Source organism: Alnus glutinosa, chromosome 14 (genome assembly GCF_958979055.1).
Source record: "Alnus glutinosa chromosome 14, dhAlnGlut1.1, whole genome shotgun sequence".
NCBI classification, from domain to species: domain Eukaryota; kingdom Viridiplantae; phylum Streptophyta; class Magnoliopsida; order Fagales; family Betulaceae; genus Alnus; species Alnus glutinosa.
In genome coordinates, this window is record NC_084899.1 from 17004318 (window position 1) to 17148496 (window position 144179).

General features: G+C 37.3%; 5 protein-coding genes and 1 pseudogene across 5 annotated transcripts; 3 read left to right on the plus strand and 3 right to left on the minus strand.

The window, feature by feature from the left end:
• Positions 1-5680: 5680 nt before the first annotated feature.
• Positions 5681-7443, plus strand: LOC133856551 (uncharacterized). The gene is made up of 3 exons (XM_062291605.1): positions 5681-5972; positions 6095-6284; positions 6826-7443. The coding sequence occupies exons 1-3, from the start codon at positions 5838-5840 to the stop codon at positions 7275-7277; spliced, it is 777 nt and encodes a 258-aa protein (XP_062147589.1). The 5' UTR covers positions 5681-5837; the 3' UTR covers positions 7278-7443.
• A 10033-nt stretch (positions 7444-17476) lies between these two features.
• LOC133857693 (uncharacterized) lies at positions 17477-21668 on the plus strand. Its single transcript, XM_062293001.1, has 6 exons — positions 17477-17621; positions 17728-17782; positions 18573-18623; positions 20555-20646; positions 20721-20798; positions 21338-21668. The coding sequence occupies exons 1-6, from the start codon at positions 17566-17568 to the stop codon at positions 21483-21485; spliced, it is 480 nt and encodes a 159-aa protein (XP_062148985.1). The 5' UTR covers positions 17477-17565; the 3' UTR covers positions 21486-21668.
• A 3897-nt stretch (positions 21669-25565) lies between these two features.
• On the plus strand, positions 25566-31395 carry LOC133856558 (UDP-glucuronate:xylan alpha-glucuronosyltransferase 1). Its single transcript, XM_062291611.1, has 5 exons — positions 25566-25777; positions 27294-27488; positions 27684-28312; positions 30026-30676; positions 30871-31395. Exons 1-5 carry the CDS (start codon positions 25713-25715, stop codon positions 31248-31250), a joined length of 1920 nt encoding a protein of 639 aa, XP_062147595.1. The 5' UTR covers positions 25566-25712; the 3' UTR covers positions 31251-31395.
• Positions 31396-41479: 10084 nt separating this feature from the next.
• LOC133857005 (probable pectinesterase/pectinesterase inhibitor 51) lies at positions 41480-44475 on the minus strand. Its single transcript, XM_062292096.1, has 2 exons — positions 43215-44475; positions 41480-42289 (listed from the first exon to the last, which is right to left on the minus strand). The coding sequence occupies exons 1-2, from the start codon at positions 44281-44283 to the stop codon at positions 41607-41609; spliced, it is 1752 nt and encodes a 583-aa protein (XP_062148080.1). The 5' UTR covers positions 44284-44475; the 3' UTR covers positions 41480-41606.
• Positions 44476-63196: 18721 nt separating this feature from the next.
• Positions 63197-65877, minus strand: LOC133856497 (probable pectinesterase/pectinesterase inhibitor 51). The gene is made up of 2 exons (XM_062291540.1): positions 64864-65877; positions 63197-63978 (listed from the first exon to the last, which is right to left on the minus strand). The coding sequence occupies exons 1-2, from the start codon at positions 65777-65779 to the stop codon at positions 63296-63298; spliced, it is 1599 nt and encodes a 532-aa protein (XP_062147524.1). The 5' UTR covers positions 65780-65877; the 3' UTR covers positions 63197-63295.
• Positions 65878-101633: 35756 nt separating this feature from the next.
• LOC133856595 (probable pectinesterase/pectinesterase inhibitor 51) lies at positions 101634-102327 on the minus strand (annotated as a pseudogene).
• Positions 102328-144179: the final 41852 nt, after the last annotated feature.

A 144179-nucleotide genomic window follows, 5' to 3' on the forward strand; every position in this document is an offset into this window, starting at 1 on the left:
TACAACCTGTAGGACGAGCCTGCAATCGTTTTAGGCGGGCTGAGGGCATGCTTATCAGGAGCGGGTCCTACATACATATGCGGGATAAATGGACGAAGGTAGATAAACAGATTAGGCAGGCTATGTGGGACGCGCTGATGGTATGTTTATGAATCTAATTTATTTATTTATTTGAATTAAACTTAAGATTAAGTTTTTATTGAAGTTTTTAAACCTATAATGCTTAAATTAAATGTGCAGGAGGAGTTCTATCTACCTGTATCAATAGACAAGCGCAAGGCACAACAGGAAGTGTGGAATGATATTGGCCGTAAGCACCGCTCGTGGAAGTCGAGGTTCAAAACCAAGCTAGATATTCGAGACCGTGACACACCCGAGATTATACGTGCGAGAGTGCCGGACAATGTTTTTGCGAAGTATGACGCAGAAGATGTAGAGTTCCTGCTGAGTGATTGGTGCACTGAGCAAAAAAGAGTATGTAGGTCTTTAATTGTATGACAAAAAAATGTTGTGGTTTTTTAATAACAGTTCATTTAATTTTATTATTACTTTAAGTGTGTCAATACTTACAGTTTTATCTTCATGTTCAATGCGTAGGCGACCTCTGAACGGATGAAGAGGCTGCGGGAGCAGAATGACCTTCCCCATTGTACGGGATCCAAAAGTTATGCCAGATTTAATCACGAGGAGGTATGAACAAATATATGTTTATGTTTTTAATATTTGTTGCTAATTGTTTTTCTTTTTCTTTACATTATTTCCTCGCTCTCTGTTTGTTATATATTTCAACTGGATGACGACAGACATGTACATCTAGCACGCCCCCAACTCGCGCCGCGTCGTTCGTGAAGACCCACACAAGGAAGGACGACACTTACTTGAATGAACGTACACGGGTCCTATACGTATACTACTGATCTATTTTACTAATATTTCTAAATTATGTGTGTGATATGTCATTATTCAGTATATGAGTATTTCATGTTGACGACGTACAGAAGAGGATGACGAAGAGTTTATCCAGTGATCCAGCCGCCACGCAGAGCGTCTCAGCAGACACGGTGCGTTGGGCACCGAACGACCCGTACGAACAGGCGGTTGGAAGGCCTGAGTACGCGGGGAGCGTTCGGCAGGTTGGGCCGAACGTTACTCCTGTTCGGGGGACATGCTTCTCATACAGGCCTCGCTCACAGGGGGGACCATCTGAGGGCACGTCTCGGGATTGGGCCGAACACGCCCGAAAGATGGAAGAAATCCAAGCGGAGCTACGGGCAGAGCGAGAGAGGAATGACGCGTTGGAGCAGCGCATGCGACAGTTCGACGCAATGGAGCAGCGCATGCGACAGTTCAAGGTCTTCATGTCCTCAATGGGAGTATCACAACCATGTCTTGGTGCTCAGTCTTCACCTGCAAACGTAGGTAGTACGTTGTCAGTTAATAGTGCATCTGCAGGTATGATTTATATTGTGTATATGACAAAATTAATTTCAATTTGTTTTCATTACCCCTTTAATTTTGCAAGTAATATTATATACTTTAATTGTCTATATTACTTGCAGGTAATGCGACAACGGTTGGTACGTTGTCGCCTATTGGACGACGGCTGAGCCAGCACTCCCCTGTCGCTACACCTTTGCCCGCTACACCATCCCTTGCGCAGCAATCGCCGGTTGGCGAGAACACCCCTGGGACAGTACCTCGTGCTTCGCAGGGACGCCCTTCGAATTTGTAGATATTTTGTGTAATTATTTTTTGTTATTAACGAATATGTTTATTTTTTGTAATTATTTTTTGTTTGTAAAGGTTTGCATAGTTAACAAATACGTTATTAATTATTGGTTTGTGTAATTTGATTTTGTGATATTTTTGGGTAAAATAAATATTGCGTTATTTGTGGTTGGAAATAAGAAATTTTTTTTTTTTTTTTTTTTTAAAAGAAATTAATTAACCCAAACAAATTTAAAAAAACAATAACAAAACTAAATTGAAAAACAAATTGAAAAAAAATTTCAAATTGTATTTTTTATTTAATTCTTTAATTGTATTTTTAATTTAATTTAAAAATACAATTAAAGAATTAAATAAAAAATACAATTAAATTTTTTTAAAAAAAAAAACACAAAATAGACACGTGTATTCAAATACACGTGTATTTGAATACACGTGTCTGACAGTTGGACACGTGTATTGTAATACACGTGTCCAAGTAGACACGAGTATTGAAATACACGTGTCTGACTGTCAAACACGTGTATTCAATACACGTGTCCAACTGTCAGACACGTGTATTACAATACACGTGTCTAATCTGACATGTGTATTAAGATACACGTGTCAAAATATGCAGTTAGTGACTTTCTGATCTAACACGAGTCGCACGCGTGGCTATTTACACGTGGCAACCTGATCGACACGTGTACAGTGTCCGTACACGTGCCGAAATGCACGTGGCAAATTTCTGCAACTTTTGTAGTGCTTTGATGCGAAATCTTCCGATGAGCATAATTTTTTCCATCAAGGTAGAGAGATACAGATAAAGAATTTGTATAACACATCAAAAATAAAACCATCATGGTTCAGCCACCAGGAAAGCAACCATCAAATATTATTTGTAGTACAAGCAAAACACACTTAAAGCCCTTGTAACGGTTTAGACATTTGTACACATACAAGCACTCCCACTTGCGTCTTGCTGCAACAACTCCAAATCCTCTATGAAAAATTCTTCTCCTTGGTGTCATTTACCGACCCCCCAATAAACTTCAACTGTTTGTTGATGTAGAACACCGTGGTTTGATCAACTTTAACACAATGGAAAACAATTTAGCTCAGACCATAAGTTTCTCTTGGCACCAACTAAACAGCTAAGCACTCACTGTATATTGTCACAAAGACCACAACTTTAGCTCTGCTCAGCTCTGGGAAAATCGTACCTCTTAAGTTCTTTTATAGACTTGGAAAAATCAGACCTAAAACCTAAAGTTGGTTTAGCGGCATCTGAACATGTAAGTGAACTGTCTGGACATCTTATGGGTTTCATGCCTTAAAACTGCGAGTCCTCCGGACACCAATGAATGCCATTGCAAACAAGACTTACTGTTTCTCAAAACCGTCCGGACATGCATGTGCGAACGTCCCAGCAGATGAAACCTTATGTTTCTTCAAGCAGTCCAGACAGTTTCAAATGAACCAGCAAAAAAAATCTTTTGTTTGAGCAATTAACTAAGACACCTGCGAATGGGACAACAGACGAGACACACTAACTTGCCAATCTGTCCAGACATGTGCGAACGGATTTGCTAACGCAGCTCTTTGTACTTGATTTTCTTGAAGAATTTTCAACTCAAACCTAAGTACAAATCTGCCCAACCATAAATTACATTAAGACACTATTTTTTAGCACTGAATCTGCCAACTAAAAAACTTACGCATATCAACAAGAAAAGAAAAGAATTATTTTCCTTCCATTAAGCTGGATCATAGTATGCTTGTTTTCATTTTTAGGTGAATTGGACCACAAAAATTAAATGCGTATGACATATCAAGATATAGTTGCTTTTAAATGCGTCGATATATAATACGTATGACCTTCGATTCATGTAATTGAATCCAAGTACGAATTTTTTACTTATAAAAAGGAAAATTCATTAGCACAAATAATTAATATTTTGACAATTTTGTTTGCTTATAGAAATAATAGGTTTTCCAAGGTTGATTGAGGATAAAAAATAAAAAAAATAAAAAAAAAAAATATTTTAAATTATATATTTTTTTTGGTAGGTAAAATTATAAGTTAAATATGCAGTTTGATTGAGTTTCAGATGGATTTACAGTCAAGGGAAACGCACTTCAAAAGTTGTAGAAAGTTGGAAACAATTTTTATCAATTGACACTCAAATTAAAACTTCGTTTAGATTTGCGATTTAAAAAAGTGTGATTTAAAAATAACAATTTTAAAATATGTGATTTAAAAAAGTGATTTTTAAAAATGCATTTAAGTGTTCGACAAAATCTCAGTTTGGCCTTTAAAATCGCATATTAGCCTTTAGAATTTCGCGTTTTTAAAAAAATACCATCTTGCTTGTGATTTGAAAAAATAAATTTCTACATCTTCAAATTGCAATTTTTTAAAAGCACAATTTTCAAACAATTTATTTTTTATGATTTAATTTAAAATTGACAACTTGTCTACGAAATAACAATAGCATATCATGGACAAGAGAGTAAAGCACCAGACTTCATCACTAGCATATATATTAAATTAAGAGATGTCATCAAATGTATAACAATTTCTACATAATATAATAGCAGACTTTTTTTTTTGTTTCATTCCATCATGGCAGACTTTAAAAGCGAATTAGAGGCCAGGTATGAAGTGAATTCATAGCAGAGTTCCAAAGCATTTAAAAGCGATTAAAGCTATGATTCCCTTCAACTTTAAATGGGATCGATCAAAATTTTGACTCCGTAATTTTACTGTTATTCTTGAAAGTTTCTTCCATGTGTTCTTGAACCTAATTAATTAAACAATGCTTATATTATTATTATTATTATTATTATTATTTTATTTTATTTTTTTCTAAGAGACATTTATGTCTTTAGAGCTTTCATTGCCTATTCTTTTTGAGTGTTAGAATCAAACCACGGAGTTCATTATCAACAAGCCGTTTGAAGTCACTGGAATTCCAGCACAAGAGATCAAGTAGAATAATAGTTTAAAAATTCTAAAAGAGCCACTGTGGAAGAGGGTAAGTGGGTCACTTGTAGCTAATACAAGAGTACGTTAACTACAAAGATTTTTTAAGCTCTTTACTCTTTTATAATTATTAAATATATTGGAGAAATATATGAAAAAGAGAACGAAAGAAAAAAAAGCGAAAATATATAATGAACTACATTACATTGAAGTAGTGTGTTTAACAATATTACATGTATAGGTCTCTATTTATATAAAGGGAATGAATAGTAAACAAGAAATTCTAAACTATATAAAATATGGAATAAATCCTAATAGAAAAAATATAATAGGGTGAATATAAAATATTAATCTAACAATTGTAAATTTATATTTTTGGGTTTGTCTATCCCATATTAGTTTTAGTTTCGAACACTTCTTCAAAAACGTTGAACTTTGTTACCAAAAATCTTTGTATTGATTGTTTTAATTGCTTTACTTGATTTTGGTATTTGTATACATTGTGTTTCGATTTAAAGTTGATAATTTTATTAATCTTTATTGTTGCGAAGATTAGTTCAAAATTAGTTCCATGCCTTCTACTTGTGTGGTACGATCATATCAGTAGAGCCCCAAAGCATTTAAAGGCAACTGGAGCTATTAATTCCCTTAAATATCTGACCTTATCTATCCACAATTAATTCCCTATCCCAGTGTACATAGTACACAAAGGAGGCCTCAGTCATTCCCTACTGGACTAGAGGTCCAGGACAAGGTCCATGTAGGATTTCCTACCCATAGCTAGATGTCACCCAAACATGAAAACTGAATCATTGAAGTGGCTTCTGGAACAGAAACAAGCTTTTGGTGTCATTTTCACAGTAAAAAGATAAGGATATTCTCCATTATTATTCCCTATTTTATTTACCATTTTCTATTTACCATCCAACAGCAGAGTGGTGGCTCTTTCCATCATGACCTCATCTGTCACCATATAGCTGTAATTCCCACCGCGATACCACAGTCTGCCATATAAAGAAGACTTCTCAAGAACCCAGTAAACCATGTTCTACAACCCCCCCCAACTTACACTTTCTACAGCCTTTTTCTAGTCTCAAATAAACAAGCTAGACTTCAAAGCTTCATTTAGAGAGGGATAGAGATGAGTAGCTTAGAAGAGGAAAGACTGGTTCAGATGGTAGAGGATTTTATTGAATCAGAATCACCATCACCCATTTTTTCTGCTTCCTCAAAGAGTCTTCCTCGTAAACATCATGCCCAATATCTCACTTTACAGGTTCAAGTTCATTTCTTATTCTTCAAAGTAATAGATATATTTTGGTTTTGGTTTTCTTTCTTGTCTGTGGATAATTTAAGAGAGAGTAAATATCATTTTTTGCTGATTTTGTGCTGCCTCAGGAGATTCTCGGGAGTGGGACAAAAGCTGAGGCTGAGGTCCTTGAGACTGTGTTGAAGCATATGAGAAGCAGAAGGGTTGCTGAGAAAACAACCAGTCTGAAAAAGTGGCTTGTCACGCGGCTCAAAAGGGATGGCTTTAACGCTTCTCTTTGTCAAACATCTTGGGTTACTTCCGTGGGATGCCCTGCTGGTGAGTTTCTCTCCCTCTCTTTCTCAATTTATTATTTGGCTGAAATTCCTTATGTCCCTTTGCTTCCAACTCTATTACATGCATCCTCTCTATGGGTAAAAATATGTTAAATCATCACTTATCTAAAAAAAAATGTATAAAAAAGATAAATTTAATTTAAAAATAAGATGTAAATGATGAATACAGGTTCGAACCACTGATACCATGTTAAATTCTTGATTCGAAATTGTTTTTATACGAACTACTGTAATATGACTGTAGAACCCCAGAAAGATGCATATTTCATAGTTCCCTGAGAATGGCTACTGTTTCAGAAACTCTTATGAAAATCTTCGTGTAGTATAGTCTCTGAGAATATCCCACCAGATGCACACGTCTTCCAATTTCCTTGTCCTCTAAGGAAACTGAAAAAGGCCACCAAATGCATCCTTAATGGTTTTATTTGGAAGCATTGGTCGGACAGATGGATTTTGGTGCGCGTGGGAAATACGCGTATAGAGTGTCAGGTTGGGTTTAACTCCAGCTGTTTCTGGTTTGACAGGCGATTATGAATACATTGATACAACAGTGCAGAAATATGAGAATGGTGATGATTCAATAAGGCTGATATTGGACATGGATTTCAAGTCACAGTTTGAACTTGCAAGGCCTACAGCAGCGTACAAGGAGCTCACAGATACACTCCCACACATCTTTGTTGGGACAGAGGAAAAGCTTAACAAGATAATCTCTCTGCTATGCTCAGCTGCCAAACAGTCATTTAGAGACAGGGGCCTCCACATACCGCCGTGGAGAACTACCACTTACATGCAGTGTAAATGGCTTTCTAGCTGTCAAAAAGTCCCTGGAGAGAACAGAGAAGCGAAAGGCAGTGCGCGTGGTTATAGCAAGTGGGCACCATCGCCTCCCATGGTGAAGCCCAAGAGGAGCCATTTGGGTGGTGGCTCGGGCTTGTCTAGCCAGTTTTCAAAGATGAGCATAAACTGTTGCTGATAGTTTTGTTCCTGTATTCTTAATTTCGGCGGAGGCCGCCTAATTTTGGTCCCTTGTTTTTTTTGTCTTTTTTTTCTCGGAAGTTTTGGTGATTTGATCCTTTTTTGTATTGAGGTTATGGATGTAATGGCACCAATGGCAAATAAACTTTTCTGCCATTTTAGTTCAAAAAAAAAAAAAAAAAAAAAAAAAAAAAAACTTTTCTGCCATTTCTTTTTCTATATTTATTTATTTATTTATTTATTTTTAAAAATAATTGGTCATTAGATATCACTTAATATGTGTTTGTCTATTTGTATATGCATTGAGTCTTACCCTATATGGTATTTTACTACCTTGTACTACGCTTTTGACTTTTTCAAATACTGTATTATTTGCACCTACATAAGGATATTTCTATTGGTAGGAAATTTATCTTATTTTTCAAGACCCATGAGACGCATAAAATAAGAAGATAGCAAAATTAAATCAATTACACACGACACTAAGATTTAAGTGATTCTCTCAATATAATATATGTTCACTGGCGGAGGCAATCACGAAGAAATTCACTATGAAGATGGTTATAGGAGAAAATCACTTAAAGCTCAAAACACCAATACACCAAAATCCCACCACTTTCACAAAGGAGAATAACAAAAGACAACTTTTTTTTTTTTTTTTTTTTTTCTTTTCATAAGTGCTTTAGCACACTAAGGGTGTGTTTGAGATTGCAATTTCGTAGACAATAAGTGTGATTTTAAACCAAATTGCAGAATATAAATCGTTTGGGAACTACGTTTTTAAAAATTGCGATTTGAAAACACAGAAAATCTACTTTTTCAAATCGCAAGTAAGATGGTGTTTTTTTGAAAATTCAGAATTTTAAAGGTTAATTTGCGATTTTAAAGGCAAAACTGCGATTTTGCTAAACGCATAAGTGCGTTTTTTAAAAATCATTTTTTTTTCAAATCGCACATTTTAAAATCGTTATTTAAAATCGCATTTTTTGAAATCGCAAACCCAAACGGACCCTAAGCTATAAGAGAACAAATCAATCCCTTTGCTCTTGGTGAATATAATAACACGTTGAGCACCAAGTCCGAGTCCTAATACCACTCTTACAAGGAAAATGATTCCAAAGGCAACTAGGACTACATCACATAAGTCATCAATAGAAAAGGTATCTTCAAATGTTGATGGGTCCCACCATATGACTTGAGAAATACAAGTTATACTATAACAATCTCTCACTTACTTAAATTTCATCAAGTCCAACAACCACCTCTCAATATCCCTTCGCCCAATGCCCCCAAGGGCAATCATAATCTACAAGTGCCACTCAAGTCCAAGAGTCTCTTGAACTTGAGCATAAGACCTGGTTTGGACATAACACCATGCTTCTCTACCAGTCCTCTTGGCCACATAGCTTTCTCTGATGATTCTTCCTTCTTGTAAACCCATTTGTACCGTTTAGCCTTCTTTCTTTTGAGCAATCAAACCAACTCCCAAGCTTTATCTTTTTGTAGTAACTCCACCTTTTTCGGCATACCATCTTAAACAGACAATGGATCTCCATTGAATTGTCAGAGCAAAAGAAACCATATCCTGAGTTTATGCATTATACTCTCCGGAAGCTTATCTAAGTTTACAAACTTAAACTTCTTAGATTTGGATTCTATACCCACAGGTTCTGCACTTTGACCTATCCTTGTACATAGCCTGTTCATTAAAAGTAATTTTCCTACTTCTAGTGATTTTGCGGTTTTGATCATCCCAAAACCTATGACCAAGGGCCTCATTAATTGTTTCTCTAATACTAGTAGTCATATAGAGAGTACCTATTTTGTATCCACGAGCCAAAATCTTGGCTCCTGTGCTAACTTTCCACTTACTACCATGAAAGCTAATAGCATGCCATTCTTCATCCAGATGTCCCACTGAAATCAAATTCTCCTTCAGTTCTGAAACATGTCTGACTTTCTGCAGTTTCCATACCAAGTCACTGTGGACTCTAATGTGAACATCACATATGCCTACAATATCCAACCCTAATCCATTAGCCAAGAACACCTTCAAGAAATATTCGGCAACATATTTTTCAAGAACTTCATGGATTGCGGTGGGATGAAAAGAAGCTCCTGAGTCCAAGACCCAAGAATCAAAGAGGACTGTTGACAAAGAGAATTAGGGTATCATACACTTCTTCTATCACCACGTTTGCAGAGTTGTTCCCAGTCTTCCTACTTGGTTTCTTGCAATTCTTCTTAAAGTGGCCAATCTTGCCACAATTCCAGCATTCTGGTTGGTTACCAGATCCGGATTCGCTTTTACCTTTTCTGGATCTTGATCTGCCTCCACCAGAGTTTTAACTGTATCCTCTACCCCTTCTCTCGAGGTTTAAGGTAGCATCAGAACATGAGGCTTTGCTCGAATCCCTTCTGCACATCTCCTCACTTAGAATCAAATATCGAATATCCTCATACTTAAGTTTACTCTTCCATGTAGAATTGCTCATAGCAATTCTTATGGCCTCCCAACTGTTTGACAAAGATGCCAAGACAATCAATGTGTGGATCTCATTGTCAAAATCAATCTCCACAGAAGACAATTGATTTGTGATTGTATTGAATTCATTCAGATGCTGTGTCACCGAGCTTCTTCCACCATCTTTATGTTAAAAAATTTCTTCATTATTTACACCTTGTTGTTAGCATACAATTTTTCATACATACCTGGCAAAACTGCCCCATTGTAGTCTTCTCCTTCACAACGTTGTGTGCAACTGATCTTGACAATGATAACCTAATAACTACTAAGGCCTTACGATCAAGTAGAGCCCACTTGCTATCATACATGTCTAAAAGAGGTTGATAGAGGTCTTTCCTATAAAAAATATCTTCAATCTGCATCTTCCAATACCCGAAATTTGTGCCGTTGAACTTTTTGATTCCAATATTTGCTATTTCTACTGTCATCGCTCTCACCCGAACCAAAAGCTCTAATACCAGTTGTTAGGAAATCTATCCTAATTCCCAAGACTTGTGAGATGCAAAAAATAAGAAGACAGTAAAATTAAATCAATGACACATATGACACCAAGATTTAAGTGATTCCTTCAATATGAGTGCAAAAGGTCTTTTTCCTTGCCAAATGATTACCATTTGTACCATACAAAATATGCGTAAAAATCTTCTTTCACAAGCAAGACTCATTGAAAATGAAATTGCTCGCCTCCTTTTAGAGGCAGAACCAAGAATTTTAGTGTGAGGGTGACGAAACTAAAAAAAAAAAAAAAGTTAGGAGGGAGGAAATTAATTTTTGAAGGTCTAACTTATAATACACATATTTTTTTTGGGGATGCTTTAATTTTTTGAGGGGACACAAGCCCCCCAATCCTTGTGCTAGGTCTGCCCCTACCTCCTTTGAGAGTTGACATTAAGCTTCATGCTACACATATAGAGCTTCTCTGCAATACTACCCTTTATTGATACTAACAGCACTAGCATTACCTTCTGTAACGACCCAGAAAAAACACTGGCCACATCTGAGCCATCACCCAAAAGAATTAGTTAATTTGAAACTTCCATAGAATTCCTTATAAAGCCATAACTAGGCAATGTGAGACTTAACATTCATGACTATCTTTATAAATCACGTACTTTATATGGGCTATTCATCTTCCCAATATGAGACCGTGGTGTTACAAACTTTCCATCTCAAACTCTTGACATCCTCGTTAAGGTCACATCATGCAGCGCTCCAGTATCACATGGCCTGGCGTTACTAGGTGGCTCTTATACCATTTTTAATGATACAAGAAAAAACACTAGCCACATTTGCACTATTACTCTAAAAAGATTAGTTAATTTAGAGTTTTCATAGAATTCTTTATAAAATTCAGTTTCATCTAATAACTAGGCAATATGCGATTTAGTACTCATGACTATCTTTATAAACCATCAACTTTATGTGGGTTACTTATCTTCCTAATGTGGAACCGATGTGTTACACCTTCATTTAGTTTTTCTTTAAATGTAGGAACCAATCTATTTTTGGCTATCTTATTCAAATAAGCTTTATCGAATGTCCATGCTCAAGCCCATTGACATTAAGCTTTGTGCTACACATATAGAGCTTCTCTGTAATGTTACCCTTTATTGATACTAACAGCACTAGCATCGCCTTTTGTAACGACCAAGGGAAAAATGTTAGCCACGTACATCTGCGTTATCATCCAAAAGAATTAGTCAATTTGAAACTTCCCTATAATTCCTTATAAAGTCATAACTAGACAATGTGAGATTTAGTATTCATGATTATCTTTATAAATCACGCACTTTATATGGGCTGCTTATCTTCCCAATATGAGATCGTGGTGTTACAAACTCTCCATCTTAAACTCCTGACGTCCTCGTCAGAGTTACGTCGTGCATCGCTCTAGTATCACATGACCTGGCGTTACTAGGTGGCTCTTATACCATTTTTAATTGCACAAGAAAAGACGTTAGCCACATCCGTACTATTACTCCAAAAGGACTAGTTAATTTGGAGTTCCCTAGAATTCTTTATAAAGTTCAATTTCACCTAATAATTAGGCAATGTGGGACTTAGTACTCATGACTATCTTTATAAACTCAGCTCTATGTGGGTTACTCATCTTCCTAGTATGGGACCGATGTGTTACACCATTTAGTTTTTCCTTAAATGTAGGAACCAATCTATTTTTGGCTTTCTTATTCAAATAAGCTTCACAATAATTTTCCTTATATATTTCCTATATCATTTAAATATTAATTCAAATAAATTTTAGGGAAAAGAGTGAGGGATGATAAAGCCTTTTAAATAATGTTCTTTCAAATAAATGTTAGATGAAAGAAATAGAAAAGAGAAGAAAGAGGAAACTTATTTTTGAATAAAATAATGGATATGGAAGCAAATGCGCTATATTATATTTTGGATAGCACTTTTGGTTTCCTTGAGTTTTTCTTATTTTAGGGAAGAGTAATGATTGAACACCACCTAAAAACACAACTTTTTACCACCTTGCCTATGTGGTAAGGTGGTCCCCCACTACTTTTTGAGTTTTTTTATTTTTTAAAAATGAATTAAGGTAGGGGACCACCTTGCCACATAGGCAAGGTGGTGAAAAGTTGTGTCTTTAGGTGGTGTTCAATCATTACTCTTTAGGGAATACCTAGAGAGTGTGTTACAACGTTTTTTTAAGAATTTTTCGTATATTTAAGGAATAGAATGAAATTTAGGGAGTCTATTGTTAATGGTCTTAGTTTGTAGCCTAACCTTAAAGTACCTTAAGCTTTATATCTCATATATTGCATTTTTTGTTGAGGCAATCTCTATTTGCCAACTCCTTCCTTTTTTTTTTTTTTTTTTTTTTTTTTTGCATGTTTTAGACAAGTACACCACACACACACACACACACACACACACACACACACACATATATATATATATATATATATATATACTCTGATCAATATCATAATATGAAAAGTTCATGGGCCCATTGATACTCTCAAAAGAAGCCTTGAGAGAGGAGGGGACACTATGGCTTATAAAGTGCCCAGGTGTAGAAAATTTTAGAGATATGAAACACTTTAACACGCCTCTTCACATGTGACAACTAATGGCCAAACACGTGAATAACAACGGGAGGAAAATGCTCATCATTGTAAGAAACCTGTTGCTTTGATACTATATGAAAAGTCCATGGGCTCATTGACACTTTCAAAAAACGCATTGAGAGAGGAGGGGACACCATGACTTATAAAGTGTTTATGTAAAAAAAGTCTTAATGATATGAGACACTTTAACACATAATACACTTAGATCACGCATGACTTGTGTGCTATTATGTTGAAAACTAAACAAAATATAATTTGTGTTATGAGTTAAATTTCTTAGTAAAATAATAATAATAAAAAACAACAAAAAGCTTTTGCTTTAGTTACATGTCATATCATATATAGTTGAATTTTTTATTTTCCTTTATTCTTTTAACAAAATATATGCCCATGAATAATGTGTGTTCTTAAATGCTTGGAAAGTTGCAAGCTTTTTTTTTTTTTTTTTTTGGGCGGTGATCCTAATAGGATGATAACCTCAAAAATTAGGTGACCCGTATGCAAATTTTCAAGGATATTGATGTTAAGGAAAAGTTGATGAGACTAATTGTCTTATAGTCATGGGTTTGTCACGACTTTCATTGAATCTCTTTTATCCATTTTTCACATTATCATTGAGCAATTAAAGAATGCGACCTACCTTCTAGATCGAAACATGTGTTTTTACCATTTGTTGGTATATTTTTTCCATTAAAATATTTTTCATATGATAATTGAGCTACATGTTTTTTCTATGCGAAAAGGCATTTGGTATATTTAAAAATTCTTTTGATGTGTTGTGACTTCATCCCTTTTTTATTTTTCATTTTTTCGGTTAACAAAAGAAAAAAAAACATATTCCAGTTTCACCAATTAGGCATGAAAACTAGTTGCCTCTGCGAACTGTTTGTTTCGACGTAAAATGGTTTCTGAAGGATAATTTTGGCATTTTTCAGTATTTGATGGGGGTAAAAATAATAGTTAACCCAGAAATGATTTCTGATTGACCAAAAATGCTCTGTAAATTTTGAAAAATGATTTACGTTTTTTAAAAGCGTAAATCATTTTCCTTAGGCGGTAGATGCATTCGCCACTCTTTTAAACGACGCAGTCGACTTTCACATTCAAGTAGTCGACCACCACCAAAATCTGCCCAAAATGGCTGGATTCTAGTCATCTTGGCCGGGATCCGGCCAGAACAGTCTTCCGGTCATTGTGTGCCGGATTCCGGCACAAATGGCCAGATTCCGACATTTATCCCAGAATCCGAAATCCGGTAAAAGTGGTTGGAATCCTGCCATTTAGTGACGAAATCTCGTCACCGGTGATTTTTATATGATTTACATTAATATTTCTATGTTGTGAATAAAAATTGATTTTTATAAATTAATATGATTGAATGAAAATATAAAAAATATTTGTGATTTTCCGTACGCGCCAAACACCGAAAATTATTTTCGGCAAAATTTTTTTTCCTGAAAAAAGATTTCGTTAAAATCATTTTACAATAAAAACTATTTTACATTGAAACAGACGGAGCGTAAATTTGATTTACCAAATGACAAGTTAAAAATTTTCCTTTGTTAGATCAAGATTTCCTGATGATAATTGCCTGGGAGAGCAAGAAATGTTCTCCATTTAACCTAGAAAATGTTTAAATAGATAGAAATAAATTAAGATAGAAATAAAGAAATATGAAATGGAGGAAATTAATGTGCGAGGTATGAAGATTAATTCCTGAAGTTATCATCATTTGCAATCGTCTTAAATGTAAAACTTTGGTCATGCTCCAAATCATGTTAGGAAAATTTTTGTTCTTTTCCATCTTGTACGTGCCCATTTTTTTTTTTTTTTTTTTTTGTCAATCTTCACATAAGAGTGGGACAAATTCATCCACAAATTCAACAGTAAATTTACAAAAGAATTAAATATGTAACATTTCTCATATAGAAGACACGTTCTATAATATTAATTATGACTTGTAAATTAAAGGTCATTACTTGTTAAAATATTGATTAAATTTACCTCTTCGTATAAGCTTAAGTTTTTGGGGCAAATAGTGATTTAACATAATATCAGAGCCAACAGTTCTGAGTTCAAACATTGTCTCTGTTTCAATTAAATATTCACTCCTATTTCAATTAAATATTCTACATGTTGTGCCTCACCTATTAAAAGGGAGTTTGAATCTACATGTGAGGGGGAGTGTTAAAATATTGATTAAATGATTAAATTTTTATCTTTTTCTATAAGCTTAACCTTTTAAGATAAGTCGTGGTTTAACAAATATGATCAATAACAAATATGATCAATTGGGGAGATTTTTCAATATTTCATTTTAAAAAAAAAAATGTTTTATTGTTTTAGTATAATGTTAAACCTCTCTAAATAAAGCAGGGCCTTCAAACCCACCTCTATAGAGTAATACCCCGGTAATGGATCGCAAACCAGAGGTATATATCGCTTAAGTCAGGACTCAAACAGTAGACCTGGAGGTACGTCCATTCGACCTGTCAATTCTTAAAATTCAAATCTCGTACGGTATACGTTTGAGAGAGCCCAAGACTTAGAATATTAATATATATGTCAATAACTTCTTTCTCCTACATTCCTATTCAACTTCACATATATCGATCTTATCGGTTAGAAATTTAAACGTTTACGACTTTCGTATAAATCTGATGTAACTCTAATAATATTTGTTTAAGAACAATTATTGAATATTTAGGATCCAAATATAAGAAAACATATTCAATGATTAGTTTAAAAAAAGAAGTTAAAATTGTATAAAAGTTATGTTAAGAGTTATACAACAATCATTTTTGTAACGACTCACCCTTAACGACATAATATTATTTACTTTTGACTCATTTGAATAAGGCTTTTCAAGAAGTCATCCATTCCAGTACTACTATCGTAAAAACACGCTTAACTGCATAATTATGATAAATTGATGACCATTACAACTTTAAAACAAGTTATATAAAAACCAAATACGATATATATAAATACATCTTTAATCTCTATTCTCTATTCTCAAGTACGTGACGTACGTGGGGCGTCACAATTTCTCTCAGTTATGAGTTATCCCCACCTATTTCTTGCTTGTCATAAGTCATTGCTGCTTCTCTTGTGGGTCACCAACGTTGAAAATCTACGGTGGTCATGTCGACATGTTGTGATATTTACTTACTTTTTTTTAATAATATTATCTGAACCTTGTGAAGAAGTACTGAGCAGTTCAAGGTAGATTTTTTGTCCGATCCAAGAAATAGTTATATATTGAGAAATGAAGAGAAAATAAGAAGTACTTCTTTGGAATTGAAGCTATAAGAAACAAGGACACGTACAGTTGATAATGTCACGGCCAGTCTCGATCGATCTGCATGTTTCAACCATATCCGAAACTGACGTAGGGCGGGCCACTAGCGGCGGATAAGAAAGCCAAAAGAATTGAAAAGAAAGAAAGAAGATAATTTAGGAAAAAGAATGGAGAAACAAGAGGCAGTTTGAAAGCAGGTGGCACAAAACAATGGGGGGAAAAGTGGGAAATGGCTGCTGCTGAGGGTTACTAAAGACACTGCCTTTGCATGCATTTGTCTATTCCGGCCTGCTATTTCAGTTTCCCAAATTATTAAGGGAAAATGACAGCGCATAGAATATACATGTTACAATAATGTTTAAATGAATACATTTTTTGTTTCAGTTCAGGTGTTTTCTGCCTTTTTTTTTTTTTTTTTTTTTTTTTTTTTTTTTTGGTTGTTTTCCTAAATAAAAGAGGAAAAATTATACTATATTAACCTATAGACAAATCCAGAACAAATCTCATAACACACTGGGATTTGGTTTAGAATTTTTTTTTTTTTTTTTTAGTTTTTCAACCGTTCATATTTAATTCCTAATTTTTTGTGAGAAAATAAAAAGAATAAAAAAAAAATGCACCGTTTAAAAATGAGAAAGGTTGGATTTTTAAAGTCTTTCGTCACATATTAGATTTTGGACAGTTCATTTAAATAAATGGCCCAAATAAAATAAGATATCAATACACTGAGATGGTGAGTTAGGTCCAGGTTAAGGATTAATTCGAACAAAACCTATTTAGTTAAACGGGTTAAATCTTTCAACCCTGACACGACCCCGCTTGACCCGTTTAAGCTTTTAGACCGAAAAATGACATGTTTAACCTGTTTCGACCCAAATACAACTTGTTTCAACTTCTATTTTTTATATATAACTTCATAAACGGGTCAAGTGAGTTAACCCGTTTATGACACATACCCTTTTATGCCAAATCTTAACCCTCTAATATTGTTTTGAATTTACGAGTCATATAAGAAATTGTCCGGCGTATTCGAAATGCGTGTAAGATATAATAAATGGGCCGGGTACCATTGAAAGTCTAAAAGGTGCAAAGGGCATTTACGGGCATTTGGTTCTTGAGCCCCCAAAGGCTATTACCCTGGTACCATTGAAAAAAAAAAAGAAAAGAAAAGAAAAAAAAAAAAGCAAGAGCAAGCGAGAGCCCACAAGCAGGATGATATATAATGAGGGCTGTCGTCTCTGGGCCCAAGTAAAGCCCTATCCCTTGGAGCCCAACACAAGGGTTCATTTTCAGCTTCGTCTCCTCCAGCCAAAATCCTAGGGTTTAACATTTACGAGCTCAAACTCTCTTTCTCTGCAAAAGAATGACGAAGTTCAGGAAGCTAAATCGGCCCACGGGTCACCGAATGTCCATGCTCAGGTTCTCGTTTCGTTTCATAATTCCACTCTCCAATGGGTTCTCTTTTAGCTCTCATTTTCCTTACAATTCTTAAAATTCTTCGTTTTTTTTTTTTTTAATTGTTCAGGACACTGGTATCCCAGTTGGTGAAGCACGAGCGCATCGAAACCACTGTTGCCAAGGTACCCTTTTTTTTTAAAAAAAATAATAATAAATTTGGTAGTTTCACCATTTTAGTGATTTTCAAGGGTTTAAGAGTTTGTTTTGATGAATTCATCTAAGTTTGGTTGATTTTTACTTTTAAAATGAAATATTAAGCTTGCCTGTTGTCGTTGAGGTGGAAATTATGATTTGAAGAAAGCTATTTTTTTTTTTTTTTGGTTTTCCTTTAACCCAAGAGCGAAACAGAGGTTAATGGAATTGGAAAATCTAAAACAGGGTTTTTTATTTTGTTTGTAAAGAAGCAATTATATTGGGAGTTTTTTATCTTTGTTTTTGCCTGTTATGAGCACAATTTTTCTGATGTATAAAGGGACACATACTGCAAGAATTTTGTTGACTTTCAGTACTACTTTGCTCAGACTCACATATTCTGCTGCATCTTTTCTCTTCAAAACCCCAAGAACCTCCCTCGTTTCCTTCTCAAGGTTTTCATTCCACCCATTTCTCTCTACCCTCCCGGTAGCCTTTTCTTGTTGAGACTTCAAATGATGTGTGGCCACCACACAGCAGGCTCTACATTTGCTGGAAATTTACCAAATGGTGCCGGAATCTGATCAAGGTTTTGGACATCCCCTCCATTCTCCTCCATTTTACACATTGGCCCTTTTATACTAATATGCTACATTAAGTCTAACAACTATTATGGGTCACGGCCCATTATTCATCTCACCCATTTACAACACTTACAACTCAAATATAAAATGAATACCTATTAAAAGACCCATTACAGACTTGTTTTTCAATTTGCAGGCAAAAGAAATTCGGCGGCTTGCTGATAATATGGTGCAGCTTGGAAAAGAGGTTTGTGTAGACCTCCAGTTATGCGAATTTGTTATGTAGATATACTTCCTCTTAAGTTTATGTATTTCTTGTATGGGTTAGTGCTCTTTCTGATGCGATATATTGTGGTATGTTGTGATTAGTGCCTCTGTTATTACCATCCAGCATCAAATTCTTTTATGAGGTTAATGCATGAAGCGATGTTAGTAGTTTGTTTGGGTGGGCTTAAGTAAGTAAGCCTTCTTGGTAGATTGAGAATTTCTAAGAAAATGAAGTTTTGTGAGTGTGCCTATCTCCACATGGGCCTGTTTATTGTTTGGCGTGAAATTTTAATTCAATTACATAAATACAAGAGATCCACAATTTTATTTATTATTATTTTTTTTTTTGTGCTGGGGGATAGATGATAACCGTGGTGGAGCACGAAGTAACATGCAGATATGGAATTTAATTATGTCAGAAATGAATTGAGGCCAATGGATCTAAATCTCCCCTGGCTTTTTATGCCATGTATAATCACTATCAAATAAAGTCTTGAAATGGGTAGAGAAATAGATATATGGGATTGGGAACATGATGAAAGACTAGATGGCTCGGATTGACCAAGAAATTTTGTTAGGTCTGGTAGTTGGTTAATAATATGAGCAGCATGCATCAGAATGGCCTTAAGTTGCATACTGTGATCATGTAATCTTCAGCCTAGGGATCAAATCAGAGATTTTAATCTCCTAGGGCTCTGTCCAGTTCTTCTTGGGCATCAGTATGTGGAATGCATACTTTGAAATCTTTAAAAACAGTGTTCATGAACAAGTATTGGATCATCCTGAACTTCTACAATGTGGTTATTGAAATCTCTTATAACATTAAAGCTTCTTTAATAACCCTAAGGGGTTGGCTCGAGTAGTAAGTTACTTGGCGTAGGTGCCTCATGAAGCATCAGATCTAAGGGTTGACCCTAGTTGAGTGCAAACAATTCTTTGGGGCTACGCCTACAAGTGAAGCCCGAGCCTTATCCGACCCGTGTAGAAAGGCTGTTTGCATGGTGTCTTGGGGATCCAGTCAGGGCGAAGCCTTGGATACCCTAGTTATAAAGAAAAAATGATTCCTTAATAAGTCAAATGAAGAGAGCCTCTTTGAACATGCTGTTGAGATCGCATCCATTTTAGGAATGGACCAGGTAGTTTATCTTTGGCTAGGTGCTCTGTTCCTAGCAGAGTAGAAAAAATAAAATAAAAATAAAATAAAATAAAAAGGAGAAAGAAGGAAGCTTCTCTGTGAGAATCATTACTAATATATGAAAGAATCATATTTTTTTGCCCCTATTTTCATCTGGATAATATGTTGGAGAATATGCAGGTTTGTGATAGGATGTTTTTCTCCTTAGGAAAAAGAGTCCAAATTGCATTTTTTTCCACTCCCTATTTTCTTATTTTTCTTAAATCTTTGTTCATCTGTCTGTTTTTGGTAAATCATTATCTTTACCGATTCATATGATGATTTCTATGATTTTTGTGGAACTTGGCCTTTTAAGTTGAAGAAATTGAACTTTTAATTTTGAAGCCATAAGGCCTTCACATTTAAGAATGAAGCAGCGATTACTTGAATGCATAAAGAACTAAGAAAGATAAGACAAGTAATTAACATATTCTGAAGAAACAGCCTTGTCATCTTTGTAATCAAAGGTTTACCTTAGAATAGTAAGTTCCTCGGTCATTGTCCAGTGGCTACGTATGGAGCCAAACTTGGTATGTTCGAACATCTCTTGAAAGAGCAATTAGGATCCGCTAAGGCTTGGATTCGAGCACTAAAGAATTCTGTATGAGGAGCCATCTGCATCCACACCTCATCTCTTAGCCTTAACCTCATGGAAAATTTACGAGTAACAGAAGCACTTTTCTTTATTTGAACATGTGCCTTTGAATGTGATTAATTCCTCTTTACAATTATCACAGGGTTCCCTCTGTGCTGCTAGGCGTGCTGCTGCTTTTGTGCGAGGGGATGATGTCATTCACAAGCTATTTACAGAACTGGCGTATCGATACAAGTGAATCTCAAACTTGTTAATTTTTCAGTCATTTTTTTATTAGTATTAGATTGGGCAAATGTTGTGTGTTGCAGAGATAGAGCAGGTGGATACACAAGACTGCTGCGGACTCGTATACGAGTTGGTGATGCCGCCCCAATGGCCTATATTGAGTAAGGCTCCTATTTGTTTGTTGACTGTAATTTTGTTTGACTCAAGAGACTTGTTTTCCATCCAAGTGAACTACAGCTATATTTTTTCAATAGATAGACAGTGATAATTTTATTCTCTCGTTCTGGCAATGTTCACTGTCCACTCACTAATTAGTTATTGAAAGGCTTTTAACAAATGACAAATTGTAGTTTTAGATTTGTGATTCCATTTAATTAGTTTGTTATGTTAAGAATGCATTTGGCATCCTAGGATAAAGCTTCATCTGAATGAACATCATACTAGAAAAGCTATTATTAGTAGATGATGTATTTTTCCTTCTGACGGTCCGATTCATCCTTTGACACTACTCAATTTTGTTACAAAGAATTTCTTTTTTTTTTGTCCTAATGTACAATGTTGATGTAACGAAGTAAAAATTTTAGACCAACGAAGTTCCCTGTTTGCTTGGAACAGGCTCGTTAACTTATTTGAGCGTGTTTGATCAATCTTCAATGAGGTTGCTTGTATTTTATTAATCATATTCCAACACGTTGAACAGGTTTATTGACCGAGATAATGAGCTTAGGCAATCAAAGCCCCCCACTCCTCAACCACCTCAAAGAGCTCCCCTAGACCCCTGGACAAGATCCAGGCTCACTAAGCAGTTTGCACCGCCTAAAGAGGATAAGTCTGAGTCTCAGATATGAAGCCTTATATTGTAAGAGTGAGATTTTGTTTCGGACATTCTTATCGTGGAGCCATGGAATATCTCAATTCTTTTTGTGGGCTCGATTTTTATCAACTGATTTACAATGTTAAATAAATTGAGTGTAACTGTATACCCGTTGACACAATCTTTAATATATCTTCTGTTTTTGTTTGGGTTTCCATTCAAATAGCATTATAATTTTTGTGTCAATGTCTCCATTTCACCAAGTATCGCATCTATAAAACCATCATCGGTTAAGCACCGAGTTGCTGGCTCTTATTTGCTGCAGAGGTGCCCCCATGTTCGTGTGTATGTACCCATGGCGCAATTTGTGTTTGTGTGTTTGTGTGTCGGGTTTGGGTTGTGTCGATGTATAGTTATAAGACTATATAGGTTAATTTTAATCCAACATTTAATTCAACGGGTTAAATTTTTTAGTCCTAACCTGTTAATCTCGTGTCAGGTTCGCGGGTCGTGTTAAAAATTATCAGCTCTAATGCTGCGTGTCAAGTTCAAGTTGTGTCTGAGTCTATATTGGTCAATTTTAACTCGATTCATTTAAATAACAGATCGGATCCTTCAACTATAACCCTCTTATTTCGTGTTGAATTCATGTTAGATTTATGAATTGTGTAAAAAATTATCAGTTCTAGTGTCACGTGTCGGGTTCAAGTCATGGGTGTAAGATTATATTGGTCAATCTTAATTTGATTAATTTAATTAAATCGGTCAAACTCTTGAACCCTAACCTTCTAATTTCGTACTAAATTCGTGAGTCGTGTCAAAAATTGATACTTAAATATTGCCATTTGGAACTGATTTATCCAACAGGGATTGACCCTACCCTCTCGCAATGTTAATATGCCATCATAGGAAGTTGTATCACTTGAAAAGTGTCCAAAAAGCACAATTGAGTCGATCGACGACAACCAAATTGATGAAAATGAAACTGAAAAGTTAAGGCAACGTTTAGCATGCTTGGAATAAGGTATGATAATAAAAAGTTGAGGTTGCACGCAACATACAAATTAAAAGATGGCCCCATAAATTGATTTGTTTTCCCTTGACACACCCTCTCAAAAAGTGGCATTTCCTGTCATCTTAATTGTTACATACAAGACATTCATTAAACTTAGCCATGCATGTGTTCATTTGAAATGAAGTTGTAAGGTTATAATATATACACGACCCCGAACCCGCAAGAACCGTGTAACGGTTGAGTGAAGATTCGAACAGTCAATCCCGTCGTACTTACCAAACGGACCAGATGATCCATGGAGCTTTCACAAATGCCATTACCAACTTGGTTAATGTTACAGGCTAACTAAACAGCTTTAAACAATCAGCTGGGTCTTTTTTCTTGGTGAGACTAAGTAATCAAGCAGTCCAAAACCTTCTTCCAAATGAATTTGGTACCTACATGGCTAGATCTTAATGAGAATATAAGTACATATATTGGTCAAAAGCACTTCCTTCCCTTTCCTTGAACTGTACAGCTAGCAGTACACTACAGATCGAACCAAATTATAAGCAGCTGCCTTTCGGTTGCTTTGCTTCCAATACATTATATACATTCCCTTATCTTTTCTCTATAATAGTATATATAGAGCAAATATTTTTCTATTTCTTAACTTAAAAAATGAAAAAAATAAAAGAAAAGAAAAGAAGAAAATAAAAAATTAAAGCATTGTATATATATATATATATATATATATATATATATATATATATATATATGCTAAATAGAAAATAGTTTGAATACGCTGCATGGGGATGGAGATGGAGTAACAAAGAGATACGTAGCGATGGGTGCAAGGCTTCCATCATAAAAAAAATTGACCCTCTCACCCTCTTTACAACATACACGTGTCAAGCTCTAATGGTCCCACTTGTATTGCTTTGGCTGGTCCCGGAGTTGTTGATGATACTTAATTATTTAAAGTTAATACTAATTGTTAGGCTCATGATTGCGTGCAACAAAAATGCTTTCTCATGCCTTTGACAAATTAAGGGTACTTTTAGATTTGGGATCTCAAAAAATAACTTTTAAAAATTTAGTTAAGTGTTTGGTAAAATTGTAATTTGACATTTTAAAATTATGCGTTTTCATAAAAGCACTCTCTTGCCTGCGATTTGAAAAAACAGATTTTCTGTTTTCTCAAATCGCAATTTCAAACGATTCATTTTCTGCCATCTGATTTAAAATCGTACTTTTTGTCTACGAAATTGTAATCCCAAACTCACTCTAAACTACATTATCATTTAATACACGAGGAGTAGGGTTGATTTTCATCAAGTTGTATAACATTCTAATAGCAGTTTACTAAATAGCATTACTCATACACGAGTGATGTTAGAAACAACACTTTTATCTTACAATTACATCACAATGACTGATCTAAGAGTTGGTTGTGACTGGCACATCAGGATTATGAGATGATTATGGGATAAAAATATTCGTGATTTCTAGAATTTTTTATATACACTGGATTTTTCTTCTAAAAAGTGCTTTTTCTTTTCTATATCTCTTTTCTTGAGTGCTAAAAACTAATATTCCCACAGCAAAAAGAGTTAGGACCAAATATCTTTTTTGGGCAATGTTAATCATGATTTTCTAATCGTTATTTCAGGTACCTTCTTAATGGGGTTTTGACCAATTTAATTATTGTTAATACCTTCTGTCTGGTGGCATGGTTGTTGAAAAGGACCTCTAAACCATACCACTTATCCAAAATTAATATTACTTATGCAATAAGTGAGTTGATTAAAGAATGAACTCAGGAAATGAATATAAGCTTGTTATTTGTAATTATCTAATGGCTGTGAATTAGGTGTTATATTGGTGTAACTCCAATTTCTTCATTAATTTGCATAAAACAAATTTATAAAAATCAATACAAAATTAAGGATAAGACCTACAACCTTCTTTTTCTTAAAAATTAAGGATTTTTAAGGTAATAAACATCTTATGCACAATGTAAATCAAAGAGACATTGTGGTTTTCCAAGGGGAAACACATGCAGCATTATTGCAGTAATTAGAACAAAGGGATGCAACCATGAAAAAAAAGGAGAAGATCAGAAAGATGAGTACTTGACTAGTTTCATCCATTCTGTTCACAGTCAGACTCTTCTTTCCAGGAATTTTCTAAAAGAAAAAAAATCATCCTATTTGGTTTGTAAGATGGAACATTTACATCTGCACTCCAAATCCAAATCAATATCAAGTAAAGCAATTGTTTTCATCAACCTAATCTGGCAACTACTGTCAAATTAATGACAAATATTTGCCCCTCTGAGAAAAGAGAAGTGACTTTTTATTTTATCTGTTTTACCTTAGAGCTTGGTCACTACACCATCAGATAGATTGGTGGCAGCAACTTTTTTTTGTTTGTTTTCCCTTCCTGTGTATTGTACAAACCTTTTGGCTGTCTGTCCATTTTTGTTAATTTTTTTTCTTAATTGGAGAACACATGTTTTAAGGTGTTTTCTTAATTTTTCTCTAAAAGAACTGTTTTAATGTGTTCTAATTTCATTTGTTGGCACTGCAAATCATTAAAATGGACTAATCAGCAGAAAAAAGAGAGGGAAAAAAAATCATCAAACCCAATATTTGAGGTATTTTTCATAACTATTATGAGGAACAAGAGGGACAGATCTTTGTGACTAAAGGATGTTGTTATGGCTTTTACATAAAATTTCAACTCAATTGGAGGGAATCACATATATGCCAGTGACTGGTGCAAATGGTGGATCTTTTATATTTACCGTCAGTGAATATGTAAAACAAAGTGAAACCCTTTAATTTCCTCAGTCCAAATATATATATTGAATAAAGAATATCAAGCCAAAGAGATAAAAGAAAAACAAAAAAAGATATGAAAAAAGTAGGTGACAAACAAAAATAAAACGAAAATCGAAATTCTGAAGTGGATAGAAAATTCAAAATGACGTTACTGTGTCTATATTGGCTCTGCTGCCTTACCATGCTCTCAACCTCCCTCCCTAAGCATCAGCTTATTCGGCAAAGCTCCCAATATCATTTCTCTGTCTCTGTCTCTCAAATTCATTCTGCCTGTTTGTTGCATAGACTGATTCATAGCTTTGATCACTGTGTTTTAGAATTTGGTTCCTGGGTTTCTTGAGATTTTATTTTTCTTTAGTTTATATTACCTTTCAACTATTGGTAGACAGATGTTGCAATCTTTTGCTTCTGATTGATCAGTATGAGAGGAGCAATGGGTACTTCTCCTGGTGCTGTTGAAGCTAGACATCGTTTATCTGCATCCATGTGAGTTTCTTCTTTGCTTGTAAGCATGGAACTTCCTATTGTTTGTCATCGTTTTCTTGTTAGATCATTACATAGGCTCTTCTGTATGAGTTTGATTCAATGATGATCACAGAAATCGATATTTCATCTTTGAATCTATTTGTAATCGATGTTATTGCAGCTTGCACATAGTCCCCTGCATTGGCCAAATTTAATGGTGTGCAATGAATTCAAATATGTCTCACCTTTCTCTGTCATGATTTTAGAGTGAGTTCTTAGAAGCTTAAGTACCCCCACAAGCCCCTTTTTAATCAAATTTTCGACCTTATGAAGGCATATAGATAGTCTGTAGTATTTTTTAATCCAGTTTTGAAGTATGAATCAAATTTCGGTCTTTCAGAGTTATTCTCTGTTTTTTGTCTAGCAACTAGCTTCTTTCTCTTCACTAATTGTTCCCTCTATAGTCTTCAATCTTTGGTTTCTCTATACTGTCATACGTAGTCAGAACAATTCTAGTTCTTGTCGACGTTCGTTCCTTTAATTCAAAAGAAGTTTATGGTTCAACTGGATAATTGTATTGATTATGCAGTACCAATCTTCACATGAGATACATCGTCATTTCATCATTTATAGGATCCAACCATGTTAGAAGCTATCATATGTGGCTAATTCATTAGACAAGGTGAATATTCAACAACATTGCTTACGTAGGAAATAAATATTCTGAGTTTGGAGAGTCTGATTGTTCTTTTCTTCTGAGCAAGGATTGTGAATTCTTGCAAGGATTTTTTGTACATGAAATCTCAATGCTAGCTTTCCCCAGATGGATTTCTGGTAACAAAGATTTTCATTTCTTTGAATTGAAGTCTTCTTTAAAATTCCCCCACCCAAAAAAAGGAAAAAAAGCTTATAAGTTTTAGGCTGGGATATTATATCTAACAATTATGTAACAACAGCAATATTATCCATCAAATCTCCTTCCAAACAATTAGCTAATTTCTTTCAATCAGAATAATTATGATATATATATTCAATTTAACAGCCATACATGATGTGTACTGTTAACAGTAATAGATCAATCGATTTTAACATTTCCAATGAAGCTAGGAATCAGATTTTGCAGAAATCATACCAACAAATGATGACCACAAAAGTGCTAAATGTAATACTAGCAAAGAAATGTAAGTTAGAGGTTTCTAGTTCTAGATGTGCTTGTAACTTCACATGAGCTAAGCCAACACAACAGAATTAACAAAAGGAACCAATAGGGTTCTTGAAAACCTGAACCATGTCAACTCGTGGGCCTTCACATCTATATCTTCTTTTTCTTTTTCTTTTTTAATTTTTTTTCTAATTCAGATATTGACATTTGACAACATTCTCACTTATGTGGGGGGGAAATGGGAAGCATACTACAACTGAAGTTCTCTTTTCTTGAAGGATTCCTTCTTCAAATATTTTTCCTTCTTTATTTACTGATCTGCTCTTCTTGCTTCTTTGTTTCCTAATTTGTCATTGGATTTCCAATTTGGAACAGTGAAGACGTATACAAAAAAAGATTACAGAAAAACAAAGCTAAGCCTTTTCAAATCTCCATTCAAGATAGAAGTTCAAGGTGCAAGTTTCCTCTGCTGAAACTTGTCCTCCTAGTTGTCTTATCTGGCACTTTTGTAACCCTCTTATACTCTCCAGAGGTTTACAACACTAATCAGCCAGCTCAATCTGGTTCTAGGTATGTTTTATCCTATTTTTGAATATGCCGTTACTATGTCTGAACTTTTGACTGTGGACTCAAGGTTGAAATTTAGGACCTTTGGTTCGAATTCGAGATTTTTGGAGGAGTAAATTTAATCACTTAATCAATACTTTAACCCCATGTGATGAATCTTCCATAGTCACTGGCTAAAGCAAAATTTACCCAATGCAGGTCTAGTTTTGTGAACAGGTGGATATGGGGAGGCTCAGATCCTCGTTATATATCAAATATTGGCATTGACTGGGATGACATTATGAAAGTTATCGAGAAGGTCAATGACAATAATGAAACTCAGGGAGTTGGTCTTTTAAACTTCATTGAGAGTGAAATCAATCAGTGGAAGCAGCTTATTCCTGATGCCAAACACAGTGTTCTTCAACTGGACTACGCTGCAAAAAATGTGACATGGGAATCCTTATACCCAGAATGGATTGACGAGGAAGAAGAATCTGATGTTCCCATTTGTCCATCTCTACCAACGCTGAAAGCCCCTGGAATACGATTTGATCTCATTGCTGTTAAACTTCCCTGTCGGAATGAAGGGAATTGGTCCAGAGATGTGGGAAGGTTGCACTTGCAGCTTGCAGCTGCTGTTCTGGCAGCCTCTGTGAAAGGCTTGCATCCTGTTCATTTGCTTTTTATTACCGAGTGCTTCCCAATACCAAATCTGTTTACTTGTAAGGAGCTTGTTGTACGTGAAGGGAATGCATGGCTATACAAGCCAGACTTGAATGCATTGCGACAAAAAGTCCAGCTTCCAGTGGGATCTTGCGAACTTTCACTTCCTCTCAGGGGCAATGGTCAGTTCTAACCTTGCATTTATATGGTGTCTCTCTTTCTCATAGTTGCATGAAATTAGTAGCTTTTCGGAATGACATTCTCAACAGCCATACTTTATCAATATGCATGCAGTTCTCATATATCAAGGAATAATCGATTAATGCATTTAAATCAAACAATTTTGCATTCAAAGATTCATTCTCAAACTTAACTTTTTAAGGGTTGGCTTATTCAGTTTCTTCATTTTAGCACATTTCTTGAAAAGTTGATTATAGGCCTCTCTTGGAGATTGATCTCCTCATCTGACTCACCTTGTGATTCTTGATCACAAGTCTCAACAAGAGCAGGAGGGTCAAATTCACTAGAACTGCCAGCACTGTTCACAGAGATCGTGAAAACAATGAAACTCACATTCTTCTATTCAGAATCATCAGAGTCATTGCTGAAGGTAGCATTCATAGCTTTTTCCTTGGGAGTTCTTAAAATTGGGACAATCAGTCCTAACATGCCCAAAGCCCGAGCACCCATTGCATTGAATGCTTTGCGCATTCTTATCTTTCTTGGGCTTTTCTTTCTGTCCTTGGGCGGCTCCTTGGAAATCACCCTTAGAAATATCCAAAGACGAGTTCTTATTATTTCTATTTTTGAACCTGAGGAATTTTCTGAATTTCTTGGCCAACATAGCTACTTCCTCAGAATTTATAGTCATAATCAAAGGATTCCACCAGATTTCATCACCTTCTTCCTAGAGGACTTCAAAGCTTTTTTCTTCTTTGGTTAGAGGCAATGTAACACCCTGGTCCCATATTAGAAAGAGATAAATAACTCACTTAAAGTGAGTGGTTTATAAGAGATAGATGAATGCTAGGTCCCACATTGCTTAGTTATTAGGTGAAACTGGACTTTATAAGTAATCTTAGGAAAAGTTTCAAATCGACTAGTCCTTTTGGGGTGATAGCGCAGATGTGGCTAGCGTTTTTTCCTGAGTCGTTACAAATGGTATCAGAGTCACCTAGTAACGCCAAGTCATGTGGCACTGGAGCACTGCATGACGTGGCCTTGACGAGGACGTCAAGAGTTTAAGGTGGGGGGGGGGGGGAGTTTGTAACACCTCGGTCCCATATTGGGAAAAGATAAATAATTCACTTAGAGTGAGTAGTTTATAAAAGATAGATGAGTGCAAGTCCCACGTTCCATAGTTACAAGGTGAAATTGGGTTTTATAAGTAATTTTAGAAAAAGCTTCAAATCGACTAGTCCTTTTTGGGGTGATAGTGCAGATGTGGCTAGCGCTTTTTTCTGAGTCGTTACAGGCAATGACAACTTATATTGTTGAAGACATCCAACGAACTCTTCAACTTTCATAAAGTCCAAGTCCTTACTTTCTTCTATGGCAGTAACCTTAACAGTAGATGATGTAAGAACCCATGACCCCCGACACAAGCACTTAAAGAGAACTCGATTGAATCAGAGTCTAACAGCACTATGACAGTTTGAAACACATGACTTTTTTCCAATAAAAACTTAAAAAAAATTGGATATGAAACATGCTCAGTTGTCAGTTACATTTCTCTTGAATTGTATGAAATGCTTCGACAGTGACTTGGCAATATGGTTCTTCCATCTTTCATAATGTTATTGTGCATACCTTTTACTCAACTTTCATTAAAGTTTTCTTTTTTCTGTTTTTCTGTATTTATTAATAGAGATCTAATAAAATTCCTTGCAATACAGAGCTGGTTTACTCGGGAAATATTCACCGAGAAGCTTATGCAACAATTCTCCATTCAGCTCATGTTTATGTTTGTGGAGCCATTGCTGCTGCCCAGAGCATCCGCATGTCTGGCTCCACACGAGACCTTGTCATACTTGTTGACGAGACAATCAGTGGATACCACAGGAGTGGACTCGAAGCCGCAGGGTGGAAGATTAAGACAATCCAAAGGATCAGGAATCCAAAAGCTGAGAAAGATGCCTATAATGAATGGAATTACAGCAAGTTCCGGCTATGGCAGTTAACAGATTATGACAAGATCATTTTCATTGACGCTGATTTGCTTATACTCAGAAACATTGATTTCTTATTTAGGATGCCAGAGATTTCTGCAACTGGGAACAATGGCACGCTTTTTAACTCTGGTGTAATGGTTATTGAGCCTTCAAACTGCACTTTCAAGCTTTTGATGGATCACATCAATGAGATTGAGTCCTACAACGGGGGAGACCAAGGATACTTAAATGAGATCTTTACATGGTGGCATAGGATTCCAAAACACATGAACTTCTTGAAAAATTTCTGGTTTGGTGATGAGGAAGAGGTTAAGCAAAGGAAAACCATGCTCTTTGGCGCTGAGCCTCCAATTCTCTATGTTCTTCACTATCTGGGTATTGTTAAATCACCACTAATCTCAAAAGTTTAAGTTTATTATTTAAATTATACTTTACTTTCACTCACGTGCGGTCTCAAACCCCTGTCTAGAGTTTGAAATGAGAGATAAACTGTAGAGTCAGAATTTGAACTCAGGACATCTGCTCTGAAATTATATTAAATTTAATCATTTAATTTATACTTTTAACAGGTATGAAGCCATGGCTGTGCTTCCGCGACTATGATTGTAATTGGAATGCTGATATATTCCAAGAGTTTGCAAGCGATGTTGCTCATGAAAAGTGGTGGAGGGTGCATGATGCAATGCCTGAGCTGTTGCAGCAGTTCTGTCTGCTGCAATCAAAGCAGAAGGCACAGCTAGAATGGGACCGAAGGCAAGCGGAGAAGGCAAACTACACAGATGGGCATTGGAGCATCAAAGTTAAGGATCAACGTTTGAAGAAATGCATAGACAATTATTGCTCCTGGAAGAGCATGTTAAAGCACTGGGGCGAGACAAATTGGACAGAGGATGAAGCTTTTACTCCAACACCACCTGCAATTGCAACTGCTTCTCTCTCTGGCTTGTGAGTTGTAGATTCTGTTTTCTCGTGAAAGTTGTGCCGTCGGTATATATTTCCTCACCTATTTTCATTCCTTGGGTTTGTAAATGACATGGTAGTTCCATGAAGGTATTCATTCTTTTCCCATCTCTTTAATGTCTAAAAGTGTTTTTGACGCCGGACAGAACTAAGATTGTTCTGACAGCGTATGATAACAGCAAAAACTATGAATTGAAGATAGAAAAGAGAATTTAGAAAGAAGGAAAATAACAAATAGGAAAGAGATAACCCCTAATTGCCCCAAATAAGCAAACATAAAAATAACTCTAAAAGACTTGAAATTTAATTGATACTTCAAAACTTGATTGACATGCCTTTATATAGATAATGTTATTGTATTTTCCAAGCATGATAGTTGGAGAAAAAGAAAGAAATAAAAATACAAAACATAACCGCAAACTTAGAGATAGTAAAATTCTTTTATTCTAAAAATAATATTCAAATATTTTCTATGGCTATTTTCATTCTTGGGCTATTCTTATTCAAAAATCTTTGAATCTTTTGCTTGATTTTTCTCTTGCATCAGTTTTAGACCTATTCTTTGCTCTAGTATGGTAGACATTGTGACCTTTGATACGTTGATCCATTTACAGTTACATGTTTGTACCCAAATTGCGAGTATAAGAGCATCTCTAGCAATTTATGCATTTTAATTAAAGAGAAAAATGATTGAAGTAAAAGGAGAGAGAAGAAAGAAAAATGATTAAAAAAAGAAGGGGAAAATACAATTAACCCCCTAAAGTTTGACCACTTTTTTAATTCTGCCTCCAATGTTTAAAAATTTTCAATGTGTCCCAATGAAGTTTCCCGATTTGTCAATATGGCTAATCCATTAGTGATTTTCGTCTGCTCTGATAGAAAGGGCCTTACATGCTCCGCACGTAATTTTTTTCATGCGAGCTTTTCTATTTTTCCCTTATTTAGACGGGGTCAATTACTGAATTGACCTTGAAAAGTTTCACGCGTGTTTCAGACAAATTTGAACTGATGTTTAATGAAACTTCAGACATATCCCCTTCTTTGTGTTCTTTGACTAGTCCAAAGATAGCAATTAACTTTGAACCAGCATCTCCGATTTCTTCGACAAGTACAAAGCGTGATCACGAAGCCATTGATTTCTATTTTCCGGTTAGAGGTTAGTAAAAATGTGAATCTTTTAAAATTAGAATTGTGTGGAAATTGTCTGATGTTTTAATGAGGCTTCAGACAAATGGGCTGCCTCTACCAGCGCTAGTGGAGAAGCATTCACATTTCCTCATACCCCCTGTTGGCATTGCCCCTATTAGCCATATTAACCCCTCTTAGCTATTTTGCCATTTTTTTCCCTTTTGTTTTTGTTAAATGTTAGAAAAGAGATAGAAATGCAGAAAAGTAAATGCTCCTAAACAAAGTCGCTTTCCTTCAAAAATTATTCTCCCCCACCAAATGAATTGGCATGCAAAACGTTACAACAAATATTTTTTCTGGATACAAAGAACCCAAGAAAAAACATCTATTCTTTCAAGGCTCTTTAATACATTCTATTTACACATATTAATAACTAAAAATTTTCAGTCACTTCTTATGAACTGGTTTTATCAATCTCAAGAGTCATGCATGAAACTGGTTTCTGTCAATACTGCAGGGATGTTTCAAGGTTATTCAGAACTGTTAATGTTTTCTCCTTTTAACCAACTTTCCTGATCGATGCATACGGATAAGGATCGACGACAATTTTCCAACCTAACAAAAGGCTTATATGGGTCCCATTTACTTGATTAGATGACCGAATAACTCAAAATTGATTTGAACGGGTGAATTTTATATGATTGTTACATGCCTATATTACTAAGAATTCGAACAAATAATTGCTATGAATCGTATGCATGCAGCACTTTTCTATTCACAATTGTCGGCCACAATTTCCTGCACATGCATAGAAAGAAGCAGATAGAAGTACAAATAGGGTCAAGAGGATAAGAGCAATATATAGAAAGTGGATGCCTAGTATGCCTTTATGCTACATATAATGGAATTGCCACTATAGAGCAAGTGGGTAGATGACTAGATCTCTTCCCATTACCACGAGTGTTAGATAATTAGTATTGTTTTGTAGCATGAAACAAAGTTATTATTGCAGCCAAAAAGGCAACTGGGAGCACATGTGAACCGGCCATTATAGAAGCCATATAGTAGGGCAAGTTTGATACATAAGGTCACAAATTTAAGAGATGTACATGAAAAAGATCATTTCTCTTTCAAGAATAGAATGTCGAAGAATTAAATGATACTAATGCATTTTTAATTGCTTATTACTATAATTAGGGGCCTTAATGAAAGAATAATGACTATAATTAAGACTTCAAATATCTTTTTCATAAAAAAATAATTCTTATTAATATTCATTAATTGAGGGCCTTAGGCAATTGCCTAATTTTTTTCTATAGTAGAGCCAGTTGTGTGGACCAGTACCTTTTTTAGCTCATGTGAACTTTCAGATGACACTTTTGTTTTAATTAAGGTTGCCAATTTTTAACACAACCATAAATTTGACATGAATTAAACATAAAATTAGTAGATTAGGGTTAAAAGCTAGGTCTTACCTATGTAATTAAATGAGTTAAGTTATGGTTGACCTATATAATTTTATACTCATGCTTCGATACGATCTAAATGAGACCCACAACATAAAGGTTAATAATTTTTGAAACAACCCGCAAACCCGACATAAACTCAACACGAAATTAGTAGGTTAGGGTTGATGGTCTAACCCGTTTAATTAAATTAGTCAAATTAAGATTTCTTTATATAGTCTTATACCTATATGCCTTGACTCAAGACCCTCGACACAACCCGGATTCAACACAAAAACACAAATTGTCAATCCTTAGGTTACGTTTAGTACGCGGAATGACTATTCCATTAAAAATATAAATAAGTTTTATTGAAAATAGAAGAATGTGAAATGAAATAGCATTACAATAGACATGAGTATTCTTAGTGTTAGATATTTATCATATACTCTAACACTAAGTCTATTATATTTTACCTTCTTTCGTTCTTAATAAAAACTGTACATTTTTTTTTTTTTAATGAAATAGTCATTTCGCGTACCAAACCTATTTTTAGGCCAGTACATTTTTCAGTATTGGTATTCTTTTCAAGGACCCATAACCATGTATAGACAAAAATAGGAAGCATGCTTTTTGAGTTTTTTTTTTTTTGAACGGATTAGCATGTGCTAACTATAGATATTAAAAGCCTAAGGCGTACAAGATGAGAAATGAGGGACAAACCCCTCACACTCTAAGCCAGAAGGATCTGGCTTAAAAACAGTTGCCTAGCAGAATCTCAAATCTCACTAGAATTACAATAAAGCCCCTTACTAAAAAAATTCTAATAAAACTTGAGCCACACATAGGCAAACTGTACATAGAAACATGAGAAAATACAACACAAAGGCAGAAAACCCTAAAAAAGTTGTCGGTAGTGGAGTAAGGCGGCAGCTTCACCGGAGTGACGGCGCGTGTAGGACACGCGCCACATCCGGACGCACCCGACAGAAGATCCGTCGCCGGAGACCCCAGACGCCGCCAAGCACGGCCAGAAAGTGCGGAGCGTGGCCTATACGCGCAGACAGAAAACAAAGACGCCCTGGCGCGTGAGGGCCACGCGCCGAGCTCCGAGGACCTGCACGACCGCAGCTTCCGGCAACCAGGGCGGAACACGGCAAGGACCTCGGCTGGGTAGCGCGTGTCCACCAGAAGTCGACGGACATGCGTAGATCTGACTTCAAAAAATCCGAGGAAAACCAAGAATGTCCAGCCAGAAACACGCCGTCAACGACACTAAAACTGGCCTCACTCCACCTTAGACTTCTTAAGAAGAGTTAACCTGCCAGAAACAGAAAGAAAAACAAGAACAAACAAAGCCACCATAGCCCAAAGAGCTAGGGGCAAGACACCCTCCACCAGTTCAACCGGGGGAAACAAAACTCTACAGTCTTATAGACTGAGAGAAACAAAAAATAGTCGGGAGGAGGGAGGCGAGGCCTCGCTCCCCGGCAAAACGGCTCTGAAACGGGGAGGATCTTTGGTTTTCTCTCTGGTGATTTTTTCTCTCTCCAAAAGTCCAAAGTTTTAGTTATTATGCTTTTTGAGTTATGGGCTTGAGACTGTTTACATTATACAAGCAAGGGTCAAGGGTGCCTTATTTTCAAACACCCAATGCTCAAATTCCTCATGGAGATCTATCTCAGTTGTGCTTACGAAATTCTCCATGCTCGCCTGTCGGCATGCAGCATGGACGGATGATCTCATTGAACTCATTCTCACCAAATCAAGAAGGATACAAATTAATCTAAAAAAAAAAGAAAAAGAAAAAGAAAAAAGAAGGATACAAATTATAAGCGTCATTTTCTTTTTCAAAAAATTAAAATACATTTTTTTTGTTCAAATTTTTTTTACAACATAAAGAGTAAGAACCTGATGAAAATATATTAAATTCTCAATTGTAACGTGTTATATTTTTAGGTATAATTTTTCAAACGTTTTAATACTTAAAAACAATCTAAATTTCATAAATTAAGGGCATGCTTGGGTAAAAATTATTATTTTTTATTATATTTAATATATTATTTTTCAAAAACATGTTTGGATTGTTTTTTAGAATTCAAATTCTACTAAGATTTTATCCTCTTTTTTATTTTTTTTTTTAATTTTGTCTCAAATTTTTTAAATCATCAAAACATAATTTTAAAAAATTAAATTCTTTTGATTTTCATAATTTTAAATATAATATAAAAAATCGCACACCAAAACAACCAAACCCTAAGAATCCAAAATTGTAAGACATCCGGATTCCTTTCCTTAACGCTTCCGTTTATTGAAAGTCAAATAAAGCTGTTCTCAACCCAATCAGGGCATCTACTTGGCCTGCAAGTCAAGAAAGTTATGGGCAAGGTCACCGTCCCATTACTTACGCCCAAAATGTTGTTGGCGTAGGGTAATGGATGGTGTCATTTTCTATCTTTTTTTCTTTTCAATGCATGCGACTTTAGTGCCTAATGGCTAGCTACCTCATACATCAAGATTTTTTAAATTTGAATTATACAGACGTAATGGTTAATTTTTTTAATATATATATATATATATATATAGAAAATATATAAGAGATGTAAAAAAATTATTTCTCTTTAGAGAGTCGTGAGATTAAAAATTATTAGTAAAAAAAATATAAAATTAGACTCTCTATAATTAGCCTAATTTACAAATCACTTCATGTAATTAATTGAAAAGTCTCTATGGTAGGTGAAATTGACAAATTATTTTCTAAAGTCTATTTTCGTCCACTACTTGACAGAAACCGTTATGTTGCCATGTTATGCCAAATAAAAAATGCAACAAGTGTCACTCTAAATAAAAAATAATAATAATATAGTAAAAATTAAAAACTTAATAAATTCTTCTTTTTAAAAAAAAGGGAGGGGAGTTTGGGGTGGTTGAGAAGGGGGTGTGCGAGCGACCCCCACATGTAGCGCCTCTAATTTTTAGGATTTTAATTTTTAGATCAACCACATTGATTGATTTGTAAATTAGGCTAATTACATTGACTAATTTTATTTTATTATGTAAATAAATGACTAATTTTAAGTGTAGAGTGTGATGTCCCGTATATTATTTATCATTTTAAGAATAAATTTAATGAATAAATTACTAAGATTAATTTGACGATTGGAAAATACAATAGGACACGCAGAGAATATTTTATAGTTCAAAGAAGTAAGTTATATAAGAATAAAATATGAGAAAAAGAATTAAAAAGGAAAAAGAAATGAGGAAAATGAATTAAATAAGTAAAATTAAATTTGGTGCGTCTAGACGTGAATTTGGTACGTCCGGATGGCCTTTGATGGTTGCGCGTCCGGACACCTAACTCAATGCGTCCGGACGGCCTGCTATGTGGCGCACGCTTTCTTAAACGGCACGCGTTCGGAGGGAGGTTAATGCCCGTCCGAACGGGCTTTTTAAATGGCACGCGTCCAAACAGTTTATGATTCCCGTCCGGACGGCCTGCTATGTGGCGCACGCCTTCTTAAACGGCGCGCGTTCGGAGGGAGGTTAATACCCATCCGGACGGCCTTTTTAAATGGCGCGCGTCCAAACAGTTTATGATGCCCATCCGAACGTGGTCTATTTTAAAGTTGACAGAACGCCCTCTTCTTCTCGGCAGCTCGAAATTTCTCTCCTCCTCTCTACGGTTTTTCACCTAAAAACCGTGGTATCTTGAAATCCAGATGTCCAATCTTAGATCCGACTTCGATAACGTAATCCTCAAAGTCCGATCTACGTTTTGACCGAACATTTTGAAGTCAATCGCTAAACTCGTAATTTTTTGAGATTTTTAATAAATCTTTTAGAAATGAGTTTAACTTGGTATTTTCTATAGATTTTGTATGGTTTTGAATTGCTAGGAGCTTCCCGAGCAGTTGGTCTTGGCGTGGTGAATTTTTGATAAGTTTTCATAGACCATAGGTTTTGGGTATTTTGTTAAAGTGCTATTTTATTGTGATTAACCCTAAGTAATGCTTATGGGTTAGAAATATTGTGGTTATTAAAGTGATTAGAAATTATGGATACATGTTTAGGAATTTTAGGGTTTTATGGGTAAATTAGTAATGTGGCTTTTGAGCGATTCAAAATGCTACCTAGTTGATGATTGGTTAGAATGCTAATTAATGCAGTGTATTGTATTTTTAGCGGCACTTTACGATTGAGCTTAGAGTCGTTTGGAAATTGGGAGTACAAGCGATTTGGGGTGAGTATTCTACTTACTGAGAAAATATTTATTTTTATATGTAATAGATTGATAAATATATATATATATATATATATATATATATATATATATATATATATATATATATATATATATATATATATATATATATATATATATATATTGTTTATGAAACCGAACCGACCATATGATGAAATATATGTTTTGGATAATTTGAATAGTTTCGATTATGGTCAAATTATATCTGATAAAAAAATAAAGTGTTTGAGCGTGTGTTGTGGTTGAGATTTAAATTATGCAAATTGTTTGAGAACATGTCATGTTGAAACTGTTTATATTTTATGAAGAAAATATGATTTGAATGATTTCAAAGTGTTGATGAAATGTTGGATTTGTTTAGTTTTAAGAGAACATGATTTAGCAACTGCATGATTTTATAGCATGATACAATAGTGAAACATATACTGGTTAAGCACAAAGCATAAAGCATGTAGTATAGAGCATACATACAACATTATTATAATAGTAACAGAACGCTATAAACATAGTTAAATAGCAGTTATTAGTATCGTGGGGGGGCCTAAGCCCCAATAAGCCCAATTTCATGCATAGCATATATATCATTGTTTTTATGAGTATGATGTTTTTATGTTATGAGTAGTTTTTACCTGATGTATTAGTATGCATAAGTGGCTTAAATGAAAATAGCTTATGTATATTTCTATCGGATGGTTGCTTGTGTTTAAGAAACATTGAACTTGAAAGTAAATGGATTCATGATTGCCCAGGTGTGAGTAATGGCATGTCTATGAGTAAGAAGGCTGACTGTTATTATTCTTCAAGAAAGATGTGTTAGCATAATTGAGTTTAACTCTAGTGCTCACATGATCTATTGACGTTTAAGGCATGAAGCTAAAATACGATTAGAGATGGTGTTGCGAGTATTATGTTGAAGGATGATATTCTAATATGGAAGAGTAAGATGCTATATTTTATTGCTTAAGACTTATGAGTGGGCGTGATATCTGTGATTGAGTGATCATGTACACATATGTTTGAGCTATCGTTGAAAAGTATTATTATAGAGAGGTCTATATGTAGAAACTTCCAAAGAGAGATGACTGGAACTTCTACATATGTTCACAGCTATATAGTATGTTTTAAATGTTTTCTGGATAGTCGGTATTTATTGTATTAGCTATTGGTAAATTGTGGTTGACATAGTGCTCGCATGACTAAAAATTAAAGAAAGGTGGGTTCTTTGTGAAAACTTAGTTAGTTTAATATCATTGAGGTTTTAGTATATTTTATACTGAGACAGTGAACTCATTCTTTCACCTATACTGATGTGGATACCACCACAATCGTGTAGATGAAGTTTCTTGGTTGCAGATACTGTGGATATAGATGATGATCAGTTTGCTTAGCGTATGAAATGCTATGATTGGAGCATATCGCGACAATCATATGCCGAACTCATGGGTAGTTCGCATTTTGAGTATTTTGTTATGGCTCGTATCCTATGGGGCATGTATTTGCTGAGCCTATATTTTGGGTATGTAATTGTAGTAGAATGTTTTATAAGCTTTAATCAGTTAGACATATAATTGGCTCTTGTGGTAATTAACTGTTATGTATTTCCGCTTATGATATGTGTTCCGTTACACATTGATTATTATATTCCGCTGTTAGATGTAACTTCTATGTAATTATAGTAGAATGTTTTCTAAACCTTAACCAGTTAGACATATAATTGGCTCTTGTGGTAATTAACTGTTATGTATTGGATGTATTTTCGCTTATGATATGCGTTCCGTTACACATTAATTATTATATTCCGTTATTATATGTAACTTTAATGATCCGGTGCATGTTATGGGGCATGTGCCATATGTTGGTTGAGCGACACGTAGTCGTGCCACTATGATGAATTGTTTTACGTTTGTATAAAAAACAAAAAAGAAAGAAAGAAGGGGTCGTCACATAGCGTAAACGTATTTGCATATAAGTATGAGACCGAAAATGTGGAGCATTTCTTCAAGATTAAGAGTGTGTTTGAGATTGCGATTTTGTAGACAAAAAGTGAGATTTTAAACCAAATCGCAGAAAAATAAATTGTTTGGGAATTGCGTTTTTAAAAAATTGCGATTTGAAAAATACAATTTTTTGCGTTTTTAAATCGCAGACATGGGGTATTTTAAAGACTAACTTGTAATTTTAAAGGTCAAACTGAGATTTTGCTAAACAATTAACTGCATTTTTAAAAATCACTTTTTCAAATCACACATTTAAAATCGCTATTTTAAAATCACATTTTTTAAAAATTGCAAACCCACACCGACTATGAATAAGTGACACCGACGACTTAATATTAACTTTATACAATCATCCAGTTGTTATTAGAATTCTAAGAGGAGCAAACGTAACACATGCCAAAAGATGTGAGTTAAAAATACGGAAAATTATTAAATTAGTTATGTATTTTCACCGAATAATAAATAAATCCTTATGTATGTATGTCTATTTAATAAAATATCATATTTTGTATAAATTTGACCATATTTCTAGCCGTAGTTATAAAAATAAAAAAAAATAAAAAATGAAAAATTATTTGACCACTCCCTCAACCCATTTCAGAAGGGGTCAAGCACTCCCATCCCTAAAAGTAAGTTTTGGTAGACAAAGTTCGGCTATTCTTAGAATCAACATGGGGCCCTCAGGGTGGTCTAACTACCCTAAAGCCGAGCAATAGAAGATAGTCAAACCACCTAATAATATAAAGTATTTTGCGGGCAGTTAAAAAGAATTATGATCTTATATAATTATTTGTTTAAATTTTAGAAAATTCGAGTGGGTGATTATTAGAGACTACTTATGAGACTCACTTGACCGAATAAGTGGTTAGACAGCTTAATTTTTATTTGGTCAGGTGAGTTCTATAAATAGTTTCTCACAATCACCTGTCCAAATTCTTTTAAATTCGGACAAATAATTATATAGGATCTTAATCTGATCAAGAAAGGGTGACCAACCACCCCCACCACAAACATTTTTATTTTTTTTTTTAACAAATTTTTATTTGATGATAAATTTAGTTCACAAGAACTTGATAGGAAAAATGACAAAAAATTGTATATAAAAGTAATTTTATTACAGAAACATACCACAAAAATTTATAAATTCTTTTTGAAACCACAAAGATTTATTTATTATACTATCAAACCACATAGATTTATTTATAATTTTTCCTTATAAAACCAACACCACCGCCGCCGCACATCGCTCTCCGGCATCTTTATCCGCAGAAGAGCCCGATCACATGCACTTCCTATATTCATCTCGCTGGATGAAACTCATTCTATCCCGAGAGAGATGATGAACGGGAGATTATAACCAAAGAAATTGTGAGAAAATAGAACATAAGCTCAAGTACTTACCCAAATATAGGCAAGTATTGTCGTCAAATATAAGATTTAGGGGACAAGAAGACAATATGTTGGAGCTCTTTTTACATGAGCCGGTAGAATTAACTGTATTTACAGATATACTAAGATGATGGAATCCATTCATTTCCCTGAATAAAATTCTCTACCGAATATGCGTATACGTGCTCTGCCGGAATCTGGCTACTCCAGGTTACCCTTTGAGACAAACTAGAACCCCGTCCAGAATTTTGGAGTTCCCCATAATAGAGCGTTTTCAATGCAAAATCGCCGCTCCACGGCAACCAGCCTTGTGGTGTGATAAGTTCTTCCAAGTTGCAGTTTATGAAAACTGTTCTCGAGTACTCCTTCCATGGCCTCCCCAAGTAATTCTTGTGTACACTCGGTTTGCTTTTATACAATTCCATGTATTCGTCGGTGCCATTGATGTAGGAATTTTCGAAAACAAAACCCGTTGCTTGGGCGGGGTCGGTTCTGCCATGTGCAGTGACGGCATTAGTCTCGCCTTTTTCTGGCTTGAGTTGCCGGGGGCGGACTAAGATTTGAGAATCTTGAAAAACTGAGGCGGAGTTTCCGAAAATGAAATCCACGTTGCCTTGGATGCGGCATGATTTGTAGAACTGGCGGAGGGCGTGAGCATAGAGCGTATCTTGATTGCCTATGAATTCGCAGTTCTCAATGACGGATAAATCACTCTCTGATCTGAAGGCCACTGCTTGGTGGGCATCAGGACCGGCGGTGTTCTGGATTGTGAGACCACTGGCCATGAATCCATCGCCAGAAACACCTGCTCCAAGATGATTCAAACATTATTAGCACAAACAACATGGTATTTTTTTTTTTTTAAAAAAAAAAAAGTCATTGGCAGACCGGTTTTATTTCATATGGGCTCCAGATATAAATGATGAAAGGATGGGTTTGTGCTTTATAAATGTTGCTGAAAGAATTTTGCTGGACTCAAAGCTAAAAAGCCGTAAAATAAAAAAAAAATAATAATTAAAAAAAAAAAAAAAAAAAAGAATTAAAGGAAACGCACGGGGAATTAAAGGTGTCCATGGAGTTGCAATTTTGTAAACAATAAGTGTGATTTTAAACTGAATTGCAGAACATAAATCATTTGAAAACAGCATTTTTAAAAATTACAATTTGAAAACGTAAAAAATCTGATTTTTCAAATCGCAGATTCACAGGTAAAATGATACTCTTTTTAAAATGCAAAATTTTAAAGACTAATTTGTAATTTTAAAGGTAAAATTACAATTTTATCAAATGCTTAATTATGTTTTTAAAAATTATTTTTTTAAATTACACATTTTAAAATAAAATCATTATCGCATTTTCTAAAATCACAAATCTAAACTAACTCAAAAATAAACGCGTCAAAAGTTTGACCGGTCTCAATCCAGTAGGACTCCCAGACCCTTCTAGACAGCCGACAGGCAAATAGAAAAAAGATGACAAATCTAACTGCTATTAATTACAATTTATGCATGACAATAGACAGCTCAAGAGGAGTAACCATTTCTTAATTGGAAAAGAAACACAGGATGAAAGAAAAATCGTTAATTTTTATTATTATTACGAGACCTTGACTTGAGTCTCTGACTTTAGCTGTCTGATTTATTTTTAAAAACTTAAAATAAAGTAAAGATTTCGTTATATTATTATTATTAATATAATTTGAAAATAATGAATAAAGACGAGAAACTAACCAACTGTAGCAGTGTTGTACGTGGAAATCCCAGGCTGGCCCACATTCAGCGACCCCGTGATTACCGTTTTGCCCATTCCGTCCCCCAAAAACACCACGTTCTGCCTCTCCAACGGAACTCTAACCGTCTCCTCGTACACTCCCTCCTTTATGTGTATAACGAACCTCCCGTCGCCACCCCTATATAACGCCTCGTTCACCGCTTCCTGCACCGTCTTGAAGCATCCAGCACTAGCGGCCTCCTTACACACCGTCACGTTCGCCTTTAAATCCGACGGAAAACCGCCCCTGAAACCCGCCCCGGACCCGCCGCCGCCTTCCTCCCAGAGCCCGTCGCGCTCCGTCTTGGGCGGGGCCCACGACCCGAAATCCTTCCCGTAAACGTCGTACGCGAACACCATGCTGAGCGCGTTGCTCGTGAGCCCGGTCAGCGAGTCCAGAAACGACATCGTCTCGTTCACCATCTTCGTGTCGTTGGCGTACTTGAGACCGGACCAGCAATCGTACTGGAAGAGCAACGCGGCGCTCAGCCAGGCCCTGGCGTCCTTGAACTTGCCATTTGGCAGGGCGTCGGTGGTGGTCTGGGAGATCCGGTAGTCGGAGTTGTGGAGGACCTCGAGGCAGTTCTTGGCGGCGGTGGTGCGGTTCTGGCTCCCGCCGGAGGAGTCCAGGATGGACTTGACCATGGACTGGGCGGTGTGGAGGTTCTGGGCGGAGACCCAGACGGCGGACTGGATGAGCTGGAGAGAAGTGGGGTTGGAGGATGGCACGCGCTTGGAAAGTGCCAAAGAGCTCTCGCATGCGACAGGGAAGCGCGTGGCCTTGCACGCCTGGCGGATCTCAGGCTGGACAGAGGAAGAGGGGTCATTGGGAGTGGGTTGAGTGGCTGGGGAGTGGCGGCGGTGGGTGGCGGCGGAGGAGAGGGAGAGGAAGAGGACAAGGGAGAGAAGGGAGAGAAAGAATACGGAGGCCATGGAGATTATAACAACGAACTTGGACGGTTTTGAAAATGGTAAGAAAGAGCAGCAGGTGTTTTTGGGTTTTGTGGATCTGTGATGGGCAATCGTCATTGCGAATCTATATATATATATATATATATACACACGCGTGAAGGGAAGCTAAATTTGGACGGAAGTGATTGTGGTGGTGGTGCGTATGAGGAGGGCTCTCTCGGTGATTGGATTTGGTAAAAGGTAGGGGGAACGCGACTCACGGGGTGGATTGATAAAAAAAGTCACGGGGGTTGTTTTGTTTCTGTTCAGGCTAAGGACGGGTCATCACAGACTCAACAGAAAGGTTTGGGGGGGGGGGGTGGTGGGTTTGGGGTGGAAATACCAAAATATCCAGTGGAGTTTTGGACGGGGACCGATTTTCTTGGATTTCATTCCTGCCAATTTATTCCATGTGGGAATTACCGACAGTGGTTTCCTTTTTTTTGGATTTTGATCTCCCTGAATAGGATAAAAACGGGGAGACACGGGGCTCAACCGCTTCGAGCGACTTGCAGAGAATAGGTGAGCTCCATGGCCGCCTGATTTTACGGATGTAAATTAAATTTTTTTATTTTAAAACGTGATTTTTTAAGTAATTCAGTTCATTTGGATTTACGATTTCAAAAAGTGCGATTTAAAATAATGGTTTTAAAATGTGCGATTTGAAAAAAGTAATTTTTAAAAACGCAGTTAAGCGTTTGGCAAAATCGCAGTTCAACCTTTAAAATTTTAAGTTTTCAAAAAAGCATCATCTTACCTGCTATTCTTTTTTGAAACAGCAAATTTTCTGTGTTTTTAAATCGCAATTTTTAAAAACGCAATTCCCAAACGATTTATATTCTACGATTTGATTTAAAATCGCACTTATTATCTACGAAATCTCAATCTCAAACGCATCAACGTATGGCAAAATTATAATTTGGCTTCTAAATTTGTATTTTTAAAAAAGCACATTATGCTTGTGATTCACAATTTTTTAGAAAAGTAATTTTATATTATTCAATTTCTGCTATTTGGTTTAAAATCACACTTTTTATCTACAAAATTACAATATCAATCGTACTCTTACGAAATTGTGCAAATAAATAATATTTAATTGATATAGAGAAAGATAATGAAAGTTATGAAGTGTATTTAATATTTGGCCGTTTCTTGCAGGGGTGTTCCCGGGGATAGCGCGTGGCCTACACGCGCCGTTTTCCAGCGATGGTGGCTCTGTTGTTTGGATGTTTCTATTTGTTTGTCTATTTCCATAGTCTGTCTTTGTAATACTATTGTTACTGGACTATTTATTTGTTGGCTTGATAAATAGTTAGATCAACCATCTTTTCTATGTTTAGATTGTGCTTAATGTAAAAAGAGTGGCTTAAACGATGTTCATGTATTGTTTGCCTATTGTTTAGGCAGCTGTTTTGAAATCAGATTTATCTGACTTAGGGCGTAGGGATTGTACCTCTATTCTCTGTAATTGCCCTTGGGCTTTCTTCAGTAATATGCTATCTATTAAAAAAAAAAAAAAAAACAAAAACAAAAAAGCCACCCCATATCCATCTGTTCACAAAACTTGACAGGCAATAGGTAAATTTTGTTTTAGTCCATGACTAGGTAAATTTGTCTACAAGCTGTTTGATAAAATGATTAGGTCAAGCATGGGGTTGGTGTTTATCTCTATGCTTGGATATGTCTCAATAAGTGGAACCAGAGATGTTGATGTTATTCCTGCTCTGGGTTCGGTTTCACTGTCAGTGTCACCAATTAAAAGATTTATTGTGCCAAGATTCATAGCCAGGAATCATGAACATACATGCATTGAAGAGCTTCCTATTAGTGTCTAATAATGCATAGTTAGGACTCAGAAAAATCTGAGAAAAGTTATAAAATTTTACATTCAATTTACATTATCCTGACAAGGTCCTCATAAATGGGATGGAAGATCTTGAATAGTTTGAGGCCACATACAGAACCTCAGAAAAGCCTCAGCTAGACATTTGAAGGAAAAGTTGGAGATAATTTGGGCATTGGCACTATCCATATGTTAAAAGGGAACACTTACAAATTTAGTTCCCAACAAGAAGTTGCTTGTCTATCCTGTTTCAAAAATAAAAAATAAAAAAAATTGGCTACTTTCACAATGATTTTTAGATTATAAATGTTATCATCCAACTTGAACGACCAAAAAAAGAAGATAACCAAAAAAGAAAGAAGAGTATTCATAATATAGAACTTCTAGTTTTCTGGGCAGCCAAAAAGAGCGATAGATAAGAAACAGAAAAAAGAAAATCAACACAGAGAGAGCCTCTTGTTCTGAGAAGAAAAAAAAAAAAAAAAGGCAAGGTAATTCTAAGGAGAAAAAAAAATCGCTATGTTGGAAGTAGTTTATTCTTGATCAAAATTCTAAGGTAACTTTTGTTTTATCTTATGCTCCATTTAAAATATTTTAAGAGAAATCATTTTTCAAGAAATTTTATTTGCCGAAAACATTTTTCGACGTTTGACACACATGGTTTAACGATTTTATTTTTTACATTTTATGGTTCATTTCGTATTGTAAATGGTACCTCATTTATAGATAAAGACGGAGATGATATTTCTGTCCAACTTCTATCCAAAAATTAACGAAAGTCTAAGTCACTAGCCTTAAAAAACTCACACACGCTCCTATATATGATTAAAATTTAAAAACTAAAAAAACTAAAAATTTAAAAGAATAAAAATAAAAGCATTAAATAATTAAAAAAAAATGGGGTTGGCTCAAGCCATCTCATGGCCGGTCTAGGGGTAGCCGAACCACCCCCATGGCCTATGAGAGTGGTTTGACCACCTCAAGAGAGCAAAATGGGAGTGACTGAAACCACTCAAGAGCCTTGACCACCCCCGTTTGGCCTGGGGGTCAGTTCAACCACACCTAAGGGCCAAACATGAACACAAATTTTTTTTTTTTTTGGGCCTTGTGGGGATAGCCAAGCCAAACGGGGGTGACTTAAAGCTCTTGGTGGTGACTTAAAGCTCATCTATGATACAAAAAATGAACCACAAGGGGCAAAACATAAGATCGTTAAACCACATGAGGGTCAAAGATATTTGACTCTATAATTTATTTTATTATTAATCAATCAATCATCACACTAACTGTTGATTTATTTTAATTGGCTACATTTTGGTTAATAAAAACGCTTTCATATCAGGGACTTCCATGATAGGGACACCATAAATCCAAAAGATTTGTTGCAAAATATTAATTCCAATATGGAAAGGTCTGATCAAGGCATGAATTTGTAAAGAATATCTCTAAGAAGGAAAGGTCCTGGTGAAGGAAATATTTTAGAGACTTTATAGCTTAGAAAGTAAGTTTTTCCCTACAGCCCGTTTGGACGACCAGATGCCAGAGTTCGGACGGCTAGCTCAAAAACTCAGAATCCTATGAAACTCCGAATGGCTCAGTGAACACAAGCCACAGAGAGCATTCGTCTGCAAGAAGTCCAGACTACTCAGTAGACGCGAGCCACAAAGAGCACCCGTCTACAAGAAAGTCCGAACGTTGTTGCGATGACTGCGAACGGAGGAAGTATTTTATGCAACCATCTAAATGCTAGGGTTGCAAGTCCGGACGCACTTCAGTGATTTCATAAAGTTTTAGTTACAGGTTCGGATGCTAGAAGGTAAGTCTAGACGCCACTTATGCAAATCTGAGTTTGAGTAGAATTAGGATTTCTAAAGCCTATTTAAAGAGGCTCATAAGCTATGTAATTTTAAGAATTCAATGTAAAATTCCAGTGTGCTAAGAGATGGTTTTTAGACAGAAATTGTTAGACGTGCTAACTCTCTTATAGTTTTATTTGGTGTTGTATTGTTCAACCGTTTGAAGTCTAACTTAGAGAGGAGCTCTAAGTTGAAAGAATCCATTAAAGAACTCTTCAAACAAGAGGTCTAGTTGAGAGACGTTCACATATAGGTACATGTTAGAATTCAAAGTACGACTACTGCAAAATGGTTTGTGAGTATTACTATCTAATAACTAGCTATTTCTTCTGAATAGTGAATTTCTTGAGTTTGGCTGCCTCAAAGTGGCTTTTCTCTTTCATATAAAGAGTTTCCACTTTCTAACCAAAATATCTATGTCTATTGCTTTTTTGCTTTTATATTTTGGTTGCATGTATTACGGTTGATTACACCTTCTATGTCACGCCCCCGTTTTGGGAAATAAAGAGAAACACGAACTTGAGCCTAAAATTACATTTACATAAAGCACACCTCTTTAAATAATAGATCTTAATTATCTATTTTATTTAAATGAACATAGGGGTAGCTTTTTACAATGCTATAAATTTCAAAGAGAAACATACTATACAACACAGGTTACATCAGTCCCCCAACAATATGTTGCTCTTAGCGAGGTCTATGCCATTACCAAAAAGTAACTTTGATAATTGCTTCCTAAAAAAGGTTGTAGAGCTAAGGGGTGAGTTTGACAACTCAGTAAGTAACACAACATAGTACAAAGAAGTATAAAAAGTTCAGTTTAGAAACTTCGAATTTTCAAAGTTCACATATAGAAATACCAGCATTAATAATAAATATGCATATGTAATCATCATTCATAGTGTGTAAGTTTTGTCTACCACTGGCCCACTTCCGCATTTTTACCATGAGTGGTGCACGTTGGGCTCATCCATAGGACCGACCCCGAAGGACCCATAGGCTCATCCTGTCGTCACAGGGGAGAGCTGCCGAGTTAGAAAGCTCCCTAGGTGAGGACCCCTCGACCGATAGCCCCACACTTTTAGTGTGATTGCCCCGCTACCCATCATCAGCAGCATAAGATCCGGATCACAGCATTATGGTACCGTGGGACAAAACTTCGTGTGAGGAACATAAAACATACATTCAACATAGTTTCATCATCTTGTTCATATAGTGCACATATAACATATATACATTGAGAATCATAATCTCATCATCATCTTCATTCATATAGTGCACATGTAATATATACTCATTAGCTTCATTCATTTATGTGATTCACAGGTAACATATTCATATACTAATCAGCTTCATTCATATAGTGCACATGTAACATATACTCATCAGCTTCATTCATATAGTGCACATGTAACATATAATCATCAGCTTCATTCATTATTTCATACATGAGATAATATAACAATAATATTTAAGTGAAAAAGTCTTTTGAAAATTCCTGACGTTTTTCTTTTTGAAAATGTTTTATTTAAAATTTCGCCGGGGGTTAAAGTTGTGTTCCCTTACCTGGACTGGCCATTAGCATCGAGGTCGAGTTTTTACTTAAATAAATTGAAAGAAAAAGCTTAGGAGAATATTCTAAAATTTGTAGTCTAAAACTTAATTAAAGTATACTTTGTATATATATATACTACAAAACACGTAACCAGGGACTCCAAATTGTACGGTCTGTCAACAACCATAAATCCACATTATTACTTAGTGACTAAACCACCAACAAGCGTGACTCACTCAGCCCAATCACAGAAAATCTTCCAAAAATAATTGCAACCCTCATGAATTACCTAATCCTCAGTCCTAACAGTCCATGACCCCAGCATCCTAATATTAAACGAAACTCATTCGAAAGTCATTTTCCAATATCATCTTCCAAAATAAATCACCCAAACCATTTACGAAAACATCAATTGAAAATCACACCATAACTCAAGAAAACAAATCAAAGAATCTTAATTACCCAACAATGCATCTATTTAGTACTTCTCACAAAATCCTCTATAAAATAACTCCAAACTCAATTTACAACTCAATTTTTAAGAATAATATTCCTGCCGTCAAGATCCTAATTCAACAGTAAATCAGTAATATCCATCACTAAATCATCAATACTCGGAAGTTATACTTTGAATTAACCAATATAAATTCAACAAATCTTTAACAAAATTGAAGTATCCAAAATCTTCAATAACTATTCTGTTTTCTAAAGACTATCATTCACAAACTACTCAAAATCAAGTCTCAAATCAGCCCCCGTCCACAACTTAATTAAATAAGAGAAGTATCCAAAATCATGTTAGCACCTAATAAGTCGAATCAAAACATAATCCAGACACAATATCATTTAGCCACTACAAATCCAAACATCACAAACAATGAGTCAAAACCCATAAAATACCCATAATCTACCACAAAACCTCAAACTAATAAATACACAATCAACCAAAATCTTAAAATCCTCAATTTCATACACACGTAATCATCCTACCAACATACTGAAACACAGGGAAACAACACTACCCACACAACCGATCAACTACAAAACCCCCAATCCACAATTTATCAACTAAATTCAATACACAGATCGGTTAACCAAATCAAGGACCCAAAACTACAATAATCTCAAATCAGTACACGGCCAAACAGGGAAATACAGTCAAAAACCCAAAATACCTCCAACAATTTCTACTCCCCAAACTAGCCGAAATTATTACAAATACATAAATACCCATCAATAATCAACAAATAATTATTCATCAAATTACCCAATAAATCACAAGAAATTACCTACCAAAAATTCCTCAGAAATCACTGGAAAAAAAAAACACCCTGGGTCGCTAAAAATTCCACCGGAAATCTCCCCTGGTTTTGTCGTCGTTGGCCCTTTGCCTAGTCACCGGAAATCGGGTCTGGGTTGACCGGAATCCGCCCCCAACTGCTGGTCGACGACTCGCCACCTGCCCACTGTTGACCCACCGGAAATCAGGCTTCCAGTTGGTCATCGGTGCTGACCCACCGAGGATCGGGTCCCCTCCATTTCTCTCCCTCTTTGTCTCTCGCCCAATCTCTCACTCTCCATCTCTTAGATCTCTCTCTCTCTCTCTCTGTTTCACTCTTTCCCTCTGTCTCTCCCTCTCCGTGTGTGTTGGGCGGAAGAAGAGAGAAGTGAGAAAGAAAAAATAAATAAGAAGAAAGGAGAAGGAAAGAAGAAAGAGTAAAAGAAGAACACAACTTGCACTACAATTTGTTTATTAAGTTAACTTATTTGATAAGTTTTTATATTATTATATAATTTAATCTACAAAATATCTTAAGTTTTGTAAAAATTTTATCAAAAATTTACTAATTACTTTTTACCACTGATATTTTTATCTCACATTTTTACTATTTTAATCTAATCGATTAAAATCAATCTAAATCCATTTTGAGTTCAGTTCGTTTCATTCTTAATATTATTTTCCGAACAACATTATTACACTGATATATTATTATAATAAATAATATTGTGCCAATAATAATTTAAAATCTGGGGCATTACATTTTAAAAGTCATTATTATTTTTCAATTGGTATCAGAGCGAGTTCATTCGTTTTTGGATTTATTTCCCAATTTTTTTCAGTGACTCCTACCATGTCTCTGAATCTTAATTTTATCATTACTTTTGATGGTACTAATTATGGCTATTAGAAAGCGTGACTGAGATTTTGTTTCTAAAATCTATAGACATTTGGCACATAATTGAGTTTGGATGGACCCCACCAGAAACACCAACTGTTGAATGGACTATCATTTAAACTCATTCGTGTATTTCGAATGACAAAACCTTAAATGCCATCTACCAAGCACTTTCACCATCTGAATTCTCACGAATCTCACATTGTGGAATTAACCTAGATGCATGGAAATACTGGAAACCACATATGAAGGCACAAAAATTGTTAAATCTACTAAACTTCAAATGTTGGTTTCCCAGGATGAAGGAATTAAGATGCTAGAAGACAAATCTTTTAATGAGTTTTACACCAAAATTATTGATTTGAGAAACTCTATGATAAATCTTGGGAAGAAAGTTTCTCATGTAAAACTCATCAAAAAGATTCTTAGATCTTTGCATGAAAGGTTCAGTATTAAGGTAACCACCATTGAAGAAAGCAAAGATCTTGATGAGATGAAAGTAGAAGAGCTTGTAGGTTCTCTTCTAACTTATGAGTTGGCCTTGCCTCCTGTCAAAAGAACAAATCCATTACTCTCAAAGCTGCCAAAGATAAGAACAAAATTTCTTTTCATGAAGAAACTGAGGATGAGGATGGATTGGCTATGCTTGCCAGGAAATACAATAAATCGATGAAATCTAAAAGATTCAAAAGATTTTCTGATAATTTTCAAGGTAACCCCAAAAGTGTTGAACAAGTTGATACTAACGAAAATGACCCTCGAGGTCATAGATGTTTTGATATTCAGGTTTTGGGCACATCCAAGCAGATTGTGGAAACCTCAAGTAGGCAAAAGGTAAGGCTCTCAATCTCAGTGATGATTCAGAGGATAAAGAGACTCCAGGTACGGATACTAACTTCTTAGCTTTTACTACTTCACATAATGATCCTGATGAGTTATTATCATATTATTCTGAGAGTAGTGATGATGAAAATCTTGAAGAGGTTTACAAAAAGCTTTACATAAAATTCATGAAATTAAGAGAGGTAAACCAACAAATTGTTCAAAGGCTAGCTCTTTATGAGACAAAGAAAAGTAGGCAGATTGAGAGAATCAAAAGCCTATAAGATGAACTAGTTGAATAACAGTTACAATTAGAAAGATTTTCTGATAATAAATTGATTCACATGTTAAAGGGGCAAAAACATTCATCTAATAAATCTGGGTTGGGTTTTGATAAAATTGTTGTTTCTAATATTGCTTCTACTTCTAAGACTATCTTTGCGACAACAAGGCCAACTGTTTCAAGTTGAAGCATCAGAAAGTCAAAGACGATAAGCTCTATGAAGGGCTATTCAACATGATGAAGAGTGTCCTGAGCAGATTAGACACATTGGACAAGGCTCACATCCCTGTCCCAAAAGTCAAGAAGGTATGGGGAAGGAAGGATGAGACCATTCACCCCTTGAGGGGGAGTGGACTCACCTAGTGGTAAGGTGAGTATTTGGCATGCCTACGATCATGGTTCATATCCTAAAGCATGTCTGGATCTATGCATTGCATATTACATTCATTGACATATTGCTTTGATCATGCTTTGCATCCTTGTTTGGAACTTTATCCTCATCATTCTCTAGTTTCCTTTGGAGAATTTTCTGCAGGCTTTTATGAGGATAATAAAAAAAGCCCATCGGACGGCTGCTTTTCTGGTAGTATCAAACCTCTCTATGAGGACAGGTTTGTTTTTCTTGACATGCTAGATTTATCCTAGTCTTCATCTTTGAAAAGCATGTATTTTGTTGTTGTTGTTGTTGTTGTTTTTTTTTTTTTTTTTTGTATGTTTTTTTTTCAACAATAATAATAATAAAAAAAAAGGGAGATGCAGTACAAAAGTTATTTTTTCTTTTGTTTAGCTTTTCAACAGTGTTTTAAGCCATAGAGACATCCTTCAAAAGTGATCACAAACAATGTATAGAGTGTGACAGGAGGAAAGGAAAAGAGAGAGGTGGCCTTGGGATTAAAGGATAAGATCTAGAGCACAAGAGAGGAGAAATCTCTATTCAAGTCAATAATATCAAGACCATCACCCTCCATTAATCAAAGATAGCGAAAATTGCTTTTGTTGTTCAATGAAGAAACTGTTGTGGGAAAGCAAAGTTAGAGACAGAGAAGAAAACAAACTCTTTCATTTTGGATTTTCAAGACTCAATTTCTATCTCAGAGCTTATGCTATTGGGGATTTGAGCCATTGTTCAAATTTTGGTGATATTCAATTTAGGTGCTCTACAAACCACCGTAGGATTGGAGATTCGAGCTCTCCATTGAAATATAGAATGTAGCTGCACACAGAGAGAGATGGGGATGAAGATGAAGAAGATGATGCGAGGATGCATGCATGACCTGCAGTTACTAAGATAGCCCCGAGAGAACCACCACGAGATTCCTCATCTTCAACCCTCGCTTCTTTCACTACCACCAACACCACAACTAAATATGGAGGGAGGGGAGGGCTGGATTGGCGCTGGCCCTTTAAGAGCAACGTAAAAGAATTTTTAACACAGTAAGGGCAGCAACATAGGTTTTTGCTTCTTGTTTCTACCACAACTATATAATAAGCATTTTCAGGCATGAATATTGTCGAAATTAGGCTTCGTAACAAAATTGAAAATGAGTTTTTGACTGTTTATTTGATGTTGTAAACAGAAAGATAAATTGTTGCGAAATTTAGTACATGTTCAATCATAGATGATTTTCGAGAACAAAAGGACGGGTTCCATTTTTATAAGTGTTTGAGTTGAATCAATACATTAAGAAACAATTTTTTTTTTCTTTTCTTTTGTTTATTATTATTATTATTTTTGTTAACTGAATGGATACTATATATATATATATATATATATATATAATCTTCAATCATAATATATTTCTCATTTTTAGCTATTTCTAATAAAAATTTCTACCATTGTCCCTAACCACCACCACCACCACCACCACCACCGCACATCTCTAACTGGCATCTTCCTTTGCAGAAGAGCACCATTACACTTTGAGTTCGTTGCTCTTGGTGAAACTCATTCTAGCCCAAAAGAGATGATGAAAGGGAGATGAGTGAAAAAAATGCTAATAAAATATTAAAAAAATGGAAAAAGACACTTTGCCCCCATGATTTATCCACAGCCTGGCAATATAACCCTCAATATACCAAAATTTAGATATGACCCCCCCAAACTTGCAGACGCCTGGCAAAAAATACAATCCGTCCATTTGCCCGTTTGTTTGGATGGAAAATCGATCATGTGCAACTCACGTGACTTTTTAATTGAAAAACATTCCCAAAATACCCCTGTCCCCATCAGCCTTTATACCTTGTTCAAACCCACCAAATACCCAATTCAAACCCCTGGAATATAAATAACTTGAAAAGCTTCAAACCCACCAAGGATAGCACCTTCATGTCACGTGTTTCGCCACACCGGGCCTTGGGTTGTCCAAGAACCAGGACGCCACATCCCATAGGATCCAATTATGCATCGACGAGACTTGAGGGTCGTTGGTCGTGATCGAGTTTCTCCACGGCGGCGTCCCTCCGTTGGCGTGGAGATACTTGTTGCACTAGGTCCTTAGCTTCAGCTAGAACCCATCGCGTATCGGCTCCCACTCGTACTTCCAGTCGTAGGCCTTTTCCAGCACGGTCTGGAGCACCTTGCATCCGGTCATGACCAGAAGAAACGCCATGTCAGTAGTAGTCAGGTACGTGCCATAGCAGGTTCTCAAGCGTATAGCGTGGCTTTTCCCTTATACCAACTCAACGAAACACACGGCCCTCCGCGACGAACCGTTGCAGCTCTGGCGGACCTTCTTTTAGTCGTCGGCGGCAACTAGGTACTTTTCCAGGTGGCTTCGAATTTTGACGTCCTTGGCTTTCTGGAAAACCTCCATTTCCAAGTTCTAACTTAAAAGACTAATACTCGCCCTACTCTTTGCTGGGTATATATATATACACATGACACGTGAACTGCATGTTCATATGTGGCTGTTGCTACATGAGAAGATGAGCCTTTCATTATTCTTCTCTTCTTTTCTATCTTCTTCCTCAAATTTCTCTCAGTTTCTTTCTATTCTTCCTAAAGAATCAGTCGTAACAGTTCAGAACTGTTACAAGGTTGCTGCTATCCTCAAAGAGCACAAAGCTCCAATTGCTAAGTGCCTTTGTAAAAGAAATTGCAAAACCAGCTAAAAAGTAATTGAGGCATCACAGTCATTATGATTTTCATGTTATCACACAAAGAATGTTATCCTGTGAAGTTCTTGGAGAAAACTTGGATCATCTGTTCAACCCTGTTCTACCCAACCGAAACAGAGGACCCTGTTCAAACCTCCTCGTCTCAGGCCATCCACAAGCCACGTACAAGCACAGTCTCAAACCCAGGCCCGGAGACACGCCCCTGGACGCAAACCAATCTACCAGGACCTGAATGGCTTCGCCATTGTAATGATGCTGAGCCATTTGGATCTTAGCATAAGCCCTTTTGATCGAAGTAAGCACCATACTGTAGCAATGCATGAATTCTATATAAAAGATTTCTTTCTTTTTTTTTTCCAAGAAAAGAACCACGTGAAGAAGAGGCGCTATACTTGAAGAAGAGAGACATGTTTTTCACCTCATCAAGACACGTGAACTGTCAGCACTGACCTGCATTATATTCTCTTGTAAACGCAGACGTGCATGGAAGACCGAATATTTGAAAGCTATGTTGATCGATTTCCATACCTGGCAGCACCAAATTCTTTCCAAACCTAGCATAGAGACGCACGTTCCTTTCTTGAGGATTAAGAGAACACGATTTCCATAGTTAACCTGCAGCTCTACACGATTTCCATAGCCTAAGCCTGCTGCATAAATTAGCAAGCGCTGCCACCCCAAACATTCTTTTTTCATTCTTAAACACAGCAAACTCCAACCACTCAATCCTCTCAAAAACAAAAGTTGACGCTGTTCCGCATAACATAAAGTTCCACGATGTCCCAAACGGAGCGTCTGAGGGTCACGTGCTTACAGGAAACCCAATAGAGCCTCTAAACCTTTTCCTCAAGGCCATGCCAGAGAATCTAAAAAACGTGGATTTCCCTGTTGTTTAATTGTATCTAAAATCCCAAGCGGCGTGTTCTCGAACATCTGGACTGTAACGACCCACCCCCAATGACACAATATTGTTCGTTTTTGGCTCCCCAAACCAGACTTCCCAGGAGGTCACCCATCCTGGGATTGCTTTCGCATAAGCACGCTTAACTGCAGAGTTCTGATAGGTTCATTGTCATCACGGCTTTAAAATGTGTTGTGTCATAAATGGTGCATTTATACATATAAGCACATCCTCATTCTCAGGCGATGTGGGACGTCACAATCATCCCCTCTTTGGACCCAGCGTCCCCGTTGGCGTCCCTCATTGGGCTTGTGCATGCTCCCACCATCTCAGGCTGGGCAATGGCTCTGATACCATTTGTAACGACCCACCCCCAATAACACAATATTGTCCGCTTTTGGCTCCCCCAAACCAGACTTCCCAGGAGGTGGAGAGCCAAAAGCGGACAATATTGTGTCATTGGGGGTGGGTCGTTACAAATGGTATCAGAGCCATTGCCCAACCTGAGATGGTGGGAGCGTGCACAAGCCCAATGAGGGACGCTGGGTCCAAAGAGGGGGTGATTGTGACGTCCCACATCGCCTGGGAATGAGGATGTGCTTATATGTATAAATGCACCCCTTATGACACAACGCGTTTTAAAGCCGTGATGGATATGAACCTATCAGAATTCCCCAGTTAAGCGTGCTTCTGCGAGAGCAATCCCATGATGGGTGACCTCCTGGGAAGTCTGGTTTGGGGAGCCAAAAGCGGACAATATTTTGTCATTAGGGGTGGGTCGTTACATGGACGCCCCTCACGAAGCACTTCACGGGATCGGAAAACTCGCTCTGTAGAACAACTTCGTACGGATACTTCACTAGAGAAAGATAGTGGAACCAAAGCTAGTAAGGTGGGATTTGGTCTCTGCTGATGAAAAACCCGTTGAACAGGAGGAAGTAGGCTAGGATGGCGACGACGACTGTGTAAACCAGCATGACATGAGAGACAACTTCGGAGAGGAACGTTACGAAGGAGTTGCCGATCCAGAACGACGTGAAGATTGTGAGGAAGAAGAAAAAGAACCCGGTGAATTCTCCGGCGAGGCCAACTATTACAATTATAGTCACGTGTTTTGTTTGAACAGATTGTTATGTACAGCTTGTTATTTGACAGCTGGTAGAAGTTAGATTTTTTGTTTTTTCATCACGTGAACATTCAGATTGTATAAATGTAATCTCAGTACTTGATCTTATCAGTTAATACAAAAAGCGAGAATACTTTTCTCTCAAGCTTCCTTTTCTCTCTGATATTGTTCTTCCCTTTTCCTTCTCTGTTCTTCAATATCTTCACTACAATTCATATTCTATCATGGTATCAGAGCAAAATTAGTTGTTCTTTCTTCAATCAATCTGAATTAGGTCTCATTTCATCTCTTTTCATTTTTTTTTCTTCGATCAATTTTTTTCATGGAAGATTCGATCATCATCGACATGAGTGAATCCTTCATCAATCCCTACTATCTCCATCATGGAGATAGTCCGGGATCTGTTCTGGTTTCTCTTCCATTGGACGGAGATAATTACCATACATGGAGTCGATCTATGATCATGGCGCTCACGGCAAAAAATAAGCTTGGATTCGTCGATGGATCCATTGCCAAACCAGCTCCTACTGCATCAACATATCTACCATGGATTCGGTGCAATACAATGGTATTATCTTGGATTATAAATTCAGTTTCCAAGGATATTGCCGCAAGTGTTATCTACCTTAACACTGCAGAAGAGATCTGGCTTGATCTGAAAGAGAGATTTTCTCAGAAAAATGGACCAAGGATTTATCAAATCCAGAACTCCATTTCCACTTTGTCTCAAGAAAACCTAAGTGTAAGTGCTTATTACACCAAATTGAAAGCTCTGTGGGAAGAGCTTAACAATAACTGTCCGATTTCTGCTTGTTCATGTGGCGCGCAAACATCTACTCTTGAATACTTTCAACTGGAGTCCATTTTTCAATTTCTTATGGGGCTTAATGATAGTTATGCGCATATACGAGGTCAGATTCTTCTTATTGATCCTCTGCCACCTATGAACAAAGTATTCTCTCTTCTTTTGCAAAAGGAACGACAAAGGGAAATTTCCTCTACTGAGGATATTCTTAATCACAATACTGCTGCCTTGACTGGAAAGGCTATTTTCACTACTCCATATCGTTTTGGTAAGCCGGCTATGTGCAAGGATCGACCAACTTGTACTCACTGTGGCATCCTCGGCCACACTGTGGAATAGTGCTACAAGTTACATGGATTCCCACCAAGTTTCAAATTCACCAAAACCAGGACATCTCAGCAATATAATCCATCTGGTCATTCAGCCAACCAAGTTCAAGAGTATGAGCATCTTCCATCTTTCACTCCACAATTTCCTTTTACCCAAGAACAGTGTCAGAAACTCCTCACTTTGATCAATCCTTCCGCCTCTGCCTCTGACACTGTCTCTGCTCATCAAGTCTGCGCATCACCTGCCAATCAGGATCATCTTTTCTCAAAGATGACAAGTACTCATGTTATTAATTCAGTTCCTATTCTGAATACTAAACATTCGGTTTTCTATTCATCCCACACTTTCAAAGTTGCCTCTGAAAATGTTCAAAAGAATTCCTGGATCATAGATACAAGAGCCACCGATCACATGTGCAATTCCATATCATGTTTTACCACTTTTTCTGTTGTTAAAACTAGGTATGTTAAGCTTCCTAATGGTCACCTAGCTTTGATTACTCATATTGGCACTATTCGGCTTTCCCAAGATTTAACTATTCATAATGTTCTTTGTGTTCTATCCTTCTCCTTTAATCTCATTTCAGTAAGTAAACTGATTTTAAACCTTCACTGTTGTATCATTTTTTTTGGCTCTTATTGTTTCATGCAGAATCTGTCCCATTGGAAGACGATTGGAGTGGGTGAAGAATGAAGTGGCCTCTACTATTTTCTGCAAGTATCAGGGAAACCTTCTTTTGTTCCACAATCTCATGTTGCTTTCAATAATGTCTGAGATTCAGTTGTTTCTGTAAATTCCATAAGAACTGTTTCTAATGATGTATAGCACTACCGGTTAGGTCATGAGTCTTCCTCTGGAATGCATCTTTTGCATCAGTACATTCCTACAATGGTTGTAAATAAAAATAAAGTTTGCACCATTTGTCCTCTTGCTAAGCAAAGAAAATTACCTTTTGATCTCAGCACTTCACATGTTGTTTCTCCTTTTGATCTTATTCATTGTGACATATGGGGACCATTTTCTATTAAATCTAATACTAGTTGCTCATATTTTCTTAACATAGTAGATGATCACAGCCGCTATACTTGGGTTTATCTCATGCATCATAAGTCTTAAACTCGTGGTCTTATCATTTCTTTTTTTCATCTTGTTGAAACACAATTTCACTCCAAAATAAAATGTCTTTGAAGTGATAATGGATCTGAATTTTGCATGCCTGATTTTTTTGCTTCTAAAGGAACCTTTCATCATCTTAGTTGTGTTGAGACTCCTCAACAAAATGCCATTGTTGAGAGAAAGCATCAACATTTGCTTAATGTAGCTAGATCCCTTCTTTTTCAATCCCATCTTCCTCTATTTTTCTGGGGAGAATGTGTCCTCACTGCTACTCACATTATAAATCGCCTTCCTACTCCTTTTTTATCTAACAAATCTCCTTTTGAAATTCTCTTTTCCAAACCCCCTTCTTTTTCTCATCTTCGTGTTTTCGGATGCTTATGTTATGCTTCCACTCTTCTTCGTTCTAGTACAAAATTTGATTCTAGAGCAAAGCCTTATGTGTTTGTTGGATATCCTATTGGTATGAAAGGTTATACTCTCTATGATCTTCACACCAAATCACTTGTTATCTCTCGGCATGTTATATTTCATGAATATATTTTTCCTTTTGCTTCTAAGTTCATTTCTACTTCAGATGGCCATCTTGTTTTACCTCATCCCATTCCTGATTCAGCTCCTGTCTCTATACCCGAACCTCCATCTCCTTTACCAAATTCTGTTCCCTTACCAAATTCTGTTCCCATCTTGAATCCCACATCCCTTTCTGACTCTGTTCATCATTCAGATATTTCCAATTCTGAATTTCAACTTTCTCCTGATGTTCATCCACCTATTCCTAATCTTAGAAAATCATCTCGCACCAAACAGCCTCCACGATACTTGCAAGATTTTCATTGTCAATTGGTGACTTCTTCTACCTCACTCTCATCTACTCCTCAGGACAGGACAACATGCTCATCAGGTATTTCTTATCCTCTTTCCTCTTTTCTTAGTTATAATAACATCTCTTCTACTCATCGTCATTTTTGTCTTTTGGTTTCATCTAATGTTGAACCAAATTTTTTTCATCAAGCCATCAAGCATGCTCATTGGCGAGATGCTATGGATGCTAAGATTACAGCCCTTGAGCTTAATAATACATGGGTTTTAGTTGATCTTCCTCCTCATAAGCACCCTATTGGTTGTAAGTGTGTGTATAAGATCAAATACAAGTCGGATGGTAGTATTGAAAGATACAAAGCTCGTTTAGTAGCTAAAGGATATAATCAATATGGAGGGATTGATTACCTTGAAACGTTTTCTCTGGTCGCTAAGATTACCACTGTTAGAATTTTTCTTACTCTTGCTGCAGCTCATAATTGGCATCTTCACCAATTAGATGTCAATAATGCCTTTTTACATGGAGATTTACATTTGGAAGTCTATATGGCTTTACCTCCCGGTTTTGCTAGCAAAGGGGAGTCTCGGGTTTGTAAGTTGACTAAATCTTTATATGGCTTAAAGCAGGCTTCCCGTCAATGGTTTTCCAAATTCTCCACTATTTTACTTGATCATGGATTTATCCAATCTAAGTCTGATTATTCATTGTTTACAAGGATGCAGGGCTCTACTTCCATGGCTTTGTTAGTATATGTAGATGATATTTTGTTGGCCAGCAATGATGCTACTGCTATAACTGATTTCACTTCTTTTTTGAACTCCAAATTTCGCCTCAAGGATTTGGGTCTTGCGAAATTATTTTTTGGTTTGGAAGTAGCCCGTAGCAAACAGGGTATTTCTTTATCCAAGAAACAATCTACTGTCTCTCGGTCTTCTGCCGAAGCTGAATACCGTAGTATGGCGTCTACTTCTTGTGAGCTTGTTTGGATCCTTTCTTTGCTACGTGATCTTACTGTTTCTCATTCTCAGCCTGCCTTGATGTTTTGTGACGGTTCTGCTGCTCTTCACATTGCAGCAAATCCGGTCTTCCACAAACGCACGAAACATATTGATATAGATTGTCATCTAGTTCGTGAGCATATTCAGAATGGTATCATTCGCACGATGCATGTTAATAGTCATAATCAGCTTGTAGATGTGTTTACAAAGGCTCTTGGCTATCCTTTATTTACTTCTTTAATTTCCAAGATGAATGTTCTTAATATACATTCCTCTTGAGGGGTAGTATTACAATTATAGTCACGTGTTTTGTTTGAACAGATTGTTATGTACAGCTTGTTATTTGACAGCTGGTAGAAGTTAGATTTTTTGTTTTTTCATCACGTGAACATTCAGATTGTATAAATGTAATCTCAGTACTTGATCTTATCAGTTAAAACAAAAAGCGAGAATACTTTTCTCTCAAGCTTCCTTTTCTCTCTGTTATTGTTCTTCCCTTTTCCTTCTATGTTCTTCAATATCTTCACTACAATTCAGATTCTATCACCAACCGCCAAGAAGGTGGTGACAGCGAAGGTCAAGGAGAGTCTGGCTCTGCTTGTGCGCACTACGGAGATCGTGGTTGAGGCGGAGACGACGATTTTCGGTTAAGGCTAAATCGACCGCCGATTTTCATGGTTTCGCCGGGGTTGAGTCTAGTTGGCTTTGCTCGACTCGTTGGGATTGTTCTCGCCAGGTCAAGTAATTCTCAGTATGTCTAGCTATCTTACTTCTTTTGGGTTTTCTAGGATAGCTTGTGATTTTCTTACTATTATGTTTGATTGCCGAGAAAAACACTTATTAGAATACGAGTGAAGAAGACATGCACAGAGGGAAGAAGACGACTTCTCAAAACGACGTGTTTCCGTCCAAACTATACGTGAACACTAGTGAAGCGCTGTGTTTTTTAGATGGGTAATTTTGGAATGATTTTTGCTTAAATGGTCATGTGAGTTGCACATAACCAAATTTCCGTCCAAACAGACGGGCAAATGGATGGATTGCATTTTTTGCCACGCGTTTGCAAGTTCGAAGGGGTCATATCTAAATTTTGGTACATTGGGGGTTATATTGCCAGGCCGTGGATAAATCATGGGACAAAGTGTATTTTTCCCTTAAAAAAAAAATAGGACATAAGCTACCTTAATTACCCAAATATGGACAAGTACTGTAGCAAAATATAAGATTTAGAGTACAACATTACAATATGTTGGAGCTCTTTTTTGTTCTTTATTGGCTAAATTTAGACAACCAATGGCTTTTACATAAAACTGTTGTCAATGCTGTCTATTTACAGAACTAAGATGATGGAATCCACTCATTTCCCTGAATAAAATTCTCTACAGAGTATGTGTAAATTTTCCCCGCGGGGATCTTGCTACTCCAGGTTACCCTCTTGGACAAATTAGAACCTCGTCCAGAATTTTGGAGTTCCCCATAATAAAGAGTTTTCAATCCAAGATCGCCATTCCACGGCAACCAGCCTTCTGGTGTGATAAGATCTTCCAAGTTGCAGTTTATGAAAACTGTTCTTGAGTACTCCTTCCATGGCCTCCCCAAGTAATTCTTGTGTACTTGGGGTTTGCTTTTGTACAATGCCACGTATTTGTCAGTGCCATTGATAGAGCAATTTTGAAAAACAAAACCCGTTGTTTGGGCGGGGTCGATTCTGCCATGTGCAGTAACGGTGTTATCCTCGCCTTTCTCTGGATTGAGTTGCCGTGGACGAACTAAGATTTGGGAATCTTGAAAAACAGCGGCGGAGAACCCAAAAATGAAATCCACGTTGCCTTGGATGCGGCATGATTTGTAGAATTGGCGGAGGGAGTGAGCATAAAGCGTATCTTGATTGCCCAAGAATTCGCAATTCTCAATGACAGATAAATCACTGGTTGATCTGAAGGCCACTGCTTGGTGGGCATCAGGACCAGCCGTGTTTTGGATTGTGAGCCAACTCGCCATGAACCCATCACCAGAAACACCTGCTCCAGGATTATTAAAGCATTAGCACAAGGTATTAACAAAGCAAAGGTCCAAGTCTAACTACACAACAGTGCCACTTTAGAAGCGTGTGATAGGAGAACAGGCAAAATATTGTTCATCGAAAGCTTCATTCCTAATTTGTAGTCTTTAATAATGTTGTTTAGTGGCTTATGAAAAAAATCAAAGAACTAATTTTGACGGACACATCCAAAACCATCGAAGAAAATTAAGTAAACGCGTCGTCAATGACTTTCCCACTTTGCCAGCCTCAAAAGTCTTGGTTCTCTTTTTGCCGGTCCAGGAGCTGTTGGGAAGACCTGTATGCTCATTTGTAACCCCAGTAACAAGTTCCCCACAGTAAGACGTCTTTCATGACCCATTTGACAAAACCCCTTCTTTTTCTTTGTTTTTGTTTTATTCATGGACATCTAATGAGATTTCTGCTACTGGGTCTTCCTAAAATAGTTCTCACACTCCTCAACATGTATTGTAATTAGTTAACCAAAAGATTAGCATATGATGAAAAATACTTGTTTTCTTTATGTATTTGTCTGAAAATATATATATATATATATATATATATATATAAAAAGGGCATGAAATAAGGTGTGCATATTATTTGAGCAAGCGGAAATCTCTCTCCCCGTCTCACCCAATTTTTTTTTTTTTTTGGCACTTTTTCAACAGAATTATATCCTCCAAATGTAATGTGAGATGTAAACTCACAATTGGATCAAAATCAATTATAATGCATTCCAAATTTAATGTAAATTTTCAAAGTCATATCACGTTTTAATGGGATAAAATTTGTTCACAATTTACTGAGAAACTAAATTAAATTGTGGTGCATGGAAAAAATAAAAATAAAAAATAAAAAAACTAACCAACTGTGGCAGAGTTGTAGGTGGAAATCCCCGGCTGGCCCACATTCAACGACCCTGTGATGACCGTTTTGCCCATCCCATCTCCCAGAAACACCACGTTCTTCTTCTCTAACGGAACTCTAACCGTCTCCTCATACACCCCCTCCTTTATATATATCACGAACCTCCGTTTCCCACCGTTGGGCGCCGCGTTCACAGCTTCCTGCACCGTCTTGTAGCACCCGCCCTTACTGGCATCCTTACACACTGTCACGTCCGCCTTTAAGTTGGTCGGAACCCCGCCCTTGAAACCCGCTATCGACCCACCACTCGCCCCATTTCTCTCCCAGAATCCGTCGCGCTCTGTCTTGGGCAGGGCCCAAGACCCGGTATCCTTCCCGTAAACGTCGTACGCGAACAGCATGCTCAGAGCGTTGCTCGTGAGCCCGGTTAGTGAGTCCATAAACGAAATCGTCTCATTCACCGTCTTCGTGTCGTTGGCCTTATTCAGCGCGGACCAGCAATCGAATTGGAATTGCAACGCGGAGCTCATCCAGGCCCTGGCGTCCTTGACCCTACCATGTGGCAATGCCTCCTTGGCAGTCTGGGAGATCCGGTAGTCGCCGATATGGAGGAAGTCAAGGCAGTTCTTGGCGGCGGTGGTGCGGTTCTGGTTCCCAGCGGAGGAGTCCAAAATGGACTTGATCTTGGACTGGGCGGTGTGGAGGTTGTCGGAAGAGATCGAGATGGCAGACTGGATGAGCTGGAGAGACGTGGGACTGGAGGAGGGCGCGTGTTGGGAAAGTTTCAAAGAGGTCTCGCATGGGATAGGGAAGCGGGTGGCCTTGCATGCCTGGCGGATCGCAGGGGGGACGTTGGTGGCTGAGGAAAGGGAGAGGACGAGGGAGAGAAAGGAGAGAAAGAATAAGGAAGCCATATATGGAGATTATAATGAACTTGGATGGTTTTGAAAAAGGTAAGAAAGTACTGCTGCAACTATAGTTGGGTTTTGTGGGTTTTCTGTGATGGGTGGTGGTAATTGTGAATCTGTATATATATACAGATAAGGGAAGCTAAATTTGGAAGGTAGCTAAGTGAATTTCGTGGTGGTGCGTATGAAGAGGGCTAGCTCGGTGATTGGATTTGGGAAAATTTTGACAAAACACTTTTTTTTTTTTTTTTTGACTATTTTTTTGGATTTGGATCTCCCTGAATTTAAGTTGTTTGAATTTCAAAAGAGTTGTTTGCCTATAATAAGTGAGCTCCAGTGCTCCACAGCTGCCTATTGCCTAATTTCGGGGATTGCCATTCACTTCTTTTTGTGAGCTTCACTTTGACCATCACCATAAAAATTGGGATGGCAAAAATTATGAACCATCTTTTTACCTTTTGTAAGGAAATATATATCAATGAATTGAGTTTTCATATACCATATTTTTATCTCACAACTATTTCACAATGTCGATATGTCTCACCCAATCGTTGCATTTTTTTTAACAATGACTGATATACACCACAATTTAATTTCAAATCTATCACACAATCCTGATGTGACAGTCTCAACCAACCGCTGTGTGTATATGTATATATAAAAAGGTAGTTTTTTGGACTTTAAGGATTTTGTGTGTGGTCCGAACTTTGGATCTCGAACGTTAGATACTTGTGTGGAAGTCTTTTTTCTTAATAAAGGGCTATTTTTTTTAAAAAAAAAAAAAAAAAAAAAAAACAAGGGGTGGCTTGAGCCAGCTCATGACCAGTCTAGGGGTGGTTCACCCTTGGGAGTGGCTGAAACCACTCCCAAGAGCCTTTGGGTGGCTCGGCCACCCCTATTTGGACTAGGGGTGAGTTCGGCCACCCCAAGCTGCTGCTGGTGGCCGAACTCACCCCATGGCCCTTGGGGGTAGTTCGACCACACCCAGAGAAAAAAAAAAAAAAAAAAAAACAATTTAAGGTGTGGCCGAAGCACCCCCGTTTGGGGCCTGGGGGTGGTTCGGCCACCCCCCATAGGGGTGGTTTGACCACATCCAGACTGGTCATGGTTTTTTTTAAAATGATTAGTATTGTTATTTTTTTAAAAGTTTTTTAGTTTTATTATTTTTTTAATTTTTAATTATACGTAGCAATATGTGTCGATTTTTTAAGGCATGTGACGTGAACTTCCGTCAATTTTTAGACGAAAGTACCATCTCCGTCTTTAGCCATAAACGAAATATCATCTACGATACGAAATGAACCATAGGGGGCAAAAAATAAAGTTCTTCAACCACAAGAGGGCTAGGCGTATTTAACCCTAAAAAAAATCAACACCTCAGACCTTTTGAACATCCATAGGAGGTCTACCAATTTACACCTACTCCCAGCCCTCTCATTTTGTTCGCCCTCTTTACCTCAGAACCCTAGATTGAGAAAGAGTGGAGGTTTGGAGAGACAGTAAGTTTGTCATTGGTCTTATCTTCTTCAAGAGGTAGTATCCTAAACTTAATCTCATTTGGTTTGATGTTATCAGCATGTTTAGCTTATGTTAGTGTTGTTTTGATCGTTTAGACAACTCTATCTTGTAAATCTAGGCTATGGGTTTAGTATTGTGGGGTTGTGTTAAGCTTTATCATGAGTTTAATGATGGTTAGTCTCTCATTAATGGTTGGACGTAGGGGTGTGCACAGGACGGGGTGGATTTTCACCTTTTTTGCCCCCGCCCCGCACCCCTACGGGTTGCGAAAATCGCACCCGTGGCCGCAATTGTGTTTACTGAAGCAGCAGGTTCATAGGGGATGCAGGGCGGTTTCTGCGGGTGCGGGTTTTGCAGGTTTTGGAGGGAGATCAATCTTAGTCAAAGAGGCGGAGGAGATCTAGGAGATTATAAGTGGTTAGTGGAGGAGAAGAAGGATGAGCGGTTTTGATCTCTTTGGGGCGACGAAAGAAGGACGCCAGTAAATGAAGAAAAAGAAGGATATGGGGCAGTTTTGTAAATGAAGACAACAAATGAAGAAGAAGAAGAAGGATATGGGGCAGATTCATAAATGAAGCCAATAAATGAAGAAGAAGAAGGCACGTGAACTTTTGGTTCTGGATCCTTCCAGCCTTCCTATTTTACTTCACACTTTTCTCCTTTTTCTCCTCACAGCTGTTTCTTTTTTCTTTTTTTCTTTTTTTTAAGAACTTACGTAAATGAACCAACGCACGTCACATGGTTATTTGTTCAAAACAGCTATAAGCCACTTTATTCACGTGGACGAAGGATTCAGAAAGAAATAAATGAAAATGGCTTACTGCATTGGTTCAAAACGCAAATATCCGTGCGTTTTGATTCCTTTGAACCAATGCATGGCTTCCAACTGTACTCTTATGCATTTTGATTTTTTTTTTTTTTTTTTTTTAGAAAGTGCGTTTTGATTCTTTTGAAATTTGAACCAAGTAACCAAAGCATGGCTTCCAGCTCTATGCTATTTTGACCAAAGACAGCCACGTACCCTTCTTTCTAGTTCTAGAGCCTTCTGTAATTCTCTCTGCAAGCCCTTCTCTTTTCATTTCTTTGGGTCGTCTTCTCATTTCTTTGGGTCATCTCTTCCTCAGAGTCAAATAACGAAGAGAATATCAGGAGATAGGCTGAACGAACTCAATGAAGAGTGAAGAGAAGAGCAGAGAAGAGAAGAATGAAGAAGATTTTAGAGGCTGTGGCACAAAGAAGAATGAAAAAGACTGTGTTTTTTTTTTTTTTCATTTTTTTTCCTTCTTGCGGCTCGATGGGGGGGGGGGGGGGGTAGGGTTTTTTGTTGTATAAGTATGAGATGCGGTGTAGGGCTGGCCGAGGACCCGGGGATTTTTCATCATGCGACCCGAGACCCGCCCTGCCCCACATGGTTTGAGGAAAACTCAAACTGTGACCACACAAAATAACGTGAAAACCGAAAATCACGAGTCAGATAGGGGCGGTTGGCGCAGGTTGGTGCGGATCCACGAGTATTTACCCACCTAGGGGCGGAGCCAGGAATTAGTTGGTGGGGGGGCCGAACCTAAATATATATATATATATATATATGTGCGCCCGCTTGTAAAATAAAAGAAAACAAGTCTTAAACAGTTTAACTTAACTTCATAATAAATCATAAGTTATAACTGTATACAAAAGTTACATGTCTATAAAATCATATTTAAAAATAACTTTTCTTCCGAATATAAAAGCGTTCTAGTTTGCTACAGACATGTACAAAAAAAATCCAAAAAAAAACTTCATATCTCCTTCGAATTGTGCTCAACGTCGACGGTCTTTCAAGAAATAAAACTCATCCATTATCATCTCTGTCGTGAAATCCTTAGCGATTTCTTTCTCGATATAAACTACCACATTATCTGCTAGAAACTCATCTTTTATTCTACTACGTAATCTAGTTTTTACAAGTTTCATGTCAAAAAAAGGCTCGTTCAGTAGTAGCAGTAGAAATAGGGAGCGTCAACACTAGACGAATCAACCTGTCAATCAAATTATAAATCTTCGATTTTCCTGAAATTGCTAATCCTCTTCACAACTCAGATAAAGTGGACATATTCTGAAAATCAGAATGTTTTGGCACATCAAGCTTATAATGATCCAATTGAAATCTCAAAATGATTTTCTCTTGCTCAGTAAAATCTTGAGGATAGAACTTCTCAACTAAGCTGCATATATCATTGATCTTAAATAATTTGTATGCATCTTGAGGGCTTAAAGCGGCTCTAAGACGAAGAAGTTCCACTGCATGCTCATTAAATCTATTATCCAATTCTTGCAATTGGAAAAGTCTATTGCAGCAATAAATACATCAATACTAAAATGATGCTCCATTGTCATGGAAGATTTTTCATTTTGGCGACATGATCTACCTCGAGCTCTAGTGTAACGAGCATTCATATCAGGAACATCAATTTCATTTTTCTCACAAAATGATTTAACAGTATCAAGGAAAGGCTCCCACTCTTCATTTATCAAATTCTGAAGAAGTGATTTTGTAGTTGAAACCACTTTCATGGCATTTAAAATGTCTTGAGAATTTTGTTGCAAAGCTTGACAAAGAAAATTAGTAAATCCCATAATCTCTTTCATCAAATGCAAGATTAAAACAAATTCAAATGATGTTAATAACATATAAGCCGCTTCAGTATCACTGCGTTGAGAATAATTGGTCCCTTCTTTGAGATAGTGTCGAGAACTAAACAAGTTGCACGAAACATTCTTATCAAGTTACAAACAGAATTAAAATGAGAAGACCATTGAGTATCTCCAGGTCTTTGCAAAATACCAATTTGGTTTGCCTCCCTTCCAGTCTCAATTTCATTAGAAGCAATCATACTTTCAATCTCAACAACTTGAGCAGATTGCAATTCATCATTGCGTTTTGAAGAACCAACAACAATGTTGAAAATAAAATTCAAATTCTCAAAGAACTAATGAACAGATTTTGCTTCTCTAGATGCTGCAACCAAAGCTAATTGTAGCTTATGAGCAAAGCAATGCACATAATATGCATATGGACATTCTCTAAGAAATAAAGCTTGTAGCCCATTCCTTCACCACGCATATCACTACCTCCATCATATCCCTGACCTCGAATATTCTAAATTTTGAGATCGTTACAAGAAAGGACATCAAATATCTTCTTTTTTTAAAGTTAATGCAGTAGTATCTTTGACATGGACAATATGAAAGAATCTATCTCGAATAAAGCCATCTTTATCAACAAATCTCAAAATGATTGCCATTTGCTCCCTTTTTGACTCATCCCGAGCTCCATCAACAAGAATGCAAAATTTAGCATCTCCAATTTCTTTGCGAATCACATTTCGCACTTTAGTTGCAAAGATACGCAAAATTTCTTTTTGAATTTGGGGTGATGTATATTTGGCATTCCGTGGAGCATTTGTCAACACAACTCCATCAACTTTATCATTAAAAGTTGCTAAAAACTTTATCAATTCAATGAAGTTACCTTGATTTTTTGAGTCGGAGCTTTCATCATGACCTTTGAATGCACATGCTTGGAATGCTAGCCATCGAACACTATCTATTGAGGTTTTGAGCCGCAATCGATTATTCTCTATTTCTTGTGATGACTGTTTTCAATCAACTTGCCAATATGCCATGAATAATTCTTCAGATCTTCACAACATTTCACAGCAATTTTATATAGTGAATTTGGATCTGTCCCCACATGCCCCATTAAAGGACAATTCATTCCATCGTTCATCTTTTTCCAATTCTTAAAACCTTTTACTGTAAATGCATCTGATCCTGGACGACCTGTTGATTTCTTAGCAAAAATGTAACATGGATGACAAAAGATGGCATCCTTTAATTCCGAATACTCTAACCAAGTTGAGTATGTCTGAAACCAAGAAGCTTGAAATCGACGATGATGATTCTCCGATCCTGAAGCTGGATATTTTGTAGGTTTAAGAATAGGTTGACATGGGCCAACTCTAAGATAAGCACGTCGCATTTCATCTTGTAAGTTTACATGAAATTCCCATATTTGCGGACGTTTTCCTGGATCACGTTGCAAAGAGGTGGCATCCATTTCTTTAGAAAGAATTCTTGGACATTTAGAAGGCCGCTCATCAGTCACTGAAGCATTAAGATCCGTTGCTAACGGTCTATTTAAAGGTGTATCACTATTAACCTCTGAATGACTCGCATCTTTTTTCTTAAAGAATGAATCGATTGTTTTTTGTCTGCTCATATTTTTCTAAGCTGTAAAAAAAAATTATAGATTAATAAATTAACCAAAAAGTACCTAGAAATATAATATCTTTATTAGAAATTTTTTAGTTATAATAGTTCTTATTAGCATTAACAACAAAAAAAGCAACGAATAATTAATTAAATAAATAAATAAATAAATAAAAAAAACCCATCAAATTAGAAGAAAATTTTTTTTCAATAATTTAAGTAACTATTAAAAATCTTAATCTAGCCAAAATAGCAAACACAAAATAATATAAACTACTTGACAAATAAACTAAGCACAATTAATAGGGTACGAGAAAAATGAGTACCTTTCAGTGAAACAATGTTATCTTGAGCTTGAGGAGTTTCTTGAAAACAAATCAAAGACAATAATGTGCTAGCTGAATGCTGCAAACCAATTAGAAGAATAAATTATGGAACAAAATAAAAAAAAATTAAAAAAAAAAAAAGAAGAAAAAGGCATACTTAATTTCCTCTTTTTGGGTATTTATTTTGTAAGCTTAAAAATTCTATCTAGACTAAATACAAAAAAAAAAAAAACAAATATAAAAAATTTTATCATTCAAAGACAAATATTAACAAGCATATTTGATTAATTAGTTATTTTCTCACATTAATCACGTAATCACATTTGAAATTTTAATCAATTGATTCCTAATAATAATAGTAATAAAAAAAAATCTCATATCCCAAAACATTCCAGAACTTCCAACAAGTCCATTGGTCTCTTTTGAAAAGAAGGGATCTTTTCATCAAAAAAACTTCCACCACATGTCTACAATAAACAAAATACATTACCACATTTCTCAATTTACTCAATTCTCTCCCGGTCTCCCCAGTCCCCACCCATGGTCCCACGTGTCAAAGCATTGAAGATTTGAAGTCAAAGTAGGTTTTTCTAGTTTATACTTTCTAGGACCTTCTATCCTTCTGGTTTCCACATTACCACAAATCTACAATATTCCTAATTTCCTCATTTCCTCAATTTCATTTCTCCCCTCACGCCTCCCTCAAACACAACATCTCACGCCTCTCTCAAACACAGCATAGAAAAGAAAAAAAAAATGGCGTAGAGAGCAGATAACTCACGTCTCAGTGTCTCACGGTGATGGTGTTTAGAGGCTAGATGGACAGCTTGGACCGCTGGTGGTGGTGCATCAGGTGCGTGGCAGAAGGTGGATGCACAACCTCTCAAATCTCAGTTCTCTCACCTCTGAGCCTCTCGGTATTTTCACCACTGAATCACAACATTTTTTTTTCTTTTTCTTGGGGTTTGGGTGATACTTGACAAAGAGTTATTGAGGGAAATTTGAGAGAGTTGAAAACTGAAAAGCAAATTTTGCAATTGCCCGCTTTTCTCTTGTGAAGTGTGAATTTTTTTGATTAACATTTCAATGATTTCACATTTGCGTGTTGGAGAGGATTTGATTGTTGTCTCATGTTTGCTGATTTTTTTTTTTTTTTTTTTTCCCAAGGACCTTATCTAATGCCTACTACGTAGCTATGGTTTTTTTTTTTCCCTTGTTTTTGGTATGCTTTGCTGTTGTTGCTTTCTATTATTATTAATTTTATTTTTTATTTTTTATTTTTTTTTAAGATTCAAGTGCCTGAACTACAACACTGAAGCTTGAGGGTAATTTTTTTTTTTTTATTAAGAAAAAAAATATATAGTAGTAGTTGAGTAAATTTTTAGGGGTTTTTTTTAATCTCATTTTTACTTATTAAAACAAAAAGAAAAAATTAGGGGGGGGGGGGGGGGTTGAATTCATTTTTTGCAGGGGCCATTAGTGCATTAACCCCCCCAAAAAAATAAAAATAAATTAGAAGTCAAAATTTTTTTGGGGGGGACCATGGCCCCCCCACCCTCCAACCTGCCTCCGCCCCTTTGCTCACCCTTAGTTGGACGTACTTTGCTTTGCATGAAGGTATTATTGTGAGTTAGGAGTGTGGTAGTACATTAGAAGATCCTTAGATTGTCTTAGATTAGGAAAGCTTGGGCAATTTTAGAAATTAAGATTATGCACAATTACGGAACATACGATAATAGGTTAACAAATGATTGAGGGTGTAATACCACACAAATAAATATATTTAATCTAAAGAATATTGGCAATTATAAACCCAAAAATCCTTATTTTGATTCACATAGAAACGATTTTCAATAATGTGTTGCAATTCTATAAATTAAAAACTCTCAAGGTATTATAACAATTTTTATACTTTTAAAATAGAATCTTGCTTTTCGAACGTTCGAGTTCCCACTCGAACGATTGAGATCTTCCTTCCCTAAACAATCGAGATTTCCTTAGCCGAATATTCAACTTTCCTCCCGAACATTCGAACAAGTATGAGAGCATTTTTATTTTAGACACCTTAGCCTTTTGATCTTGCTAGAAACCACATAAAGCCATCCATATGACCCAAAAACACCATTTTCGTCATTCCTTCACACTAGAAACCCTAGAGGAGAGAGATAGAGGTCCTAGAGAGAGAAAATGTGACTCTCAGTGAGGCTTCATCCTCAATAGAAAGTAACCCCTAAACCTTAATTTCATTTTGATGTATGTTAACATGTTTTTGTTCGTTTTAATATAGGGATTTTTTTTTTTTTTTTTTAACATACATCATGTGGGTTTTAAAAGTATATAAGTATAATATGTTATAATTTTGTAATAATCATGCATTAGCTATTTTTTCAAAAATATATGAACCTGCTCATACTTTCCATGTTATATCATGTTATTTTGGTTTGATATGTCTTTTTAGGATTTTTAGGAGTCTTGATTGAGTTGGGTAATAGGTTTAAGTAGAAGTTTTAAGTCTTTCAAGCATTATCATAGTTATCGAATTTTCCAATGTTTATGCCAATCATTCGACCCTTGTTGGCCAAACGATCAACCTCATATCAAACGTTCAATAAAGGTATTAATTTGCATGATTAGAGTTTTACGTGCTATATTATGGTTTCAGTATAGGTTGTGTCTAATATTAGAGTATGATTCATAATGATTCAATGATTAAGATGTCTGAGAGTGAGGAGAATTGTCTGAGGTAAGTAAATGCATACATAACTATTTTATTTCAAGAGGTGATATGTTAAAGGAACTAAGCATGCTTTAATTTTCAAAATAATGTGTGGTATAACGACCATAAGCTTTCCATTATATGGGCTTGACCCTATAATCAAATTGGTTGACATTTATGTTTGACCTTATATCCAATAGCTATTTGTGATGGGCACACCATGAAATGATGGTACACTATTATGGCTTTGCAAGTAGTGTGGGCCACCCGAGGTTGGACTCGGTCGGGCTGCTAGTACATAACCCTATGCAATAATATCCAGGGCATTGGTAATGTATTGCAGGTCCATTGGGACAGCGCTAACCCTACCAAGAAAGGATTAAAAGCTTAGATAGACCATATGAAAGAAAGCTATGAGTACTTATATTTTACTATTGCATAAAAATAACTGTATTGTCTCTGGGATTATGCTTACCCTATTTCAAAATAAACAAATTTCTTTAAATTGGCATAATAACGGAGGCAACGCATAAATATTTTGTGAAATATCATGACTTTTTTAGTTACCAAATTTGAGAATGCGAAACAATATTAAAGGGTCTTTACACAAAGAAGTTCCACAATAATTTACTTACTCACTTGTGGATGAATAACTCGATACAACAAGAAGGGTTGTAATGGTACACCCAATATATAACAACCCTATCACGCAACGGGAAACAACCATCACAACCACAACAATTTATAGCATAAGAATATAAACCTGCAGGGTTAGTTTAACACGCCAACAATATAATAACATCTATCAACAATGCTTACATTAATGGCTAAGATTGTTGCACCATGCTAGGCGACCATGCTCATGATGTAGCTTATTACATTCCATAAAAAATTAAGCATCCCTTTATCAACAACATTACTTTACATAGTTAAAACAATAGAAGCCATAGAGGAATATTTTAAGGATACTTCCTGCAAGGTAAACAACAATTTATTTACATTTAAACAATAATAATTCATTCGCATAAAACAATAGTAGTTCATTCCCGCTTGAACATTAGCAACTCATTCACGCTTGAATAATAATTCATTCACATCGAACAGTAGTAATTCAATCACAAAAGGCAAGAGTAACTCATTAATTAAGAAAAATAGTAAAAATCCTTCACATTTAAACAATAATAATAATAATGCATTCACCAATTGCAATAGTAATTCACTCACAAAGAACAATAGTAATTCATTCACATTTAAAAAATAATAATAATAATTCATTCACCCATAACAATAATATCATGGCATTTTCATAGTACTTAATTTACAAAGAACAATAGTAATTCATTCATATTGAATAATAATAAGCAATATCATGGCATTTTCAAAAATACATATTATGATGCTTTTTGTAACATAGTGTAATAAGGTCAGTAAATTTGCACTTATCGCATTGATGCAATGGTCCAACCATTGACTCCCTCACATGGCCTAGTTCGTCGTCTTCAATTTAATCTGCTCTTTAGTTAGTTGGGCTTTCCATTTAACTTTATTACTTTTAAGCTACTATTATTATTATTATTATTATTATTATTATTATTATTATTATTATTATTATTATTCATGAATTGGTCGCTTTACTTTGCTTACTATTCAACCTTAATTCTATTATAATTGAAAGTCTATTTACTTAAACAACTTACTTAAAACTTTTATTCCTTTTCCACTTTCATTTGTTAACTCACTTCCACAATTACCATCACATCCCACTAAAACACAACTAAATTCTAATCATTTAGTTTCGCATGACTGCTCTCAACCCAAACAAAGAATTAAGCTTACAAATACACCTTACAAGCTAATACCATTATAGTAAAACCACCGTAACCAGCCATAAACAATCCAAGTATCAAAACCCAAAAAACTTCCATTCTATAGCGACAAAAAGAATAATTTCAATAACTTTAAACATCAAAACCTCAAACTCATCTCCAACAAATCAAAACTCATAGGAATAACCAAATAAATCTAGTAGCACCCAAAATCACATAACCATACTCACAACTCAATACAAATTCATATATAATTTCCTAATAAATGAAAGCCCTCAAAACATAATCAAAACACTCAAATAAACTATACCAATGAACTTAACCATTAATCATAACATCAATACCATAGAAATTCACCAACAAAATGACCATCATTCGAGTAGAACACAAAAGGACCCAATTCCTTCACTAGGAAAATAATCCAAAATCAATCGGCAAAAACACCATAAGAATCTACCCATAAAACAACCCAACATAACTAACCAAAATCATCAAAAACACAAAACCCATACAGTTAGTCAACAAGAGATCAAGAATTTCAATACACGCCTAAACATCTAATTGATTCTAAGGAGTAACACCCCCAAAATTTAACTTCTTCATCGGCTTCCCACACCAAGAAACCATTCAACCAAAAACTACATCGAACACCCATATCAAAACTCACCATTCAGCCAACATGGCTATTTTAAAAAATCAAAGAGACCAACTCCAACAAACATAAACCGGTTTTAGAAAACAACCCAAATCACAAATTAACCTAAAATCAAACCCAACCCAAATCCTAAACAATTAACATGATTTTTCGTGTTTTATTTAATGGGTATAACGAAATTACCAAGAACAGTTTGAGAGCTTACCTTCCTTAATACCCATGGTCGAAAACGCCATTTTATTTCCTTCATTGTGCTTTTATCTCTCTCTCTCTCTCTCGGTGAATGACATCAGGATAAAGGGTTCCGCTTTTTAAGATAAAGGGCTTATCCCTTTTGCTTTGTCACGACAAAGGGGAGAAAATGGGTGTGTTTGGTACAGATTGTTGAGTTGATTTTTTTTTTTTTTTGAGTAATTGTAAGAAGTGATTAATGTGTTATAAAGTAAAAAAAAAATTTATGAAAAAGTTTTGTATTGTAATGGATTTTTTTTATTTGAATAGTAATAAAAATTTATTAATGAGATATAAAAAGTGAAAAAAAGTTAGAATGTTTTGAAGTTGATTGTTTTTAGGAAAAGTAAAAATGAAGGAGGGGAATAGGGTGCTGGTTATCAAACACCCCCAATATCTCCCCACCCAAGTGCTCCACAACCACACATTTGTGGATAATGTCTCCCCCCAACTATCTTATATACGAATTTGCCTTAATTCTTTTATCACTTTTTCCTCTTAAACCATTTTCTTAATTATATTATTTATCTACAACTTTGCTTAATCATATAATAGCCCATAGTTATAAAACTAAACCTAATCTTATTATTTTTACTACTATTGTTAATATCATTCTTAATTTACTATTTAAATCAAATTTTATTTATTGTTATAGCAATTATTAATTTCATTCTCTTAGTGTTATTTTTAATTCTAAAATCATATTATTACTAATATTTTAGTCTGAACTATTTTAATCAGAACTAATTCTCTGAACCCGTTAGTCCAAGTAAAGTCTCATATTACTTTAATTATTCATGAAATAATATTAGAACCTAATATAAATTCCTTATTAATAAAATTCAAAGCCTATGAATTAAATTCCATCAACTCTAATTTATTTCATAAATACCCACACATTTCTCAAAGTCAAACCCTCTTTATCCAAAGATTAAAATTTGAGTTGCTACATGCTTGAAGATTTGAAGCTAACAAAATGTTGTGACTGCACCACATCAATAATGAGGTAACATGCTGAGACTGCAAAAATAGTCTTCCGGTGGGGATTAGTAAAGATTTGGCTAGGTCAAGATCGGCCAACACGGGACTTGTTGGAGAAGAGATTGCGTGAACAATGAGTCGTCCTACAAAAATATATGGTACAGTTACTGGTATTGTAGTTTACATATATGTTGTAGTGTGGTCTTTAATATTAGTGGAATCCTAGGTTTTGCTGTCTTAGAGAGGTTCACTACAAAAAACTTAGTTTTTAGCCACTTGTAGTTAGCCACGTGGATTAAGGTCATCCACGTCGCTAACTGTTAGCCACGTGCAGTTAGCTACGTGGGTTATGCGTGGTGAATCCGATTGTTGTTAAATGTACATTTAGAGACGTGGCTTTTATATATGTGGCTATTTAGCCACATGACGTTTAGCCACATACCACCCCAAGTGGCTATATGCAATTTTATTTTTTTAAAAAAATAGGCACTTCTAGCCACGTTGCTAAAAAATTTTCTCCCAATATCGTATATACACGATATTTTCGGCGTACATCCAGGCCGGGACCGACAATCACCCAGTCGCCGGATTCGAACCCATCAAACCAAAAATACAAAAACCCAAAATGGGAAAAACCTAATCACGCACATTAGATTCAAAAAACCAAAACAACAAAAACCCAGTCGTCGGAAATCAAACCAAAAAAAAAAAAAAAAAAAACCAATTCGTCGGCCATCAAACCTAAACAACAAAAACCCAATCGCCCACTCGCTGGAAATCATTAAACCAAAACAACAAAAACCCAAAATCAGATTCAAAATCCGGTCGGTCCTCCGATCCCTGCATCACCGAAACATCAAGGGATAAGCGAGAGAGATCAGCACAAGAGAGAGAGAGAGAGAGAGAGAGAGAGAGAGAGAGAGAGAGAGAGAGAGAGAGAGAGTGAGAGAGAGATAGAGAAAGAGTACTTGTGGTCGACGGAGATCCGCGGCCGGCGAGCGTGAGTCGGCCGGATCTCCTCCATTTCTAAGAGTCGGTTGATCTCGATCTGTACCTCTCTGAGTTGCCCGATCTCCTTGGGTGGTGGCGTGCTGCCAAGCCGGTAGGGGTGAGTGGTCAATGAGAGAGAGAAGAGAGTGAGAGTGAGAGTGAGATGGAATATCAGAGATTGATGAGAGAGAAGAGAGTTTTAGGGTGAGTAGTCGACGATAGAGAGATGAGAGTGAGAGTGAAGAGAGGAGAAATTGAAAAAATTAATAGCAAAGTCAAATTTGAAATCTAAATATTAGTGCGAGCGGGATTTCGTGTCCCGTGCGTTCACACTGGTTTTTTAATTAATTTTTTTGATCTATATAAGCAAATAGAAACGTGTGTTATTTTCCATGTGGCTAATTGGCCACGTGGCAAATAACCCACATGGCTAGAATTTTAATTTGTCAAAAAAAAATTTAATAAATTAGCCATGTGGTATACATTCCACATGGCCAATTGGAGACGTGGCCATTACACCACGTGGCTAATTTATTAAAATTTTCAAAAAGAAAAAAATGAAAAAATTTCAATTCCTGAAAAAATATTAACATTTTAGCCACGTGGCTAAACTGCAAGTTTTTTGTAGTGGTTTTTCTCTTGGTGCAAGAGTTTTCTTCCTCATCAACAGAAGCATTGTTGATAGATGTTATTATATTGTTGGCGTGTTAAACTAACCCTACAGGTTTATATTCTTATGCTATAAATTGTTGTGGTTGTGATGGTTGTTTTCCGTTGCGTGATAGGGTTGTTATATATTGGGTGTACCGTTACAACCCTTCTTGTTGTATCGAGTTAGTCCCCAGCATGATGGAACAGTCCTAGTGTTAAATATTGGGAGTAAAGTTAAATGGTTGGGAACAGTCCTCTTAAGCCAGTAATGTAGGGAACAGTCCCTTATAAGCCGTAAACAAGGGGAATGTTCTTCTGAGAAACAGTTGGGAACAGTCCAAGAATGAGAAGGAATGAAAATTGAATGAATGAAATAATATTGTTTACCTTGCAAGAAGTATATTGATAATCTGGTTATGCTTTATAAAAAATTAAAATGACTTCTAATATAAAACAAGTGTGTGTGTGCACAAAGTGTTAACAAAATAATATCAATGCAGAATTTAAAAGACACAAGAATTTTGTTAACGAAGTGGAAACTCAATAAGAGAAAAACCACTCCGGGGCAGCCAAACCCAGGATATCTACTATTCAGAAGACAAGACTAGTTACAAAGTAGTAGCACTCACATACCCCTGATGCAATTGTCGTACCTTGCACTCTAACGTGTAACCCAATACGAACGCCTCCCAGCCAAGTCTCCTACCTGAAGGGGTCATCAATGGAATCCTATACCTTAGGGCCAACCCCTAAGATAGACTTTAGATCATTGCAGCAACAGCACACACATCAACGGCTTAAGAGAGACTAACTCAGCACAATAACTCTCTAAAGTAACTCTCTAAGCACTCAGGAATTCAATACTGAATTCTTGCAGTTCTCAAGCCTAGAGACCTCTATTTATAAGCTGCAGGTTCAAATGAGCATCTGGCTTGATAAACCTAGGTGCCGTCCGGATGATAGACATAAGGCGTCCGGACGGACAACTGTGCGATCGGCTTTTCAAAATTTTGCTGAAATTCTTTCCTGATTTGAGCCGCGTCAGGACGGTGTTGCCCTGTCATCCGGACGGTCGCACTTCAGCTGCACGCAATTTCCATATCAAGGCTTCGCGCGTCCAGACCAAGGGAATGGTCGTCTGGACGGTTGATCAGATGCATGCAATTTCCATATAAGTAGCTCACTCGTCCGGACCATGAAGGTTGAGGTCCGGGCGTCTGAATTTTGAATGCGCGACTTGCCTTATGGATGAGCGCGTCCGAACGGGAATCCACATCGTCCGTACGTTTGTAACGATCTTCCCATATCTGTGTTTTGGAAAGAAATCATGTAGCTGGTCGAACACTAAGTGTTGTCCGGACGTACTGCTGAAACGTCCCGACGGAAGCAAGCTGGAACAGTTCAAAGCTTCTTGACACAGAGGAAGGTCCGTACGGAAAGTTCTTGTCGTTCGGACGGCTGTAAGGGATCCGATTTGTCTGACTTGTAGACTATGCAGAATCTTCTAGAAGACCTCTGAATAGCAAAATCCCTGTTTAAATGCATCATTACAAGAAGTGATTTTGTCCAACAGAGTAAAGCCAATTACAAACTAACAAACTCCCTCTTTGGCCATTCTGGGACAAAAATCACTTGACCGGTTAAAAATACAATCCCGGTCCAAATAAAAAATTACTCCCCTTTTTTTGTCACAATGGGACAAAGGGTACAACAGAGTAATAAGAATCAAACACACAAAAATTACTCCCCCTAAATATCTCAGAAGGACAAGGGTAAACAGAGTAATAATATCCAGAAGTTTAAACAGAAAAAGAACTGAATAAAAACATCTTGTTCAAAGGAAGAGAGAAGAGCAACAAGGTTAGATCCTTCACAAGTATAGTAGCACACGCATGTATCCAAGTCTGAGAAATCAGTCAAAGAGCAAGTCAGAATTATGCAAACATAGAGTTGATAGACAAGTATAAGATAGACAAAGATTTCCCTGCAAACATAATAATGAAGATAGCTCGCTCAACTCATGCAATGCGTGTGTGTGTGAAGGCTTTCTCAAAAAGTTATTGAAGTTTGCTGATATGACAAAGAACAATTGGATTATCTAAACATGAGAGAAAATCCAAGCAAGATCAATCAAAAGTCAAACCTTATTAATTACTAGGGCTAGCCACCCTCATCTGATACACTCTCCCTAAGAAGCAGCACCTAGTTGTTTTACTTGCACCATGAAGGACAAGGTAAAATTTTACTTGCACCATGAAGGACAAGATATATTGCTAATTCAATACAAAAGCAGTGAATATTAGCATATTGTTAGTTTGTAATTGGCTACATTTTGTTGGACAAAATCACTTCTATTTAATGATGCATTTAAACAGGGATTCTGCTATTCAGAGGTCTTCTAGAAGATTCTGCATAGTCTACAAGTCAGTCAAATCAGATCCCTTGTAGCCGTCCAGACAACGTGATATACCGTCCGGACGCCCAACTGTCCAAAGCATCATCCGTCCGGACGACGAGAACTTTCCGTCCGGACCTTCCTCTGTGTCGAGAAGCTTCAAACTGCTCCAGCTTGCATCTGTCCGGACGTTTCAGCAGTACGTCTGAACGACACTCAGTGTTCGACCAACTACAAGATTTCTTTCCAAAACACAAATATGGGAAGATTGCTGCAATCGTCCGGACGATGTGGATTCCCATCAGGTCGCGCTCATCCATAAGGCAAGTTGCGCATTCAAAATTCAAATGTCTGGACGTCAGCCTTCATGGTCCGAATGCGCGAGCTACATATATGGAAATTGTGTGCATATGATCAACCGTCTGGACGACCATTCTCTTGGTCCGGATGTGTGAAGCCTTAATATGAAAATTACGTGCAGCTGAAGTGCGACCGTCTGGACGACAGGGCAACACCGTCCGGACGCGGCTCAAAACTGGAAAGAATTTTAGCGAAATTTTGGAAAGCCGATCGCACAGTTGTCCGTCCGGACGCCTTATGTCTACCATCCGGACGGGGCCTAGGTTTATCAAGCCAGACGCTCATTTGAACCTGCAGCCTATAAATAGAGGTCCGTAGGCTTGAGAACTGTAAGAATTCGATATTGAATTCCTTAGTGCTTAGAGAGTTATATTGTAGAGTTATTGTGCTGAGTTAGTTTCTCTTAAGCCATTGCGGTGTGTGCTGTTACTACGCTAATCTGAAGTCTATCTTAGGGGTTAGCCCTAAGGTAAAGGATTCCATTGAAGACCCATTTCAGGTAGGAAACCTGGTTGGGAGGCGTTTGCATTGGGTTACACATTAGAGTTCAAGGTACGACCACTGCATCAGGGGTATGTGAGTGCTACTATTTTGTAACTAGTCTTGTCTTCTGAATAGTGGATATCCTGGGTTTGGCTCCCCCAGAGTGGTTTTTCTCTTAACTGAGTTTCCATTTCGTTAACAAAATATCTATCTCCTTTATTTCTGTTTGTTGATATTTTGTTGCACACATCTTTTCACACACTTGGTTATATTAGAAGTCATTTTAATTTTTCACATATAGCAAGAGAACTAAAGAGTTACTGCTTGATTCTTGTTGGTGCTGCAGCCTAGAAAGAATGCTAGAATTTTTAGGCTCTAGGTTCAACTAGCATGTTGGTCAATTTGACCATCTTGTCAAAAACATCTCTCTTGGTTATAGTACCCAGAAGCAAAAAGTCAGAGAGAAAAGTACACACCTCAGGGGAGCCTTGAATAGTGCACGAAGTCATCACATGAGACAAGCAATTATCAATCATAAAAAGTGAGCAGGAAAAACTTTGCATATGTCATACTTATGTTCTTAACCACATGTAAGAGTAATTCATCTAAGCAAAATGAACTAATAAACCAGAAAAGATACATGAGACAACTAACAAACCTTTGAAAGAACCACCCTGCTACAAAACTCCCAAATTTATTTTTCATTTTTTAAAATATATATATATATATATATATATATATATCATGCTATTAGAGGATAAGACTTAAGAAACACAAAGAAGTCGAATCCTAGCATGAAAAGCATGTATAGGACATGTCACAAACACCAATGGCTTTCCGAAGGGACTCAATCCTGCTACCATCTAGAGGTTTGGTAAGAATGTCAGCCAATTGGTTTTCAGTGGGAATGAAGGAGAGGGATACTACCTTGATTCCACAAGATTACGCAAGAAGTGATGTATGATGTCGATATGCTTGGTCTGAGAGTGTTGAACGGGATTCTTGGAAATATTTATAGCACTAGTATTATCACAGTTGATAATCATGGTACCTTGAGAGAATCCATAGTCACCTAGCAGCGTCTTCATCCACAGTAATTGGGTACAACAGCTTCCCGCAGCAATATATTCAGCCTCAGAAGTGGAGAGAGAGAGATATAAAAGCTTGTTTCTTACTCATCCAAGATACGAGATTGTTTCCCACATAGAAGTAACCTCTCGAGGTACTCTTTCTGTCATCAGCATTTCCAGCCCAGTCTGCATCGGAGTATCCTGCAACAACAAGATTTGTTTCCCTGGAATACCATATGCCATAAAGCTCAATGCCCTTAAATCATGCAACCAGTTAATAGAAATATGCATATGTTCTTTTCCATTAAAACTCATATGCATACTAATATTCCTAGCAAAACTACAATATAGTAATCATGAAAACCGCACACAACATAAATCATGCTATATATGCTATGCATGCTGCTGGGCTGCTGTGGGGGGTGGGTTCCCCAAGGTTTGCTACTGTTAAGCTATTGGACTGCTGTGGGGCGTGGGTCCCCTAAGGTCTGTTGCTGTTAAGTAGCTGGGTTATATGTTGTATGCTATATGCTATATGCTCTATGTTCTGTGCTTGACTAGTAAGTATTTCATTACTGTATCATGCTGTTAAATCATGCTTTGCTAAATCATTCAATATTTCATCCAAATCTTGCAACACACAATACTATATTCTCAAAATAGCATTGATATATTTGAACATACTCGAAAGTACTCAAATCATCTAAAACAAATATATTTAACATACAGTTGGTTCGGATTTATAAAACAACCTATATGTCTTGCAATTTCATAATATATGAAAATAATAATTCTCAGTGAGTGGAATACTCACCTTGGTTGCGTGGATTTAAGCACTAGATTTCCTAGGCACCACCTTGCAAATGCGTCATTGTAGAATAACACATTGCAACATTTAGCACTCTAAATAATTTAACACTCTAATTAGCACTTGAATTGCTCAAGGCTAAACCGTTGGAAAACCCATAATATTTTTTTAAGGGTTCCAAACACACAACCATAAACCTTATTTACTAATTTAACCCCAATCCCACTAATCCAAAACATTTGTTTAGGATTAGGCATCAAAACCACATTCTAACATATACCCTAATTTTAAACACTTCCCATAATTTATTTTCACTAAACTAATCACAATAAATATTAACTCACTAATATAAACACAAATCATTATATAAAATGACATTAACTCATAAGAAAATCTTAGGGTTAATATCACAAAATACCATTTAAATTAAATACCCAAAAATCTAAGGTTTGGAGAAACTTACCCAAAAATTTGCCCAAACAATATCCGGTGTTTGGGGAATCACAAGCAAGCTCCAAGTAGCACAACACCTAAATAAAACACTAGATTAAACTCATATTTCTCAAGATTTAACCAAAAATCTCAAAAACACAAGTTTAACGATTTACCTCAAAACGATCGGTAGAAACGTTGATCGGGCTTCGTAGATCACGTTTCAGCAATCGGATTTGAGTTTGGATGGTTAGATCTCTGTAGATCACAGTTTTAGGGTGAAAAACCAAAGAGAAATCAAGAGAGTGGGAGAGAAATCAAGAGAAAATAAGCCAAAAGAGGCTCTGTCCCACATTTAAGTCCAGGGCCATCCGAACACGGTAAGTGGACGTTCGAACACGAGTGCACATGTGACGATACATACATCGCTGAAAGGAAGAGAGACATTCGGACAATGGTCTTGACTGTCCGGACGCGAGCACAAGAAGTCGTAGGTTTTCGCTTGAATACATGTATACAAGTATACTACAACTGAAGAAACAGAAGCATACATGTATTTCTAAGCATGTAAATTAATGACATCAACACTTGGTCATACAAGCATACAAATACTCCACACTCTAGGGATTATACGTATACATTTACATCCAAACTGGATATCTCTCAAACCATATGCAAACTAGCCGAATAGAAATATACTTGTGCTCTTTCCCATTAAGTCACATAAGTATATTAATACGTCTAGTCATGAAAACATCATTTTCAAATCATAACTCACATCATGCAATGCATGCATTTATTCTGTTTCCTTGTTTATGAATACAGAAGCATCAACTCACGGGTGCCAGGAGCATCAACTCTGGACTTACTGTTTCTGTAACTAAGAGCATCAACTCTAGACTTACACTTGTTCCACTCGTAAGGCATCAACCCGTAGGGATTGTTTCACACACCAAGAGCATCAACTCTATGGTCTCACACTGACTCTAAGCTTGGCAATTTTGACACGACCCGCGAATCCGATACGAACACGACATGAATATATAGGGTTTGGGTTTAGGCTATAACTCGTTTATGACTTGTCAACCCGTTTATGACACATTTATGATCCGCCAACCTGTTTATGACCTGTCAACCCGTTTATGACATATTTACGACGCATTAATGACACATTTATTACCAAATTAGCTAAACAGGTTGACACACTAACCCGACGGGTTGACACACCAATCCGATGGGTTGACACGGCAACCCGAATTGCCAAGCCTAGTTGACTCTACACGTAAGGCATCAACCCGTAGGGCTTACTTCTTAAACCAAGAGCATTGACTCTATGGTTACATACAGACTCTACCCTTAAGACATCGACCCGCATGGCTTACTTCTTAAACCAAGAGCATCAACTCTATGGTTCTACTATTTCCGAAGCCAGGAGCATCAACTTTGGTCTTACTCTTGTTCCACCCATGAGGCATCAACCTGTAGGGTTGGTTCCATCGTACATGATTTCGTTATGCTAGTGCATCAATGCTATCAATGTTCAATGTTCATGTTATCACACATGCAATTCATATCTTGTTCAAACAAAATCATGTTCTTTCCACATTCTTCTCAACACAATATGAAAACTCGATTCACACAATATTCCTCAAAACATCTCTCATAACATCATTTCATAATCTTCCTTCAAAGCATGTAACACATTTCTAAAATGTCTTAAATTCACAACTCAATCTCAAGACAATATATTCAAAGTATTTGAAATTATCCACAAGCACATATAATCACTCAAATTCACAACTCAATCTCAAGAAGTGCCTGTCCAGGCCAAGAACAGGATCCGAACGGGAGTTCCCGTGAGTGAAAATTCACTCTCTGTGGGTTGTGTCTGGACAGGCACTTCCTATGTCTGGACATGACTTCCCAAAACTTGTTTTTAAGTGTTTTCGAAGCCTTTTCTTGTTGTTTTCATGCCATTTTGCTAACTCTAATCATTTACTTAATCTAATTTACATTTTAAATATTCAAATAATGTCTTGGACATTACAAAACCCTATTGATTGGTGCCCATTAAAACCGTTATAAAACCATCATCCATATAATCACAGAAAATGCGAATGCTGAGTTTAATAAAGATGAACAACTTTCTAAGACAAGATTAAAGGTTTTATCAAATTGAATATGAACATTAAAATATAATCTCAAGGTTAAAAAACCATCATTTATATGCATAAAATTTCCAAAGAAACACATGATTACACCATCATTACTTGAAAAGAGTTACATCAATACCCTATGGATGAGTTAGCCACTCATGGAGTTACTAGAAATTGTATGTCAGAGAGAAATCCATCCCAAGAAGCTGCTGGAACTTTTCTGCATTATTTTCTAAAATCTAAGCACTAATTTGCTATTTAATCTACTATGTAATATTGTCCCCTTTTTTTGAACGAGTATGTCATGTATTTATTGGGTACAAGTGAAATCCTACACAAATTTGTGCCTTTCAGAACATCTAATCCAAGTAGAAATCTTAAAACTACCTTTTTTTTCTAGTTTCTGCCTTACTATCTCTTTTGTCTCCATGAATGCGCTCGAGCCCTTTTCAGATGCACTTGAGACTTTTTGCCTTGTAGAATGCTGGATTTGCTTGTATTTTTCCTTAGACATCTGAGAATGCTTAAAACACTAACTACAACACAAAACATTATATCATAAAGAAACTAAGGGGTAAACATCTGTGAGTTAAGAGGCTTGAATGTGCAACATTCAATGCTTATCTATACATATAACGAGATGAGGGTCTTTGAACAATATTCTATTTGATGTTTGACTTTATTGTTTGATGATTATGTTGATGTTAGTTTTATTGGTTACATTCTGTTAACAAAATCTCTGCCATTAGTGTACTGCTGAAACAGGGATGCTGTAATTATTCAGTCTTACAAAATATTCAGAGCATATTTTCTAAACTATTGAAAAGCCTTAATATGACAAGTATCAGTGTCATAAGCATCAAGAAGGCAATTTCTAGATTCAAGGAAGATTATGCGCAGTTTACAACTCAACAAAAGTCGGTTCCGTAGTTGCCGTCTGGACGGCCCAGAGAAACACTCGGACGCCCTTCAGTGGTCGAGAAGATTCTAAACAGCTCAGCAGACATAATTGGTGAAGACACCATACAACCGTTCGGACACTAGGGCAACACCGTCCGGACGCAGAGACTGTAGTTTAATGAAGAAACACGTGAAGCGCGTTATGGAAGTCAGTTGTTGCTTGCCATCCAGACGCTCTCTATCTAAGTTCGGACGCCGCCCAGAGAACTCTGAATCAGTATTGTAGTAGGTCTTCTAAAGCCTATAAATAAAGGTCTCTAGGCTTGTATTATTTAGTGAATTCAGTACGAAATTCCTTTGTACTAAGAAAGGGTGTTTAGGGAGAAACATAGATATTTGCTAGCTCTCTTAGGGTGTTCTTGCGTGATTTGATCAACTCGTGAAGTCTAGCTTAGGGATGAGCCCTAAGAACCCTTCAGGTAGGAGACCTGGTTGGAAGACATTCACGTATAGGTACGTGTTAGAGTTAAAGGTATGACAACTGCATCAGAGGTATGTGAGTACGAGTGCTTTGTAACTAACTTTTTCTTCTGAATAGTGGATTTCCTAGGTTTGGCTGCCCTGGAGTGATTTTTCTCTTGATAAGAGTTTCCACTTCGTCAACAAAATATTTGTCTCATTTAAATTTCGTATTTAATATTTTGTTGCACAATTGATCACACACACAAGTTAAATTAGGAGTCTATATTTATTTTCAGTTGATTTATGAAATACTATGTGTATATAAACTATTTGCAATTAGAGGTGAAGTTCGGGGACTTCATCTAAGAAGAAAAGGGTTAGTATGGATGTACTTTGATATTGGTTTTAATAACTATATTGTTTAGTGTGTTATTTACCAAGGTTTTTTAAATATGAACAATAAGTATGGAAGTATTTACTGAGAAATAACTCTGCGTTTTGATGTGTGTTTTAAAGAGTACTCGCAAGTGCACGAATCGTTTGCAATATAGTGTGTGCAAGTGCGAGGTCGAATCCACAGGGAAATGGTCAAATGTTGGTGTCTTGTTTAATCAACCTCATTTTAACCTAGTTCCAAAAGTTTAAGGATTGATTCAAGAGTAAAAGACTAAATAAAAGAGATGAAACGAAATATGCAAATTAAAAGGAACTAAGGCTAAGGAATCTACCAAACCAAATCCAACAACTCATACTCTTGGTTTCCACTTGAACACCCAAAGAATATTAAGCTTTGAATGTTATTCAAGTGTCTTAACCACAAACTCTAGAACCATTAAATGAATCCAACTCAAAGATAAATCACAAAGAGTACCAATTTGAAATCAAATCATCCATTGTATCCATTCAATGAACAAATCACAATGAATATCATCATTCAAATCAACAAAACAATGTATCCATCGGTTGAAACACATTAAATGTCCTATATCTACTAACAACCACATTCATTGCAAAAGATAAAGCATTTAAATGAATGGAACTTGAACAACAAATATGATATATCACCAAATGTGCAAGTAGTATAACAAGAGTGTGAGTGTCATCAATGGAAAGGTTTCATCCTCAACCTTAGTTGAGGTTACTAGCCTTCCATGACTAAGAACACTACAAGAAAATGAAGAACAAACATGGAAGTAAAGGAAAAGCTTTACAAAGAGAAAGTGTCTAAGAACAAAAGCTACTGAAATACATTATAAAATGAACAAAATTAAACCCAGCTACTGTTCTCTGAACTCTCCCAACAAGGAGGTATGGCTATGGCTTTTATAGAAGGAAATTAGGGCTAGAAACCCATGTAAAATGACTCCTCTAACCCCCTCTAGGGTTCCTCTCTTGCTAGAGACAACCAAGGTCATGCTGCGAAAATCAGAGGGAGAACTGCTTTTTGTAATGGAAAAGCTCCTGATTGGGTGTTCTGGCGCGCTTCTGCAAAAGTAAGTTCTGGAAAATTTCGATCGATCGACTTTTATTCGATCGATCGACTTCGGGCAAAATTCGATCGAACTACTTTTAAGTTCGATCGATCAAGTTCTTCAGAACTTCCGAATTTTCCAAGCAATTCCACATGAATTTTGCCATTCCTCACTTATTAACCTACAAAACATAAAAACAAAAAAACTAACCAAAGCATCAGAAAATAACAAGGCTAAAGGTCTAACTTATGTAAATCAAGGGGTCCAAGTACACAATATTTGGCACTCATCAAATACCCCAAAACTTACATTTTGCTAGTCCCTTAGCAAAAACAAAATGGAAAACAAAATCAAAGCATGAAACATAAGTCCTCTTTCGTGGGAGAAACGATTGCATTTAGCATATGCAACAAGCCTTTTAAACCCCTAGGACTCCCTAGTGGACGAGTGAAGTCTCGTGAGGGTTTGCCAGAAATGATACCCACAAACATTGAAGTACTGAATTATCAATTGAGCAAAAATCATCATTCAAACACATGGTTCACACATCATGAGTATATTTAACAAAATGAATATCATATTATCATGTTATCAAAAATCGATCAACTCATAGATGGAAAATTGAGACAACACATGTTCAAAAGTGTAAGGTGTGAATAACATAGAGTCATGGGGTTTCGATTTTCCTCAAAGCACATATATCCAAAAATTCGCAGGACTTCCATCAAATAACCAAGGCTTATCTTACGTTTATTATTATTTATTTATTATTTTTGTGTCGGCTGTGCAATGCTTGACTCCATTAAGCTTTCTAATTGACCCATGTAACGAGTGTTGGGCCAGTGACTCCCAAACCAGATGGTTTTAGGGCACTAGATGTAAAAACATCCCTAAGGGCTTAATTACTCATGTCAAAAAGGCTACGAAGTCAAACTAGCCAAACAATCATCCAAGCTGAAATTCTCATCTTTTTACGCGAACACCCAATGCTTAATGAGGCAAGAGGCCCGGTTACTCAATGAGAAGTCAAATTGGTGATATTATTCTAAGCAGAATTTTTTTTTTTTTTAAATATATATATATATATATATATATATATATATATATATATATATATATATATATATATATATAACAATAAGCCAAGGTTTCATCAACAAGTCATCCTACAAATCTCAAGATACATTATTTTTAATTCAAATCTCATACCCCACAGAAACAATGCTAATGTGCTTGTGATAAACAATTTAAACATGTCAAGTCTTTCTAATCCAAAGATGAGTCAAAAGATCTCAGATTTTAATGATATACAAAATTCAAAATGTTAAACAAACCAATGAGATGCAAACCATAGTAAGATGTAACCATGCTCAACTAACAATAAGGTATATATATTAATAAGTATTAACAAAGCAAATATAAAATGAAAACAGACAGAAATGTCTACCCCACCCCCAAACTAGAATAACACATTGTCCCCAATGTGGCGAGAGATACAATACCGAAATGGTGATGCAAGTTGGGCATACTGCAAGAGAAGCGCTCCCCCAAACTTGAACGGCAGACACTGTCCTGAAAATCACAACTAAAACACAAGAAATAAAATCAAATGATAAGGAAAAATGATGAGGGTTGCCTCCCACAAGCGCTAAGTTTTCAGTCTTCAGCCAGACTTTCCATCCTGACGACAATCACTCCGAGTAACTCGGATCCTCTAAAAGGATTGTCTCAACCTCTGAGCTCTGTAACTCCAAAAATGGCTTCAGTCGTTGCCCGTTCACCTTGAACGTGCTGCCATTTTTTGGATCCTCAATCTCAATAGCCCTATAAGAAAACACTGATCGAACTATGAAAGGGCCTGTCCATTGAGATCGAAGCTTCCCTGGAAACAGATACAGACGTGAATTGTAAAGAAGGACTTTCTGACCGAGCTCAAAGAATCGCCTCAATATGTTCTGGTCGTGAACCTTCTTCATCCGTGCTTTGTACATCCTAGCACAATCATAAGCATCGTTCCTCAGCTCTTCCAATTCATTGAGTTGGAGCTTCCTCTGTGAGCCAGCCTTTGTGAGATCGAAATTCAGCTGCTTAATGGCCAAGTAGGCTCTGTGCTCCAACTCCACAGGCAGGTGGCATGCTTTCCCGTACACGATACGGTAAGGTGACATGCCAATCGGTGTCTTGAAAGCTGTCCGGTACGCCCATAATACATCGTTCAACCGGAGAGACCAATCTTTCCTTGACGGGTTCACCGTCTTCTCTTAAATCCTCTTGATCTCTCTGTTTGAAACCTCCACTTGTCCACTTGTCTGAGGGTGATAGGGAGTGGCAACCTTGTGCGTGATGCAATATTTCTTCATCAGCTACTCGAAAACCCGGTTGTAGAAATGCTTTCCACCATCACTAATAATTGCTCGAGGAGTACCAAAACGAGCAAATATAGTGTCTTTTAAAAACTGAACCACAACTCTGTGGTCATTGGTCTTGCAGGCAACCGCCTCCACCCATTTGGACACGTAGTCCACTGCAACCAGAATGTACAAATAGCCGAAGGAGAGTGGGAAAGGTCCCATGAAATCGATGCCCCAAACATCAAAGATCTCAACAATAAGAATGGGGTTGAGGGGCATCATATTTCGGCGTGAAATACTCCCTAGCTTCTGACAGCGCTCGCATGAAATACAATAAGTGTGAGTGTCTTGAAAGATGGTAGGCCAATAAAAACCACACTGCAAAATCTTTGCAGCGGTCTTCTTTGCACTGAAGTGGCCTCCACAGGCATGATCATGACAGAAGGAGATGACGCTGGATTGGTCAGGCTCAGGAATGCATCTCCTAATGATCTGATCGGGACAATACTTGAACAAGTAAGGATCGTCCCAGAAAAAATTCTTCACCACGGACATGAATTTGGACTTATCTTGCCGCCCCCAATGCAAAGGCATTTGACCGGTGACAAGATAGTTCACTATGTCAGCAAACCATGGTGAGTGAGCATGAGCAATATGCATCAACTGCTCATCGGGGAAGGTCTCAGAAATGGGGACAGCTTCTTCCGTGAAGTCCATGGTAATCCTCGAGAGATGATCAGCCACCACGTTTTCGGAACCCTTCTTGTCCCGAATCTCAATGTTGAACTCTTGTAAGAGCAAAATCCACCGGATGAGGCGAGATTTAGCATCTTTTTTGGAGAAAAGATACTTCAATGCCGCATGATCCGAGTAGATGATGACTTTCGATCCTAGTAGGTAGGATCGAAACTTATCCAGAGCAAATACGACTGCCAGCAGCTCCTTCTCAGTGGTCAAATAATTCAGCTGGACGTCGTTCAAAGTTCGACTTGCATACTAAATGACATGGGGAAGTTTGTCAATGAGCTGCCCCAACACAGCTCCAACGGCGTAATCTAACGCGTCACACATGATCTCAAAAGGTGTACCCCAGCTCGAGGGCCGAATGATGGGTGTGGACGTCAGAATTGCCTTTAAGGCCCCAAATGCCTTCTTGCAGTCCTCGTCAAAAATGAAAGGGGCCTCCTTTACCAACAGTTTGCACAAGGGCCAGGCGATCTTGCTGAAGTGCTGGATGAATCGCCGATAAAATCCTGCATGGCCCAGAAAAGAGCGAACCTCTTTCACCGTTCATGGGGGCGGAAGGTTGGATATCAGATCTACCTTCGCCTTGTCTACTTCAATCCCCCGACGAGGGATGACGTGCCCGAGCACAATTCCTTGCTGTACCATAAAGTGGCACTTCTCCCAATTGAGTACCAGGTTCTTCTCTTTACACCTCTCAAAGACTAACGTGAGGTGGTGCAAACACTCCTCAAAAGATGACCCAATAATCAAGAAGTCGTCCATAAATACCTCCAGGAACCGCTCCACCATGTCAGAAAAGATGCTGATCATGCACCGCTGAAAAGTAGCGGGTGCATTGCATAAGCCAAAGCGCATGCGTCGGTAGGCGAACGTCCCGAACGGACAAGTGAAGGTCGTCTTCTCTTGGTCTTCAAGGTCCACAGGGACCTGGTTATATCCAGAATAACCATCCAAAAAACAATAATACTCGTGCCCGGCCAACCGCTCCACCATTTGATCAATGAACGGAAGAGGAAAGTAATCTTTCCTGGTGGCGGTGTTCAGCTTGCGGTAGTCGATGCAGACTCTCCATCCAGACTGTACTCGTGTTGGGACCAACTCGCCTTCCTTGTTCTGCACGACCGTTACTCTAGCTCGCTTGGGAACGACATGAATGGGGCTCACCCATTTGCTGTCAAAGATTGGGTAGATGACTCCTGCATCCAATAACTTGATTACTTCTCCTTTGACGACTTCCTTCATGGTCAGGTTGAGCCTTCTCTGTGGCTCCCTCGATGGTTTGGTGTCTTCCTCCAGATGTATCTTGTGCATAACCACCGAGGGGCTGATTCCCTTAATATCCTCTATGGTCCAGCCTATAGCTTCTTTGTGCTCTCTCAACACGTCTAACAATTTCTCCTCCTGAGAAGCATGTAGATCCGAAGCTATGATTACAAGCAAAGTTTCGGCTGAACCTAGGAACTTATACTTAAGATTGTTCGGCAGGGGCTTAAGTTCCTTCTTAGGAGGCTCAGGTACTGTTCCCTCCTCTTCTTCCTTGCTCACCAGAGGAGCAAACTCTAAAAGGGCATTTGCTTGCTCAAGTAACTCATCCAACTCCAGATCCTCTCCGAACTGAGCAAAGCATGCCTCCAGGGGGTCTTTGGTGCTTGATTCTTCCTCTATGATTTCCTCAATCAAGCAGGCACTTTCAATTTCATCGCACTCCCTCGGCCTCTTGCTGATGTCAAAGATGTTCAGCTCCACTGTCATATTGCCGAAGGAGATCTTCATTACCCCCGTTCTACAGTTGATCAGAGCGTTAGCCGTAGCTAAGAATGGTCGCCCGAGGATCACCGGTATTTGAACTCCAACGTTCTGTACCAGCTGGGTGTCAAGCACTATAAAATCCACGGGGAAATAAAACTTGTCCACCTTAATCAAAACATCCTCCACTATTCCCCGTGGTATCTTAACTGATTGGTCAGCCAATTGCAGTGTCATGGAGGTGGGCTTCAATTCTCCTAACCCCAATTGCAAGTAAACTGAATAAGGTAGGAGATTGACACTGGCTCCAAGGTCTACCAGTGCCTTCTCAATGTGGCTGATGCCTATTGTGCAAGAAATAGTAAGACATCCGGGGTCCTTATACTTGATAGGCAGCCTACATTGTAGGATTGAGCTGACTTGCTCGGTCAAGCAAACTCTTTTCGGGACATTGGTTTTCCGTTTTACAGTTACCAAATCCTTCAAGAATTTAGCTTAAGACGGCACTTGCTGGATGGCATCCAAGAACGGGATGTTGATCTGCACTTGTTTGAACACCTCCAGAATGTCCTCGAACTTTCCTCCCTTCTTTGGCGCGAAAAGTCTATCAGGGAATGGCACCTTAGGTATGAACGACCTAGGAGGAGTCTCTATGGTGGGAGCTAATGTAGATGGCTCGGCATCTCTCTTCTCTACGCTCCTGCTTCCTTGTCCTTCTTGTGCAGCAGGGTTCTCCTCTGGGTGAACCACTTGGTTGTCTACTTGTTTCCCTGACCTCAGTATGACAACGGCTTGCACATGCTCCAACCCATGCACTGCATTGGATGAACTTCCCTCATGGAACTGCAACTTTGGATTTGGCACAGGCTGACTAGGGAGCTTTCCCTTTTCTCTCTCCCCCAGGTGACTAGCAATTTGCCCGATCTGGATCTCCATCTTGGCAATAGCTTGAGTGTTCACCATGGTAGCATTCTTCATGTCATTGATGGATTGGCCTGTAAGATGGATGAAAGCCTTAAAAGTGTCTTCCAAAGAAGACTGTGAAGAAGAGGCAGGGGCTTGAGTAGGGGCTTGGTATGATGGTGCTGGCTGGGATGGACAGCTTTGATGGTGAACAGGCTGATGAAATCCAGGGGGGTATTGAGTATGGGATTGGTGAGGAACTCCCCCTTGAGTCATAGGCTGGTCCTGCTTTCAAGAAAAGTTAGGGTGGTTTCGCCACCCTAGATTGTATGATTCGGAGAAAGGTCCATTGGCTTGCTTCCTATAGTCGTTGAAAGCGTTCACTTGCTCCATTGGTGACTCGACAAAAGCCGGCAATGATGGGCAAGTTTGTGCTAAGTGCATGGGACTAGCACAGATGGAACAGTAGTCAACATGGAATCGATTGGCAGCATTCATGGATTTGCTAACAACTAAGGCTTCGACCTTTTTGGTAAGGGCATCTATCTTAATTTTTAATTCTATATCCTCCTTAACCTCGTAGATGCCTCCCTTCTTCTGAATGTGAGCAGCTTTATCTCGGCAGTTTGAAAAATCCCACTGTTGGGAATTGTCGGATAACTGATCTAAGGTCCTATACGCCTCCTTTCCCGTCAAACTCAGAAATGCGCCTCCGTTCATTGACTCGATCATGCTACAATTGGATTGAGTTAATCCTTGATAGAAAAATTGCACGAGTCTCCACTTCTCGTATCCATGTGGAGGGCACTTAATCAGCATATCTTGAAATCTCTCCCAACTCTCAGAAAATTTCTCATCTTCTTCTTGAGTAAATGAGCTTATTTCCTTCCTACACTCATTGACTTTGGACATGGGGAAGAATTAGTTGTAGAATTTGTTTAGCAAGTTCTCCCAAGAAGTGATGGAACTAGGCATGTTTGAATCCAACCATACCTTGGCTCTATCATGGAGTGAGAAAGGAAATAGCCTAAGATGCATAAACTCTTGAGAAAAATTTTGAAATTTGAAGGTGGCACAGATGTCTTTGAATTTCTTCACATGGCTATAAGGATTTTCGAGGTCCAAGCCATGGAATGCGGGTAGGAGTTGGATGACATGAGGCTTGAGGTCAAAGTGAGTGGCATTGGTTGGGGGTAACACTATACATGAAGGAGAATTTGTTGCAACGGGTGCAAACAAATCCCTAAGTGTCCTAGTATGATCAACGTTTTCTCCCCGATTCCTCTCATTCTCATTCGCATGTATGTTATCTCCCATCTCAACAGAATTTCTAAACCTTCTCCTAAGAGTTCTTTCAATTTCGAGATCTAAAGAAGTCAAGTCTAGGTCCATTGATCTTCTACCAAGCATACACCAAGCAAACACAAATGTTTAACCAAAAGACAAACAAAAATAAAGAAAAGAATTTGCTAATGGGGAACAAAGTTCTCCAAAGTACAATCTAGGCTAGTTCCCAGGTAGGTGAGGGGGGTCACACTGGACACACTTAAATCCCAAGACCTTTCGTTGCCAGAATTCACCTTGTCATTGCCTTTAGATAGCTAAGTAGACCCACACTAGCAAAAAAAGGTTTTTTTTTTTTTTTTTTTTTTTTAAATCAAAGAAAAATAACACAACTAAGATAAAATGTAAAGACTAAAAAAAATGCATACAATTTACACAAAGAGAGCAGCAAAAGTAAAAATAAGAATACTTACAAATTGGGACCAAAAAGAAGTTTTGGTAAAAATTTCTGCTATTGATCTTATCCAGGAGCTGCCTTCTGAGTTGAGGTCGATCGATCGAATAGAAAATCGATCGATCGAAATTGTAGTAGATCGATCGAATATTTGAAATTGTGCAGGAACAGAAACAGAAACAGGAACAAAAACAGAACAGAAACTCTTTTTTTCTTTTTTTCTTTTTTTATTTTTTATCTTTTGTTAGAACAAAATAAAACAAATTGAGGGTAATATGAAACACAAATTACACAGAATTTGAACTAAATTATAATGAACTAAAAGAAAATTAAACAAACAGCAAAATACTATTAAATAGAAACAAATTATGAACAAAATGGACTAAAAGAAGTACTGGAACAGAGATACTTACCTAGTTCTGAGCTGCTGCAGTGCAGAAAGTTCGTTCGATCGACTTTATATTAGGCAGATGCTAACTCGACCGATCGAAACTCGATCGATCGAATTTATTTTCAATCGATCGATCGATTCTTCAAGGCACCCAGTAAGTTGCAGAAGCTGCAGAACAGATCCGGGAAAAACAAAGAAAGAACTTAGAATGCAGAACAGAAGCTAAACAACAAAAAAATGAAACAAAAATCTATCTAACTAGTAGAAAAACAAAATCAATCAAACAAAAACCAATTTTTGAACCGATTTCCCCGGCAACGGCGCCAAAAACTTGATGTGTGTTTTAAAGAGTACTCGCAAGCGCAAGAATCGTTTGCAATATGGTGTGTGCAAGTGCGAGGTCGAATCCACAGGGAAATAGTCAAATGTTGGTGTCTTGTTTAATCAACCTCATTTTAACCTAGTTCCAAAAGTTTGAGGATTGATTCAAGAGTAAAAGACTAAATAAAAGAGATGAAACGAAATATACAAATTAAAAGGAACTAAGGCTAAGGAATCTACCAAACCAAATCCAACAACTCATACTCTTGGTTTCCACTTGAACACCCAAAGAACATTAAGCTTTGGATGTTATTCAAGTGTCTGAACCACAAACTCTAGAACCATTAAATGAATCCAACTCAAAGATAAATCACAAAGAGTACCCATTTGAAATCAAATCATCCAATGTATCCATTCAATGAACAAATCACAATGGATATCATCATTCAAATTGACAAAACAATGTATCCATCGGTTGAAACACATTAAATATCTTATATCTACTAACAACCACATTCATTGCAAAAGATAAAGCATTTAAATGAATGGAACTTGAACAACAAATATGATATATCACCAAATGTGCAAGTAGTATAACAAGAGTGTAAGTGTTATCAATAGAAAGGTTTCATCCTCAACCTTAGTTGAGGTTACTAGCCTTCCATGACTAAGAACACCACAAGAAAATGAAGAACAAATATGAAAGTAAAGGAAAAGCTTTACAAAGAGAAAGTGTCTAAGAACAAAAGCTACTGAAATACACTATAAAATGAACGAAATTAAACCTAGCTACTGTTCTCTGAACTCTCCCAACAAGGAGGTATGGCTATGGCTTTTATAGAAGGAAATTAGGGCTAGAAACCCATGTAAAATGACTCCTCTAACCCCCTCTAGGGTTCCTCTCTTGCTAGAGACAACCAAGGTCATACAACCAGCGTGTTTTGCTGCGAAAATCAGAGGGAGAACTGCTTTTTGTCATGGAAAAGCTCCTGATTGGGTGTTCTGGCGCGCTTCTGCAAAAGTAAGTTCTGGGAAATTTCGATCGATCTACTTCAGGCAAAATTCGATCGATCTACTTTTAAGTTCGATCGATCGAGTTCTTCAGAACTTCCGAATTTTCCAAGCAATTCCACATGAATTTTGCCATTCCTCACTTATTAACCTACAAAACATAAAAACACAAAAACTAACCAAAGCATCAGAAAATAACAAGGCTAAAGGTCTAACTTATGTAAATCAAAGGGTCCAAATACACAATATTTGGCACTCATCACATTTCATTACTATAATTGTTTTTCGATTTATTCATCATCTGCTTTAAATACATATTGTACTACAATAATAAATAATATGTTAATAAAAGAACTGGGGAGGCTATGTGCAACAAGTAAGATGGGGAGGTTGTGTGCAAACAATGAGCTGGGAAGGCTTTGTGCAACCAGAACTAACTAATAATAATAAACAAACTAGGGAGCTGTGTGCTACCAGTAGACTGGAATGTTGCAAACTACAAGTCTAAAAATATGTAAACTTTATAACTGGAAGGGACATAACAGACACTAAAGACGGACTGTTATGTAGCCTATGAATGATAGGTCTGAAGAAATATTATTATAAAGCACAAACTAATCAATCATGACACTGCATACTCAACACATGCATTATATATTCTACTATCTCTTCGATTATCTCTTTTCTATGTTTTATCTTTCTTTTATGGGAACCGGGGGGATCACTTGTTTGTCTATGTAAATATGATACATCATTTTTACATAGACCTTGACGCAGGAAATGAGGGTGAAGGCTGTGATCCTTTCGCTAGTTCTGATAGTTATTGAAATATCTTTTGTGTGCTTGATGCTTGTCTCTGAGGGCAAGCTTTATTTTGTGCTTATCTCATATTATCACTTTGGTTATGTAATATTACTTGACTATGTCATATGTCTGTTTTGAGTGCCGCCTGTGGCACATATATTTTGGTACAGCTTGTTTGTACATGGTATGTATAATTAAACCATGCTCTAACTTATGTATATAATCCAGGTGTAATTCAGTCAACTCTCTAGTGTTATGTTGTTTATTCCTAGTGTTAAAAAGAAAAAAATATTCTTCTGTGAGATTATATCTCTGATGTAGTATCGTCATGTAAAAATCGAAAGTTTTCGCTTACGATTTTGCTGGTTCAAAATCCGAGGCGTTACATTGGCCCTTGCCCTCCAAGAACAACATAAAAGAGTTTATAAATCAGTAAGGGCAGCAATATAGGCTTATTCTTCATGTTTCTACCACAACTACATAACAAGCCTTTCATGCCATGAATATTGTCAAAACTAGGCTTCGCAACAAAATTGAATATGAGTTACTGACTGATTATTTGATGTTGTCCATAGAAAGGGAAATTGCTGCAAAATTTAGTACTGATTCAATCATAGATGATTTTCAAGAAAAAAAAAAAAAAAAGAACGAAGAGTTCCATTTTGATAGGTGTTTGAGTTGAATCAATATATTAAGAAGCAATTTTTTTTTTTTTTTTTTTTTGTGGTTAATACAGAATGGATACTAGTTTTATTTTTTATATATTAATTGAATCTTCAATCATAATATATTTCTCATTTATGCTTTGACCCTTTCTAATAAAAAAATCTAGCTTCATCGCTAACCACCACCACCGCACATCTCTCTCTAGCATTTTTCTTCGCAGAAGAACACCATTACACTTCAAGTTCGACTCTCTTGATGAAACTCATTCTAGACCGAGAGAGATGATGAAAGAGAGATGAGTGAAAGAAATGTTGAGAAATTACTAAAAAAAAACATAGAACATAAGCTACCATAATTATCCAAATATAGACAAGTACTATAGAAAATTGTAAAATTTAAAGTACAACATGACAATATGTTGGAGCTATTTTTTATCCTTTATTGGCAAAATTTAGACAACCAATGTCTTCTACATAAAAGCTGTTGTCAATGCTCTCTATTTACAGAACTAAGATGATGGAATCCACTCATTTCCCTGAATAAAATTCTCTACAGAATATGTGTAAAGTTTCCCCGCGGGCATCTTGCTACCCCAGGTTACCCTCTTGGACAAATTAGAACCTTGTCCAGAATTTTGGAGTTCCCCATAATAAAGAGTTTTCAATCCAAGATCGCCATTCCATGGCATCCAGCCTTCTGGTGTAACAAGAGCTTCTAGGTTGCAGTTTATGAAAACTATTCTCGAGTACTCCTTCCATGGCCTTCCCAAGTAATTCTTGTGTACTTGGGGTTTGCTTTTATACAATGCCATGTATTCGTTGGTGCCATTGATATAGCAATTTTGAAAAACAAAACCCGTTGCTAGCTTGGGCGGGGTCGGTTCTGCCATGTGCAGTGACGGCATTATTCTCGCCTTTCTCTGGATCAAGTGGTCGGGGACGAACTAAGATTTGGGAATCTTGAAAAACAGCGGCGGAGAATCCAAAAATGAAATCCAGATTGCCTTGGATTCGGCATGATTTGTAGAATTGGCGGAGGGAGTGAGCATAAAGCGTATCTTGATTGACCAAGAATTCGCAATTCTCAATGACAGATAAATCACTGGTTGATCTGAAGGCCATTGCTTGGTGGGCGTCAGGACCAGCTGTGTTTTGGATTGTGAGCCAACTTGCCATGAATCCATCACCAGAAACACCTGCTCCGGCCAGGATGATTAAAGCATTAGAACATGGTATTAACTGTTAACAAAGCAAAGCTCTAAGTCTAACTACACAACAATGCCACTTTAGAAGCGTGTGATAGGAGATTTTGTTTTGGTTTATTCATTATTTTGGACCCATAAAAACAAAGCCTACTTCACAACTATTTAGTTGTTTCCTCCATTCCATAATCTAGTAATCTAAGAATTCAATGTTGATGGAATGGAAGATTAGTTCAAAAGAAGTTAAAGAAAAACTTCCCTAGGTCCTCCCCATTTACCTAACGCTAAGTTATACAGAAACTTGGACTTTTGAAAATTAGGGGATATATTGTTTGACGATTATAATCCTAGTATTTCAGGATTTGTAGTCTCAACTCCAGTTAGGCTTTTAGAGTAATGCTATATAAAAAGACTCATATTACCTTTTCACCCCCCCTCCCCCCCAAAACGTGATGCGGCTTTTAAAATTATAATTTGATCAAAATTTAATAGTGGTAGTGTCAAACTCAAAGAGGTCTCGCATGAGATAGGGAAGCGTGTGGCCTTGCATGCCTGGTGGATCGCAGGGGGGACATTGAGGGAGAGGAAAAGGATGAGCGAGAGAAGGGAGAGAAAGAATAAGGAAGCCATGGAGATTATAATGAACTCTGATGATTTTGAAAAAGGTAAGAAAGTATTGCAACTGTTGTTGGGTTTTGTGGGTTTTGTGTGAATATATATATACGTATCTAAGGGAAGGTAGATTTGGAAGGTAGTGAATGTCATGGTTGTGCGTGTGAGGAGGGCTCAGTGATTGGATTTGGTAAAATCCAAATTTTATTTTTATTTTTTTTTTAATTTGGATATTTGGATCTCCCTCAATTTAAATTGTTTGAATTTCTTTGAAATTCGTACCGTAAGAATGGGGAGTTACGGGGCTCAACCGCTTTGAGCAACTTAGTTAGTTGCCCATAAGTGATCTCCATAGCTGCCTAATTTCAGGGATGGCCATTCTTTTCTTTTTGTGAGCTTAACTTTTGACCATCACCAAAAAAATTGGGACCACATAAATTAGGAACTGTCTTTTTTCCTTTTGTAAGAAAATAGAAATCATGAATTGAGAGTTCATATACCACATTTTTATCTTATAATACTGGTGTGTCAGTCTCAACCAACAGTTATATGTGTGCGTATGTGTGTGTATATATATAACAGCTATCCTATAAATCTCATCCGAGAGATTTTAGCACTAAATCTTGTTATCTTCATTTACAAGTCTAAAATTGACTAATTAACTAATGAAATATCTTGTTTTCTTTCAAAGATTTAAAATTAAAAGGAGAGAGAGAGAGAGAGAGAGAGAGAGAGTTCAATTAGCTTTTTCAAGTTGATTTTAATGTTCTAAAGAGGCAATATATATATAAATATATATATATATATATATATATATATATATATATATATATATATATATATATATATATATATATATATATATATATATATATATATATATATATATATATATATATATCATGAATAATATAAAGAAGTGTAGTTATTCTTAAAAGTTGATAGATAGTGCAGAATATGTATCTTTTTTCTTTAATTTATTGGCAAAAAAAAAAAAAATCAAATTTGCTCCACACCCACGCCCACGCCCACGCCCACGCCCACGCCCACGTGAAAGGTATTTTCTCTCGGTCTCTTCTTTTCTTCTTTCCTTCTTCTCTTTATCTGATCCACTTATTTTTATTCGTACTTATTTATTGTTTGGTTCCTGGGAAAATTTGTGAAAAAGAAAAAAAGAAAGTGGAAAAAGAAAATGTGGAAAAGGATTTGAAGCTTTAGAGGCCTATGAGTTAATGGCTTTCACATTTAATGATTTTGCATCATTTAAACTTTAAAGCATTTGTACTTACAGGGGAAAGAGGCGTGAAATCAGGGGAAGAAATAGTTCCTGGCTTGTCTCTCTTTTGTACTTGTCTTCTTCCTTTTCTTAGAAATCAGGGGAAGAAATACCCTCGGGGATCCCCGCACACCCGCGGATCCCCACCCCATGCATCCCCTCCCCACCCCCAACCGCCCCGCACGGTTGCAGGGCGTTTTTGGCGAGGTGGGGAACCCGCACCCCTGCGGGGCGGGGCCAAACAAAGGCCATCCCCGCCCCCCCCCCCTTCGCGGCCCATGCTCAGCCCTATGTGGGATAGACCTCTATAGTGCTATAAAAGAGCCAATTTTGAGCGACTACCCCTTGTTCGAGCTCAACTCATTTATGTATTTTATGAGCTCGTGACCAGGTTAGAAATAGGGATCGAGCTCGGCTTGCCAAGGGAAAAACCTTGTGCAAGCTTGAGCTCGCCTATTAGTTGAGCTGAGTGCAAGTACTCGGCTAGGCTCGAGTAATGGAACCCACCCCCCCCCCCCCCCCCCCCCCAACCCCACCCAGACGCACCCCTTTCACAAATTGATGCCCAACCAAATCCACCATCTTCAACCCCCCAACGGCACAAGACCACCACCCAAAGGCATGCAAACACGTGTGACAGCTACCTTGACGTACCCTATGGCCAGAGATCACCGGGCGGTGGCGCAACCACCAACGCCAACCCGAAAACCCTCCAACAAACTCCCTCTTATAGATCAAGGTTATGACTCGTGTATGCTAGTTGTAGCACAATGGTTTAAGTGTGGTATAGAGGGTAGATGTAGTGCATTGGTAGCCAGTTGTAGCTGTAGCACATTGGTTTAGAGGGTTCCATCATGGCTGGATGTGTTTTGTGTGTTTTGTATACTTTTACTTGCATTTTGGCTTAAGTGTGTTTTTTGATTTATATAGATATAATACTGAAAAGTAATAGCTAGACTCCAAACAACACCTAGAAGGGGGGTTGCATAGGTTTATGCCAATATAATGCAGAATTAAAAATTGAATCAACTACAAACAAACAATCATCAAAATATAAAAAGCAATAAAGCAATTGACACGGATATTTGGTAACGAAGTGAAAACTCTTTGAACTGAAAGAGAAAACCCACTTCGGGATAGCAAACCATGAAATCAATCCACTATAGAAGATTAAAGGTTACAATAAGTTTACACTTACAAAACCTTTGAAGTTGACACTCTCTTGCATAATAAAAGCGACCTACTTGACTTCTACTGCAGTAGGCCCCCATAAGTTCTGGAAAACTCTTCTACTTTATCTCATTTACTGAAACTTTGATAGGCTTCAGTTGTTCAAGGTTGATGGCTAAACAATAATAAAAACTCTAAGAGAGATATAACGTTAACACTCTAGGTCTAAAACTCTCTCTTAGCACATTGAATTGTAGAGTAGAATCTTTAAAAAAACCATTCTTAATAAATCTGTATAAATAGACTTCAAGAAAACCTAGTTCAAGTTGGAATAGGATTTTAGCAAGATTCGCCCATATTTTTAGGCTTATTTTCCGAGGCGATTTTAGAATAGTAAATGTTTGAAATAGGAAAATTCTTCTCTCTTTTTTTCAAGACATTTGTCACCTCTTGAGTCAGTTTTCTAATGCCGCTATTTTCACATCAATTCAATACTTGAGCAAAAAATTATAATCAAAATACTGAGACATGGTCAATATAGTACTTATATTCCTTAATTGATTAGGCTTAATCACATCTTATAGGTCTTCCAATTTGTAGCCTACTTGAGTTTGAGTCCAACATCATGCCTTTGATAAACTTTTGGGAAAAATATAAAAAGCTCCTTAAACTAACAGCGGATTTTAGAATAGCCCCCTAAATTTTCAAGTGTACTAATGTAATCCATCAAATTACCAAAGTGTGCTGAAAATGCTACTTTTGTCGAAATATTCCTATAATACCCCTATTTTCTTAAAAACTAGGAAAAAATATAAATAAAAAAAACCCCTGAACTAACAACCGATTTTAGAATAATCCACTGAATTTTCAAGTGCACTAATGTGACCCATTAAACTACCAAAGTGTGCCAAAAAATGCCATTTTTGTCGAAATATTCCTATAATACCCTTTTTCTCTTAAAACCTAAAGTAAAAAATTAATAAAAAACTATTTTTAAAAGAAATTTAACAAAATTATTAATATAAACTAAAAATTTAAAGAAATTAAAAACTTAAAAATTTATAATTTTTGAGTAAAAAAATAAGAAAAAACAAGAAGAAAAGAGGTGGTTCGGCAGCCACCCTAATTAAAAAACTTAATTTTTTAAGTTTTTAATTTTTTTTTAGTTAATAGTTATATATATATATATATATACAGTGACGTGGCACACTAACGGAGTCCGTCAAGTATTTTCTTGGAATTTGACTGAAGGGAGTAATTTAGTTTTATAAATGTATATTTTTAATATGTTTGAAAATAAAATAATGACTTATAAACAACCAAGTGTGTGTTTGCGTGCACCAAAATATCTTAAATACGAAAAATAAAAGAGACAAGATATTTATTGACAAAGTGAAAACTCTGTAAAGAGAAAAATCACTCCGGGGTAGCCAAACTCAGGAAATTCACTATCCAAAGACAAAACAAGTTACAAAGCACTCGTACTCACAAATCCTATTGCAGTAGTCATACCTTTAACTATAACATGAAACCCATCGTGAATGTTTCCTAACCAAGTCTCCTACTTGAAGGAGTCTTTGATGAATTCTTTTACCTTAGGGCCGACCCTTAAGATAGACTTCACACGAACAATGGTAGAACACACCGGCAACGACTAGAAAACTATCATCAATTTTCCTTAAACACCCTATCTAAGCACTATGAAATTCTATATTGAATTCTTACAAATAACAAGCCTAGAGCCGTCTATTTATAGGCTTCAGAAAACCTAATTCTAGACAAATTTGGACTCTGGCTATGGAGTGTCCGGATGGAAGATAGCCTTGTTCAGACGGTCTTCTACAACCGCCTTTCTAGAATAGCGTGATTCTTCCCAAAACAGGACTGTCTTCACTGTCACTCTTTTCCACGTTCATAAAGGAAATCGGGAATATTCTGGAACACTAGGTAGCGTCTGAACATGTTGCCACGTCGTCCGAACATCTTGCAGAAACTTCCTAAATAAGTGTCGACTGAAATCCAACTCCATGTGGAAATTGGAGAAGCTTGACCTAGCATCCGGACGTCTTCAATGCTGAAGCTTCTAGACACTACGGGGCGTCCGGACGCCTTCAAAGGCATGTACGGACGGTTGTATAGGAACCAGCTAGCTGACTTGGAATTTTGCATGGAATCTTCATGAACATCTTCTAAAAACTTGTGACAAACCACATGGCTTGAAATAAACACTGTCCATATAACTTGAAAATTCTGAATAAGACCGATAATCCTGTTTAAATAGCAACCATTACATAAAGTGTTTTTGTCATTAAGAATGCAGCCAATATAAAATACTAACAAACTCCCCATTTGGCCATTCTGGGAAAAAAAACACTTGACCGGTTTGGAAATACATTCCCGGTCCAAATATAAAAATACTCCCCTGTTGGTTTGTAATTGGTTGCATTCTGTTGGACAAAATCACTTTCTTGTAATGATGTTTTTATACAGGGGTTCAGTCATTTTCAGAAGTCTTCTTATTCAGAGTTATGGTTCTTGAAGATTCTGCACAGATTCCAAGTTAGAAAAATCAGATCCCTTGAATCCATCTGGACAACGTGATATTCCGTCCGGACGCTCAACTGTCCAAGCATCATACGTCCAGACGACGAGAACTTTCCGTCCGGACCTTCCTCTGTGTCGAGAACCATTGAACTGTTCCAGCTTATATCCATCCGGATTATCAGCAACACGTCTAGACGATCTCAGATATGGGAAAACGGCTACAACCGTCCGAACGACGTGTGCTCCCGTCCGGACGCTATCCATCATAAGGCAAGTCCTGCATACAAAGTTCAACCATCCGGACGTCAGTCTTCATAGTCTGGATGCTCAAAGCCTTGATATGGAAATTGCGTGTAGCTAAAATACAACCGTCCAGACGTTAGGGCAACACCGTCCGGATACGACCTTATACCAGAAAGAATATCATGCGAATTTGGAAAGTCGGTTGCATAGTTGTTCATCCGGACGCCCTCAGCTACCGTCCGGACGCCACCTAGGTAATTCAAGTCAGACACGAATTTGGATTCCTGTAGGCTAGAAATAGAGGCCCCTAGGCATGTTGTTTGTAAGAATTCGGTAGTGAATTCCGTAGAGGCTTAGAGAGTGTTAGTATTTTATGTTGGCTTCATTCTGGATGACAAAAACACTTTATGTAATGGTTGCAAATTAACAGGATGATCGGTTCTTATTCAGAGTCTTCATGTATTTGTACAGTGTTCATTTCAAAGCATGTAACTGATCATAAGCTTCTAGAAGATGTCTATGAAGATTCGTTACAAATTCCAAGCCAAATCAACCGATTCCTATGCAACCGTCCGAACGAGCCTTTGAAGGCGTCCAGACGCCCCGTAGTGTCTAGCAGATTACATTGAAGTCATCCGGACGACAGAGCAACACCGTCCGGATGCTAGGTCAATCATTATTCTACACTGGGTTGGATTTCAGAAGTCGACACTGTTAGGGAAGTCTTTGCAAGTTGTCTGGACGACGTGGCAACACGTCCGGACGCTGTCTAACATTTTAGAATATTCGAGTGTTCAGTTCGAATGCATAAAGGAGTTATAGCGAAGACCTTCCGGACACTCGGCGAAGCCGTCCGGTCGTGGACCTAATAAGGAAAGAATTGCGCTGTTTTTGAAAGGCGGTCGCAGAAGACCATCCGGACCTGGCTATCTTCCGTCTGGACGCTCGACAGCCAGTGTCCGAATTTCAGCAGATTTAGGTTTTCTGTAAGCCAATAAATAGAGGGCCCTAGGCTTGTAAATTGTATGAATTTTGTATCGAATTCTATAGTGCTTAGAGAAGGTGTTTAGGAAAAATCGAAGACCCGCTAGCTCTCAAGCCGTTGCCCGTGTGTGCTTAACAGTTCGTGTGAAGTCTATCTTAGGGATCGGCCCTGAGGTAAAGGAATCCATTGAAGACCCCTTCAAGTAAGAGACTTGGTTGGAAAGCATTCACGATGGGCTTCGTGTCAAAGTTAAAGGTATGACTACTGCATAAGAGTATGTGAGTACGAGTGTCTTGTAACTAGCTTTGTTTTCGGTATAGTGGATATCCTGGGTTTGGCTGCCCCGGAGTGGTTTTTCTCTTCACAGAGTTTTCACTTCATCAACAAATATCTTGTCTTCTTTAAATTCCGCATTTAAGATATTTTGTTGCACACAAACACACACTTGGTTGTTAGAAGTCATTATTTAATTTTCAGAGAATTTATTGTAAGAGTTATTACGCTAAAGCATCCTCTCTCAAGCCGTTGGCAAGTGCTGTTGCTATGCTGAACTGAAGTCTATCTTAGGGGTTGGCCCTAAGGTAAATGGTTCCATTGAAGACCCCTTCAAGTAAGAGACTTGGTTGGGAAGCGTTCGTATTGGGTTACACGCCAGAGTGGTAGATACAATCGTTGCATCGAGTATGTTAGTGTTCCTGTCTATGTACTAGTTTTGTCTTCTGAATAGTGGATATCCTGAGTTTGGCTGCCCGGGAGTGGTTTTTCTTCTGATTGAGTTTCCACTTCGTCAACAAAATATCTATCTCTTTATTTTCCGCATTATGATATTTTGTTGCACACTTTTGCACACACTTGATAAATTAGAAGTCCTATAATTTTCATCCCCCTTTTTGTCTCAAAAGGACAAAGGGTAAACTCCAAAACAAGACTAATAGTAAAATGTCTCATCAAAAGCTTGAAAAAACACAAGAGGACACCTCATCACATCTCCTACATTTGAGCTACTTAGGCTTCTTGCTCCTGAAGCCAGGAAACATAGACTGAAAATCTTCAATCACTTGAGTCTTCTAGCCCAAAACCGATTATCCGCAAAATGAAATCCTATAAACAACTGGTCTGCAAGATGATAAAGAAGATTCACCACTGAATCTCTAGTTGGTACAGATCTGGAGAAAGAGATTACGGAAAACTTTTTATGAGCGGGGAAAAAGAGGTCATCTAAATTATGAGATCTCTGGAACATATGATTTCAACACTGGTCTGTTTTCCAAAAAGCCCTCTATCTGACACTATGCTGGAAGCCGCTGGACAACATATTCCTGAAAAGATTTAAACAGAAATCTATCCAAAAATAACACCACAATGAAATATTAGATCCTATTAGTTCAAAAAGAATGTGGTATTATGACATCTGTCAATTGGATGCACCAAGACATACAAAAGTAGATATAGCAATCCAAAGGAAACAGATGTAGCAATATCCATCTAACATAAAGACAAAAAAAAGATGCACAATCTCTCAAATCATCATTCCAATCAATCAAATATTTCAATATTCTAAAAAGAACCAAAGCTTAAGAGAATAAGGAAAGTCAAAGAAAATACCTGGGAATGAGAAAAGATCTACAAAGAATACCTATATCTCGGGAGAAATCCGAGAGAAAATGTACACAACACAACATGATAGAACAGGCAAAGAGTAGTGTGTGTCTGGCAGAGAAAAAACAAACTCGCGTTCGGACGTGGTACATACTCGTCCGGACGGCATGTTGTCAAATAAGAGATGCGTTCGAACGCAAGAACATGTCCGTCCGGATGCTTCACACTAGAAGCTGAAAAACAGAGGGAAATATGTAGAAAAAAAAATTTCCTTAACGTTAGCTTCAGAACACGCATGTATAAATAACTGATAAAATAGTCAAATAGAATTTCAAAAATATACCAAGATATAATTGAGAGTTAAGAGTCAATAAGCAGAAAAATTTCCCTACAGATAGAAATTTTTCAATAAGAAAAAATTAAATGACTTCTAATATAAACAAGTGTGTGAGATAGTGTGCAACAAAATATCAAAATGTTGAAATAAATAAGACTGATATTTTGTTGACGAAGTAGAAACTCAGTTAAGAGAAAAACCACTCCGGGGCAACCAAACCCAGGATATCCACTATTCAGAAGACAAGACTAGTTACAAAGTAGTACCACTCACATATCCCTAATGCAGTGGTCGTACCTTTAACTCTAACGTGTAACCCAACACGAACGCCTCCCAACCAGGTCTCTTACCTGAAGGGGTCTTCAATGGAATCATTTACCCTAGGGCCAATCCCTAAGATAGACTTCAATTTAGTGCAGCAATAGCACACAACGACAACAGCTTGAGAGAGACTAACTCAGCACAATACTTCTAAAATATAACTCTCTAAGCACTAAGAAATTCAATACCGAATTCATGTAGTTCTCAAGCCAAGGGACCTCTATTTATAGGTTGCAGGTTCAAATGAGCGTCTAGCTTGATAAACCTAGGCGTCGTCCAGACGGTGGACATAAGGAGTCCGGACGGACAACTATGCGATCGACTTTCCAAAATTTCGCTGAAATTCTTTCTTGATTTGACCCGCGTCCTGACGGTGTTACCCTGTTGTCCAGACGGTCTCACTTCAGCTGCACGCAATTTTGATATCAAGGCTTTGCGCGTCCGGACCAAGGGAATGGTCGTCTAGACGGTTGATTAGATGCACGCAATTTCCATATAAGTAGCTCGCATGTCCGGACCATGAAGGCTGTCGTCCAGACGTCTGAATTTTGAATGTGCAACTTGCCTTATGGATGAGCGCATCCGGACGGGAATCCACATCGTCCAGACGGTTGCAGCGATCTTCCCATATTTGTGTTTTGGAAAGAAACATGTAAGGCACGATCAAACCTGTGTAAGCTCGATGTTGACAATACAGAAAAACAGTTGCCCGACTTGCTTTTTTTGTCTTCCCCAGATAGTACCTGCAATATTCTCTCAAGAGAAATATGGGGCAAATAACATAGGTTCCAAGATTGCACAACAAGTATAAGATATGACACATAAAAATTCATGCAATCAAACATGATGCCTTAGGATTAGGAACCAAATCCTAGGCATGAGTACCTTCTCCTACTAGGTCCGTCCATTCCCCCTCATGGGGTGAATGTCTTCCTTTTTCTTGATCCAAGCCTGACTTCCTATCGGTGGTTGTTGGCAGGACTTTATCTGTTGACCCATCCACTCCAACATGCTTTGCATCCAAATAAATGGCTCCATGTAGTATTGATCATCTTCCACCTTCTGCGGCCTTTTAAAGTGCTTGGATTTGGTCTTGGATTTGCCACTATGATTGGCAGGTACAAATCGTTGCTAAGGCCGCTGATGCTGAGATGCCTGGTGCCGTGGTGCATGATGCCTTGGTGCTTGATTCCATGGAGCATGATAAGGAGCCTGATACTGGGCCAGAGGTCTTGTGCTATAATTTGCTTGTCTGGGCACTTCTTTCTTGACTTTCGCTTTTTGTACTTTGAGAATGGAGCACTAGGGTCGGACATGCCCACTTAGACCGTAGTGATGGCATATGGGAGATTTTCTGATGGAAGGGGGCTTCTGAGTGCCCTGAACATCTCCATTAATTTTGTCCTTCCCTTTATCCTCAACAGTGGGGGGAGGCTCTGGGACTGCAGGCTTAACAAAGACAGTCCTGGAAGTAGAGGGAATATCAGAATGAGGAGCTACATACCCGAGACCAGTCTTGTCGGTTGGGCTCTTCTAGATTGATAGCATGTGAGTCAGTTTTTCATCAGTGACTCTCTAATTGGAGTTGTGTCTCTAGTAGCTTCTCCTCTAGCTCCTGTATTTTACGCAGCAATGAACTCTTCTCAGTCTGCAAATTGTTCAGATCATGAATGTGCTGCTTGCGACCTTCCCTAAGCTTTTCGAACTCTACATAGAGGGTTTTATAAGCCTCCTTGAGTTCTTCCCCATCATCACTATGCTCTGAGTAAGAATCTTCTTCTTCTACATGCGGAGCCACAAATGCTAGAAAGTTATCTTGCTCAGAAGCTTTGTTAGGTTGTGATTGGCTACATTTTGTTTGGACAAAATCACTTGAATGTAAAAGATGTTGTTAACAGGGATTCCACTATTCAGAGTACTTTCAGAAGACTCTACACTGCTTGCAAGTCAGAAGATTTTCGATTCCCTACTAGCTGTTCGGACGACGTGTCATCCCGTCCGGACGCTCATCTGTCCATTGTTCCATCCGTTCGGACGACGTGCCATACCGCCCGGACGCCCGACAAACCAAGCATCATCCGTCCGGACGACGTGGATTTCCGTCCGGACCTTCCAATGTATCGAGAAGCTTCTGTTCCAGCTTGCATCCATCCGGATGTCTCAGTAGACCATCCGGACGCCTCTCAGTATTCAATCAAGCTTCAGATTCTTTCCAAGTTCAAATAAGGGAAGATTGCTGCAACCGTCTGGACGACGTGGATTCCCGTCCGGACGCGCGTCTCCTAAAGCAAGAATCACAATTCAAATTCAACCGTCTGGACGTCTGTCAGCATGGTTCGGACGCGCGTTCAACAGATATGGAAATTGCGGATTCAACTTCAACCGTCAGGACGTCTGTCAGCATGGTCCAGACGCGCGCTTATCAGATATGGAAATTGCGTGTTGAAGATTAACCGTCCGGATGGCCTTCCCCCTTGGTCTGCACGAGCGAAGCCTTATATGGAAATTACTTGCAGCGGACGTGCGACCTGCCGGACGACAATGCCTCACCGTCCGAACGAGGATCTTAAACAGGAAAGATTTTTAGCAAAAATCTCAGAAATTCTAGTCTCACAGTTGTCCGTTCAGACGGCTCATGTCCATCATCCGGACTGCACCTGTATATTTCACAGCAGTCGCCCATTTGAACCTCAGCCTATAAATAGAAGCCCCTGGGCATTGAGAACTGCAAGAATTCGGTATTGAATTCCACTAGAGCTTAGAGAGTATTTTGTGAGATTATTGGAGCTGACCTGTTCTCTCTATAGCCGTTGCTGTGTGCTATTGCTGTGCCTAAACTGAAGTCTATCTTAGGGGTCGGCCCTAAGGTAAAGGATTCCATTGAAGACCCCTTCAGGTAAGAGACCTAGTTGGGAAGCGTTCGTGTTAGTTTACACGTTAGAGAGCAAGGTGCGACCACTGCATCAGGGGTATGTGAGTGTTACTGCTTTGTATCTAGTTTTGTCTTCTGAATAGTAGATATCTCGGGTTTGGCTGCCCCGGAGTGGTTTTTCTCTTAATTGAGTTTCCACTTCATCAACAAAATATCTGCCTCTTTTAATTCCGCATTGTGATATTTTGTTGCACACTATTGCACACACTTGCTTTTATTTTAGAAGTTAATTCCATTTTTCAAGCTTCTTCTTCTTCAGACTCATCACTGAGAGTCACGTTATATGCCTTCCCCTTACCCTACTTAAGATTCCCACAATCAGCCCGGATATGCCCAAACCCTGAGCATTCAAAACATCTTGGGCCTTTGGGATCTTTCTTCTCAACTTCCTCAGGTTCAGCTTCTCTGGGGACCTTCTTCATTTTTTTGGAAAACTTCTTCTTGAACCGCCATTTCTCATTAATCTTCTGAAATATTTGGTCAGCATGGCCACAACTTTTTCTTCATCCTCAGAGTCGTCTCCAGATGAGACTTTGACCTTCTTCTTGGAAGCTTTCAGAGCAATGGTTTTCAGCTTCTTAGCCAGGGGCAAGGACAACTCATAAGTTTGAAGAGATCCCACCAACTCTTCAATCTTCATTTCTTCCAGATCTTTGCTTTCTTCAATTGTAGTAACCTTGATTCTAAAACGCCCAGGCAAAGATCTTAGAATTTTACGGATAAGTTTTGCATCAGAGACGATTTTCCCAAGACTCACCATTGAGTTTCTTAGGTCGCTCATCTTGGAGTAAAACTCTCCAAATGTCTCATCCTCCAACATCTTAATTTCTTCAAATTTAGAAATCAACATTTGAAGTTTGGCAGATTTAACAAGTTTGGTGCCTTCATATGTTGTTTCCAAAATTTGCCACGCTTCTTTAGCAGATTCACTATTTGAGATTCTTGAGAATGCAAATGGTGAAAGTGCTTGACAAAGAGCATGGAGGGCTTTACCATTAGAAAGTCAGGTGTTTTTCTAAGTGACTAGTTCGAGAGTTGCATCTGCTGGCTTAGTCCAACCAGTTTCAACAATACTCCAACAATCAATAGATTTTAAAAAGAACCGCATACGAGCTTTCTAATAGCCATAGTTCGTACCATCAAAGGCAGGAACAATATGAAGACTTTGAGACATTTTATCAAAAAGAAGTCAAAGAGGAAAGATTAACACCCAAGAATTGAATCTAAACAGAGTGTACGAAGCTCTGATACCAATTGAAAAAATTAAATGACTTCTAATATAAACAAGTGTGTGTGATAGTGTGCAACAAAATATCAAAATGCTGAAATAAATAAGACAAATATTTTGTTGACGAAGTGGAACCTCAGTTAAGAGAAAAACCACTCAGGGGCAACCAAACCCAGGATATCCACTATTCAGAAGACATTACTAGTTACAAAGTAGTAACACTCACATACCCCTAATGCAGTTGTAACGACCCGCTTTTTACAAAAAGCGTAAGTAATTATATCTGGATAATTACGTGCCATTAACCATTCAGAGATGATAAATCTAGCAGCGGAAAATAAGAATATCTTTTTTTTTTCTTTACAAACGTCAAGGCAATTCCCTTACAATACATTCAGAGCTTAACTGACATTCCTCTAGACATACATTAAAAATCCTTTACACTAATTACAAAGAAACATGTGTCACATAAGACACTAAAGCATACATGGAACTTATTAAATACAAGTAAATTCCTAAACATGTTACTTACAAAATAATATAAACATTTACAAGTACAAAGCACTAGAATCCTAACTACAATAGCTTTAAAAGTTAGCAGTTAATCCATTCCATAATCTTCAGAACCTGCGCAAACATCTATGAGAAGGTGGTTACAGTTACAATCCCATAGTTCCATAAGTGAGCTAACTGTCATTCAACAACATCATGATTTATGCGTTATTTAAGGAACAGATATAACATAATGATGTAGTGATAGTTTTCTATGCAAAGTTTAACAATTCAATATAGTCATTGCACTCCTCTCTTATAAGGGCCGTCCCCCCGGTCAACGTCTTTCTCGAGGCCGTCCCCTCTACATTACATTTTAATTAACTTATTTTTGCACTAGCAGAGTACGTTCCACGTCACTCTACTAGCACTTTGAAAGCCGTCCCAATCAATATGAATTATTGTGTTTTCGGTTTCAGGCACATTTCCCATCCTGAACCTTTGGGAGACGTCCCTCCCAATATTTATAGGTTGATTATTAACTGTATGCAATTATCATTCACACGCATCCAATTAAAATAAAACATAAACACAACACTATTGAAATCCAGTACTACCCTCAGTAAGTAATTTATACTTACAGCCCTTTTGTGCAGTCACAGTTCATCATCTGCATCAAATACATATATATGTGCATACAAGGTCAATATCATTCCTTCTAGAAACTCATGCCTAAACATGACTAAAGTCATATACATACATAAATACATAGGAGCAATCATCATGACTAGAATTCAATATGTTAATTTCCAAACATTAATATCATAATCCTTATTTTCATAAAAATACTAAAACTTCTAACAAGACCTAGTCATTTCTATATGCATACATATACAACTGGCCAAGAAAGACACCAAACTCAGTTCTTTTTAAAAATATTAATTTACCATCATGCTCACATCATAGTAAACACAACCATTATAAAAGAAACACAACCAAAATACCAAACTTAATTTTTAAAGCATAGATCAATCAGTCATAAAGAAAACCTATGCACATTTCTACTAAGATATTAATATTACATTGTTAACTTTAAAAGCTCTCAACCATAATACACAACCAAATAGAAAATATGTTTGAACATAACTATAATCAAAGAGAACTCAACTTATGAACATGTTTTCATACTCAAACCATATAACAACTCAATAACAAATCATATATTTTCCTTAGATTATAAAACTTATTAACATAATGTTCAACCATCTTCATTTTAACAGAATTCATTTTAAAACATCAATATCAATTTATTAATACCCTTTGGATAAAACGCCATATAAATAATATTTAACAAGCAGACAGAAACACCCATAGCACTTGCATAAATCCACAATAACCAAGCTCATAATCAAACCTCGAACTATGATCGATACCCCATACACAGTATTTCTCACAACGTTCCATAATTGATCAAGGCATTGTCTAAACCAAATCAAAAACATCACCATACCATCTTCACCAACTAATTCCAAATCCAAACCAGTGAGCATAGGCTAATCCAAGGGACAACCAAAATCACCGTTACTCACACGGCCAAATAAGCATTTATACACACACCTAAAATCATCAATAATTCTTAGCTTCCAACATCTAGCCAACAATAAGTGAATCGGTCCAACTACAAAACCAATCAACCCAACTCTAGGATTTAACATAACCTAAAACAGGGATCTAAAATCAACATAATAAAATTACCAATAATTGTACACAACTCAATATCACATAAACTCCAAATCAGATCACTCATAGCTGATCAAATTGCACAATATCCATATATACATATTCAATCAGCCAGCACCCATGGAAACCCACAAAACAGAAAACACTAAACATAAAATCATGGTTCAACCCATCCAACATCTCTACACTTAACACATAGTTCAATAACCCAATCGGCTAACACTCTCATAGCCACTGCCGACACACAGTCTATCAACAGTAACATATACACACACACTGCCGGAACAGGAACACAAAACAAGGAAATCAACATCCAACAACACCACATCATTAATCAATAAAATCCCCTAATCAATCCATAGAAAACCCCCAAAATCATAAAACCCTAATTTCACAATAATCCAATCAATCCACAAAATAAACCATCATAGGTTGTAAGAATTTACCTCAAGGATTTTCATAGCAAATCCACCGGAAAAGCCACTGATTCCGCCAGAAAAGTCGCCGGAAAACGCACAGGAAGAACCGGGTCTTCCTCTGGGGTCTTCGGGTCACGGGGCTCGCCGGAAACCGCTACTGGGACCTCCGGAAGGATTGGGTCACACGGCTTCCGGTTCGCCGGTTCTCTTCCGGGTCTCCAACTCACGGATCCACCGGATCCTCTCTCTCCCGATCTCTCGGTCTCTCTCTCTGACTCTCCCTCTCTCTCTGTCTCATCTCGTCTCTGCTCTCTCCCTCATCCGTGAATCTCTCTCTCTCTCTCTCTCAATCTCTCAATGTCACTCTCTCTCTCGGTGGGTCTGACGAGAAGAAGAACAGAAGAGGAAGGAAGAAAGAATAGAAGAGAAAAGATAAGAGAAGAAGAAGGAAGAAGAGCCGGTTGTGTAGGCAGTGTAGAGAGTGAGTCACAGGGCTGAGTCACTGCAGTAATCATGACAGTGATGAGTCATGATGCTGAGTCATCAAATGAAACGATGACTTTATAAAATATCATTAGATATTTTTTTTTTTATTAATCATTAAATTTAGTAAAATATCAAACATAACTTAGTAGTTAAAGTTTTCTAAAATATCTTCCATTAAAAATATCTCTTATAAAAATATCTCCTGTAAAAATATCTTGAGAAAGATCTGCGGATATTTTTACATTGGGTCTTTACCAATATGTATAATTTATCAAGATTACAATCTAAGTCCGTTTTGTGTCTAGTTCATTTCATCGGTAATATTATTATCTCAATAATATTATAACACCATAAATATATATTATTTATACAATAATATTACACACAGTAAATATTGCACATTAATATTATTCGATAATATTATCGCATCAATTAATCCACTAATTAATTCAATCAGTCCATTAATTAGTCCCGTAATATTGTTAGAGTATAATAATATTATTCTTCATTTATAAAATTACAGTTTATAAATAATAAGACCAATGAATATTTATTTTCATAAATATCCATGTATTCCTTATTATTTCTCGGGGATAAAAATACCGTGGTTAAAGCCATGTATTTTATTAATTGATCGATGTGAATATTGTTTCCAACAATATTAAGCCTTCGAGCGTCGAGTCTCTAGAATTGAAAGTCAATTCTAGACTTGTCTATTTTATTTGGTCTTAAATTCTAATTTAAGACATTTATTTTAATTACTTAATATCTGGGGCGCTACAGCAGTGGTCGTACCTTGAACTCTAACGTGTAACCCAACATAATCGCCTCCCAACTAGGTCTCCTAGCTGAAGGGGTCTTCAATGGAATCTTTACCCTAGGACGAATCCTTAAGATAGACTTCAATTCAGCGCAGCAACAGCACACAACGGCAACGGCTTAAGAGAGACTAACTCAGCACAATACTTCTAAAATATAACTCTCTAAGCACTAAGGAATTCAATACCGAATTCATACAGTTCTCAAGCCTAAGGACCTCTATTTATAGGCTGTAGGTTCAAATGAGGGTCTAGCTTGGTAAACCTAGGCGCCGTCCGGACGGAGGACATAAGGCGACCAGACGGACAACTGTACGATCGACTTTCCAAAATTTCGCTAAAATTCTTTCCTGATTTGAGCCGCATCCGGATGGTGTTGCCTTGTCGTCCGGACAGTCGCACTTCAGCTGCATGCAATTTCCATATCAAGGCTTTGCACGTCCGGACCAAGGGAATGGTCGTCCGGACGATTTATCAGATGCATACAATTTCCACATAAGTAGCTTGCACGTCCGGACCATGAAGGCTATCGTCCAGATGTCTGAATTTTGAATGCGCAACTTGCCTAATGGATGAGCGCGTCCGGACTGGAATCCACATCGTCCAGACGGTTCCAGCGATCTTACCATATCTGTGTTTTGGAAAGAAATCCCATAGCTGGTCGAACACTAAATGTCATCTGGAGGTGCTGCTGAAACGTCCGGGCAAATGCAAGCTGGAGTAGTTCGAAGCTTCTCGACACAAAGGAAGGTCCGGACGGAAAGTTCTCGTCGTCTGGACGGATGATGCTTTGGACAGATGAGTGTCCGAATGGTATATCACGTCGTCCGGAAGGCTACAAGGGATCCAATTTCTCTGACTTGTAGACTGTGCAGAATCTTCTAGAAGAACTCTGAATAGTTGAATCCCTGTTTAAATGCATCATTACATAAAAGTGATTTTGTCCAACAGAATGTAACCAATTACAAACTAACACAATAGTAAACTTAACTCATACTATGTGTGTATGTGTGTGAAAGTTTTCTCAATAAGATATGATCTTCGCTGATATGATTTAAAGCAACTAAGTTTTCTAAATAAGAGAGAAATTCATAGTTAGATTAGTCAAAAGTTAAACCTTATCTTACTAGGGCCTAGTCACCCTCATCTAATATTCTCCCCCTAAGAAACAACACTATTTTTCTTTTTACTTGCACCATGGAGGACAAGATTAATAGCTGAGTCAGCACAGAAGCAGTGAATTTATTCATATATCAATAAGCACAGAATTATAACTGCTTGTATCACTTAGTGCTGCAACCTAGAGAGAAATTTAGAATTTATGGGGTCTAGATTCAATTAGCGAGTTGGTCAATTTGACCATCTTAGCACACAAAAATCTCTCTTAAAGAATTTTCAAAAGCAGAAAATCAGAGATAAAAAATGTACCTTAGGGGAGCCTTAGATAGTGCACATTTTTCATCGCATGAGAAAAGCAACTATCTAGTATGGATGCAACATGGAAACTTCGCAGATATCAAGTATGAACTCTCAGTTATATAAAGGCAAAAATAATTAATGCATCAAGAACTGAGACATCAGTTAAACATACATAAGATAACTGAGAAGCTATATAAGGGAATAATAAAAATCTGCATCCTTTCCCCATTTTTTTTTTTTTTTTTGTTGAAAATTAAAAGACAAAAACAACAAAGACATGCTTAAAAGGAAAATAACATATGTCTAGACAAAGCATGTAGATAAGAGCAAACCTAACCTCAAGAAGAGAGGTTTGACTATACCAAGACAGAAAAGCAGTGACATGCTTTCTCTATCATCCCTAGAATGTACCTACAGAAATTTCTCAAAGCAACCAAGAGAAAATCTAGGGATAGAAAAAGTGGTTCCTCAAACAGAATGCAAGGCAAAAATATGATATATAATATATGACAATCAATGAAATGCAAACATACTTAGTATGCACTAGGATTTAGGAACCAAAATCCTAGGCATGGTGAGACTGCACCTATACTAGGTGAGTCTACTCCCCCTCAATGGATGAATGGTCTCATCCTTTCTAACCCATACCTGGTGTACCCATGGTAGATGTGATAGGGTATTGCTCATACTATCCATTCTGCTTAGCATACCTTGCATCAGGCTCATAAACCTTTCATAGTCATGGTAGCTATTGGACTTCTGCGACTTTCTCTTCTAGCGCCTTGCTTTGTTCTTCTTTGGTTTGCCACTCTGATTGGCAAGAACAAACTTCTGTTGATGCCGTGGAGCCTAATGTGCCATCGGAGGTAGAGTGCCTGATGTAGCTCTTGTTGGCAGCTTCCTCTGAACCTTCGACTTCTGGAGCTGTGGACATTTGGATCGGATGTGACCGGTGATGCTACAGTGATGGCAGGTGGGCAGGCTTCTTTTGTTTGAATGCTTCTTGACATTCTCTGCAGAATTATGGTTAGCATTCTTACAAATAACATTGCTCTTACCATTTTATTTGTCTCCTATGAGGAGGGACATATTTAGATGAGGAAGAATCTTCAACTTCACTTTTCCTTAGTGTATCCTGCTTAATCCAAGGCCTGTGGGATTTCAACAAATAACAATTTGGCCAAATATGACCAATCTTCCTACAATTATGACACTTAGGAATAAACTTACCTTGTATTCCTGATTCCTTGGATTTGGGCATCACATGATTAGTTAAGCAAGAATTATCTAAATAAGCTGTATCTTCTATCATAGGCTTAATATCAATAGAATCTAATTTAGAATCAAAAGCATGTGAAGTAGAAGTACTTAAATCATCAACAATTAAATCAAGCTTGTTAGAAACATCTGAGTGAATACAAAGCATGCTTTTCAAATTATCACTTGAGAATTTTTCCAATTTATTCTCAAGTTCATTAATAGTATTAAGCAACATGGTATTCTCAGATTTCAAAGAGTCAATCAAAACATGTGATTCAGACAATTGTATAAACAAAGACTCTTTTTCTTGCTTCACCTTTTTGAGCTCTTTTGGAGAAACCATTTTATCCAATTTAGCAAAAACTTTAAAGAGCTTAATATCATCATTTTCTCCAAATAACTTGGAGAAATCCATGATAAAATGTGTAATCAAAAAATAGAAGTCACAAAGAGATAAGGATCACACTCAGGAATTAAATCCTTTAAACGGAGTGTATCTACTCCGATACCAATTGAAAATAAAATAATGACTTCTAAACAACCAAGTGTGTGTTTGTGTGCAACAAAATATCTTAAATGCGAAAAATAAAAGAGACAAGATATTTGCTGACGAAGTAGAAACTCTGTGAAAAGAAAAACCAATCCAGAGCAGCCAAACCCAGGAAATCCAATATCCAAAAACAAAGCAAGTTACAAAGCACTCGTACTCACAAATCCTATTGCAGTAGTTATACCTTTAACTATAACACGAAGCCCATTGTGAACGCTTTCCAACCAATTCTCCTACTTGAAGAAATCTTTATTGAATTCCTTTACCTTAGGGCCGACCCCTAAGATAGATTTCACACGAACAGTGGTAGCACACACGGGCAACGGTTAAAGAGCTAGCGGATCTTCAATCCTCTCTAAACATCCTCTCTAAGCACTATGGAATTCTATATTGAATTCTTACAAATAACAAGCCTAGAGCCATCTATTTATAGGCTTCAGAAAACCTAATTCTAGACAAATTCGGACTCTGGCTGTGGAACGTCTAAACGGAAGATAGCCTTGTCCAGATGATCTTCTGCGACCGCCTTTCCAAAATAGCGCGATTCTTCTCAAAACAGGACCACGTCCGGACGGTCTTCACTGTCACTTCTTTCCACGTTCATAAAGGAAACCCGAAATATTCTGGAATGCTGGGTAGCGTCCGAACGTGTTGCCACATCGTCCGGACGTCGTGTAGAGACTTCCCAAATAAGTGTCGACTGAAATCCAACTCCGTGTAGAAATTGGAGAAGATTGACCTAGCGTCCAGACGGTGTTGCCCTGAAGTCCGAACATCTTCAACGCTGAAGCTTCAAGACACTGCGGGGCGTCCGGACGCCTTCAAAGGCCTGTCCGGACAGTTGCACTGGAACCAGCTGGCTGACTTGGAACTTTGCATGGAATCTTAATGAACATCTTCTAGAAACTTGTGACAAGGCACATGGCTTGAAATAAACACTGTCTATATAACTTGAAGATTCTAAATAAGACCGATAATCCTGTTTAAATAGCAACCATTACATAAAGTGTTTTTATCATTTAGAATGTAGTCAACATAAAATACTAACAATGTTGATTTTTTTTTTTATTAACAGTGACACGTGTCATCATTTTATTGATTTTGATGTTGACACTAACAGAATCTGTCAAGTATTTTGACAGAATTTGACTACAATGATTAAATTGTTATTTTTTGCCTACCTTGAAGACCTTTGAATTATTTTTTATTTCGTAGAGAGCGATTTATATTTAGGCCAACCACATAGATTGAAAATTGTTTAGTTTATTTATTTATTTATTTTTAGTTTTTAAGAGAATATGGGTATTATATGAATATTTCGATAAAAGTTGCATTTTTGACACACTTTGGTGTTTGATGGGTCACATTAGTACAATTGAAAATTCAGGGGGCTATTTTAAAATCGGTTGTTAATTCATGGGGCTTTTTTATATTTTTTTCTTCCTAAAAACTAAAAAAACTAAATTAAACAATTTTTTTTAAAAAAAATAAATACAAAAACAATCTATGTGGTTGGCCTAAATTACAAATCGCTCACTACGAAATAAAACTAATTCAAATGTCTTCAAGGTAGGCAAAAAATAACAATTTAGTCATTGTCTTCAAATTCCATCAAAATACCTGGCAGATTCTGTTAGTGTTAACGTCAACACCAATAAAATGATGACATATGTCACTCTTACTAAAAAAATTCAATATATTAAAAATATACATTTATAAAACTAAATCACTCCCTGCAGTCAAATTTCGTCCAAACACTTTATGAATTTCGTTAGTGTAAGTTAACATTAATAAAATGATGACACATGTCAATATTAATAATATATAAATAAAACTACAAAGTTTAAGAAATTTAATTTTTAATTAAAAAAGAACAAGAAAAAGGCTGGCTGCGAGCCAACCTCAAAGGTGGCTGGGGGTGGCCTGCCGCCGCCATTAGCCCATTGGGGTGACTATAGGCCACCCTCAGCCATCTCTGTGGTGGCTCGCGAGCCACCCGACGTAGAGGCTTGCTTGAAAGCCACCCTTAATGGTGGACCCCAGAGGAAGCTGGGGGTGGTGGCGGGCCACCCCCATCCACCTCTGGGCGAGCCACCCCCAGCCAAGGCATCCACCCATTTTTTTCTTGGTTTTTTCCTTTTTTTTTTTTTTTTTTTTTTTTTTTTTTTTTAATATATTTGATAATTATATATATATATATATAAAACTCCCGGAATTAACAGCCGATTTTAAAATACCTCCAAACTACCAAAATGTGTCAAAAATGCCACTTTTATCGAAATTCCTATAATACCCATATTCTTTTGAAAGCTTAAAAAAAAAAAACGACAACAACAACAACAACTAAACTAAACTAAACTATTTTTTTAAAGAAAAAAAATGCAAAAATGCCACTTTTATCGAAATATTCCTATAATACTCATATTCTCTTAAAAAATAAAAAAAGTAAACTATACTATTTTTTTTTTAAATAAAAATGTAAAATCAATCCATGTAGTTAGCCTAAATTACAAATTGCTCACTGCGAAATAAAAAATAATTCAAAGGTCTTCATGATTGTAAAAAAATAATAATAATTTTGTCATTGTAGTCAACTTCTATCAAAATACTTAACGAATTTTGTTAATATCAACGTCAACACCAATAAAATTATGACATGTGTCACCCTTAAAAAAAATCAATATGTTAAAAATATACATTTATAAAACCGAATTACTTCGTGCAGTAAAATTTCGTCAAAAAACTTGACGGATTCAGTTATTTTGCCACTTTAGCATCAATAAAATGACGATACATGCCATTATTAATAATATATATATATATATATATATATATATATATATATATATATATATATATATATATATATATATATATATATATATATATATATATATATATATATATGTATATTCGACAAAATTGGTTTTTTTTGGCACACTTTGGTAGTTTAATGGGTAACATTAGTACACTTGAAAATTCATGGGTTATTCTAAAATTGGTTGTTAGTTCATGACACTTTTTTATATTTTTCCCCTTTTTTAATTAAAAAAATTTAAATTTTTAGTATTATATTAATAGTTTTTTAAAATTTCTTTATTTTTTTTAATTAATTTTTTTATTAAATTTTTATTTTAGTTTTTAAAAGAATAAGGGTATTATAGGAATATTTTGACAAAAGTGGTTTTTTGCACACTTTGGTAGTTTGATGGGTTACATTTGTGCACTTGAAAATTCAGAGGGCTATTCTAAAATCGGCTGATAATTCAGGGGGCTTTTTTATATTTTTCCTTAAACTTTTTCACCGACTTAACCCCTACACTAAAACTTACAACTGAATATGTGTTGACACTGAATTTGCCAACACTAAAAATCTAACATATACTATACAAATATTTTAATACTCTGACATTTAATCAAGTTTAAGTACGCTCTAATTGGTATAACTGAGTAATGGGATTATTGCAAGCTTTGAGAGGTAGATTTTTGGAGTTTCAAGGATTTTTTGTGTGGTCCGAACATTCGACGTCGGATCTTGAATGTTCGATACTTGTTTAGAAGTTTTTTTAAAAAAAGTGGACCCCTCAGCCCTTTTGAACGCCAATGGGAGGTTTATAAATTTACACCTATGCCCTTCCCTCTCATTTTGGTTGCCCTCTTTACCTTAGAACCCTATAGTGAAAAAGAGTGGAGGTTTGGAGAGCGAATAAATTTGTCTTTGGTCTTATCTTCTTCAAGAGGTAATATCCTAAACTTAAGCTTATCTAGTTTGATATTATCAGCATATTTAACTTATGTTAGTGTTGTTTTGATGGTTTAGACAACTCTATCTTGTAGATCGAGGTTATGGGTTTAGTATTGTAGGGTTGTGTTAAGTTTTAACATGAGTTTAATGATGGTTAGTCTCTCATTAATGGCAATGGGGGAGCCACGTTAAGGCTTGTCGCAAGCCTTTTAAAAAACTTTTATTTCTAAGAAATTTTTTGAAAATGGCACCTACATAATTGTCATTTTTTTTTTTAAAAAAAAAAAACAAATAAATAAGAGAGGCTCGCTTGTTCTTTTGAGAATCAATGTTCCTTTTTTAATCACTCTAAAGATTTTTATTGAACTATTGGTGACTTCTTTTTTGTTGCGAGTAGATAAGGCAAAAAATATATATTATCTTGGTTGCATCAAGCACTATTTGCTACTTAGAGAATATTATAAGATTGATATAAAATTAGTTTGTAGAAAATTTTGAGAAATATATGTATAAAGAAAAAAGTTGGGAAGCGTTCATAATCCAAGCAAAAAAGTAAACACTGCAGCAATATATAATTTATTCCATCATTATTTCTATTTAGACAATCACACACACAAAAGTAAACACTTCAGCCATATATAATTTATTCCATCATTATTTCTATTTAGATACACGCACACACGCGCGTGCACACACGTATATGTGTCTGTTACTTTTTTATTTTATAATTGTTTATTTATTGGTTATCAACCTCGTTGTCTCTTATGAAATTTTAATTGAACTTTAAAAATTTAGGTTTATAAATAATGTCGAAATTAAAAACTATCGACTCAAAAGAAAAAAAAAAAAGTAAACATTCCAAAAAGTAATACACGGTTGGATTTAAATGATGGAACTTCAAATCTCAAGGAGCATCATTTTAAATCTTTAAAGGTTGAAGCTAAAGAACATCCTACTAAAACTTAAAGTTGTATAACGCTAAGGGTTGATTGAAGTTGAAGAACATTCATTTTCTATTTTAAATTGCATTTATCATATTTTTAATTTGGCCCCTACAATAGTTAATTTCTGGCTCCGCCACTGAATGTGGACCCTTTCTTCTTTTTTAAAACAGTACACAGAACGTTCGAGATCATACACCAAACATTCTATGATACCTGAAAAGCATTTTTAACATGCTATCCACCTCATTCGACCTTGTCTCTTCTAAAATAGTCTATATAAGCCACCACCACCACCCTCGGATGCCTCCATACCTCCATACATCCTTGCTTTCTTATTTCTTGAGTGAGAGAGAGATTTTAGGGAGAGGAGATGTGCTTTTGGTGTTGCTCAGCGTCATTCGAGGTAAACCTTGAACTTTAAACTCTTTTTCATGATGCTAGCATCATAACCATATATTGTAATGAATCTTAAATATATCATCGTCTGTTCATAAATCATCTCTCTTAAAAGGGAATTGATGAGTACCAAATATTGTGTATTTGGACCACTTGATTTGCACTAGTTAGACCTTTAGCCTTGTTATTTTCTAATGTTTTGGTTAGTTTTTGTGTTTTCTGTTTCTGTAGGACAATAAGAGAGGAATGACAAATTTCATAAAGAAATAGTTGGAAATTCGGAGACCCTGACAAGTCGATCGATCGAACTTAAAATTCGATCGATCGAATATTTGCCTGAAGTCGATCGATCGAAATTTCCCAGAAACTGCTTTTGCAGAGCGCGCCAGAACGCCCAATCAGAAGCCAAAAAGCAGACCTCCCTCTGATTTCCGCTGCAGAACACGCTGGTTTCGTGTTTGTGGTTGTCTCTAGCTGCAGAGGAACCCTAGAGGAGGGTAGAAGAGTCATTTCTTGCCCTAAGCTTTCTTCTATAAAAGCCATGGCCATCCCCTTGTTGAAAGAGAGTAGTAGAGAGAATAGGAGAGGAAAGAATAGAACAGAAACTCTGTAGATAGGTTTAATTTCGTGCTTCTTGTAGTGTAATTCAGTAGTTTATTTTCAGATACTTTTTCTTTGTAAAGCTTTTTTTTTTTTTTTATTTCCATGGTTGTTCATCATTTTCTTGTGGTGTTCTTAGTCATGGAAGGCTAGTAACCTCAACTAGGGTTGAGGATGAAACCTTTCCATTGATGACACTCACAATCTTGCTGTACCACTTGCACATTTAATGATATATCATATTAGTTGTTCAAGTTCCATTCATTTAAAGCTTTATCTTTTGCAATGAATGTAGTTAGTGGTGGATAGAGGACATTTTATGTGTTTCAACCGACTAATACATTGTTTTATCGGTTTGAATGATGATATCCATTGTGATTGAATGATACATTGGATGTTTTGATTTCGATCGGTACTCTTTGTGATTTGTCAATGTGTTGGATTCATTTAATGGTTCTTGGGTTTATGGTTAAGAGACTTGAATAACACCCTAAGCTTAATGTTCTTTGGGTGTTCAAGTGGAAACCAAGAGTGTGAGTTGTAGGATTTGGTTTGGTGGATTCCTTAACCTTAGTTCCTTTTAATTTGCATATTTCATTACACCTCTTTTCATTAGTCTTTTGTTCTTCAATCACTTCTCAAACCTTTGGAACTAGGTTAAAATGGGGTTAATCAAGCAAGACACTAATATTTGACCATTTCCCTGTGGGATCGACCTCGCACTTGCATAACACTATATTGCAAAACGATTCGTGCACTTGCGAGTACTATTTAAAACACACATCAAGTTTTTGGCGCCGTTGCCGGGGAAATCGGTTCAAAAATTGGTTTTTGTTTGATTGATTTTGTTTTTCTACTAGTTAGATAGATTCTTGTTTCATTTTTACTGTTGTTTAGCTTCTGTTCTGCATTCTAAGTCTTTCCTTTGTTTTTCCCGGATCTGTTCTGCAGCTTCTGCAACTTATTGGGTGCCCTGAAGAATCGATCGATCGAAAATAAATTCGATCGATCGACTTTCGATCGGTCGACTTAGAATCTGCACTATAAAAAGACGATCGATCAAAATATACTTCGATCGATCAACTTTCTGCACAGCAGCAGCTCGGAACTAGGTGAGTATCTCTGTTCCAGTACTTTTTTTTATCCATTTTGTTCATATTTTGTTCATTTTTGTTTCTGTTTAATAGTATTTTGCTGTTTGTTTAAATTTTTTTTTTTTTTTTAGTTCACTATAACTTAGTTCAAATTCTGTTTAGTTTGTGTTTTATGTTATCCTAGATTTGCGTTATTTTGTTCTAGCAAAAAAAAAAAAAAAAGAAAGAGATTTTTTTTTGTTCTATTTTTGTTTCTGTTCCTGGCCCTGCAAATTTCGAATATTCGATCGATCGAATTAAAGTTAGATCGATCGACTTTCGATCGATCGATCATTACATTCGATCGATCGACTTCAACTCAGAAGGCAGCTCCTGGATAAGATCAGTAGCAGAAAATTTTTACCAAAAATTCTTTTTGGTCCCAACTTGTAAGTATTCTTATCTTTACTTTTACTACTGTCTTAGTGTAAATTGTATGCATTTGTGTTAGTCTTTACAGTTTATCTTAGTTGTGTTATTTTTCTTTGATAAAAAATAAAAAAAATAAAAAAAATAAAAATAAAAATTATATTTTGCTAGTAAGGGTTTACTTAGCAATCTAAGGGCAATGACAAGGTAAATTCTGGCAAGGATTGGTCTTGGGATTTAAGTGTGTCCATTGTGACCCCCCTCACCTACCTGGGAATTAGCCTAGATTGTACTTTGGAGAACTTTGTTCCCTATTAGCAAATTGTTTTCTTTATTTTTGGTTTGCTTGTTTCTTTTTCTTTTGGTTAAACATTTGTGTATGTTTGGTGTATGCTTGGTAGAAGATCATTGAACTTAGACTTGACATCGTTAGATCCCGAAATTGAAAGAACTCTTAGGAGAAATCTTAGAAATTCTGTTGAGATGGGAGATAACATGCATGCAAATGAAAATGAGAGGAATCGGGGAGAAAACGTGGATCATACTAGAACACTTAGGGATTTGTTTGCACCTGTTGCAACAAATTCTCCTTCATGTATCGTGTTACCCCCAACCAATGCCACTCATTTTGACCTCAAGCCTCATGTCATTCAACTCCTACCCGCATTCCATGGCTTAGACCTCGAAAATCCTTATAGCCATGTGAAGAAATTCAAGGACATCTGTGCTACCTTCAAATTTCAAAATTTTTCTGAAGAGTCTGTGCATCTTAGGCTATTTCCCTTCTCACTCCATGATAGGGCCAAAGCATGGTTGGATTCAAACATGCCTGGTTCCATCACTTCTTGGGAGAACTTGCTCAACAAGTTCTACAACAAATTCTTCCCCATGTCCAAGGTCAATGAGTGTAGGAAGGAGATAAGCTCATTCACTCAAGTGGAAGATGAGAAATTTTCTGAGAGTTGGGAGAGATTTCAAGATATGCTGATTAAATGCCCTCCACATGGATACGAAAAATGGAGACTGGTGCAATTTTTCTATCAAGGATTAACTCAATCCAATCGTAGCATGATCGAGTCTATGAACGGAGGCGCATTTCTGAGTTTAACGGGAGAGGAGGCGTATAGGACCTTAGATCAGTTATCCGACAACTCCCAACAGTGGGATTTTTCAAGCTGTCGAGATAAAGCTGCTCGCATTCAGAAGAAGGGAGGCATCTATGAGGTTAAGGAGGATGTAGAATTAAAAATGAAGATAGATGCCCTTACCAAAAAGGTCGAAGCCCTAGTTGTTAGCAAATCCACGAATGCTGCCAACCCGTTCCATGTTGACTGCTGTTCCATCTGTGCTAGTCCCTTGCACTTAGCACAAACTTGCCCATCATTACCAGCTTTTGTCGAGACACCAATGGAGCAAGTGAACTCTTTCAACGACTATCGAAAGCAAGCCAGTGGACCTTTCTCCGAATCATACAATCCAGGGTGGCGGAACCACCCTAACTTTTCTTGGAAGCAAAACCAGCCCATGGCTCAAGGGGGAGTTCCTCACCAATCCCATACTCAATACCCCCCTGGATTTCATCAGCCGGTTCACCATCAAAGCCGTCCATCCCAGCCAGCACCATCATACCAAGCCCCCACTTAAGCCCCTGCCTCTTCTTCACAATCTTCTTTGGAAGACACTCTTAAAGCCTTCATCCAGATTACCGGCCAATCCATCAATGACGTGAAGAATGCTACCATGGTGAACACTCAAGCTATTGCCAAGATGGAGACCCAGATCGGGCAAATTGCTAGTCACTTGGGGGAGAGAGAAAAGGGAAAGCTCCCTAGTCAGCCTGTGCCAAATCCGAAGTTGCAGTTCCACGAGGGAGGTTCATCAAATGCAGTGCATGGGCAGGAGCATGTGCAAGCCATTGTCACACTTAGGTCAGGGAAACAAGTGGACAACCAAGTGGTTCAACCAGAAGAGAACCCTGCTGCACAAGGAGAACAAGGAAGCAGGAGCGTCGAGAAGAGAGATGCCGAGCCATCTACATTAGCTCCGACCGTAGAGACTCCTCCTCCTAGGCCGTTTATACCTAGGGCGCCTTACCCTGATAGACTTCTCGCGCCCAAGAAAGGAGGAACATTCGAGGACATTCGGGAGGTATTCAAACAAGTGCAGATCAACATTCCATTCTTGGATGCCATCCAGCAAGTGCCGTCTTACGCCAAGTTCTTGAAGGACTTAATCACCGTCAAGCGGAGGAACAATGTCCCGAGAAAAGTTTGTTTGATCGAGCAAGTCAGCTCAATCCTCCAATACAGGCTGCCCATCAAATATAAGGACCCTGGATGTCCTACCATCTCTTGCACAATAGGAGTCAGCCACATTGAGAAGGCCCTGCTTGACCTTGGAGCCAGTGTCAATCTTCTACCCTATTCAGTTTACCTGCAATTAGGATTAGGAGAAATGAAGCCCACCTCCATGACATTGCAATTGGCTGATCGGTCAGTGAAGATACCACGGGGAATAGTGGAGGATGTTTTGATCAAGGTGGATAAGTTTTACTTCCCCGTGGATTTCATAGTGCTTGACACCGAGCCGGTACAGAACGTTGGAGTTCAGATACCAGTAATCCTAGGGCGACCATTCTTAGCTACGGCTAACGCCCTGATCAACTGTAGGACGGGGGTCATGAAGATCTCATTCGGCAACATGACGGTAGAGCTGAACATTTTCACCATCAGCAAACAGCCGAGGGAGTGCGATGAGATCAACAATGTCTGCTTGATAGAGGAAATCTTGGAGGAAAGCATTGAAGAATCAAGCATACAAGATCCCCTGGAAGCATGCCTTGCTCAATTTGGAGAGGATCTGGACCTGGATGTACTGCTTGAGCAAGCAAATGCTGTTTTGGAGTTTGCTCCTCTGGAGAGCAAGAAGGGAGGAGGCAGCAGTACCTGAGCCTCCAAAGAAGGAACTTAAGCCCTTACCAGACAATCTCAAGTATAAGTTCCTCGGTCCAGCAGAGACTTTGCCTGTAATCATAGCTTCAGATCTTCACACCACTCAGGAGGAGAGGTTGTTAGATGTCTTGAGGGAGCATAAGGAAGCTATAGGCTGGACCATTGAAGACATTAAGGGAATCAGCCCCTCGGTGGTGATGCATAGGATACACTTGGAGGAAGACACCAAACCATCGAGGGAGCCACAGAGAAGGCTCAACCCGACCATGCAAGAAGTCGTCAGAGGGGAAGTCATCAAGTTGTTGGATGCTGGCATCATCTACCCTATCTCTGACAGCAAATGGGTGAGCCCCATTCATGTCGTGCCCAAGCGAGCTGGAGTTACAGTCGTGCAGAACAAGGAAGGCGAGTTGGTTCTAACTCAAGTACAGTCTGGATGGAGAGTCTGCATCGACTACCGCAAGCTGAACACCGCCACCAGGAAAGATCACTTTCCTCTTCCGTTCATCGATCAAATGGTGGAGCGGTTGGCTGGGCACGAGTATTATTGCTTTTTGGACGGTTATTCTGGATATAACCAGGTCCCTGTGGACCCTGAAGACCAAGAGAAGACGACCTTCACTTGTCCGTTCGGAACGTTCGCCTACCGTCGCATGCCCTTTGGCTTATGCAATGCACCCGCTACTTTTCAGCGGTGCATGATCAGCATCTTTTCTGATATGGTGGAGCGTTTCCTAGAGGTGTTTATGGACGACTTTTCGGTTTTTGGGTCATCTTTTGAGGAGTGTTTGCACCACCTCACGTTGGTTTTGGAGAGGTGTAAAGAGAAGAACCTGGTGCTCAATTGGGAGAAGTGCCATTTTATGGTACAACAAGGAATCGTGCTCGGGCACGTCATTTCTCGTCGGGGGATAGAGGTAGACAAGGCGAAGGTAGATCTGATATCCAACCTTCCGCCCCCACGGACGGTGAAAGAGGTTCGCTCTTTTCTGGGCCATGCAGAATTCTATCGGCGATTCATCCAGGATTTCAGCAAGATCGCCCGGCCCTTGTGCAAATTGTAGGTGAAGGAGGCCCCTTTCATTTTTGACGAGGACTGCAAGAAGGCATTTGGGGCCTTGAAGGCAATTCTGACGTCCACACCCATCATTCGACCCCCGAGCTGGGGCACACCTTTCGAGATCATGTGTGACGCGTCAGATTACGCCGTTGGAGCTGTGTTGGGGCAGCGCATTGACAAACTTCCCCACGTCATTTATTATGCAAGTCGGACTCTGAACGACGCCCAGCTGAATTATTCGACCACTGAGAAGGAGCTGCTGGCAGTCGTATTTGCTCTGGACAAGTTTCAATCCTACCTATTAGGATCGAAAGTCATCATCTACTCGGATCACGTGGCATTGAAGTATCTTTTTTCCAAAAAAGATGCTAAATCTCGCCTCATCCGGTGGATTTTGCTCTTACAAGAGTTCGACATTGAAATTCGGGACAAGAAGGGTTCCGAAAACGTGGTGGCTGATCATCTCTCGAGGATTACCGTAGACTTCACGGAAGAAGCCGCCCCCATTTTTGAGACCTTCCCCGATGAGCAGTTGATGCATATCGCTCATGCTCACTCACCATGGTTTGCTGACATAGTGAACTATCTTGTCACCGGTCAAATGCCTTTGCATTGGGGACGGCAAGATAAGTCCAAATTTATGTCCATGGTGAAGAATTTTTTCTGGGACGATCCTTACTTGTTCAAGTATTGTCCCGATCAGATCATTAGGAGATGCATTCCCGAGCCTGACCAATCCAGCGTCATCTCCTTCTGTCATGATCATGCCTGTGGAGGCCACTTCAGTGCGAAGAAGACCGCTGCAAAGATTTTGCAGTGCGGATTTTACTGGCCTACCATCTTTCAAGACGCTCACACTTATTGTGTTTCATGCGAGCGTTGTCAGAAGCTAGGGAGTATTTCACGTCAAAATATGATGCCCCTCAACCCGATTCTTATTGTTGAGATTTTCGATGTATGGGGCATTGATTTCATGGGACCTTTCCCAAACTCCTTCGGCTATCTGTACATTTTGGTTGCTGTGGACTACGTGTCCAAATGGGTAGAGGCAGTTGCCTGCAAGACCAACGACCACAGAGTTGTGGTCCAGTTTTTAAAAGACACTATATTTGCTCGTTTTGGTACTCCTCGAGCAATTATTAGTGATGGAGGAAAGCACTTCTGCAACCGGGTCTTTGAACAGCTGATGAAGAAATATTGCATCACGCACAAGGTTGCCACTCCCTATCACCCTCAGACGAGTGGACAAGTGGAGGTTTCAAACAGAGAGATCAAGAGGATTTTGGAGAAGACGGTGAACCCGTCAAGGAAAGATTGGTCTCTCCGGTTGAACGATGCATTATAGGCATACTGGACAGCGTTCAAGACACCGATTGGCATGTCACCTTACCGTATCGTATACGGGAAAGCATGCCATCTGCCTGTGGAGTTGGAGCACAGAGCCTACTGGGCCATTAAGCAGCTGAATTTTGATCTCACAAAGGCTGGCTCACAGAGGAAGCTCCAACTCAATGAATTGGAAGAACTGAGGAACGATGCCTATGACTGTGCTAGGATGTACAAAGCACGGATGAAGAAGGCTCACGACCAGAACATATTGAGACGATCTTTTGAGCCCGGTCAGAAAGTCCTTCTTTACAATTCACGTCTGCATCTGTTCCCAAGAAAGCTCCGATCTCGATGGACAGGCCCTTTTATAGTTCGATCAGTATTTTCTTATGGGGCCATTGAGATTGAGGATCCAAAAAATGGCAGCACGTTCAAGGTGAACGGGCAACGACTGAAGCCATTTTTGGAGTTACAGAGCTCGGAGGTCGAGACGACCCTTTTAGAGGACCCGAGTTACTCGGAGTGATTGTCGTCAGAATGGAAAGTCTGGCTGAAGACTGAAAACTTAGCGCTTGTGGGAGGCAACCCTCATCATTTTTTTTTTCCTATCATTTGATTTTCTTGTGTTTTAGTTGTGATTTTCAGGACAGTGTCTGCCATTCAAGTTTGGGGGAGCGCTTCTCTTAAAGTATGCCCAACTTGCATCACCCTTCGGTATTGTATCTCTAGCCACATTGGGGACAATGTGTTATTCTAGTTTGGGGGTGGGGTAGACATTTCTGTCTGTTTTCATTTAATTCTTGTGTTTGTTGCCTTGTTAAAGTTCAAAAAAAAAAAATGCTTTATTGTTAGTTGAGCATGGTTACATCTTACTATGGTTTGCATCTCATTGGTTTGTTTAAAATGTTGAATTTTGCATATCATTAAAATCTGAGATCTTTTGACTCATTTTTGGATTAGAGAGACTTGACATGTTTAAACTGTTCATCACAAGCACATTAGCATTTGTTTCTGTGGGGTATGAGATTTGAATTAAAATTTATGTGTTTTAAGATTTGTAGGATGACTTGTTGATGAAACCTTGGCTTATTGATATATATATATATATATATATATATATATATATATATATATATATATATATATATATATATATATATATATATATATATAGCCTTTTTGACTTGAGTAATTAAGCCCTTAGGGATGTTTCTACATCTAGTGCCCTAGGACCATCTGGTCTGGGAGTCACTGGCCCAACACTCGTTACATAGGTCAATTAGAAAGCTTAAAGGAGTCACACATTGCACAGCCGACACAAAATAATAGTAAATAATAATGAATGTAAGATAAGCCTTGGTTATTTGACGGAAGTCCTGCAAATTTTTGGATATATGTGCTTTTAGGAAAATCGAAACCCCATGATTCTATGTTATTCACACCTTACACTTTTGAACATGTGTTGTCTTAATTTTCCATCTATGAGTTGATCGATTTTTGATAACATGATAATGTGATATTCATTTTGTTAAACATGCTCATGATGTGTGAACCATGTGTTTGAATGATGATTTTCGCTCAATTGATAATACGGCATTTCAATGTTTGTGGGTACCATTTCTGGCAAACCCTCACGAGACTTCACTCGTCCACTAGAGAGTCCTAGGGGTTTAAAAGGCTTGTTGCATATGCTAAATGCAATCGTTTCTCTCACGAAAGAGGACTTATGTTTCATGCTTTGATTTTGTTTTTCATTTTGTTTTTGTTAAGGGACTAGCAAAATGTAAGTTTGGGGGTATTTGATGAGTACCAAATATTGTGTATTTGGACCACTTGATTTGCACTAGTTAGACCTTTAGCCTTGTTATTTTCTAATGTTTTGGTTAGTTTTTGTGTTTTCTGTTTCTGTAGGACAATAAGAGAGGAATGACAAATTTCATAAAGAAATAGCTGGAAATTCGGAGACCCTGACAAGTCGATCGATCGAACTTAAAATTCGATCGATCGAATATTTGCCCGAAGTCGATCGATCGAAATTTCCCAGAAACTGCTTTTGCAGAGCGCGCCAGAACGCCCAATCAGAAGCCAAAAAGCAGACCTCCCTCTGATTTCCGCTGCAGAACACGCTGGTTTCGTGTTTGTGGTTGTCTCTAGCTGCAGAGGAACCCTAGAGGAGGGTAGAAGAGTCATTTCTTGCCCTAAGCTTTCTTCTATAAAAGCCATGGCCATCCCCTTGTTGAAAGAGAGTAGTAGAGAGAATAAGAGAGGAAAGAATAGAGCAGAAACTCTGTAGATAGGTTTAATTTCGTGCTTCTTGTAGTGTAATTCAGTAGTTTATTTTCAGATACTTTCTCTTTGTAAACCTTTTTTTTTTTATTTCCATGGTTGTTCATCATTTTCTTGTGGTGTTCTTAGTCATGGAAGGCTAGTAACCTCAACTAGGGTTGAGGATGAAACATTTTCATTGATGACACTCACAATCTTGCTGTACCACTTGCACATTTAATGATATATCATATTAGTTGTTCAAGTTCCATTCATTTAAAGCTTTATCTTTTGCAATGAATGTGGTTAGTGGTGGATAGAGGACATTTTATGTGTTTCAACCGACTAATACATTGTTTTATCGGTTTGAATGATGATATCCATTGTGATTGAATGATACATTGGATGTTTTGATTTCGATCGGTACTCTTTGTGATTTGTCAATGTGTTGGATTCATTTAATGGTTCTTGGGTTTATGGTTAAGAGACTTGAATAACACCCTAAGCTTAATGTTCTTTGGGTGTTCAAGTGGAAACCAAGAGTGTGAGTTGTAGGATTTGGTTTGGTGGATTCCTTAACCTTAGTTCCTTTTAATTTGCATATTTCATTACACCTCTTTTCATTAGTCTTTTGTTCTTCAATCACTTCTTAAACCTTTGGAACTAGGTTAAAATGGGGTTAATCAAGCAAGACACTAATATTTGACCATTTCCCTGTGGGATCGACCTCGCACTTGCATAACACTATATTGCAAAACGATTCGTGCACTTGCGAGTACTATTTAAAACACACATCAGGAACATTTTCTAATAATGTAGGAGTTTACACTTATTTTTCATAAACCTTTACAATAACATGGTTTAACATGTTGTATTTAAGTTATTTTGAGTCCTAGTTCTAAAAGAAAATGGGTTGAGTTTGAGTTTCGAGTCTTTCATGCATTCTGGTACTTCTTGAAAGTTTGCTATACTAGATCGAACATTCTATCCTTGTAATGATCAAAGGATTGACCTTGATACCGAACGTTCGATAGTGGCTTGAAAGAGTTAATTAGGGTTTTAATGATAGGTTAGAATGCTTAAGTCATATTTAGGGTTTTTCATGCATAGGTTGGAACTCTCATAATGTTTTGTTTAATATTAGGTTATGATTTCGCAGTAGCGGTAATTCGAGATGTCTAAGACTTTGGATGAGCGTTTGAGGTAAGTAAGTACTTACAAAACTGGCTTCAGTTTGACGTGTGATATGTCAATTGACTGAGCACATTTTATTCTTCATAAAAATATGTTGAGAGCTATTGTTTCTATACGCTTCGTGATGAGTAAATCTATTTTATAGTATTAACAAATGAACAATATTTGCATCGTTTGACATGGTACATCAATACATGTGGTATAATGGCCATGGACTTACTATATGGGCTTGACCCTATGATCACGATCACAGAGATTACTTGGAATGCTCTCAATACTTTTTGTGATGGGTGCAACCATGCTTGTGTGGTGGTCACGATAGACAGACATCATGAGCAGCCTAGGTGCCACTAAATCCTTCAATGGTGAAATCAAATGCTAGAAAATTAATTTAACTTTAAGTCTTCAATAAAATACTGCTTGTAGAAATATCAATAACTCGTCTTTTTCAGAATTGAAAAAGAAGTATACATTCTATTAGTCTAGTTGATGAATTATGACACTAACTCTATATCTATGACTATGTATATAGGAAATAATAAAGATCTGACTCGGTCGGGCTGCTAATGATGGATGGAGTAGCATACAATATGCCGAGCACTAGTATTGTATTACAGGTCCCTCAGGACAGTGCCAACCCTACCGGAAAGGGGTAATATCCTAGGTAGACCATATGAAGAATAGCTATGACTTATATTTGTATTAAAATATTAGTATTGTTACCAAAATTATGCCCATCGTTTCTTCAAAATAAATTACTTTTCTACCTAGGTGTAATAACGGAAGCAATATACATTATTTGTGAAAACTCATGTCTAAAATTTCAAAGGTATAAGATTGTTACTCAAGGCTCATTGAATAGTCATTTTTTGTAATTATTTATTTACTGAGTCATGGACTTACGCAATTATTTCTCTTCCACTGTAAAACACCCCGTTGTTTTGCAAATTAACAAGTCTTTTAAGGATAGAGTGAGGAATTTGCTGGATGAAGACGCCAAGTAGATGACTCATATTGTCTCGATTGGATAAATATAATTTAATAGTAGTGTATGTTTGGACGTTCTGAGTTCAAGTCGATGATACATGATGCTACGATGGTAAGTTTAGAACTAAATCTTAGATCATGATTTTCATTTTCGCATGCTCCTTTTTACTCTGATTCGAAACAAAACTCAAGAGTTATAACATTCAAACTATCCATAATAATTCCTTAATAGATAAATAAATTACCTGTTGGGGTTTATGTTGGGATACTTTTGCGCATATGAAACAAAATTCATATCAAAGTTTGCAGAGGAATAAAGCAGCTACTCTACGAAGCTTTTAACTTCAAGAGAAACATGGCTAGATTTTTTTTCAAGATAAAGTTTATGCTACTTATTTGATGATTCGGCCTCTCCTAGGCTTTGGGGCATAGGACTGAGTAATGTTGGATGAACATCAATCCCATACTCATAATAGGATTCGAAGCTCATCTCTTGTTCTTCGTGTTCTTTGCGTTCTTCAAGAACTAAATGTTCTTGATGTTCTACAAGAACTAGAAGCTCTTTAAGAATTGATTCGTTTATTAGATCTTCTCTTTGATGACTGAACATGACCGTGAGTGTGGTCTCACGTAGTTTTTCCCAAGAACTAGAGAAAAACTTAAAAGCAAAACTCAGAGAGAAAAAACTCTCTTGGCTGTGTATTACTCTTTTACAGAGTGAATTGTTCTTTTGCTCTCAATGGCACCTCTATTTATAAACTTAGGAATACTTGGAAAGGAAGGAAAGGAGAGCATAGGATTTCAAGTGGGACTAGGATTACAAATCCTCATCCTACAAGAAAACCAGCCAAGGGAGGAAAATTCCTCCTTTGCCCTTCTAGCCACACAACCATAGGGAGAATCATTCTTCCCATGCGCCTAGGTCTAAGGTTTTATCCCTAGACCATTCTTTTAGCCCATATGCTTGGGCTTGGGTTTTATCTTTTAAGCTCAATGCTCATTTATCTCTATTAAAACCTTAAGGATTAAATCCATTGAGCCCAAAACTCATGCCTAAGCCTATATGAATTAAATACCTGAGCCCAAAGCTCTATTTAATTTCTAAGCCTGATCTTTTCCAAAAAATTAAATCTCTTGTCCAATATTTTATAAACTAAATTAGCTCAAATCTGCCAATGACCATGTCTACCCTGACATGTCACACGACACTATTAATCACAATTAATTCCACTAAATGATTGAACCAAATTATTAAAATTATTTGATTTGAATCAACTAATTGCCATGATATACTTATTGATTATTAATCACATATTACCCCCGAATAGAATCATTTTGTAGTCGAACAAAAGTCCATACACTATCACTTTGTTAATTACCTATTTTCCTTGATAACCATATTTGAAAAATATTGGACTTCTGATTTAACAGTGTGTGTGAACAGTGTGCAACAAAATATTAAATGCGGAATTAAAGAAGACAAATATTTTGTTGACGAAGTGGAAACTCAATTAAGAGAAAGACCACTCCGAGGCAGCCAAACCCAGGATATCCACTATTCAGAAAACAAAGGTAGTTACAAAGTAGTTACAAAGTAGTAGCACTCACATACCCTTGATGCAGTGGTCGTACCTTGAACTCTGACGTGTAACCCAACACAAACGCCTCCCAACCAGGTCTCCTACCTGAAGGGGTCTTCAATGGAATCCTTTATCTTAGGGCCAACCCCTAAGATAGACTTCAGTTTAAGCGCAGCAATAGCACACATAGCAACGGCTTCAGAGAGATCAATTCAGCTCAATATCCTCACAAAAATAACTCTCTAAGCACTAGTGGAATTCAATACCGAATTCTTGCAGTTCTCAAACCTAAAGGCCTCTATTTATAGGCAAACAGTTCAAGTGAGCGTCTGGCTTGATAAAACTGGGCGCCGTCCGGACGGTGGTCATAGGCCGTCCGGACGGACAACTGTGCCACAGAAATTCTGAGAATTTTGCTGAAGATCTTTCCTGTTTGAAAGCCGCGTTTGGATGGTGTTGCCCTATCATTAGGACGGTCGCACGTTCACTGCAAGTAATTTCCATATAAAGGCTTCGCGCTCCCGGACCGGGAGGATGGTCATCCGAACGGCTGATCTGATGCACGCAATTTCCATATCTGATGCTCGCGCGTCCGGACCATGATGACTAGCGTCCAGCCGTCTGGATTTGAATTGCGATACTTGCCTTATGGATGAGCACGTCCAGATGGGAATCCATGTCGTCCGAACGGTTGCAACAATCTATATCTATGTTTTGGAAAGAAATCTTGAGACTTGATCGAACACTGAGGATCGTCCAGACGGGCTGCTGAATCGTCCAGACAGATGCAAGCCGGAGCAGTTCGAAGGTTCTCGACACAGAGGAAGGTCCGGACAGGAATCCACGTCGTCCGGACGGATGATGCTTTAGTCTGATGAGCGTCCGGACGGTATGTCATGTCGTCTAGACGGCTGATGCATTGGACAGCTGGGCGTCCGGACGGGATGACACATCGTTCAGACGGCTGGCAGGGAACCGAAATTTCTGACTTGCAAATTGTGCAGAATCTTCTGAAGACACTTCTGAATAGCGGAATCCCTGATAAAAAAACATCTTTACAAAGAAGTGATTTTGTCCAACAGAATGTGACCAATTACAAACTAACAATATTTAATTACATGATTATCCTTTTTGTACCATGTGAGATTTCATATGACCTTGTACACAATTAAGTTTCAGTCAATCCTACTGAAACACTCAGACCCAAGCTTTAGGATAATTATTCTCATTAAATCTACATCAAGTGAAATATTCTTTATCGCTTTGTACTTGTCAAAGGATTTGAATTCCTTTTTAAAGAGGGTGTTTCTTATGAATAAATGATGTTATTTACTCACCTATTTTTTAAGTGTATGGCATATGATTATGCCCTAAATCCCAATGTACGATTGAGTATATGTTATTCACTGATCTATTTAATACGCTTAATAATGATTATGTATTTTGTGCACGTGGAAATGCCATTAGATTGCATTGAATATGGTATATGGTGTGAGTAACGTGGTTATCACATTAGGACTTAGTCCATAATCCATGTAGTCTTAAACTTTGTATAGTTCACAGTTAGTAATGGAATTGGGCATTCCATTTTGGAAGAATGTTACTCATCGAAACTTTGTGATTTATTTTGATCAAGTGAAGTTGGAAGTTTCTGTATATACAAGAAATTCAATTAGAGTTTAAAACACAAATTAAATTAATTGAGTGAGTAATTAGGTTAATCATGGAAAATAAGACTTAGAAAATGGTCCAAGTAAGAGTTTCTGATATTTGTGTTCGGATAGGGCATTCTCTGTGTCTGGACTAGTCATTAAGTCTCTTGTTCCCTCTATGTCCAAATGGGATCCAGAAGAGTTGGTTAGTAAGTCCCAAGTTCAACGCGTGTCCGGATAGGACCTCAAGGTTTCTGGACAGCTTGGACAAAAATTTCACTCCTTTTGCGTGTCCGGATGTGCGTTTCACTTTGGCGTGTTCGGACGACTTATAAACTTGTCTGGACTAGCCTGAGTAGTAAATGGCTGAACGCGTTTCCAACTCATTTCTCCCTTATTTTCTCTCCTCTCACTCGAAAATCTCTCTTCTTTCTCCTAGGTTTTGTATCCAAATCCTTGATATTGAACGATTGAAGTTTCCAAACTCAAATCTGACACTGGAAACACGTTTTTTAACGAAATCATTGTTTTCACTGGTTTGTTTGAGGTAAATCCATAAACCCTAGGTTTTCTTGTATTTTTGTTGATCTTATGGTGTTTGAGCTTAATCTTTCAAATTTCTTTAGGTATTTTGTGTGTAGAAGTGTTCTAAACTGTTAGCTTGTGATTGGCTGCATTCTGTTGGACAAAATCACTTCTATGTAATGATGCTTTTTATACAGGGATATTGTTTTGTTCAGAGTCTACACTTCAATTATAAGCTTCAAAAAGACTCTGTGCAAGATTCAAAACTGTACAGTTCAGTTCCCTTGCATCTTTCCGGACGACGTGGTATTTCGTCCATACGCTCATCTGTTGAGGCATCAACTGTTCGGACGACGAGAACTTTTCGTCCGAACGCCCCTCTGTGTCCAGAAGCTTCGAACTGTTCTCGGTTGCATCCGTCCGAAAGTCTTAGCAACATGTATGGACGCCTTTCAGTGTTCGACAGCTACAACCATCCTTGATAAGGCAAGTTGTGTAGAAGATGTTCAACTATCCGGACGTCAGACTCTATGGTCCGAACGCTTAGGCCTTAATATGAAAATTACGTGTAGCAGAAGTGCAACCGTCTAGATGCTAGGGCAACACCGTCAAGACATGACCCTATTCAGGAAAGAATTTCAAGCGAATTTGGAAAGCCGATTAACAGTTGTCCATCCGGA

Bases quoted from the DNA above. Each gene is read 5' to 3' on its own strand.
- LOC133857693 (XM_062293001.1), top strand. From the start codon at position 17,566: ATGACGAAGTTCAGGAAGCTAAATCGGCCCACGGGTCACCGAATGTCC. The intron at 17,622-17,727 runs GTTCTCGTTTCG...TTAATTGTTCAG, and splicing joins CACCGAATGTCCATGCTCAG to GACACTGGTATCCCAGTTGG. The intron at 20,799-21,337 runs GTAAGGCTCCTA...CACGTTGAACAG, and splicing joins GCCCCAATGGCCTATATTGA to GTTTATTGACCGAGATAATG.
- LOC133856497 (XM_062291540.1), bottom strand. From the start codon at position 65,779: ATGGCTTCCTTATTCTTTCTCTCCTTTCTCTCCCTCGTCCTCTCCCTT. The intron at 63,979-64,863 runs GTTAGTTTTTTT...ATCCTGGAGCAG, and splicing joins CTACAACTCTGCCACAGTTG to GTGTTTCTGGTGATGGGTTC.
- LOC133856558 (XM_062291611.1), top strand. From the start codon at position 25,713: ATGAGAGGAGCAATGGGTACTTCTCCTGGTGCTGTTGAAGCTAGACAT. The intron at 28,313-30,025 runs GTCAGTTCTAAC...CTTGCAATACAG, and splicing joins ACTTCCTCTCAGGGGCAATG to AGCTGGTTTACTCGGGAAAT. The intron at 30,677-30,870 runs GTATTGTTAAAT...TACTTTTAACAG, and splicing joins CTATGTTCTTCACTATCTGG to GTATGAAGCCATGGCTGTGC.
- LOC133857005 (XM_062292096.1), bottom strand. From the start codon at position 44,283: ATGACGATTGCCCATCACAGATCCACAAAACCCAAAAACACCTGCTGC. The intron at 42,290-43,214 runs GTTAGTTTCTCG...ATCTTGGAGCAG, and splicing joins GTACAACACTGCTACAGTTG to GTGTTTCTGGCGATGGATTC.
- LOC133856551 (XM_062291605.1), top strand. From the start codon at position 5,838: ATGAGTAGCTTAGAAGAGGAAAGACTGGTTCAGATGGTAGAGGATTTT. The intron at 5,973-6,094 runs GTTCAAGTTCAT...GTGCTGCCTCAG, and splicing joins CCCAATATCTCACTTTACAG to GAGATTCTCGGGAGTGGGAC. The intron at 6,285-6,825 runs GTGAGTTTCTCT...CTGGTTTGACAG, and splicing joins TTCCGTGGGATGCCCTGCTG to GCGATTATGAATACATTGAT.